This window comes from Castor canadensis, chromosome 4 (genome assembly GCF_047511655.1).
Source record: "Castor canadensis chromosome 4, mCasCan1.hap1v2, whole genome shotgun sequence".
In the NCBI taxonomy this organism is placed as follows: Eukaryota; Metazoa; Chordata; class Mammalia; order Rodentia; family Castoridae; genus Castor; species Castor canadensis.
This window is the reverse complement of record NC_133389.1, coordinates 9,773,433-9,917,611: the sequence shown is the minus strand read 5'-3', so window position 1 is coordinate 9,917,611 and position 144,179 is coordinate 9,773,433. Positions and strand designations below refer to the sequence as shown.

The window sequence follows — 144,179 nt, the reverse complement described above, 5'->3', positions numbered from 1 at the left end:
ATACAGTAAAAAATTTGAAAATTGAGATAAAATTATGTTTTCTTAGAAAACTACAAATTATTGAAATTAAAACAAGACAACTGTAAGTGAATAAACTGTCTACCATTGACAAAACCAGAAAGGTTTCTAGAGCACTGTGATTGTAAAAGGGGCACAAAAAGTGAACGGATTCACAAACAAGTTTTATTTCTATCTCTTAAAGAAGAGAAATTTCCAATACCATCTGTAATATTCTAAGCCATAGAAAACTCCTAATTTATTTTAGAATATATCACACAACCAAAACTTAACAAAGCTAAATATGGAAAACTAGTCTGACACCAAAGTAGATGTGGGAATTTAACAAATGAATATTAGCAGAAACATCCAAGAAGATATGAAGACTATGCAGATAAAAGATTATGAGGTTTCTGCATTAGGCCTGCAAGATCTGACTAACATGAGAATTTGTAAATACATTTTACCACAGTAATAAAGAAGAAAGACCATATAGTGATAGTAATAGATACAGAAGGATACTTGATACAATGTTGTGACTATTACTAATAGCTCAACATAAAACAAGAAAACTTTTCATTGGGAATTAATAGAATGTTGAAGATATTTTGTTGCTATGCACACTTTATTTCATTAAATAATATAAATTTTCCTTCTAGAAATAAAAGCACTTGATTAACAAAAGAACCCTGGAGCTTTCAACTTTATTTCACTGACACTTTAAAATATTAAAGATGGAGCATTAATTAAATATAGAGAGGTAAGATTTAAATATTAATTTGCAAATAACCAAGAGTTGGGCTGAAAGGAGAATGAAACTGAACTTCTCAGGACGGCTTAGGAGTCGTTTAACTCACAGGCTACATTTTAATTCAAGACAGTAGCTTCCTCAAGTTGGTACAAGTTACTGTTGCTACTTTTGAAAAATAATATGCAAGAAGAGAAGGATTTTCTTGTATTGGAGGTACATCAACCATATTCACCTAATTTTTAAACCTTTGAAATTTCTATAAGAAGGGAGGGGACTAAGGTACAAAGGAGAAAAATAGAGGGGATGAAATTATTCGGATTAAAATACATATATACACGGAAATGTCACCATGAAACACCCTGTGTAGCTATCTCAACAAACAAAAAATGGCTTTTTTTTTTTTACAAAAGCAGAGAACAGGAAGGCAAAACAGGTCCTGCCTGGGTGGTGGTGCCAGTTGGAGTGGGATGATATAAGGAAAGGATGTAAGAGGGTGAATATGGTGAAAATATTATGCCTCATGTACATAAATGAAAAAGTGAGAGCTGTTGAAACAATTCCAGGAATGGTGGGAGGAGAAACATAGGAGAATGATTGAGGGGGTGAATTCAACTATGATGTATTATAAATATCACAATGCACCTCAAGTCCAACAACAACAATTAAAAATAAAATTAAATGAAAAAGAAAAAGGATTTTTAATTAAAATGTGTCTCAGTTTTTCACTTTCTTTTTTTAGTATATTTTCTTACTAATTCTAAGATGAAGCAAATAATTGCTCAATGGGGGTCATTTGTTATCACAGAATGGTCCAATGAACTGTACTAGAAGTATTGCAGTTTGAACATAAACCATGAAGTTAAAAATAGTTTCCAGAAGTTATTCTATTTCGTTATTATACACACTCTGTGAATTAAGTCTTATTTCATTTGTGTCTGTGCATTGATTAAAAAATGAGGGAACTACTAGTTGGTTATGGCAGTTTAAGAAGGGAAAAAATCTCTGCTTATACATTAGTTCAAGTCATTTGAGTTTAATAGTGCTTTCACATCACCGATTGTGTTCAACTTTCAAGATTCTTGTGTATTCCTTTGCTTCAATATGGGTAGGTTAGAATCTTATTTGCAATTGTATAAAAGTCATGAATTAAAAAACTAAGCATCCATAAGTTTTTTAAGGTAAAAGTAAAAGTGTTTTATGTAAAGCAGACTATTCTAAAAAAAATTGTGGAGGAATATTACCCTTCTCATTGAAATAAAAGTCTAATTTTTCTATCAATTTAGTTAATAAAATGTAAACTTCCAAAATAAATATAAATAATAGCATTACCCAGCTCAGTATTAAATTACTATCTATCCCTGATAATAATTACTCAGTGGTATAGTCACATATTCACAGTGTTGATGGATTTCACACAAGAGTTTTTACAGAAGCAGTCTTATCACAGCATTTCCTACAGAAATAGAAGTAAGGAGTCTTTAGGTTGTGAAATTGTGATTTAATCCTGGTTATAGTTTCAAGATGTGTGCTCAGCCTTGGCGATAAGGAATGGGAACACTTTCCCTTTCCTGGGAAAATGTACTGGTAAGGTGGTGTTGGGCATGTAAATGAAAAGCCTTATTGAGATATGACCTGGAGTGTAAATTCAGCTGCTGTAGAAATACAGAGAAGAGAAACTTCATTGAGTTGTGAATGAAAAGACATGTCCCAGGAGGGAACATCTGAGCTGAGAATAGAGATAGAAGAGAAAACCAGTCAGGTAAATAATGGACATGTCAGGCAGGGAGAAAACCTAATGCAAAGATCCAGCTAATGAGGGAGTGTGACTATGCAGAAAAGACCCATGGCACCTCAGCATAGTGGAGGAAAAGGAGAACAACCCAACAGGAAACAGAGCCAATTGTTAAGGAGAATAGAATAAAGAACTGCTTCAAGGTATAATTTGTAAGACTTTGTGACCCAGTGAAAGGCAGAAAGAAAGTTGGGAGGACCATTTATCTAAAAGAATGAACTTAAAAATTGGTTAAAGAGCAATGCTATTTACTGAGATGGGGGGGGGATAGTACAGGAATAGGGGTTTATTTAAGGGAAATGACCAGTCAGATGACAACCTGCTGAGTTTGAGTTGCCACTGGAACATTCATTTGGAGATGATCATAGGGAGGAAAACAGATAGATCTGGAGGAAACCTTGTGAACACAGAGCCACAATGAAATGTCTATAAACTGGAAGAAGAATGAGAAATCAGATACCAATAATTAAAGATCTCTAAGTCTAATCATGCATGAGAGACCTGAATCTAATTTTAAGTATTTACCTCTAACAAATCCAGAAAATAGAGTGTACTATTTCCCAAGTCTACCCTATAACTCTTAGCTATTCATCCTTATAATCCATTAAAATCTCTATCTCGATGCAATTTTTTTACCTTGATACTCAGTTTTCATTTTCACCCTTCCTCTAGGGTCTCTTATCACACATTTGCACAGCTTCAAGTCAAAGCAAAGTTCACTGATAATGTCTACTTTTATTTTCTGTTCTTTTTTGTGTTTCATTTTACATCATTTCTATTTCTATGTCTTCAAATTCACTAATATTTCTCTTTGTGATGACTGTTCTGCTCTAATACAGTGCATTAAGTTTTTATATCAGTGTAATGCTTAGCTGTAGAAAATGAATTTGGTCTTTTCTAAAACCTCTGAAAATGGTCTACTTAACATAAAAAAAATCTTACCTTTACTTTTTTATTTGCAATATAGTTAAAATAACTGTCTTCATGCTCTTATCTGCTAATCTTAAATCTGTGTTCACCATACATTTTTCCAGTTAATTAATTTTTCCTGTAATTTGGCCATATTTTCTACTTCTTTGTATGCACAGTAATTTCTAACTAGGTGCCACACATTACACATTTACACATTTTGTGTAATATAGACATTCTTGAGCCGTCTTCCAGGATGCAGTTAATTTACTTGGGAGCATTTTGATATTTAGGGTCTTGCTTTTGGGATTTATTAGGCAAGTTCAGAGCAGTACATATTAAAGAGTTCATTATTCATAGGATTGCTGAATTTAGAGAAAAGAATTATAGGAAACCCAAATAATTTGAATTTAAGATAATGTTTTAGAGTAAAGATTCTCCACACTGTATTTAAGATATACTAATAGGATACTTACCAACTTATACTCCTAGCTGCACTATTTGTAGTGGCAACATGACACATGGAACATATTTATACTTAATAGTTATTAGCTATTTATCACAATTCAAATATAATTTGGTGAACCATAGTTTACCTGCCAACTCAAATTATTCCCTATTACTGAGGCAAAACCTTTTAAAAGTATACCCGTAACTTATAAAATATTGAAGTGTGACTGGAAGGAACAGGTTCTGTTTTGGCCCTGTGGAAGAACTTCCTTTTATGTGGTAGCTTTCTCACCTACATATGCTGGTCAGCTCTCTACAGAATACTTGAGCAATCTGTAAATGTCTCCAGAATTTGCTCTAGTTTGCCTTCTTCTCTGGCATTCTGCCTCTCCAACTCTAGCTCTTTTGATGTGTGCATATTCCTGGATTATTTCAACTCATGGAGTCCTCAGGCTCCTCCTGCCTCCTGCATCCTCCCTCCCTACAAAAAAAATAATAAAATCCCAGAAGCTTGAAGCAAGGACCTGGGCCAATCCCAGGGCTTATCTGCCTTACTTTCTGTTTCTCAGGGATCTCTGTACTTTGCTGCTTGATATTTAATGGCTTGAAATGTCTCTAACACTTTGGCCAGGGCTTTTGCTGTTCCAGTTGCTAGAGCAAATGTGGTGCCTGTGACTCCATGTGTGCCAGAACTACCAACATAATTTAAACACACAGTTGAGACAGTGAAAAGACTGGCTGCAGTGAAAGGTTACATATGTGCTATATGTAGAATATAAATGACCCTTATAAGTCAAAATTAAATAAACAGGCAACCCAATATTAACAAGTATTTGAACAAGCACTTCACAAAAGAGAATTTCTAAATGGGAAATAATCATAGGAAACAATTCCGAATGTTATAACTCACCAGGGAAATTAAACCTCAAACTATAGCAAGGTACTCTTTCCACCACCAGAAAGGCTTAACTTGAAAAAATTGACAATATCAAATGTTACCATAACAACTGAAAATCATAAATCACTGGCAAGATTATAAATGAGAAAACAGTTTGACCTTATCAACTAGAGTTTAAGCTAGCAATTCTACTACTAGGTACATGAATGTGCATGCCTATGTATACTCAGAAACAAATAAAGTTCATAGAAGCATTGTTTATAATAGATTAGAATGTGAAAAAAAACAAATATTCTCCAAACAAACTAAAGAAATAAGTTGTGTTAAGTATTATGTGACAATGGAAATGAACATATACATTGATGTAAAGCAACATGAGTAAATTCACCATGAAATAAGGAACAGAAGCAAAATACAGTGTGAATTTCTGCCAGAAAATACCAATCTAAAGTCCTTATGAATGAAAAGTTACAAGTTAACATTATAAAGAAAATGAATTAAAAACTATTATGATAAATAGGCTTGTGTTTACCTTTACAAAGTTCCAACAGAATGAAGACGTTGTAAGAACACAGGAACTTTCTGATATGCTGGTAACATTGTATTTCTTACTTTATTATATTTAATTAAGCTGTACATCTATGCATTTTTCTGTGCTTTTATTTCAAAAAAGGAAAAATGTCTGGACAAAAACCAAAAGCCTTGGTTTGGTGTGTGGTGCTCCTCTTTAATCCCAGTTACTCAGGAGGTAGAGATAAGAGGATCAGGATCCAGGCCTGCTTTAGGCAAAAGCATGAGATTTTATACTAAAAATAAACTAAACAAAATTGGAATGGAGCATGGCTTAAGCAGTACAGTACCATCAAAACAAACAAACAAACAAAAAGTCTTTTCATCCAGCACAGAAGTGGAGCCAGTTCTTATTCCATTAGTGTTTACCATAGTCACTACACAATAATTACATCTATTAGTGATAAAATCAATCTCTTCTATGATACATTTAAAATTCTTCTGAAAACATAAGTTAAATTTTTTTAATTAAACAATATTTTCCTTGTATTCCCCCTCTCCACAATAGGTAACCAAACAAGAACAAATCCTACAGAATACAGTGATAACACTTAAGTGTTTTATGCTCTATGTGTACAGATGGAAAATAAGTTTCCCAGAGAGATTGTGCATCATGGATCTGTTGTCTATTCATTGCTTTTTATTTTTAAATCAAAAGCAGAATTTCTTTTTTTTTTTATTTTCCAACTTAATATGGCAAAACAAACTTTATTATTTTTGTTTTTTTAAGAAAATATCAAGAACTGACTATGATGTGTTATTTGTACAGATTTACACTACATAGTGAAACAATGAAAGCATCAATTTAAATGACATTTACATTCACAAACATATAATGTTTTTATTATTCATATGTGCATACAAGGCTTGGTTCATTTCTCCCCCCTGTCCCCACCCCCTCCCTTACCACCCACTCCACCCCCTCCCTCTCCCCCCCCCAATACCCAGCAGAAACTATTTTGCCCTTATTTCTAATTTTGTTGTAGAGAGAGTATAAGCAATAATAGGAAGGAACAAGGGTTTTTGCTGGTTGAGATAAGGATAGCTATACAGGGCATTGACTCACATTGATTTCCTGTGCGTGGGTGTTACCTTCTAGGTTAATTCTTTTTGATCTAACCTTTTCTCTAGTACCTGTTCCCCTTTTCCTATTGGCCTCAGTTGCTTTAAGGTATCTGCTTAATTTCTCTGCGTTAAGGGCAACAAATGCTAGCTAGTTTTTTAGGTGTCTTACCTATCCTCTTCCCTCCCTTGTGTGCTCTCGCTTTTATCATGAAAAGCAGAATTTCTGATCCAACTCTATAGAGAAAATCTTTTGGAAGATGATCAAGCAGACTTTTAATTTCAGCTCCTTTATTCACAGATCGTGTGAACTTGGACAAATTATTAAAGTATGTTTAGCATCCTAGCCCAGCTCATAGTCCCTATTTATGAAACCATGTGCACTGCGCATATCGTTGGTAACAATATGTCTTCAGCTGCCATAACAGAGACCCTAAGGGCCTGGTCTGAAGATGCGTACATCCAGTCATCTCACATCTAGGATGTAGGCCCATGACCACTGATGTAGCAGCAAGGGATTTGTCACCTAAGCCATCATCTATCTACCCAATGCCAAATTACTGATTCTATTACAATAGAGCATGTGAATATTTGGAAAAAATGGCAGCACTTGCTTTAAGGGGTTAATATTTCAAGTGGAATGGAAAAGAAGACCACAGACTGGCACATAAATTGATAACTATAGATCAGATAAATGGATTTTTATATTAACTTTTCATGCAGAATCAATTTATTCAGTTGCTAAAAAGTTAATGATCTTCAGTGTTGTATTTTGGACTTGGGATGAAGTGGAAGAAGATTATTATAGTATAACCTCGTCTTTCTTGAGGAGCTTGTAGTCTAGGTAGGAGACACAAGAACTAGAAAATCATTTTAAGCAATAAAGTGTGACATTATTTTAGAGTTTTGGTCCAGTGCTAAAAATAAAGTGAGCAAAAAAATATCTTTACAAATATAAAAGTGATCACTTGCAATACATGCCATTTTAAGGCACATTGCAGAGTTTATCATTTGGTTAAGGAGCTGTACCACATTGATCTGCACAGGTGGATATTCAACACATTAATGGTGACACTGGCTCCAGGAGTCTTGTACAAGTGCCTGGGCTGCATTAGAGTCTTCCGAGACCTACTACCAGTATAAGAGTGAAGCATGCAGTAGGATCTACCTGTTTCATTACTCTAGAGGCTGGAATCTTAGTAACACAATTATTCATTCTCATCCTTAAGTAAATGTAACAGCTATGATTTTTAAAAATTGATGACTGAATTTACAACTATTTCACCTCAAGCAATTGAAATTGAGTAATGATCACACTGTCTATATCTCTAAGTAAATTTGCTTCTCAGACAGTTAAACAGGGATATAGGAAAGAAAGATTATTTATTTAAAACTTTATTAATTAATAGGATAGAACAAGACCTAGATATTATTTATAGTCCAAAGACTCATTTAATTTTGAATTAATCCACTCATATTTATGATTAATTGAAATTAACTATAATCTTATTAAATAAAATATAAATATAGAGGAACCTCTGTGAGTTTAACAAATGTCTTGTATCTTACTTGATAATAAAATTTTGCAAAAAATAAATATTTAATTAGAGTGGTGTGTTTGGGCACCCATAATCCAAAAATCTAAAATCCAAAATTTTCCAAAATCTAAAAGTATTTGGACACCCACATGATTCCAAAGGTGGAAAAATTCCAAACTGCCCTCATGACAGGTCTTAGGCAAAACACAGGCACAAAACAGTCTATTCAGTGTTTGAGGGAGAACATCCTCCCTCTCCCCACCCCATCAGCTGTGATGGGTCTTTTCCACACACATCCCTGACAGAGTGACACCTGGGCATTCTGATGTTCGGTGTGCACAAAATAACTAAATATGTATAAAATTATCTCTAAGCAATAAGTATCAGGTGTATACTAAACATAAGAGAACTCAGGGTTTAGACCAGGGTCTCATCCCTACTAGAGCTCAAAATGTAATTTCAAATATTCCAAAATCTGAAAAACAACCGAAAAACTGCACGCTTCTTATTCCAAGCATCTTGGATGTGGGATATTCAACGTGTGCGTGTGTGTGTGCGTGTGTATGTGTTTGTGTTAAATGTGTAAGAGATTATGATTTACTTCAGGTAACACATAAATCTAAATTGAATTTTAAAATTTTTGAATTGGCACACACTAAGACATTGGGAGTTCATTTTGACAATTCCACACGTGTGTACGGTATAACTTGAACAAGTTCACCACCTCCACTGGATTCCCACTCCCTCCTCTCTCTTCGAACAGTGTTCGGTGGTTATATGTATGTAGCTCACTTTCATCTTCTTCAACCCTCAGTACAGTTTGCTTTACCCCACCCCCTCCCAATGATTCCCCCAGACATCCCCCCCTACACACAGATACCATTACTATTACTATTTCAATCATCATTATTTCAGGTCTAATTTCCAGAAATGAGCAAGAAAAAGTGAGATTTGGCCTTTTGAGCCTGGTTTATCTCACTCAGCCTGATGATCTCCAGTTTCACCCATTTTCCTGAAAAGGACATATTTCATTTTCCTTTATGACTGAAAATATTCTATGGTGTGGAGTTTTCTTAATCTATTCATCAGTTGCTGGGCACCTCAGCTGTTTCCACAATTTGACTATTGTGAAGAGCTCGCCAATAAACTTGGGTATACAGCTATCTTACTTGTATATTGATTTATACTTTTGAATATATGCCCAAGTGTGGTATGGTGGTAACATAAGGTAGGTGTATTTTTGGTGTTTTGAAGAACTGTCATAGTGATTTCTACAGTGATTTCACTAGTTTACATTCCCACCAAGAGTGTATGAGGGTTCCTTTTTCCCTGCATCCTCACCGAGGTATTTTTTTGAGGTTATTGTGAATGGCATTGTTTTCCTGATTTCTTTCCCAGCCTGTTTATTGTTGATATATAGAAAACCTACTGATTTTTTGTATGTTGATTTTATATACTGCTATTTTAGGGTCTTTTTAATATAGAATCATGTAATCTACATATAGGAATAATTTTACTTCTTTCTTCCCTATTTGACTCTCTTCTTTTTCTTTCTCTTGTCTTCTCTGACTAGGAACTCCAAGATTATATTGAATATGAGTGTGGAAAATGGGCACCCTTGTCTTGTTCCTGACTTTAAAAGAAATGATTTCAGAGTTTCTTCATTTAGTATGATGTTGGCTATAGATTTGTCATGTAAGGCCTTTATTATGTTGAGGTACATTCCTTCTATTCCTAGTTTCTTCAGAGCTTTTATCATGAAAAGACTTTGAATTTTGTCAAAGGCTTTTTCTTCATCAATTGAGATGATTATGTGACTTTTGTCTTGATTCTATTTGTATGTTATATTATGTTTATTGATTCACATATATTGAACCATTCTTGCTATGCTAGATGAAACAAACTTGATCATGGCGTTCAATCTTATTAATGTATTGCTGAGTTCTGCTTGCAAGTATTTTATTGAGAATTTTGTGTTTATACTCTTGAGTGAAATTAGTCTATCACATGCTTTTTATTTGTTGTGCCCTTCTCTGTTTTTTCAATGAATATAACAATTGCTTCGTAGAATGAATTATGTAGTGTTCCTTCCATTTTTATTTCATGGAAAAGTTTGGGGAGTTTGTTATTGGTTCTTCTTTAATGAACTCGTAAAATATGACAATGAATCATTGGGTCCTGTGCTTTTCTTTGTTGGGAAACTATTACTGCTTTGATCTCATTGTTAGTTATAGCTCTATTTACGTGGTTTAGATTCTCTTGGCTCAATTTTGTAGCTCAAATTCATCTAGAAATTTATTCATTTCTTCTAGATTTTCCAGTTTGTTTGAATATAGGTTTTGAAGTACTCTTTCATGCTTCTCTGGATTTCATTGGTGCAATATTCCCTTCTTCATCTCTAATTTTATTAATTCAGGTCATTTCCTTCCTCCTGTAGTCAGATTGACTCAAGGTTTGTCATTTCAAAGAACAACTTTTGTTTCATTGTTTCTGTCTGTAGTACTTTCCCCAAAGTGAGCAACAGAACTTACAGTAATTGTCTACATTCAAAGCAAGATGTGTTTCTACTGCAGAAACTTTACAACACTAAGTTTCTAGCCTAGGAAAATTATTTCATTTATTAGGGAATCAGATATTTGGTTTAAGAGGTTTAAGTGGTGGAATATTTTGACAAATATTTTTACAGTTTAGCTACCTGGTAGATTAGTGGTGAGAGATTGCTCTTCATGGGGCAGTGACAGCAAGAAGAGCAAGGAAATGTTCATATACTCTGTATCTGAAAGTGTATTAAATGAAGATTCACTAGCAGTTTAATTGTGGGCCGATAAATACTTTCAAACATTTGTAGCTTTCTAATATCTTTTGTTTTTCAGAAAATATTGAGGTTAACCTCTAAAAAGATTTCTCAGTTGCCATGTCTTTCTTTTACCTACTAAAAGTTATTGAGTCTTACGCTGTTTCACAGATATAAAGGCCCAGGCTTTCAAATGTGCATATTACATTTATGAAAAGATCAAGAACAAAAACATAAAAGCAGTATGCACAAAGGGATACTTAGTATTCCAAATCATAATTAACATTCCTGAGGTTAAGAATATGCACTTTATTATTCTCCTCCTTGATATTATTTCTTTATTTACATAAACAGAATGCTCCTTTTCACACATACATCTTTATATCCTTTTATGAAATACCTATTTTTCCTGTGTCCCTTTCTGATTATAAAGAAAAACTTCCAAGTGTGCAGTGATTTACATAAAGAAAATTCTGCAACCCTCTTTGTTGTTAAAACTTCCAGTACTTAACCCCTGACATAGAACCATTTCATTTAGAAAGTTGCCAGCAGTACCAGCTAATAACTCAGCTATTGTCCTAGGGAAGAAATGAAAAGCTCCCAGCAGTGTTGAAGCTGCTGCTGCAGTAACATTTAGAGACATATGTAGCGAATTGCTTCCTGATTCTTGAAGCTATTAACCTACACAACAAGAGATTTCCTCATCAGATAGTCTTAGTCTACAAAACTTCAAATATGCGACACTTGTATCACTTTAAGATGCAATTAACGGGTTTGTGATTTGCCCTCTTAATAGTTATAAATTGTACAACTTTGTTTATCTTCTTTGAATGAACAATTTATCCCCATTTTGTCTAAGTGAATTTCCCTAATGTTTTGAAAAAATTGCATTAGAGACAAAATTGATCACTCAAGCAATTTAATAATATATACTGCTTTATATGTCTAATAACTGTTAAATTTTCTTTACAATAGTCCTTAGAAGCCCAGTTTTTCAACTTATCATGCCTGTATTCCCAGCTACTCATGAGACAGAGATCAGAAGGATCTCAGTTCAAGGTCAATCCAGGCAAAAATTAAGTGAGACCCCATCTCAACAATCAAGTTGGATGTTGTGGTACACACTATAACTCAGCTATGTAGGAGACAATAGAGAGGAGGATTGTGGTATGAGGCCAGCTTGGGCAAAAAAAAATGTGAGATTGAAAATAACCTAAAGCATGAAGGGCTAGAGTTGATTCCAGTGCTGTATCTCTTGCCTAGAAAGCATAAGGCTGAGTTCAAATCCCACTCCCCTGCAAACAACAAAAACAAAAACTTGTCAGTTTTATGTTAGTGTCTTCCTTGTATTTGTGTCACCTTTTAGGGCAAAATGCTAATTCAATGCAGTCCTGCTTTAAAGTAAGAACTACTGTTAGAAACCAGTGTTAAAATGTTCAGCACTTTATTCTTAATAATGCATTCCCTCTCTTACAACCTCGAACATTCACAGGTTGAAATGTTCATCTCCATTGTGATGGTGTTAGGCTCGTCAGGCCTTTTTGGAGGTAAGAAGCACACGAGTGGAATTAGTGCTTTTACTACAAAGGACTCCACAGAGCTCCTTCATTCTCCTCTTGCCTTGTGAAGATACCACGAGATACATGTACAGCCAGGACCAACAAACTGGCACTCTGACCTTGGAGCTCTAGCCTCCAGAGTTATGGGAAAGAAATGTCTATTATTGATGCTGTCCAGTCTGTGGTCTTCTGTGACAGCAGCCCAAATCAAGACAAGTCCATAACCTGAATCTAATCCTGATGAAACAGAAGTTAGACCCAAGTTCAGGGATAATTACTGAAGTGGCCCATAATTTTCAAACGTGTTAAGGTTATTAAAATCCAGGGAGGGAGAAAAAAAGCAACCTTGAAGAAGTGTTGTAACTTAAAGCAACTAAAGGAAATTTACAAATATGGCACAGGGTTCTAGACTTGGATTCATTGCTGAATGATATCCGAAGACTAAACGGTGGTAATTGTCTATGGTAATTTCCTGATTTTGATTGTAAAATAGTTGCTTTGGAGGAGAATGCTCTTGTTTGCAGGAAACAACTTTGATTTAAGGGCTATGATAGAGTGCCATGTTGCAATCTATCCTGAATTGGCTCTAGGGAAGAAATTCTCTTTATTGTCCTCATAGTTTTTTGTAGGCTGAAGATTACCAAAATACTTAATATACAAAATTGATAACCACATGCAACCTGGTTACCAAAATGATTGGGAAACAAAATGTATCTAAGGTTTCCTATTTTTGTTCAGAATGTTCCCTTCTACAAATCTCCCTTCCATGACCACAAACCAGCTTGTCCGTGCTGTGTCTCTTCAGGCCTCTGAGCAGCTGGACCCTCAGCCACCCTGTGCTTGTCCGTGCAGCAGCAGTTTTCCCCATGTCATTTCTTCTTAAGTGCTGTGATGAGTAATTTTATGTGACATCTTGGCTGGACCAAAGTGGCCAAATGTTTCATAAAATGCTATTCCAGATGTTCTTGTGAAGGTGTTTTTGGATGAGATTTGCACTTGAATCTGTGGAGTTTAAGTAAAACAATTTGATCTCCAAAATGTGGGTAAGCATCAGCCATGAGGTGAAGTCCTTATTAGAACAAGAACTGACCTCCCCTGAGCAAGAGAGAATTAGACAGCAGATGACTTTCTCCTTTAAAATCTCTCTTTCTCTCTCTCTTTCTCTCCTTTCCCCCACACCCAATCAGATTGATTTTTATATGTATATATAATATTTGAGTATATATATATATATATATATATATATATATATAGAGAGAGAGAGAGAGAGAGAGAGAGATAAACAATAGAGACAGAGATATACAAATATTATTGGTCTATTTCTCTGGGAAACCATAGCAAATGGAAGCACTAACAAAACCCCTCCCCTGCTCCCTAGCCATACCTGGGTCATGACTATTTACACAGTTTTTCCTTAAGAAGCACCAGGCCCTCAACAATTATGACTTGCAGTCACTATGGAAAGAGCTACTTTGGGAGTGTGAAAACAGCAAATACAGAAAGTAGCTCCTTGTAGATGAAGGCAGGTTTCATAGGACAAGGGGGCAGTTTCAATCTCTAGGGAATCCACTAACAACTGTCACAGAGAACATGAGGGCTCTGTTTCTACATTTTAAGTCCCAGTGCCTTTCTTGCCTGATTGATAATAAAGTATCCACACAGCTTTCAGGAAAATTCTTATTTCTCACTCAAAAATACAATCCAGCCCATATTTCCCAGAAAACATAATTATTTATATTTTCTTCACTAAAATTCTCTAAATTTCTTGAATTTTCAAAGGAAAGCATTCAGTACATTTAGAATCATGAATTTTTCATTTTTAAATAAATATACATTAAATTTGAACACATTACTCAAAAAATAATGGTGCATAGTTTTGTACCTTTCTCTACAATACTGATCAAAGATAAAGTGTGTAACAGCCATTATTGACTTTAATTGCTGGAACATTTTGCCCAGATACATTTGCTGAACCAATTGTACTTTATTTGCAGCTTATAAATCTTATAATTCAGACTATCCTCTCAGTAGAAAGCCTACAGCATTTGAGAAATTTCCACTGATTTCTAAAAATATGCCTTACCTGGCATTTTGCCACCTTATGCTTCTGTGGGAACTAGACCCATGTGGAGTCTTTGTCTACACTGTTATTTTTAGTTTTCTAAATGGAGGCCTCTCCACTATGCTGTGGTGACTCATGCAGATAAGGATGCTGTGAATCAGAGATGGACCACGACCTCATGGTCAGCTGCCCAGAACCACCTAAGCATACACTAAGAATGGAGCTAAGGGAGCATCCATGAAGATGCTCCCCCAATGCTGGGCTGCACTCTTGGAGAACACAGGAGTGATATGCCGTGGTAAAGAGATTTCCATGCTCAAGTCATCTTGAAAATCTGACAGTCTTTGCCAATTAGATGATGATCTCCTTTTCCACCCTTCCCTCAGCCCCTGGTAACCACCATTTTTGTATCTATTTCTATAAATTTGACTACATAAAATTCTTCATATAAGAAGAATATATAATAGAGATTGCATGAAGCTACACAGATTGCTTTTGAATAGTATGGACAGCCTGACAATATTAACTTTTCCAGTTTCATTGACAGGAGGTATCTTTGCACTATTTGTGTCATATTTAATTTCTTTCAGTGAATTTTTAATAATTTTCAGTGTTTAAATATTTCACTCCTTGGTTAGGTTTATTACAAATAATTTTATGCTTTCTGATGCTATTGTAAATGGAATTATTTTCTTATGTTTCAGGTAGTTTATTGTAGTGTAGAAAAACACAACTGGGTTTTGAGTGTTGACTTTGTATCTTACAACTTTGCTAAATTTGTTTACAAGTTCTAATAGTTTTTAAAAATATTTTATTAGTTAACATTATAATTGCACATATTTAAGGGATATAGTATGATACTTTGAAAGGAAGCACCACAAAGCCTAGAAAAGAAGAGGCCAATGGGTGGCAGACATGAAGAAAGGGAAAATAATGTACAGGAAACCTCAAAAACATTATAAGGAGGTCAATGAAGATAAGAATAAAAATTAAGCATTGGATGAGAGAGAGAGAGAAAAAAAGAGAGAGAAAGAGATTGAAAGAGAGAGAGCTCTTACCACCTTGGGAGAACATTTCAACTCAAGCTCTAAGTGACCAGTGATTTGCATTAGCACATAGCAAACATGCTATTTCCATGAATGTGGCTGTGAAAGGAAGGAATGAAAGAGGACTAATGGCACAAAGCCATACATTTGAGGGAGGTCTTTCATTTTATTAAGCTAGAAAAGATTTACTAATAAGTTCAGTGATTATAACTACCTAGTAGCCACTAAGTAGGCCACCAGCTCTAACCAAAAGGCACTAAACATGCCCTTTTCTGACACATTCAAACAGATCAAACTGAATTAGGACTCTTCTCCTGATGCTCTTCTGCACAGGCAATGTCACCTGCAGAATTTTCACACAGATAACACTTTTTCTCTGTGCTATTTTCCACCCAGATCAGCACTACAAGGAGCATTGTTATGCTTCTACAGAAACAGTGCCCTGCCACTCCTGCAAGCAAGGGGCAGCAGGAATCTCTGTGAATATGAAAGTCGCCTGAGGCCCAGCACAGCCCCTGTCAGCAATGCATCACTCCACAAAATGTGAGTGGTTTAATCTCCCAGCCTTTCCTGAAAACCTGCATCCTAAATAACTACTAGGAATCTTTCCTCTTAGTCAAAAGGATAACTCTGCAAGGGGCAAAGGAAGCCACTGATTTTATACGTTCCTTCGAAGGCTGCTGTATCCTTTCATGTCTGCATTTGCCTGGATTAGCAGAATACATAAGCAGCATCACTGCTCATGTAGACACCCAACACCTGGGCACAGGAAGTTAAAGAAAGAAGTCTGCTCCAATGGCTCTGAATGAGCATTAAATTTGACTATTAACTATTTAATTCCACCCTCTGTCTTTTATAGGATGTCAACCCATTTTGCTTGGTTTTCAAGAAGTCCAGTTGTGAAACTGGGGTGCACAATACCCTCTAATGATGTTGTTCTTTGTTTGCTTTTTCTAGCCACATGTAGGTGTTAGTCTAACCAACTGGTCTAACTTGCTAGCTCTTTGCCTTTGCACATGGAGTTCATAGGACTGAAAAGTTCTCTTCATTTTCGTTATAGCCATTTGGTCCCACACCTATTCCATAATGTTCTTTTCAGCCATCAGGTCCCACAACCTATTCCCTAATGTCTTTTCTGAACACTCTACCTGGAGTACTTCTCTACAACTTCTCTTAGTTTGTTATTGTAGAGGTTTTTAACATAGGGATTAGACATAGCTTCTAATCAGTCCATGTGTTACTTTAACATTTATTGAAGAGTTATTAGGGGCCATATGATGCACATTAAAAGTTCTTACCTTCTTGGAACTAAACTTCTAATAAGCATATAAAAGAATAGTTACATAATTGCTATTCAAATATACATCTTTTTGGCTCCCAACTAAACAGAGAAAGACATCATGTTGGGCTCAGCAAAGTACAGATGTTAGAATTAGATGACCTAGTTCAAGTCCCAACTCTGTGTGAATTGAATTAAGCCAAGTAACAATTATGCCTCAGTTTTCTGGATTGTGAAATGAAGCCATTTTACTTCATAATTTTCTTGAGAAAATTAGATAATATAACATATGTAAATGTCATTGCACTTGTGAGTGCTCATTAAACATGTTGAAAATATCTTTAGGGCTGTGTGAAGTGATAAAGGTGACATATACAGAAGGAAATGAGTTTTAAGAATCAAAAGAAACTAATTTTTTTGCTCAAAAACTGAGCAAACGCCAAATGCCAGTGGCTCACGTCTATAATCTTAGCTACTCAGGAGGCAGAGATTAGGAGGATCACAGTTTCAAGCCAGTCTGGGCAAATAGTTTGCAAGACCCTATCTCAAAAAAACCCATCACAAAAACAAAAAATCCCAAAAGGAAAATTACTAGCTCTAGTATTAGTATTTATGGAGTAGTTACTATATGCCTGGCATTAGCCTAAATAACTTATATTATCTCATGTCCCCCAAACCAATCTACAAATAACCATGCTGTACAATTATTGAATTAAGGCTTAGAAAAACATTACAGAGTTGATAAGTGTCCAGTTTATGAATGTTTTACTGCCTGGAACACTGACCATAAAAATCACAAGAAATTGTTTGATACATGTATTAGAATTTTCATAAGCACATCAGAACAAATTCCTGCAAGGCTGTAGCTCTAAGTTATTAAGCCTTCACATTTTCTGTTTGGCTAGCTTATTGGTATTCATTGGAAGCTCAGAATGTGTTTAATAAATAAATGAGTAAAATTTAGATCTAAATAAATGTTCAATTCAAAGTAGTTTTGTGTGGTTTTAGGGATTTCCAGTATTCTAATTCTGTTTATTTTTCAAACTCTCATTGGATAGTTTCTTTGCAATTCAGTGCCTTATTTAATTTGTGAAATTGGCAAATTCTCATCTAAAAGTTGATGTGATTTCTGAAGATGGCCCAAACTCATTGAAGACCAATGATGAAAAATAAAGGAGGTGAGCATAATAAGACTACCATGGTATCACCATGAAACCACACAATATGAAATTTAGATAAGAGGTGTGGTAAGTATTCCTTTGCAGTCATGCATGTCAGCTTGCTCTGGAGAGTCTCTCCCTAGGTCTCCCTGCAGAATTGGTTCCAGTACCTCCAGAGATACCAAAGTCTGAGAATGCTCAAGCTCCTTATATAAAATCACACGGTATTTGCATATAACTTATGTACCTCCATCTGTATGTTTTAAATCATTTCTAGATTACTTATAATAACTAGAACAATGTAAGTGCCATATAAATAGCTATCATCTTGTATGGATTGGGGACTAGTGACAGGGAAAATCATCTGTATATGTTAATTAGATACAAATTTATTGAAACTCTTTTTGACCTGTGGTTGAGTGAATCCTTGGATGTGAAACTCTTAGATACAGAGGGCTGAATTTACTCAATTGTGTAATATATGTGATTGATGCAAAATCATGCCACAGAAATATTATGGTCTACTCCCATCTTTACTTTCTATTCCATTGGAGAAAATGCATAATCAGCACTTTGCTGAATCAGTAATGGGATCTCTCCTAAGACATCACCTTCATCCGGAATTTTGAGTTATCACACTTGGCATTGCACAGTGATCTATCATCTCAACACAATGTACACTCACAGTGCCTCCCATACAGTACTTGGTATTTTTACTTCCTTTCTCTCCCATAAGCATGACAAGGGTGATTCTTTCATGTACAGTTTCTGTCATATAACTCTAATCTTAGAAATTAAGTAATTCTGTCTGTGGAATTATTTTTGCACTTTTTACAAACTTTACTCATGTTTATCCTTTTTTTGTTTTTGTTTTTCACTTGGTTTCAAGTTTTAAATATTAAAACCATATGCATGATGACAAAAGCTCCTTTCTCCATGCAAGCATTAGCACACATCACAATGCAGCTATACTAGAAGCAACAGGAGATAATATAGACCAATAATTAGAAAATTCAAAAGTAAAATATCATCATTTGGCAATGAGTGTCACAGGCAAAGTCAGACAGATGAAAAACAGATAAAGTCATTTGGCAACTTTACATGGCATTGCAAGTTATACTTTGTACTTGTATGGCGATTTTGGTTTTAACACAACAAGATGATATGTAAACCTAAAATTAAAGCTAATCTCTAATGTAACTGTCACAGTTGCTCCACAATCTTAGGAATGCTAATATGTGTCCATCTTGTGACATGTGGGGTAATATCTTGGTAACAAACCACTGATGGTGGTTTGCATGCAGCCATGCTCTGTGAACTCACATCAAAGCTGCAAGGTACAAACCACATGATGTGGTATCTAGCAATATGAATAATGTTAAATCATGAAAAGGTCTAGAACAAGGCAGAAACTCAATAGACAGATGGACTAAAGGTATGGATAGTTCACAGGTAAATAAACCTTTATACATATGAAAGGATACTCAACTTCACAAAGAAGTAAGAGAAGTCAAAATTAAAACTACACTGTAGTGTCATCTCTCAAGTACCCAAGTGGTAAAAATATCCAAGTTTGATAACAGACTTCATTGGTAAAAACAGGAGAGACACAGGCACTCTCACATATTGCTGCTACAAAGACAGATGGTGCAAAACTCTATGGGAGGAAATTTGGCAGCTTTATCAAAGCTGCATATGCATTTATCCTTTAATCTAGCAATCCTGCTGGAAAAATAACTTTAGTATATACAATGATTCAAAATGATGCATGCATAAAGATTTTTATCTCAATATTATTAGTAATAGCAAAAGATCAAAAATCATCTAACTATCCATTAGTGGATATTAAGTAAACTTAGTACATCTACAATATTCTTTAGAGAAATGACTATTCCTTATCTCTGTTTATTAGAAAGTCCTTAAAACCAGAGATAAATTTGGAGCAATAAACACCAAGATATTCTACAATTCCATTCTCTAAATAGTCTCTTTAGTGATTAAAGAGAAAGCATTCGTTGCAGAAATTTCTATTAGTAGGACTAAATAGGAAATGCGTAAATAATCTTAGGACATGTTCTTGTGCTAGAGAATAAGGAAGTTACTTTTGACTTAATGGAATTATGTCAAAAGAACACAAGCAGAAACTGTAAGGACTCTAAATTCAAGCATCAAAAAGGATGGTGAAGACAGGAATGAAAAAAATCATAAAGATATATGAAATACATGACTTCATGTTACTTCTAGTAATAGTAACAAACTAACGAATCCCTACTGAGGTTGGCGCGGACCGATGTCATGATCTGATAATTGGTGAAAGCACTCAGTAGCAATTTCCTTCAGCTATATTAGTGTGACTAAGACACAAAGTTTATTTATATTCTATTCTTTACCTGGGGGTGGGAAAGGAAACTAAAGACCCATGTGAAATACCATTAGGACTCTTTCTCCTGTTATTTGAAAAATAAAGCAGAAAGCATCTTTCATTAAAGAAGTACAAATAAAAGGCAGAACCAAGCTGACGGCTAAAAAAAGGGGATTTTTAGAAAGCAATTTGCAGATTTCGTTCTCTGTCCGTGTCTATATGCACTTGTGTTTCAATAAAATTCATAAGACCAAACCAACTTTGCTTACGAGCTTTGGTTATAATCTATGCGTGTTGTGCTTCCAAAATAAGGAAAAATAATTCCATAGTGGGTCAGAAGGTTCAGGTCCTTTCAGAGATTATCCCCACCAATTTCCTGTAACAGTAGCTAGCTGGAAATGATTCCCTGTCCCAGTAAAAATTCCTCTTTCAGCCAAATGATATGAGATTCATAAAGGGAAAATTTCACTGCATTGTGGCTGCTTCGGCTGAAAGTTCTTATGAAATACTGGACAAAAACAAGAATCTAGGCTAGCCAAAGTCAGGGAAGCTGAGAAACTGTGTAAGCGAGCACAAAAAGAGAGCTGAAAGAAGAAGAATTAAAAATTTAAAAGATGAAAAAGACAGAACTAACAAGGCTTTGTGGCTCTGGATCTCTTACCATGCTTGCATCTTTGAGGCACACTCGTCTACATTTCCATAAGGATATTGGAAAGATCCCTGAACCTCTGTAAAAATGAATCATCTTTTAGTTTGATTTCATTTGGGTGGACTTTATTCCTGATAAACCAAAAAGACATGATATACAGACCAGGTTTCATTCTAAGCACAATGGATACAGAGTAAACAGTTTGAGGTCGAAAGATCTAGCAGAATTCTGCTTGCCATGAGGGTCTTAAAATCGACATCCTGAGAGCAGAAGGAGGGGTTAGCAGGGGCTATTGCAGTAGCCTGGCAGAGATGGCAGAAGCCCAGGCTACCATGATGAAAATAAATACAGTGTAATATTTTGGAAGTATAGTGGACAACCTTACTAAGTTTGATGCGAAGGACTAAGGATAAAGGATAATCAAAGAGGATTTCCAAGCTTCTGATCTGAATGTTTAGAAAGATGGTGGCGGTATTAATAAAACCTACAATTCTGAGGCAAATGAAAAAGTTCTATGTTTGATAAATTAAATTTGACATGCCTGTGATTCAGCCAAGCAGAGCTTGTTAAATAGGTATTTAAATGTATGGCTTAGGAACGCAGAAAATTCTGAATACTTAAAACCAAGGGAACAGGAGGATGAGAGCACAATTTGAGAGCAAAGAAAAATAAGGAATGCGCCCTGAGATGCTGGAAGATCACGGATGATGAACTGACCATAAGGTTTATGAGAGCAGAGATAGAAAAATCTGAGCCTGGACTGTTAACAAAGAAAATAAATAATGCAGAATTTGGTAGCAATAAGGAGGACAAAATGTCCCTATTGTATGTCAGGAATGAAGGTTTAGATTAACCTAAAAGACTTCACCTTTTGGCTTGGAGGTTATCTGTGTAGAACATTTTTGAAAAGGCTGCCAAAGAAAGAGCATTCTCTGGAAACAGTCTTTCTTACAGCCAGGCGGTAAGAGGCAGCTGCCATGCTACCAACTGCAAAAGTCTGCTGACAAATGGCAGGATGGTGGAATGGATCCAAAAGAAGAATATCCAAAGCAGTGTGTTTAACAGAATCCCAGGTACTCAGGTGCATTCCAGGAAGATGTGGCTATTTGGCAGTCAGTTAGTTACACAGTAATAAAAGAGCTGATAGAATTGGTCCAAAAAATGGCATGTCTCTAGTCTCTTGTGCCCCTTCATTGTTTCTTTTCCAAAGTTCTTTATCATTCCTCTTGTAAGGGAAAGTAGTTTACCATAAAATATATTATCATTTTATAGAACATGAACAATGTAGGCCTGCAATAAAGTTCTCTAAGCAATAAACTCCATAAGAACAGTATTCATGGAAAAGCACATAGTACACCTATAATTGAAAGCTATCCTTTTTTCTGACTACTTTAACCTAAGCAAAGTATGTTACCTTTAAGTCACAGTTTCCTTATCTGTAAACTGGGAAATAATGTCCACCTCAATTAGTTCTTAAGAATATTCCACGCATGTATTAGGCTTAATTTTGGAAAACTCTAACTAAAAAATAAAAAATCTCTCCCCAAACCAGAAAAACCTATCCACAAATGTAGAAAAGAAAGAAAACAATTTTATTATTGGATAAGCAGTAAGCAACAATGTGATTTTTTTCTATCTCTAACAGCCATTTTATTCCTTTATTGTGCTGGGTGGGGGTACATTGTGACATTTACAGAAGTTCTTACAATGTATCAAATATATCATACTTGAATTCACCCCTCCCACTGCTCCCCTTTTATCCCCCTCTCTCCCAACTCATGGAATGGTTTCAACAGATAACATTTTTGCACTTACATGCATATGTACAAATTTATTTTTGCACTGTATTCACCCTCCTCCCTCCCTCCCCCCATCTCCCTTCTCCCACTGGGGCCAAAATTCTGCCCTCCCATTCTCCAATTTTGCAGAGGAACAAAAGATTTTTTTTAAAAAGTAACATTTTTCTTGTTTGAGGCAAAGGTAGTTACACATGGATTTTCCTTGCGGTATTTCCATGTATATATGTGTTATACCTCCAATTGATTTATCTCCTCTAATTGTCTACATTCTGCTTTAGTCCCTTTCTTATGGTGGTTTCAGCAGGTTTAAGATTTCAATATTCATTATTGTATAGAGAGTATATCATCACCCATATTCAAGATCTTAGTTTCCTACTTTTACCCTACCCCTCCTATACCTAACCTCTCCTTAAAGTGACCAGTGTTTTATAATATTGCTGTGTTTGTATTCAGTCTATATCATAGGCATTCCACTAAAATAAATCTCACCATTTACATAGCCAAGCAGACACCACTCATGCACTTTTCCAGGTTAACCAAGTAGTTCTCAAGTTAAAGACTTTGACAGTACCATTTGTCACAGGTAACTCATCCTAAATTCACTTACTTTATACAGAGTAAAAAATAAATTTCTCATCTTTGTAGCCATAGTCAAATTTTGGAAAGAGGTGCCCCTAAAGTTTGTTTCTACCTCTGGAAGACAGAGCTCTGTACTCCTTCATAGAACATTTCAAAGAGATAGTTCCCAGATACTTGAGAAAGATAATTTTGAGAAAAGGGGTGATAAAGTGGTTTCTTTAGCTTTTAAAAAGATTCATCTACATTTCGAAGAGACAGAGAAAAAAAAGTCAAGTTACATGTTTTCTAAAGTAAATGCTCTCAGAGAAGGGATGAGGAGGAGATCTAATCTCTTCAAAGGGAGGATTTCACACACTGATTATATTAGTATTTGCCCTTACCAAGATCACTAATGATCATCACCCTTATCACCATCATCTCACCATGACTGCAATCCAGGCCTAGGAGAGGGGTTATTCAGCAGGACTATTGCAATAGGGAGGAACTTTCCCATACTCACATAGGAAAGCCTTTTCATTCAAAGGGAAAAGGAGGAGACATTTGCAGAAATGTTTAAGGGAAAGTTGGTTATGCGAGGAGCTTATCATCTTATAGGATGTGACAGAAATTTCTTTCCAGATCAGCTGATGTGCAGACAAAGGACTGATAACCAGAATATACAGGGAGCTCAAAAAAGTAAAATCCCAAAAAGTCAATGACCCAATAAAGAAATGGTCAAATGATCTAACAGAACTTTTTCAAAGAAATCCAAATGGCCATAAAACACATGAAAAAAATGCTCAACATCCCTGGCCATAAAGGAAATGCAAATCAAAACCATACTAAGATTCTACTTCACTCCTGTTAGAATAGCTATCATCAAAAACACCACCAACAGTAAATGTTTTTGAGGATGAAGGGAAAAAGGAACCCTTATACAATGTTGATGGGAATGCAAACTAGAACAACCACTTTGGAAAACAATATGGAGGCTTCTTAAAACTAAACATATCTGGATCTGCCATATGATCCAGCAATACCACTCCTAGGGACATACATAAAGGAATGCCACTCAGGTTATTCCAATGGCACCTGCACACCCATGTTCATTGCAGCACTATTCACAATAGCCAAGCTATGGAAACAGCAAAGATGCCCCACTATGGACAGATGGATTAAGAAAATGTAGTACTTATACACAGTGGAATTTTACTCAGTCACAAAGAAGAATGAAATTTTGTCATTCGCAAGTAAATGGATAGAACTGAAAAACATCATCTTAAGCAAAGTTAACCAGTCTCAGAAAGCCAAAAATCATATGTTCTCCCTCATATGCAGGTAATAGTGCCAAAACAAATGTAGTAATATTATTGGACATGGGTCACACACTAAAGGGAGAACACACATGGGAGAAATAGGGAAAGGGAAGGAAACCTAAAACTTGAATGTGGTTGATGTGCTCACTGTAAAAGAGTGATTTACAGTAATCTTAAGCTGGTGGAGTGGCTCAAAAGTAGAGTACTGGCCTAGAAAGTACAGTAATCTTAAACTGGCAGAGGCCAATATGGGAAGGGGACTAGGAAGTAGTGAAGAGGTCTGGTAGAGATGAACCAATTCATGTTTTAATACACATGTGCATGGAAGCAATGCTAGGAATCTCTCTGTATAGCTATCTTTATCTCAAGCTATGTCTTTTTCTTATTATCTCAAATGTTTTCTCTTCAACAAAATTGGAGAAGAGGGCAGAACAGTTTCTGCCTGGAAGCAAGGGGGATGGGGGAAAAAGAGGGGGGTTGGAGGCAAGGGGGGATAGATGGCCCAAACAATGTATACACGCATGAATAAATGTATAAACAATACAAAAATTAAAAATGTTTTTTAAAAAATGCAAGTATACTGTTTTAGTAAAGTTATACACCCTCACAACAACCTTGAACAGATAGACAGTATATATACTACAGCCATATGCTCCTTTGCTAGTTTGTTTATACCAAATTCCCAAATATCACTGTATTTATTCTGATAGTTTCAATAAACAGATCATGAATTTTCTCTTAGAACATGATTATGCCAAAAAATGTAATTTGCTGCACTGTGAAAATGAGTTTTTTAAATTGCTTTTTAAGGAATTGTTTTGGTGCACCAAATCCATTACATACGGCAACCCACATACTCATTCTGAAGCAAAGTGGTAAGACAGCTGTGTGCAAACCGAGGTTCAGTCTCTGTTCTGTTTCCAGCCATCACAGACTCACCCAAGCCTTTGGTAACATCAATTAATCATGATTAATAAATAATAAACACAAGCACTTTACATGATAAGATGCCTCTCACGTGCCTGGGACATTTTACCAATTATCATTTCCACAGCAATGTTAATTTACATATTTCCTGAATATACACCTGCTTCAGCCCCTGGAGGACAATAGACTTTAATTAGCAAACTAAGAAACTTACTATGCTAATAAAAGTAGACATGGTTAATCTGAGTCACATGTATGTCACAGCTTTATTTCATGAAAGCAACAAAAATAATATCCTGTGAAAATGTGTCCATGTTAAAAGTGAGAACAAAAAATAAATAAATAAAAGAGATGAAATCAATTAAAACATGAACTGGATGAAATGTCTTTTCAGTTCTTTAGGAAAAGTTTTACACAGATCCTTCACTTTTGTCATGTATATTATTAAGTATGTTTAACTACAATAATGAGAGTTAAGACATCTAAATTTTACTATATGCCAGGCATGATTTTAAGTGCTTTTGCTAAATTAATTGGTTTAGCCTTCTCAGAACCACATAAGGGTTCTACCATCTCGGAAGGGTGGCACTGAGGTGTTCATGCTTATAATCGCACATGTAGATTCAAATGCTGCAGTCCTTAAGTGAAGTGATTTCAAATTAAAGTCAAAACACTCCTGGAGGAAATGACATTATTAAACCCTGGTGTTACACTTCAGTTAAAGAAATTCATCAAATCCTTCCTAAGAGTTGATTTTGCCTAAGAAAATATGAGCAAGCTACAAGACCTTTACTCTTCTGGAAGAAAGAAGAGGAGCAGGAAGGAAAAAGTTCCCAGAAGACCTCCCATACTCACCAAGGCAGCCCATGCGATGAGACAGTTCACAATAGCTCACCTTTGGAGAAGGTTCTTTGACAAACTATAAATATTCTTTTGTAAAAATGAGTTTATATCAGAATAATGATAAAGTCATTTTTTACCTTCAGAAGAAAGCTGAGATTTGGGAAGAAATCCCCACATTTCACTAATGTGTATTTCCAAGGGAAACCATAGAAAGTAATGTAATGCATGTTACTCAACATCCTCAAATTCCTGATACTGTATGGTTTTGTATCCTCTAAATTTCAAACATGCCTTATAAATGAGTGTTGAGTGTAGCTATGGGAAAGTCACCTCCTCAATCACATAAATATATTAAAAGGACTCTTACACACTGAAATGTCCACCTACCACTCATATGTCTGTATTCTAACCAAAAGGTTATAGAATGACTGTATTTAGAGATTAGGTCTTTATAGAGCTGCTTATTAAGTTAAAAAATGAGGTCTTTAGAGTAGACCCTAATCAATGTACCTGGTGTCCGTGTAACAAGCAGAGGATCTGGACACAGATGCAGACAGATGAGAATGATCTCAATTCATAGGGTGAAAATGAGAAAATGGCTATCTCTCACTTAAAGGATGGGAACAGATCCTCTCCCCACAGCCCTCAGAAGGAACAAATCCTACTAAATCTTTGGTCTCAGACTTCCAGCCTTTACAGCTATAAGTAATAAATTCTTGTTGTTTAAACTACCCAGTCCGTTGTACTTTCTTAGAGCAGCCCTAGCAAGGTTTGAGGCACATGTTAGTTCAAAGGGCAATTCCATGATTCCTGCCTGGAACCCTGCTGGGAACTGCATCTGTAGGAAAGACTGAACCTATATTAAATACATGAGCTACCAAAGTATGGGAAAAATTTAATTTTAAAGTGTGATATAGATGTGAAAATATGAAAAGCAACCATTCAGTGGTGAGACCCCATATTTATATGTTCTATCTTTGCATGCAGATGTGTTTTCCCTGGAAACTTTAGGGGACTTCTGCCATCATTCTATTAGAAAGAAAAAAGCTGTTTATGGCTACAAGCTCTGGAAGGACCCCATGTCATGCCACTCCTTAACAGAAAGTTCAATGTGTTTTTGGTAACTAAAATTAAATGGTACAGATTTATATTTACTTCAATGTGTGCCTTTACATGCATTATTCATTTCAAAAGCTTTAAGTTGAGACTGGAGTGAATCATCGGAAATATATAATAAATAGACAAGAGCTCTGTGCCTTTTCCCCAGCAAAAGAATATATATTAGGGGAAAAGCAGTTGTTTGATGATGTGTGGAGTGTCAGCACATGTATTTGTATTCTGCCCTTTGGAAACAGTCCTTGTATATACATATTTTTCATGACTTACAGCTCAAGGGCTGGTGATTATCTCATTTAAAGGAACTGCTAACCATTTCAGGAGATTGTTGAATAAAATATCTGAAAATGATTTCAGAGTGTGAAAACATTTTATACACTTTGCAAATCAAATGCATTCGGCTGGAAGGGACTAGCTTATGTTGCTGGCTCTGTTTTGCATGTTTTTAATACTTAAGAGCTAGACAGTTTAATCTTTGGTTCCTTTGATAAAATGCAGGTGCAATTACACTGATACACCTCAGTAAGTACCCTCCTTTGACTTAAAGCGAGGTTTCGAGTTTGCCTCATGACACTTTCTGCTTAATGGCAGAACAGTAAGAAAATTAATGGGTCTTTTTCCTGAAGGTTTTTTCCTGCTTCCAGTCACACCTAGAGTAAATGAACATAAAAAGTTCACTTAGAATTGATCCAAAAAGAAAAAGGAAACAGTAAAGTTGTAAGCAAAGTTCTCTAACAAATTTGGGCTTGATGCCGGTTTTAGAGTAAGCCCTAATTAGCTCATTTTGCTGATGAGGGAAATTCCCAACGAGGGGAAAAGATTGGCATGTGTAGTCCCTGGCCTGAGGTCACCACCCCCCTAGTGACTTGGTGCATCTAATCACATCCCTATAAGGTGTGACCTTGTGGCTGAACCTAGTCTTTCATGAATGACATTATTTAAAAGTACACAATTATACCTTGACAAAGACAGTATTAAGAGAATGAAAAGACAAGCTACAAACCGGAAGAAAATGTTTGTCTAACAAATACCAGGTAAAAGAACAGCATTTAAAATAAGCAAAGAAACCCTAAATCTCAACAAGAAAATGAACAATTCAACATGAAGTGCACAAAAGATCTGAACAGATACTTTATCAAAAAAGACATACAGATGGCAAAAAAGCATATTAAAACTTCTCAATATATCATTCAAAAATTGCAAATTAAAAGAACAATGAACTATTCCTACAACTCTTTAGAGTGGTTAAAATCTAAAAATTGATAAGATACTTATCGTATAATTATCAAAATCTGTAAGATGTATAACACAAAGAGCAAACACTAATAATGCAAACTATGGACTTTTAAAAATAATGTATTAACATTTACTGGTGAATATATTACATAATTGCAACATGTTAAGAATGGGGTAATTGGGCAGATAAGTGGGTACAAGAGCACTTTTTGTACAATTTTTTGAAGAAGATACAACTGTTCAAAAAAGTGTATTAATTTTTAAACAAAACTGCACAGCTTCAAAGTAGATATAAATTTATATCATTTAATTTTAGTTACTAATATACATTGAGGTTTCTGTTTAGGAGACATTTTAATGCTTCTTAGGCAAATTATTATACTTATCCTAAGCATTTAGTAATGTGGTTAGATACAAAGTGAGTTGGACTGGGAATCTTATTTCAGCACCTTGAGCCAAAAATTCTTTAAAATTGGGACTGAAAGCAAGGAGCATGTTTTTTCTGGGAAATCAATTAATTCCAAGTACGTTTTGTGCCTAGATTTTTACTCATCTGTATTTGGGAGACCTCAAGCTTAATGGCATTTGGAAAATGAAGGGAAAATAACTTTTTATAACCATGTTTCAGCTTCTTTCCATATTGGTAGAAAATAATGGACAATATTTTCTAAGAAAATACATGCATAAAATTACCATGACTTTAGCTATAGTAAATGCTTTACCAGCAGAGATGGGAAAGAAAATAATTTTACATCAACTTCTACATATCATTATCTTAATCATGTAGACATTTATCAAATTTCAGACACTGAGAATGCAAACCTGTGGCTTCTATTCTTAGGAGACTTAGGTTTGTAAGTCATTCCCCCTGTATTTTCTTTTCTGTGACATGTTATTTTTTTACATATTTTCTTATTTCCTTTGGAAACATTCAATTCAGTTAAATTCAGCAAGCATTACTTAAGTACCTGATATATACAGGCTCCACACTGGGTATTGTAAGTGGTACAAAAGCGAATAAAAATGTATCTTTATGATCAACTAGAGTACAGCTTTGCAAAAGACAAATGTACTCATGTATATCATCTGAAATAAAATAAAACATGCTATGTAAGTTATAAATATAATACATAAGTTCTCCAATGTAATACTTAGAGGTAAAATGAAATGATATGAAGACAATCACATGGTCAAGCATGGTAGTGTGAACCAGAAATCCTAACAACCTGAGAGGTGGAGATAAGAGGATTTCAGTTTGAGGCCATCCAGGCAAAGTTTGCATGGTTCCCAATCTGAAAAACCAAAAGCAAAAGAACTAAGGGTGTGACTCAAGTGGTAGAGCAGTTGCTCAGCACTTCTGAGGCCTGAATTCAATCCCTAATACTGAAAAACAAAACAAAAAACAAAATAATCACATGTAGGTTAGCAGACAAAAGGCTGAGGACTTACTGACTAGGTGATATACAAAATAGACACAGAATTTAATTAATGGAGTAAATTTTATTTTCCCAGAAGATAATTCTATAATGCATGGAGAACTGACATCTTTTTTTAGAAGTAAGTATGGGCTGCATTTTTAACTGTTCTTGGTTGAGTTTGGCTCCTAGGAATATGCTAGCATCCTATATCAGACTGAGAAAAAGTCTACCTTCCCACTACTTATAAGAATAAATAACACTAGGATTAATTTTTACTTGAAAGTTTATTATAACTTTCCCTTAAGTCAAGTGAGGCGATATCTGCAAACACATGTCAAAGTCAAATTTGCAGTTATTTAGAAAATATATTTTATGATTTTTGGCTCAATAAATTTGGCACCTCCTTTTTATTTTATTTTCATACTTCATAGTTTCCCACTTTGATTACTTTGTTTCCACATTCTTGTTTTTTCAGCAATTTCCATTTCTGACATTTTTAAACTTGTAATATGCATGAACATTCCTGACTTTTATATCTCTTTATTGAATTTCACATTATATCAATATCTCTCTGAATTCTCTTTACATATTTTAATATCAAATACTATGTTGTGAAAAAATATTGCCAAATCTGCTACTTTTAAATATTTTCCAATGATTGATTTTTTCTTTCTTTCTCTCTCTCTCTCTCTTTCTCTCTTCCTTTTCATGAAATAGTGAAATCTAGGACAAAAAAAATTGTGCTAAAGTAAAAATGAAAGGTCAATTAACTCCCTTTTTAATCAATCAAAATGTCTCATCTGGAAGAATGAAATCTTATCATTCGCAAGTAAATGGATGGAACTGGAGAACATCATCCTGAGCGAGGTTAGCCAGGCTCAGAAGACCAAAAATTGTATGTTCTCCCTCATATGTGGACTTTAGATCAAGGGCGAACATAACAAGGGGATAGGGCTTTGATTACATGGTAAGGCGAGTGCACACAAGGGACGTATGAGGATAGGTAGGTAACCCCTCAAAAAAAAAAAAAGATAACATTTGATGTCTTCAATGCAAAGGAACTGATGCAGAAAGTTTAAAGCAACAGAGACTAATAGGAAAAGGGGACTAGGAACTAGAAAAAAGGTCAGTTCGAGAAGAATCAATTTAGAAAGTAACACATATGTGCATAGAAGCAAAACTAGGAATCTCCCTGTATAGCTATCCTTACCTCAACTAGCAAAAACCCCTGGTCCTCCTTATTAATGTTTATACTGTCTCTTCACAAAATTAGAGATAAAGGCAAAATAGTTTCTGCTTGGAAGCGAGGGGGTGGGGGCAAGAGAGAGGGAATGGGGGAAGGGAAGGGGTGGGGGAAGGGGGGAGTAATGACCCAATCATCGTATGCACATATGAATAAAAGAAATTTTAAAAAGTCTCTTCTGCCTTAATTACTTTTAAAATATTCTTCTAGAAATCTAGATCATGAATTTATATCATAATATGACATAAAGGCATTTAAGAGTTATAACTATGACTCAAATACTTCTTCTAAAGTAAAGTCAATTCCATAATCAAATATTTTGTGTTTTTTCTATCCTGATGAAATTTCAAAATGTAGATTTGCATTCTACAAATTCTTCTATTCTATAGAAAACAGGGATATAAGCTTTAATATTTCAGATTTGAAAAAGTAAGCATGTATAACAAGAGAGAATGCCGATCATTTAAAAAATCCCAGCTTTCTTTTTTCAAAATCAGGAAAGAAGAATAAAAATGTCAGAAAATAAAAGAGATAAATAAAGGAAAACCCAGACTGCTATTACAACCCCAGCAACTAGACGCAGGCATCCTCTTGAGAGGGTTTGCTGCCCCCTGTTGGTCACTGCTGTAAGTTGCAGAAGAAAAATCAAGTAGGCATTAAAGAACCAAAGCAGAAAGAGCTTGAGTCTGAAAATCTTTCAAAGGACAATTTATGTGCTGTGAAAAACCTTTGTAGAGGAAACTGTGAGACTATCCCACCCTCCAGTCATGCATGGAGGGAGCAGACAGTGGGAATCCTACAGTGTGACCTGCCATGCTCTGTGTTACCTGATGGTACCCACTGCCAGGCTCCCCATTCCTAACAGCAATACGCATAGTCTGCACAAATTAGACTGGAAGAGAAAATTCTCATGCAAGTCTGCAGCATAAAACCCCTCCATGCTAAAAAATGATTAAATCATTTCGAGGGACATACTGAGAGCAGGATAGGAAAGAGAAGCAGCAAGTAAAATTCAAACACAGGAACTGGCACCAAAAGAGATAAAAACATCAGAGTGAAACCTAAACTAAAAACCAGTTCACTAGAGCAAACCCAGTTCTGAAGGACACAGGAGATTAGACATTAGGTGATCGCCATGTCCTGAAAGGAATTCCAGCTCAACATGAGGCCCATTCATGAAACAGAAATCACAGAGGTGATTCCCTACACATTTTTACTCCTGAATTTAAACTTACAATAAATCCATGTAATCTCGTGACTTGATTATGTATTTTTCTTCCATGTAACCTAAAAGCCTTTTATAATATTTTGTGTTATTTCATATAATCTAATTAATAAATACAAAGGTGTAACTGAGTTGGCTATGTAGCAAGGCCCTAAGTATTGCCATAAGAAAATATCTAGTGTCCTTTTTAGTTCTTAGAAAGTAAAATTCGATAACTTGGTTAATTAGTATACATATCCTATGTGAGTTGGACTCAGAGCCGTAACTCAGAAAAGTAACTTAATTTCTCTATATCTCAGATCACTGAGTTACTGCTATCGCTCTGATGACTTTAGAGAGTTTAGGAGTTGAAATACACTGATTGGTAATATGCAAAGTATCATACAAAGACTAGGTAGCAAACTTGTCTTCCATGAAAACTAAGATGTAATAGGTACTCCTTTATCCATAAAAAACAGGTACTGAGTATTTCATTCATTCATTACAATATCCCATTTCTACTCTCATCTAAGCCCATTACAATGTGGCAGACATAGACTGCTTGCCACCAAAGCAATTTGATTTTTCCTGTGCATTGAGCTCCATTTATTCGAGAAATAGCTCATTTTCAGGTAGGTATGACCACACAAATCAGCTATAGAAGATGAAATGTGCACACAGAGAAAGCACCAGGGTACCCTTCTAGATCTGGTCCCTAAATCCCCTCATCCAAGATTCTCCTACCTAATTCTCACTCTGCTGGTTTGATTTCTACAAATAGGCTTGAAGCTATGTGCAGAAACTAAGAGCCAAAAGATAGAAGGGATACTAGGTTCTGAAATCACAAATTGAATGTGAATTTCTATACAGTAGAAACACCATTTTCTTATTTAAAGTGAAAAAATGAATAAATTTTTATCATTTTAAGTCATCATATAGGCTTGTTTCTTATAGCATTTACCAGTACTTTAACTATTACAAATCCTAATAACACTAGTGAAATGATTGTATAAAGAGCTCCCACTAAGTATCTGCATGACTGATCTCAAGACTTCCAGTGGGGAGCTGTTGTTTAGTGTCATATACATTCAGTGTGCAAGATGAATGAGTTCTGGAATCTACAGCAAAGTTTCAAGGAAAATAAAATTTAAAAAGATAATTTTATTCCAATTCATTTATTTTTATAAAGGTATGGAGGAGATGTTCACTTTCAAGAACATAGAACTCAGAGAACATAGGACTCTTTAACTCTTCTTGAAAAGAAAAATATATTTGAAGGTGAAATTTAGTCAACCTATGACAACAATTCTGGGATCTGTGGTTACAAAATAAAATGTAAAAGTTACAAACTTTATAAAAATAAAAGCATATTATCAATATGCTTCCTCCTGTGGGAGGAAGGGTAAGCATGTTCATTTCCTCACTTTTCATACTGGTCAGTAGACATGTCTAATCTTAATAGTCATTAGCTGACTTTAACCTTCTCCATGTTATTCAGAATCTTTGTTCTTAACTTGAATTTCTCAGGAAATAATATCTCTTAACATGAAAGCATTTTCTTTATTCCTATGAAGACTCATGAAGATTCAAGGAAAATAATTTTATATTTATTGTTTAAAATTATATTTGTAGAATTAATATCCATCATACAAAGACAAATAACTTTATGAGTACACAGAAAAACATGTAACAGCAAAGTAAGACTTTTAAGGATTCTGGGAACTTACTCAACTTTTATAGAATCCATTTTCATCAAAAGGCAATCATTGCCGAATCATGTCTTCACATTGTAGGAAAGAAATGCAATCCATGGAATTAACCTCTGTAACATGGTATGTTGAGTTGTCATTGACACCTGAGTCTGATGTGATATGTATGATAAACATAGTGACTCTGTCTTTGCAGTGATAATTTGCCACCCAATCTTTAGTGACACTAACATCAATAAGTACTCAGCAATAAAATTATCTACCCTATCAAGAAACTAATTAACATAATTTTTTTTTCAGTGCTGAGAATCAAACCTAGGGCCTTACACATGGCAGCAAGTGCACTACCACTAAGTTATATCCCCAGCCCCAACACTTTACCTTTTACCTGTTGCTGCCAGAAACTAGGTCTTTAATAAATACGTAAGTATCTTCAGGTATTTTTAACTAGGGAAGGGATTCTATTCATAATTAATGTCACCACTTTGGTTTGGAAGACCACATTCTCGCCCTTGAACCTGGGAGAAAAATATGAAATGTTAGTTCCTTTACCAGGCAACTCAACATACAGACAGCTACCTGACAACTGCAAACTATCCCTGCACATATCAATCACCATGTATCTTATCTTTATTTCCTGATTTGTTGTCTATCTTTAGTTTTCCCTAGTGTTTTGTAGTTTCTTTATTTTATTGTCAGCCTCTGTCACCTGAACATGCACCCAATGATGGGAGCAATTTGTTGTTGTTGCTCACTGTTATGTTCCCAGAGCCAGGAAATGTTACAGAAATACTAAATTTTACAGTTTACAGTAAATCTATAGGAATCAAGACAAGACCATGTTGCAAATGATGGGAATGTTTTAAGTATTTGTTAATCAAATAAAATGGATACTCAAATAAACAAGCTATAACCATAAGCTTTCTGACATAACAATATGTATTAAGAGAAATATATTATTTCCAAAAGGGATTATTTCCAAAAGAACTATGAAATATGCTAAGTTATGTTCAATAGCTGACCCACATGACATATTTTTCATTCATACTGCAAAACCTACTAAAGCAAGAACATTGTTCTCCTTCCTCTAGCTCAAAATATATGAAAGTATTAAATCTACTTTAAATTTTTCAGTAAAAATCATATTTAAAAGAGTCATCTATATACTTGTTCTAAAATTTTATTATGTATTTACACCTTAAAATAAGACTCGTGTTTAAATCCTAGTACTTCAAAATACTAGACATGTAGATTTGGAAAATTATCTAGTCCCACTAAAACTCACTTCTAAAATGGTAGAATAGAGAGCACAGAGACTTCTAACACTCGTCAATACCAATTCTCCTTTCACTTTGTATATGGTTAGATTATTTTTTCTCCACTCTTAAATAGAATGGGACCATATAACTGGTCCTTCTCAACTGACTATAAATTTAAATTTCTGTGGGAGCCCAGGAAGCCTGTTAAACCCAAGATGGAGGCATCTTCAACACTCTGGGTTGCTGTGTAATCTTACAAAGCAGAGTCCTCTGCTCACTGCCCCAAGCTGAATGTGTACCGCAAGCAATAATACTTAATACTGTGTCGTAAACCAATGGAAGTTGTGTTAAATTTGCTATTAAGCATTATAAAAATATTTTAATTATTCAATATTTACATTCCTAATACAATTACTTTATATGATTATTGAGTAAATATTTAATATATTTAATGCAAATATCTCAGCTATTATGTAGCTCTTTTAAAAAAAAAAAAGTTTGTACAAAAAATTCAAATGGCTAAAAACCACATGAAAAAATGCTCACCATCTCTAGCCATAAAGGAAATGAGAATCAAAACCACACTAAGATTCCACCTCACCCCTGTTAGAATAGCCATCATCAAAAACACCACAAACAACATGTATTGGCGAGGATGTGTGGAAAAATGAACCCTCGTACACTGCTGGTGGGAATACAAGCTGGTGCAACCACTCTGGAAAAAAATTTGGAGGCTTATTAAAAATCTAAACATAGACCTGCCATATGATCCAGCAATCCCACTCCTGGGGATATACCCAAAAGACAGTGACACAGGTTACTCTAGAGGCAGCTGCACACCCACGTTTATTGCAGCACTATTCACAATAGCCAAGTTATGGAAACAACCAAAATGCCCCACTACTGACGAATGGATCAAGAAAATGTGGTATTTATACACAGTGGAATTTTATGCAGCCATGAAGAAGAATGAAATTATCATTTGCAAGTAAATGGATAGAACTGGAGAACATCATTCTGAGCAAGGTGAGCCAGGCTCAGAAGACCAAAAATCATATGTTCTCCCTCATAGGTGGACATTAGGTCTAGGGCAAATGTAGCAATGTGGTTGGACTTGGATCATATGACAAGGGGAGAGCACATATGGGAGATATGGGAATAGGTAGAAAACCCAAAACATGAAAGCATTTGATATTCCCACTCCAGAGGAACTAATACAGAAACTTTAAAGTAACAGAGGTCAGTATGAGCAGGGGATCAGGAAGCAATGTAAAGATCAGTACACATGGGTACACGAAAGCAATGCTGAATCTCTCTGTATAGCTATCCTTAACTCAACTAGTAAAAATGCTTTGTCTTCCCTATTATGCTTATGTCTTCTCTTTAACAAAATTAGAGATAAGGGCAGAACAGGTTCTGCCTGGAAGCAAGGGGGGAAAGGGAGAGAGAGTAAGGGAGGGGGCAGGGGAGAGAAATGACCCAATGTACACACATGTGAATAAATAAATAAATAATAAAGTTTGTGAGGGCTGAAGGTATGGTTCAAGTGGTAGAGAGCTTGCTTTCCAAGCATGAAACTCTGAGTTCAAATCCCAGTCCCATCAAAAAATAAAATTAAATTATAAAGTTGTTGGCTTATTAATATTATTACCATTCTTGTCACTATGTCCCCTTTATTCACTTAAATCTTTTAAACTGGGTTTAAAAAACATAGGAAAAGGAAGAAATTATGTTAAATAAGAAAAAACGTATCAGGAGAAAATGAAAAACAGATTATACATTCATAGTGGTAAAGATGAAACAGAGAAGTTAACCACTGTATCCAAAGTGTTCGTTTAAATTAACCTTCTTAGAAGAGTGAATTGCAAAAAAGAAGAGATAAAAATTACGAAACAGTATGTGGAAATATTGTAATCTCCCCAAATTCAGTAACTTTAGTTAGCAATACTACATAGAAATAATAATAATAATAATAATAAAAAACCTTCATCCCCCAACACAGAGTATATAGGGTAGGAATAAAAATAAACTATTCAATTTTTAGAAATAGACAAGTTTATCATAAAATTTATATAGAAATGCACAAACTCTAGAACTGTTTAAACAGCCTTGCAGGGGAAAAAGCACTGTTATCACATACTGCAGTTTACAATATAGCTGTAGGAATCAAGACATATCATTTGCATGCTAGCAAATGATAGATCCAAAGACCAAAGAAACATGAATAGAGTACAGAATTGAGAAATGGATCCACACAAATGCGCTTGATTGAGTTTCAACAAAAATGCAAAATGCATTCCAACATAGAAGGTGTCACCTTTTCAACAAACAGTGCTGATGCAACTGGACATCCATGGTCCAGAAAACAATATTAACTTCTACCTAAGCCTCACACTATGTTTTAAAACTAATGGGTCACAGACTTAAGTATGAAAAGCAAAACTATGATATTATTAGAATAAGTGTAGGAAAAATTCTTCACACTCTTGTTGGAATAGGCAAAAAGATCTTGGACTTGACACCAGAAGGAATTTAAGCAAAAACTGTTCTAGAGAGCTGGTGTCACCTAAATGCAGAGAACCTTAAATGAATACCTAGTGGCTTTCCTAAACTTTCATCAATGAGTCAATTCTCCAAACAGAGCTGAAATTGACTCAGTGGACCAGGGTTGCACCTTTATTTCTTGACATGCATAGGTAAAAATTCAGTGAGGGAAAGGTTGTGCTAGTGCATCATTGGAACAAAAATTCAGTTTGTTAGCAGTTCTTTACTACAGCACACACTACTTCTACATACACAACCTCAACACCAGCACAATCCCTAACACAAAATAAACAGACTGCATCTGTCCTTCTATGGACATCCTATAGGCTACTTTGTGGCAATCTTTTTTCTTTTTTTTTTTTTTATTATTCATATGTGCATACAAGGCTTGGGTCATTTCTCCCCCCTGCCGCCACCCCCTCCCTTACCACCCACTCCACCCCCTCTCTCTCCCCCCTACCCCCTCAATACCCAGCAGAAACTATTTTGCCCTTACTTCTAATTTTGTTATAGAGAGAGTATAAGCCATAATAGGAAAGAACAAGGGTTTTTGCTGGTTGAGATAAGGATAGCTATACAGGGCATTGACTCACATTAATTTCCTGTGCGTGTGTGTTGCCTTCTAGGTTAATTCTTTTTGATCTCACCTTTTCTCTAGTTCCTGGTCCCCTTTTCCTATTGGCCTCAGTTGCTTTTAAGGTATCTACTTTAGTTTCTCTGCGTTAAGGGCAACAAATGCTAGCTAATTTTTTAGGTGTCTTACCTATCCTTACCCCTCCCTTATGTGGCTGATAACCAGAATATATAGGGAACTTAAAAAACTAAATTCTCCCAAAACTAATGAACCAATAAAGAAATGGGCAAGTGAACTAAACAGAACTTTCTCAAAAGAAGAAATTCAAATGGCCAAAAACACATGAAAAAATGCTCACCATCTCTAGCAATAAAGGAAATGCAAATTAAAACCACACTAAGATTCCACCTCACCCCTGTTAGAATAGCCATCATCAGCAACACCACCACCAACAGGTGTTGGCGAGGATGCGGGGAAAAAGGAACCCTCTTACACTGTTAGTGAGTAGTACAACCACTCTGGAAAAAAATCTGGAGGCTACTTAAAAAGCTAGACATTGATCTACCATTTGATCCAGCAATACCACTCTTGGGGATATACCCAAAAGACTGTTACTCCAGAGGCACCTGCACATCCATGTTTATTGCGGCACTATTCACAATAGCCAAGTTATGGAAACAGCCAAGATGCCCCACCACTGACGAATGGATTAAGAAAATGTGGTATCTATACACAATGGAATTTTATGCAGCCATAAAGAAGAACGAAGTGTTATCATTTGCAGGTAAATGGATGGAATTGGAGAACATCATTCTGAGTGAGGTTAGCCTGGCCCAAAAGACCAAAAATCGTATGTTTTCCCTCATATGCAGACATTAGATCAAGGGAAAACACAACAAGGGGACTGAACTTTGAGCACATGATAAAAGCAATCTTTTTTCTTTTATTTCTCCCCTTGATTTTCATTTTACCAATTTTCACATAGCTAACATGTGGGCTAAGGAGAAGGCAGCACATAATGTGATTTGTGCCTGAATTTGAAATTCAGAGATCACTCTGTTTACTCTGCACTCTCAAATTGAATCAACTGGGTGATAGTTGGATCTCATAATTTAAAGACATGTTGGACTTCCTATTCCATGCTTCTGGGACTGCATAGACTCCTTTCAGTTTCAAGTATGGTACAAATTTGGAGCATTGATAGCTCTAGAATTTCTATTATGAAGGGAATTAAAAGCCATGATTTGGCAGAAGGAAAGATTCAGGCAGATGGAACACCGAAGGAATTTACCTGTATTCTTTTCTTGTATAACAACCCACTTATTTGAGGGTAGAGATGGAGATCCTGGCAAAGTAAAAACGCCTCAACTTTGTGGGCACAAATTAGTATTGGAAAGGATGCTATCTTCTTCAATGCACAGAGCCTTGAGCTATTGTCTTTTGGCTTGGAGTTCAGTCAGTAGTTCATAGGCAGCCATATGTCCATAAATTCTTGATAAAGCAAGAGCTGGATCTAGCTAATTCTGCCGGATTCCTGGGTTCCCATCACCTTGAAGCTTCAACCATTGTATTTTCTGTTGGTTTTTTTATAATGCTTCAGAAATTAATAGAAAAATTCTTATTTGTCAAAACCTTAAGGTAGTATCATTTTTCCATCTTCATGACCCATGGCTTCTGCAGTTGACCCGATGCTTACTTGTTTATCTGGTGATTTAGTCCTTAGAAAGAGTAGTGAGAGTAGAGCCTTGTCAGAAAAAAGCAGAGGAGAGAGTTGTTTCATATTTGCCTTTCATGTTTCCTTTGGTACTTCTACACCACCCTAATCTGGAAGGAAAGTCGGGGAGAAAGGGCTGTCTCAGGTCTGCTCCTCATTCACAATGAATTCCTAATCATAGATGAAGCTTGCCTTCTGCACTGTGACTTCATCTCTTTTTTATGATTCCTCCTACTTACATAAGAAGATCAGTGCCCAGCTACCATTTTATTTAAGAAAGCTTGCTCAGCATGGCTTACAATAATACACTTCACTGGGGAACCAAGGAGGCTGCTTTGTCCCTGTAAATCTGCTCTTTAAGTTTTGCTCTGTTTTATTAGAGAGTCACAGAGTTCGCACTTGCTCCTCCAGATATAATCTCTCTCTAAATAACCACCCAATAATGTGCAGTTAGAGATGAGTGACAGGATGTAATGAGAACATTTGTTTGCTCAACCACTGGACTTTTTTTTCTTGAGGAAGAACTATAAAACTAAATAATTCATGTAACACTACTGACTCCCACACTATTGATTACAGTCGTTGTCGTCAATTTGCTGCCCCTCCAGCCATCCCAACAGGTTATTACTTACAGATTGTGGTATGACTTGCTGCTAGGATTGCATTTTCATAAATAAGTATACACAACAGTAGAAACATTTTAGCACAGAGAGTTCCTTTCCTCTTGAAAATCACATAAGCTGTACCTCTGGTTTTTAATTAATCAGATGCTAAGAGTTGATCCTAAAATTTGAGTAGGATCAGAATGAGTGGTAAATGATAAGACTGAAATAATTACATATGAAGAAGGAAGATTATCAGGATGATTTTTATACGATTTTAAATCAATGCCAGAATAAATAGTGATCATTCTTCCTGAACAATACTAAGATTAAACAACATATTTATTAATTGGACTATAAGATGTTATCTGTTTAATTATAAGGTCAACTATTTCTGTCTATTGTAGATATAAACATAAATATATGACAAACTCTAAAAGTTATTCATTAGCAATTAGTTAAATATTAAGGAATTACATTGAGGAATTTTCTTTCCCTGCTTGGAGGACTGAGGAGATTTATACTATTTTAATGGCTAGAAATATAGTGAGATACCCAACATGTGAATGTACCAATCTGTTGAAGGTACAACTAGGAAAAAACACTATTACGTAGTACAGCAAACGTTTCCTCTAAAATACATACAAAAAAGTATGCACTGGTAGTACAAAAAAGAGCACTGGTTTAAAAATATACTTAGTTTTCTGTGTTTTGTTTTGTTTTTATTTTTTTTTTTTGCTAAGCTATCCACTTTAAGTTACACAAGCAATCAGAATACTATCCATTTTTGGTTAATTTTGGAGATGAGTATATGGCTTGTAAATGGAAGCTTTTCACAATTTGTCCCAGTATTTGTGACAAGTTATTTTTCTTACACTCAAAATTACCACTAAGGCACAATTTCAGCAGTCTCAGCTAAAGATGGTGTAAGGATTTTAAGAGGCAACCCAACAATAGCCACAACCCAAAAGCATTGCTCACTTCAGCTCTTGGCCTAAGAGTAAGCAAAGGGAACGGGTAGAGCAACTGGACTGGCTTCTGGGCTTGTACAGTTAAAGAATTATCTTCGGTCGTCTGTAATTTATATGTGTCCATCCAAAAGCATGTGTTAGAAACTTAAACCCAATGCGACAATATGAGGAGGTGGGGCCCAATGAGAGCCACTGGACCACAAAGACTTTGCCCTCATGGAAGGATTAAAACCATTGTCAAGGAAGTGAGCTCCTCATAAAAGGACAAGTTTGTCCTGTCTCCCTCTCTCTCTCTCTCTCTCTCTCTGATAAACTGAGACAATACCTCAAAAATAAACAAAGCAAAAAGGACTGGACCCATGGCTCTAGTGGTAGAGCATCTGCCTAGCAAGTAAAAAACCCTGTGTTCAATCCCCAATACCATCAAAAACAACAAAAAAAAGAGAACCATTCTGAATTACATAACTGATCATGTTACTCTTCTGGCCAGCTTTACTCATTATTAAGCATTTAGATTTCCTGAATGCTTTACAATAATTTCCATTTTCTCAACTGGCATACTTTTGCTGAGCAGCCATGTTTCCTACCCACCTTGGTTACTCTGTGCATCTCTAAGGAACAGAAATAGGGATCCAGTAGATGTCTTTATCCAATGTTAGAGAGTTTTAATATTTCAACCAGGTAGAAACTTTGGAATAAATAGTACCCTGTGAATTAAATTACCATTACTTTCCTATAATTTAGATTTATTTTTCCTCATGAGGAACTGTGGCACTGTCTCCAGTCCTCAATTTCTAAAGCAAACTTTCTGCTGAATCAGATTTGTCAACAAATCACTGACCCACTGACGACTGTTGAGGTTATATGCTACTTTATTTCTTCTTCTTTATCACATCATGGACTTCGGGTCTCTTGAGATAATCATATTTCATCTTCAACTAAAGAAAGGATAAAAGCTACGGATATAAAGAGTACATTAGACATAACAGGGATCCTTATAAGAACACCACTTCAGAAATACATTAGTTATGAAGCATGATGCCTTTAGCTCTTTCAGCATCATTTGCTTATATCTACATCCATTTTACATATCAATATATCTCATGAATTCCAAGGCATAAGGGACACAATTTGTACAACACAATATTATTCACCGCTAATCTCAATCATGAGCCATGCAGACTGCACACTAACTCACTATTAACAACATGGGGACCCATCATCTGCCTTAATTCTATTCTGTTTTCTTGTTTTTCTTTCCTTTTGTCAATGATCTTTAAGTACCTGAAATTATTTAATATCTAACATAAGAAATACTCACTTTTATAAACCTACCTCTACTATTGCAATCACCTGAATGTGAAATGAAAAACAGAGGAAGGCTTGGGTTTGAGTCCTGGCTTACCTGTTTGCTACTCCTATATAGTTCCAGAAACATTATGTATTTCACTTAACCTCAGTTTCCTCATTTATAAATATATGTGATAATTATACTTTTTTCAAGTTAATAATTATTTCAAAATGAAATAATTCGAGGAAAATATTGTTACTAAACTTCCACATGCCACTTTTACACTCTGAGTCTAAACATATTACTTAGTAGCTGAATGACATATTGTGTCCTGTTTTTCTTTCTATGTAGACTAGATTGCAAGCTTTGTGAGCCTAAAATCATATAGAGTAATTGCATTGCATTCTGCATGGTACAGTGGATCTCATACACCTGGGTGAGTAAAATTTGATTATAAGTGATTTCCCTCTTTCTCTTACTTGTTAAATCAGAAATAGATTAATAAATAAATTTAACTTGCTAGATCTAATGTGCCATTTCATTATCTCTGAAAGTCATTAAGGCATGTGTGTTATTTGTTAAGAGTTTCTTTTTGGAACAAAGCATTGGAAGATGTAAATGAACAAACAAAAACATACTATGTGATGGGAATTAAGTAGTGATTTAGAATACATACATTGGAGAGAAAAATAATAGGAAAAACTGAAACCAAGTAGGAGTAGGAGTTACCAAAGAGAGGAAACAAGAGAATTTGAAAAAGATCTGCCAAAGACAACACCAAGTGCCTGCTACACTGAAGGGAAAGGGAAGCTGTGGGAAATCGTGGGCCTCACGTTCTTGTGAGACATTGGGAAGTATGTTATACGCTCTGATTGCATGTTTCCTCATCTTCAAACTGGGGCATAAAAATACTCTTTTTAAGAGTATTTTTAAGAGAATACTCTTTTTTAAGAGAAAAGAAGAATTTTTACCAATTATTGATTTTATCAAAAAACAATTGTTCTAGTTCATTTTCTAAGTTTGCTAAATCCCTTTTAAAGAACTAGTTTTAGGAGGAGTGAACCAAAATGATCAATCCAGAGTGGATAACTAATTGACGTAAATAAACAGGTATTTGGCATCTTGACTTTTTCTTCATGATTAACTGAACACTAAACTTTTATTTCCTATTTTTGTAGCACATCTTCTTCAAAAAGTTTCTTAATGTTAAATAAACTACTTAGTCATCTGTAAAAATTCCATGTAATACCATTTTTTAAAATTCTGTAAAATTTTATCAGGTTAGATGTCTAAAAAAATTAACACAAAATATATTGTAGGACAGCTGTAAAATGCAAAATGTGAAACTCCCAAAAGATTAGAGAAATTCTCAAGGACCTTAAGTTTGAGAATGACTTTTCAGCTATAACACCAAAGCAGGCACAACACAGGAGGGAAAGAATTGGTACACTGGACTTCATTACTTCCGCTTTCCCGGAGACATTGTCAATAGATAATAAAACAAGCTACAGACTTAGGAGGATATTCTTAAAACAGGTATCTGATACAGGACTGGGTATCCAATAAGAAAATAAAAACCTAGCTTAAAAGTATGAACAGATACCTCATCAAAGGTGATATGCAGATAGCAAGTAAGCTATCATACCCATATCATGTGTCATTAGGGACTGCAAATTAAAGCAACAACAGCTATTCACCTACCAGAATGTAGAATGAGGAACAGGGACAACCAAATGCTGGTGAGGATATAGAACCATAGGAACCCTTATTCATAACTAGAAACAATGCAAAATGGTAAAGAAAATCTGCAACACAGTTTGGTTGTTTCTTACAAAATCAGACAAACTCTTATGATAAGGTTCAGGAATCATTCTCCATGGTATTGCATAAATATAAGTTCAAAACATATCTACACAAAAACCTGCCCCTAATAGTTCATAACATTCCAATTCAAGGTTGTCAAAATTTGGAAGCAACCAACATGTCTTCAATAGATAAACAGATAAACTGAAATACATTCAGACAATGAGTTTTTATTAGGCACTAAGAAGAAATGAACTTTGAAGCTATAATTGACATGGGGGAGATTGAAATGCATATTACTAAGTAAAAGAAACCAATAAAAAAGGCTACATACCTTATGATGTCAAGTATATGACATTCTGGAAGGGCTAAACTATGGAAACAGTGGAAATATCAGTGGTTGCCAGGGGATGGAAGTAGAGAAGGAAGGACAGGCAGAGCACAGAGAAGTTTTAGGGCAGTGAGACTATTCTGTACAATTCTGCAGTGGTCCCTACATGCCCCTATACACTTGTCCAAATCCACACAATGTGCAACAAAGAGTGAACCCTGATGTAAACTGTGGTTTTGGGTTATAAGGATATGTCATTGTAGATTCATAGATCACGATCAAGGCATTTCTGTGGTTGAGATTAACAATGGGGGAATATGCTTATTTGCAGGCAGGGATTTTGCTCTCAACCTAATGATGTTCTAAAAAATGGAGTTTAGTTGTGAAAAACTTTACCAGGACATCCACATAGGCACAAGACAGGTATGTGCGTTAGTGACTGCTAGGATAATTGCTGTGCTAGTTATGATAGGGGCTAACTCTTGGGCCTGAGTTAGATGAAGGCAATAAAGCTTCAGATCCTCAGGGTTCTATGATCCATCCAGTTCAGTCTATAAACAGGAAACTTCGATTTCCTTTACCCTCCCATGTCCTTCCTTCTTTGTACCTGAACTTGTTCCTTATTCACAGGCATTTTAAATGAGTTTTCAAAGTGTACACATCCATACTAATCCTAATCAGACTCTAATTTATGATAACTCATTTCTTATTACTCTGGTTCTAGATCCTGGCTATATATTGTCTCTGTTTCACTCAAAGGGCACAGGAATACAAATCCTGACATCATTTGCCTATACTTTCAAATATAATTCTTTTTAGTGTATTAAAAATCAAATAACTTTATATTCTGTTAAATATACTGAAAACTGTTGGGAAATTATTTATTGAATAATTTACAGTATCTATCTCTATGTGTACAAAATAATTGTAGCCAGTTAATAGAAACGAGGACAGCAATGAGAAACACACACTCACAACCACAACTACTACATTTTCAGTCTCTTTGTCCCACTGAGACCCAAACAGGAGCTGATTTTATAAAAGCTAACTTTGGAAAGATCTAAGAGGGAAAAAATAATGGCAGACATTTAATAAGTATGTGGGATACTGGGTTTTTGCCTTAAAAGTGACTTTCAGTTTTTCATATGGAAATTAAGAGGAATACTAGGTTTGACTTAGTTTTTAAGGATTCGAAGCTTGTCAGTAAATCTTAGAGCCTCCTGAAACAGAAACAGATCCATGAACACACAGCTGAGTATCTCGAAAGATCAATATGACAGTGATTGCTTGTACCTTCATCCTGCAAAAAAATTTCTTTACTCCACCCCCATTCCTCATTACTTTAAGGAATAGCTATATAAAAATTGTATTTACTTAAACATTCAATGCTTGAAGAATGTTCCCCTCTTCTATGTTTTAATACATTACTTTGCAAATAGAGGTTAAGTGACAAACAGTTTGGGAAATTTTAGGGTAAGTTGTCTGGGTTTTATTTGTTTTTGAATATTCTTCATAAACCTGATAAAGACACTGGAGAATTTGAGACACATACAACTGCTCATAACAGGAAACCACATCCCAAGCTGCTTTCAGAGGAGAAAAATGTGATTCATCACAAAACGAGGAGTCCTGAAGAGCACTTTCAGGTTTGATGAGGCAATAGCTTCAGTATAAACCTGTCGTCAAGACCCTGGGTCGTCTTCATCCATCTGTACTTGCCCTTAGCTTAGTGTCTAGTAGTTATAAGACAGATGCCATTGTCCCAGTCATCGCAAACCTACCTTACAGCAGGTAGCAGACTGCAACAGAATATATTCCTGTGTCTCATTTGATCTGAGGATGAGTGCCTTCAGGGAGAGATGATAGAAAATATGTCCAGATTCTATTTCTAAATCAGTTGTTGGCAAGAGAAATGGGATTGCCATGGCTGATTTAGGGACACATGTGGAGAAGGTGGATTTCAGAACACATCAATGTCTTTTCCTCAGAATATATTCTGCACTTCTGGAGCTGAGAAGCAAATTACAATGAACAATTGAGACATACACATAATCATTCCTCCTGTGTGCCACTAATATTATATATTCTTTTTATATTTAATTTTGTATACTAAAAGTAATAATCCTTTATTTTGAAGATAATCTATTTACAACTTTAAGAATACACAAAGTAGATATGCAATAAACATCTCGTGACTCATTATATTTAAATTTAATGAATTAAATCAGTAATAAAATACCATAGGTTTTGGCACAAAAATCTTCTCTCCAGTTATAAACTGTAAAACAGTGAATAGTGTTTGATTTGGACTAATGCAAGCTACTGTGACAATTAGTCCCCAGCTATACAATGTTGAAGAAACAAATAGTAGGTTGTTTCTTGCTCAACTAAAGTTACTCCTAGTGTAATCCCAGTAGTGTGGCCCATTTTTATACCATATTTTCCGAGCCTACAATAAAAAAAATCTGCTGCCTTCCTTTTTCCAGTTCTCCTTAAGGATTATTTCCCTTCCAGGGCCAGCTGGAAAAGCATATGACATAGGAGGATAGTATGTATGAAGCCAGGAAATGGCCCAAGTCCTTTTCCCTCATGTCCCATTGGCTAGAGCCTAGTTTTAGGGAAATAGGTAATCACAAGACATGTCCACTTTTGTAAAAATAAGAAGAGAAAACACATGAGGGGAACTCTAAGACATATGAATAGTATGCTATTCATAGACCACTAAGATTAATGCTCATAATAACCCAAATATGTATGTCTAATTAATAATCTCACATTGCATAAGAGAAAGAATACACACTCAAAATAGGTTAGCCAAAATTTTTTGCAATAAGTAATACAGTCTTGACTCAAAAATTTCAAATTTTATCCTCTTAAAATTATACCATATTGTTATCTGAGGACAAATAAACTTTGTCCTTTGTACTTCAAGATCCTTCCAAAGAAGTTCTCTCATCTTTCCAGGGTACTCCTCCTTCAGCCAAGTTCCAACTGCCCACATCTTCCCATCTGTGCAGAAGGGTTTGTTCTCCCCACCCAGAACCATAGGAAGCCATGCCAGACTAGAAGTGCCAAGGAATTACTGCATGCCCTCCTCACCACAAAGTGCTAGCATACAGCTATCCTGACTCCTTCCCTCCTCAAGCTGGACACTTCCAATTTGTGGGTTCTAAGTCATGTCCCGGTGCAGAACCAGCCTGTCACCCTCTGTGATTGAGCCTCAGCATGAACCTTCTACTGGCTACACCTGCCTTCTCTATCATTCCCACATTTACCTACTAGGATGCCCAGACCTTTCCACATAAGCTACTACAGAACTAATACACACAGATGATGAATAATTTTCAAAGGAAGTGAAGGATGTGGTGTCATGTGGGGAAGGCAGGTGGAGTTCTCCTGGGAGGACAAGGGACTTTGGTGTTGACTAGAACATCCTAACTCTTTTGCAGGTTAAGAGCGAACTATGTTTCTTTTCATTGTTCAATATGACTTACAAATGGATAAGCACAAATTCATTAATATGGATGGAATAATACATAACTTCAAAATGAATAATGGGGAGGCTGAAGAGGCGGGGGGAGGGGGGAGGAAAGGCTGAACCAGCAGGTATTAAGTTATAGTTACATATGAGAAAAAAGATCTGGTGTGTTATTACACAGTAGGGTAGGTATAGATAACAACAATGTACTGCACATTTTGAAAAGCTAGATGAAAGAATTTTTAATGTTTTCCCCCATAAAGAAATGATAAATTATAAATACCTATATAATCTGATTTAATTGTTATATAATACATTTTGAAATATCATGGTACCACATTAATACAAACAGTTGAATGTTTCCTATAGCCATTTAAAATAAATTTAATAATAAAAATTTGAATTATACAAATATGAAAATACAAATATAGTAATTAAATGACATAAAACATCCCAGTGGGGGAGATGAGATGAATAAAATAGGTATCAGCTTAAATCTCTGACTGCAATAGTAGACATAGGGACCTTGGGGCTGCATTGGTGACTTAGCATTTGTAAATAGACTTGTCAAAGGGAGAGTCAAAGCAGCAGAGTATTCAGACCTGTGTGCCTGACAACGGCCACCAGAAGCATTACAGGATGGCCAGCTAAATGTTCATTTCAGGTAAGCAGTGGATAGTGTTTTAATAAATCATGTCCCTAGCATGTTTTCTCATTTCATTTATCTCTTTAGTCACAAGAGACATTTTTATCATTTGAACATGAAATGTCTGGCACAGACTTATTTGTTGAACACTTGGTCTCCAACTGGTGGCATTATTCTGGAAACTTTAGCAGGTATGGTCTAGTTGGAGGAAGTAGGCCACTAGGGGTGTGACTTTGAAGGTGTTACCTGGCCCCTTCCTTGCCCCTCGCTTCCTGTCCACTTTTAGTTGAACATCCTTCTTCTCTACATTACTCCACTACCATGAGAGTTTGCCTCACCAATGACCCAGAGTCAATAGAGTCAGGGACTATGGACTGAAACCTCTGAAACCGTGGGTCAAAATATATTCTTTCTGCCTTAGGTTGTTTCTCTTAGGTATTTTGTCACAGTAATAAGAAAAATGACTAACACCATTGGTCTCTGTTAGCAACTAAGAATATTTATTGACAAAATGTGTGAATCATAAACCTTGAAATTAATTTAAAAACACTTCTCTACACATGAATTCATTAAAACCTTATAAAAATAAACTTTAAAAGCTTCTTATAAAGACAGTTCTACAGGCCAGGGATACAAAATTTAATAAAGGATAAATTATCAAATATAAGTTGACAGTAAAATATTAAAAACCCAAGGAATTAATGTACCATGAAGAAAATTTATACACAATAATAGGTGACTCACTCAAGAATAAGACAAATGTAGACAAATTCCTTAACAGAATATAACATAGCCTCTAGTACAATTCCCAAGAGTCCTCATTTCCATCTGAAACCTCATGAGTCTGTCTTCTACTGTCCACATTCCTGAAGGTATACTAGTCTGAGCTCCCACCAGAATTTCTTATTAAGCTCTGCTTACATACAGTATTTAAGTTTTTCTAGCCTGCTTCTCCAAATCCTTCCAAATTCCTCCCACAAACCAGTTCCTAATGCTTTAAAACTGTACTGTCAGGTAATCACAGCAATGACCCTCCTTCTCTGGTATCAATTAGTTAGTGTTTGCATTGATGTTACAAAATGCTGACATAAGCACCTTAAAGGGAGAAAGATTTGTTTTGGCTCTTGGTTTCAAATTCAGTCCATGCAGGTGTGGCTCTATGCAGTTGAGTAGAAGAGCCTGGTGGAGGAGAACTGTTTACCACATGGCAAATAAGAAGCAGAGAGCAAGGCAAGAAGGAGCCAGAAAAAGAAACCCCCAAGGTGCCTCCCCCAGTGACCTTCTTCCTTCAGTTGGGTCCTACAGCCTAGAGTTTCCAGAACGTCCCAAAATAGAAGCACCAGCTGGGAGTGGGGGTGTGGGGAGGGATAGCATTTAACAATGAGCCTGTGGAAGAAGTCTCATATGCTGCTTCCATGGTTTGAGGTCAATTTCTCAATGAAGGGTCATAGTTTCTGCATGACACACTACAAGGTCATCACAAGAAAACAGTCCTCATGGACTTTGCTTGTGGGTTCCATCAACTTATATGCATGTCCCCTTCCAAACTGTCTACCATGTGAGCCACAGTAATGACCGGTTTCAGCCTCAGGAGAGTTGATGTGAAGACCACAGTCTTGGAGCCCCACTGCTTGCCCAGCTCAAACTAACTGCTGTAACAAATCCATACCTGCTCATGTATATTGGTAAATACACATTTACATACAAGTGTATATGTTTATATCTTCTGTTTTTGCTTCTCTGATCTAACCCTTCTGATACAGAATTTGGTACTAACAAGTGATTCCAGAGGTACAGAATGTTAAGGCCAGGTTACATAAACGTTGGTTCTGGGTTTTCTAGAATTGGTTCTCTGACCCGACTCCTAAAGAAACAGGGCATTATTAGCCCATTGCCTACAGGACAACAACCATTTAGAAATGTGTAATCAAATATCTATAGCAGGAAGTCTCCAGATGACCAACTTTTTGAAATCTTACGTATTTTGGTTAAAATAAGGAGCATATGGCAGTATTTGTTGTCTCCAATAGTGGTGGAGAACTTGAGTAAAGAAAATGATGAGCTTAGGTTCTTAAAATATTCTGCTCGGTGTTTGCATAAAGGACCGAAAAGCTTTTGTGTCTGACCTGAAAGAAATCTTTCTGTAGCCACAGAACTGAGATTCCTAAAATGCAAACCAATGTGTTATCTTGCACATGGTTGAATTAGAACACAAAATAAATCCTCAACTTGAGGTTGAAATATCAACTGTAAGTGAATGAAATCCTGAAAATTGGCTTTGGAACATGTGAATAGATTTTAATCAAACTGGGTTGTTCAAATACTGAAATCCTACTGAGCCTTCTTTGCCAGTACAAACAGTTCTTCCACTTTGTAAGAAGGCTGGTCTTCGTTTAATAACTAGTATATCTCTGACTGTGATAAACTGTGAACCATGAAAATATGAAATATCAACTGAACGAACAGCATTATATTGTCAATTTACACTAAAACCAAGGGGCTTGTATTTGAACACATACATAATTAGTAAAACCCAATAATTAAGACACATAAACATTTTTTGGAATGGGCAAAGGATATAAATAGATATTTATCTAATGAAAATATACAAGGAGTCAATAGACACATGAAGACACTCAGTATCATTTATCCCTAAGGAAATGAGATATGAAATCATATCCTAGAAGATAGCTAAGAGAAAAAATTAAAATGATAACAAGTGTTGACAATAACTTAAAGAAATTGATTCATCTCTAACTGTTAGAGATGAATCAACTTATAATGTAACACATTTATACATGGAAGCAATGCTAGGAATCTTCCTGTATAGCTATTCTTATCTCAACTAGCAAAAATGCTTTGTTTTTCTTATTATTGTTTATGCTCTCTCTTCAACAAAATTAGAGATAAGGGCAAAACAGATTCTGCCTGAAAATGAGGGGGGCCGGGGAGGGGGGTTAGAGGGGAGAAATAGCCCAAACAATGTATGCACATATGAATAAACAAGAAATTGGAACCTCTACACAGAATGTAGGTTAGTGATTGTCTTGGTGTGGTGGCTGGGGAGGAATGGATACAGGGTTCTTTTTGGTGTGATGAAAATATCCTAAAATTGAATAGTGATTATAGATTCATAACTAAGTCAATGTGTACACAGATATCAACAGCACTGTTATAAAATCTAAAAGAGTGAACTTTTTTGGTATACTAATTTTATTTCAATATAACTGTTCAAAGGAAAGGTGTATAAACATTAGAAAGTTTGAATGTTAGTGTGGGTTTATCTCATAAGGAGACAAGCCTAGGAGACATATCTCTCCACACAACCCTGAAAAATAAATTCATAAGGGGAGTTCCATCATCTTTGACAATTCATGTGGCCTCCATTCTCCATAAGCCAGAAATTAAAAAAGAATTCTTTAACCAATAGGGACAATGAGAACCTAGGGCGGTGGGAGCCAAGTGAAAGAACTCCAATGAAGAGGTCAGGTCACATTGAGGACACTGCTACATAGCAAAAAGGAATCACTTATACCTGTAAACCATTCGCTTTGTCCTCTACCATGGTGACAGATTTGGGTAGGGAAATAATCACATATGGAGGATTTACAGACACTGGCTGTAAACTGACAATCCTTTCTGTCATCACCAGTAGAGTAAGAATTTACCGAGGTCCATGGAGTCTTGACTCAAGCCTATCTTACAGGGATTCACACTTTGACTATTTTCCTGGTGCCATTATGGATAATTTGAGTAGATGTATGCCAGCTTTCAGAATTTCCAGGTTACCTGGCCAAGGATTTAAAGCTATGACAGGGAACAAGGTGGAAGTTACTGGAACTACCTTTAAAAAATAGACAGTCAAAGCAGTATAATATTTCTGGGGAAAACTGCAGATATGCCACCATCACCAGAACCTGAGAAATGCAAAGTTATGATTCTCTTCCACTCAGTATTTTGCCATCATAGAAAAAAGATGCACACTGGAGATTAAAGCAGAATACTGAAAAATTTAATCAGGTTGTGACTACAGCTGCTATTCCAGATGTAGTTTGTTTGCTGGAGCTAATTAACATTTCTCCTTGTATCTGGTATATAGTTATGATATCTGGTAAATACTTTTTAATCTCTCTGTCAGGAAAATTTCTAAGCAGAATCCAGTTTTGAGTCTGTTTTTTGAAGAGACCTTGGGCTAAGAAAGGATTTTTACATTTTTAAGAGTTAAAGAATATGGACAAAATCCATATGTGGTCTTCAAAGACTAAATTACTTATTGCCCAGTTCTTTAAAAAAAAAAGTTTGTTGACCCCTTGTGGAATGTTAGAGAAAATATTTTGATGCTGTTTCTGTACTGTGAGGACTTTCTGAGCAAACTGAACCAAAACTTGGGATCTGGATTAAAAGCAAGTCTTGGAAAGTAATTTTTTTACTTGTTAAATAGGGAACCAGAGAACTCTACCTCCTGGAGATGTTCAACTTCATTTCAAGCAGTTATGAGTCTGGGCCTAGAGACACCCCTGGGTTGCTGATCTCTAAAGAAGGCTGCTATACTTTCCTGGAGAAATGTATTTGCAAAAAGAAGATTAGAATGAGAACTCTGGATCCTCCTCAGGAAATGGGAAGTCTTCTCCCTTTCTTCAGGAGGGAGCTGGACACAGCACCATGATTAGTTTTTGTGGGTTTCTTCTACACAGCATAAACTCCATATGGGAAGGGTGGAATCAGACATCTGTCATGTTGCTACCATGGAATTGGTTTTTGTCCACTAAATAATGATTAATCTACTTTGCTTCATAGACTTGTTGATTCACTAAGAATAAAATTAATGTGGATATTTAAATAAAAACTTAAGATCACTCTTCTTAGTAAGGAACATAATAAATATTTCCTTTAAACTGTAGATCCAGCAAAATGTTTTCACTGTTTTCCTTTGTTAGAAGACAAGTGAGGCAGTTGTCCTTAGGAGCAAGGACAAGTCTTCAAAGTTTTCTTTTTTTTTGGTTACAGCTAAAACCTATTTGAGGAAAGAAGCTAGGCATGCCAAAAAGTGCTCCTGTCTTCCATCTTTACCAAAAAAGGTAAGCATGTACAGAAGTGCTCCTGTCTACCATCTTTCCTTCTTGAGCCATGATCTTAAATTGAGCATGCTCATATGTACATCCTGAGTTCAGCTCAGGAATGTGCCTGCCCCATTCCTATCATCTAATAAAAACCCCATGCTTCTTTGTTCAAGGATGGAAGCTCTGTGAAAATAATTCTCACGATCGTACCCTCTGTAGGTAATAAATGTTCCTAAAATTCTTATCTCTTGGCAATTCTTGCTTTGACTTTGTGCTCACCAAGATGAGAACCCACTGCATCTGGTTATGGCTTCAGGAATGTATTGATTCTTCAGTCGTATACCTATCTCTGTAAGATATCACATATTGATGATATTATTATAATTAGATCAGTTTTCTAGGTTTTCCATATCGAAGTATCACAGACTGGGAAACTTAACAGAAATTTATTTTCTCAAAATTCTGGAAGCTAAAAACAAAAGAAATTAAAAAAAAACAAGAAAAGAAAAAGAAAGAAATAATTCTGGAGGCTAGAAGTCTGAGATCAAGCAGATATTAGCATATCTGCTTCCTTGTGAACCTCTCTGCTTGGCTTGTGGATGCTGCCTTCTTCTTGGGTCTTCCAAATGGTGCTCCGTCCATAAATGTCTCAGTCCAGATTTCCTCTGATACAAAGACGCTAGTTATATATGATGATTTTGTTTTAAATTAATTACCTCATTAAAGGTCCTTTGTGCAAACATAGACACATTCTGAGGTATTGGAGATTAAGATTTTAACATATGAATGAAGGGAGAACACAACTCATAGCACAGACTGCAACTTGTAAACAGGAAGTAGAAACTGCCCTAGACACTGTGTTTAAGAGAATGAAAAATAACTCCATAAAAATCTGTTAAGTATTTCATCTTGATGAAATGGTCCAGTGGTCTGGGACATATGAAAGTACCCAGGCAGAAGGCCAATTGGAGCATCTGGCCCCTATTGAAGGACAGTTGTGGGAATATCAAATAAATTTACTTAGGAATTAGAATCAATATTTACTTCATTTGGGCACACTACTACTACCCATGTCTCAAGTAGCCCTCAGTGACCAGCTTTGAGTGAGGCTCAGATCAAAAGAATACAACAGTGCTTGGGCTACATGATCCAGAAGAAGTAATGGTATTTAAGTGGTGTACAGCATGATTTTGAAGCTTTTGGCAAGTTGATCAGTTGATCAGTGACTAGTAGTGTAAATGCTAGAGATTTTGGAACAAAGCTTTATCTCTCTCTGTAGATAACTATTCATCTTTGGCGAAACAACTGTTAGCTTGCTCCTGGGCATTTGTAGCTGACAGCTTTACCTTGGGCCACCAATTTGCCATGTGGGCTGAGCCTTTGTCCTATAGACAATGGGGTGCTATAGGAAGTAGTATGTATGGAACTGGACTTGAGAAAACCTTGAGGGAACCAGTAAGTTGAATGAGGAAGAACTGTAGATGCCTTTGACACCCAATTATGCTACATTATCTTTCTTTCCAGCATAGCATCATGGGGAAGGCTCTATGAGAGTTATGCAAAGGATGAACTTGGGTTTAAAGATGGTTATGTACAACACACAGATACCACCCAAATGTGAGTAACTGCAGCATTATAGCTCAGTCTGCAATGGTCCTTTGGAGAGAAATAAAGGGAAGTCTCTCTACAGGGCAGAATTTTAAGCAGTGCATTGTGTTGTTTATTTTGCTGGTAAGGAGAGATGGCTAGAGGTTCACAACTACTATGAATCATGAACATCTGCAGTAGTTACAATAATATGTCCAAGCAAGATAAGATGGCTGCAAAAGAAGGTCTGCAGAAAAGGAATGAAATCAGACTCCTCTAATATTCAAAAAGTGGAAAGTATTTGTTTCATTAGAATGCTCATAAAAGGATATCAGACAGGAAAATATTAGCAAAGAAACACAATAAGGTAGCCCATTATAAAGATAAAAGTCTTGTTCTGAGTCATTCCAATCTTTAGTCAGTGGTTTCATTAACAAAACAAGGTAGCAGGGATGGGATGTGTTAGCTTTTCATCACTGACAAAATACCAACAGGAGAAATTTAAAAAGAAAAATATATTTATTTTGATTCATGAATTTAAAAGTTTCAGTCAACAGTCAGCTGGCTCCTTAGGGCTGAGATGGAGTGATAAGCAAAGTTACTCATATCACATAATAAAGAGAGAAGGATGAGGAGGAAGAAGAGGAAGAGGAAGAAGAAGAGGAAGAAGAAGAAGAAGAAGAAGAAGAAGAAGAAGAAGAAGAAGAAGAAGAAGAAATCGAGAGAGAGAAAGAGAGAGAGAGAGAGAGAGAGAGAGAGAGAGAGAGAGAGAGAGAGAGAGAGAGTGTGTCAAAGGCCAACTGCCCAGTGACCCAGTGACCTACTTCCTCCAATCCTCCAACATGGCTCCATTTTCTAAAATTGCTATCACCTCCCAATAACACCACAAGTTGAGGACCAAAGCATTCAAACACTAGTCTTTGGAAGACAATCCAGATCCAAGCTATAACAGAGTGTTATGCATTCATTCATGAACTTTCTTTCACCAAAGCCATTCCGCCTATAGCTATTGCCAAGTTTTATCAGTTAATAGAAAATAATTTTTCAATAAAACACCATTCACTAGGGGAGTAACCAGTGACCTGAACCCAGGCAGATTATGTTGAAGCATTTCTATTATAGAAAGAGCAGCACTTAAAACAAAAAACTGGAATAGAGGCTTTAAAAATGGTGTCATCTTTCCTGTCTGCGGTACTTCTGCCAAAATAATCATTTTAGGCTTATTGAATGATTTATCAAACATCATTTCTGACTATGGAACTCATTTCACCTCTAATGCAATATAGTAGTTAGCCTGCCATGCAATTCATTAATCTTACCATGTTACCCATCGTCCTGAAGGAGCTGGCTTGGCAAAACAGAGACCTGACATTTAGAAGACTCAGTTAGTTCCAGACTAGACTAGACTCTGTGAGTCTGGGTGGCATCTCCTTGTAGGACTAGGACAAAATGCTCTAGGGCACTGTATAAAGGGATGATTCTTTCATAGTAAGGATTCATGAGCCTGAGAATTAGAAGGTAAAAATGAAAGAAGATTTCTTTCATTGTTATTCCTAAGTAATCCACAAGCAAAATTTTTCCTTCCTGTCCCTGTTGCCTTAGCCTATGCTGGTTTGGAAGAGTTATTCTAAAGAGGGAAATGTTTTCATCAGGGCCACCTGGTTATTTTGGCTTCCTGTGCCACTGAAGCAACAAGCAAAGAAGGGGTTACTGGCTGAGGTGTTTGTTATAGACTACCAAAAAGAAATTGGTGGCTTCTACATAATGGAATGAAGAGTGAGTCTGGAATGCAGGGTGTCCTCGAGGATGCTGATTAGTGAGTCTTAAGTACTCTGTGAATAGAGTCAATAGAAAAATACACAACCCAATTCAAGTAGAAACTTTCAGGAAGGATTGATATCACCCCAAAAGGAAAGGAATGGTGAATATATGGGGGCTATGCAGGGGCTATGCAAGGCAAAGAGAATGAACTGTAACATGCCAGTTACACTCACATGAGCAGTGGTAGATAGAAGGGCAAGAAGTATAATAGTTATGAGTTTTGAAATGAATAGGTATTTAGACAGAAGACAGATAGCTAGATGCATACCCACACATGTTATATGCATTATAAATGTTTGGATTTCTAGCCTCTTATTCCCTTATGAAATAATATCAGCTGTGTTAATAGCAGTTAACTGTATGTGTGAACATATAAGTTAAAGAATTAAAAATGAGGTATATGAACTAGCATCAAAAGAATGAACATCTCCCAAAGACTAAAAAGGAAACTTAGGTGCTTCATTCAGGAAAAAAGTTACCATGTTGTATGAAGAATAATAGTATCATGTTAAATAGTACTCTCTTTACTAGGTGATTAAATATGGTTTACGACTGTGGCACCATGTGGGTGCCAGTCACAGCAGGTAAGTACGTGTAGCTCTATAACTTGTTAACCTGGCTAGGGATAACACTTAGAAATCCCGAACTGCAGGTTTCTTGAGAAGGGCAGCAGAAGAGAAGAACCTGAACTGAAATTTGGGAAGCAGAAGCAAAGCTTCAGATATTTCTAGTTCATACACATTGTTGATTCCTGACTCACCTCATTGGCATGGAGCACTGTCTGGACCTGAAAGTACTTCAGTTTCCCCTAAGCTCTTCTTGTGGTTCTCTGTCTCCTGAGACTTGTATTTGTGTTCAGACCATTGAGAAAACCTTGGAAGGATGTTCTTATTACCAGTGTCAGGCAACAAGAATTAACATGGGCTTTGGTCCATCCTTGTGGGCTTCCAGTCTTCACATCCATTTTCCTTTTTTGAGAACCAGACTTTGCATTATGTATCTTATTGTAATTGTACATCAATGATATGCTACACTTATTTATTTATCTGTCTCTTTAAATACATTTTTGGTCTTCTGAGCCAGGCAAACTTCACTTAAGGTGATGTTCTCCGCTTCCATCCATTTACCTGCAAATGACAAAATTTCATTTTTCCTTGTGGCAGAGTAAAATTCCATTGTACATAAATACCACATTTTCTTATCCATTCATCAGTAGTGGGGCTCTTGGCTATTCCCATAGCTTAGCTATTATGAATAATGTTGCAATAAAAATGGGTGTGCAGGTGCCTTTGTTGTAAGTTGACATTTTTGTTTTCTGCTTTCATGTAAACATATAGTGGAAATGTTGCCTTGTTATAATTGACAAGTGGAAAAAGTAAAACTTTTTAAAACTTGTGTGTATGTGTAAGAAGTCATTCCTAAGTTACTGCCAATAAAGACAGCAGCCTCTATTTGAATATATTTTTTGTAGGAAGTATGATTTGTGTATGTATAACTTTCTTTTTTTGAAAATTCTAACTCATCTATCCATTTATTTATTGATTTAGTCATTCTTTCATGCAAACCCTCATTGAACATTGAGCCCAGGCAACCCAGCTTCAACTATTAAAATTTTAATTAGATTTTCATTAAATACATAAATAATTTAATTCATCAGTACATTATGTATATTAAACATCAAACATAAATTTACACAATATCCTGTGAGACCAAGACAAAGGGAGAAATTAACATCTCTAGAAGTCAGTGAACATTTCAGAGAGAAGTTGATTTGTGACTCAAACTGGATTTTTTTTTATTAAGATTAATGATACTGATTTATACTAAGCAATATAGTAGTCAGACATTACTTAAATATTTGCCTGAAAAAATAAAGTGTTTCTTTACATATTATTTTCCAAGTTGAATGAAAGGTATGACATTTTCAATCTATGCTCATATATTCTGAATATAATTATTTTTAATATAAATAGTAAAACACTCTTAGGTCTCAATGAGCCAATTTTGTACCAACTTTACTATCAAGGTTTTTATTTCATATAAAGCTTTTTTTGCATCTAAGTTATTTGAGATACTGTACTTTTACAAATTCATGCCCACTGCTGCTATATTATATTTTATCCAAAGCCACATGTATATCTTCAACACATTTGATATTTGTAAAAAAAAATCTCTGGGAATACATTCAAAAATTGCCACAACAAAAAAGAATTTACATCCCTGTTTACTATTTCCTTTTTTCCCCTCTCAACATTTTTGACTCTTTTCAAACCTACATAAAAGTTGCATGAACATTGGTTGGTGACTCTAGGATAGGGTGCATAAGTATTGTCAATGAAGGGCACACAGATATTATAAACATTTGGTCACAATTGCTTTGCCTATTTCTCTCTCTACTTATGTACAATAAGAAGATTTTTTTTGGTAGTTTTTTTATGTGTCTTTTAAACTTGGTATGTTGTCAACCATCTGTATCCATGGGCTCCAAAATCTGTGGAGTCAAACACGGATTAGCAAAGATAAAATTGTAAGAGGCTGGAATTGTTGTCCAGAGGTAGAGCTCTTGCCTAGCATGCATGAGGACCTGGGTTCAGTCCCCACCCACCAAAAATAAAAATTAAAAACATGTGCATGTAGTGAACACGAACAGATTTTTTCCCAATCTCAGCATAACTCCTTACACAGCATTTACATTGAATTCTAAGAAACCTGGAGATGATTTAACAAATAGAGAAAGATGTGTACTCTATGCCATTTCATATAAGGGATCTGACCATCTGTGAACTCGGATATCTGAAGTGGTCCTGGAATTAATCTCCAAGGATGTTGAGGAATGGTTGTATTAAAAACTGAATATCAGGGTCAAAGCCACAGCGTTTTGCCCTGTCCCTTTCAAGAGGTGTGAACTCACCAGGGGCTGAGAATTTATTCCTCTTTTTTTTCTTCTTTTGCAATCTGAAGTCATCAATTTCCTAAGGAAGAATGCTTTTGATCACAAACGGCTAATTTATACTTGGAATCCTGGTCATTAAAAAAAAATAAACTGTTTTGCATTCGATATTAGATATTGTAGAAGGAGCAGACTGTGAATGTTTCTATTTTAAATTTCAGTTTTTATACAAAAGATTTATGACGATGAAGGCAGAAAGTGTGACACCTCAGGAGGGCTCTTCTACTGCCTATGTCCCCAGCAATAGAGTCGATTTGCACTCCTCTAGAGGTAGGATGGGAGAATGAAGAGAGAGGTAAATAATCAGAGCTGGACTTAAACCAGCTTCTTGTTTACAGGGACAAAAACCCGCTCTCCCGATGAGATTTGGCACTTGCATGTTTACTTACTTGGCAAGGTTAAGGTGTCTGCTGCAGCTGCTGAAGCGTGTCATATTCCTGTACTTCATCTGACCTCAGCATGCTCAGAAGGAAATCACAAAATACTGACTTTCTCCTAAAGGCTGGGACGCTTTTACCCGTTCTAGTAATCATTGAAACCCCTGTCTCATAGCTTGGAGTACACATCAAAATGAATGGGAAAGTGTGTTCTCTATGTTTGGGCTTAAGCAGAAGTTCAGCTAAGACCAACCAAATGACTTTTCTATGGCTTATGTGCATTTGGACACACCACTGAGTGTATCTTAACTCATCTTAGGCGATGCTCATGTAATTCTGAGAAGCACCACTGGTTAAGAGTCCCTGACTTAAAATATAGTCAACATTAACACAAAAAGTTAACAATTCTATATAGGTTTTGCAAAATAAAAAGTATTTTTTTCCATAGTATTTGAGGGATGGAGAATTACTTCATTAGGTAAATGTTTCCATAGTACAGCAGACCTGTTCTTACTTTCAATAACTATATAAATTTCAAGATTTCATATCCCACCTAAAGCAATAAATCTTCTGTACTAAAGCAAAATATCTTTAACACTTTTAATTACTTCAATTACTTTTTTTTCTTATTATGCTATCTTGGTCAGTCTTTACACCTAAAGACCATATTTACACTAGATTCTATGTCTCAATACTCTTGTCACCTTAGCCATCACTTCATTTCTGACTTTTGCATGTGAAATGAAATGGCAGATCAAAAAGATTAGATAGGTGATCTATGCTCTGCCTATGAAGTCTTAACATTTAAAAGTCAGTGTGCAGATATTAGGGGAAAGGGATTAGAGGTTGGTATACAAGGCTGTCTTCAGTTACCTCACTCTTATGGAGCACCAATCTTATGTCATTGACTAATCTCTCTTAACTTAAATTGAGCTAGGAGCAAGAAATTGTTTGCAAGTAAAAAATGAAAATGGTGTTGTCTTCAAGTAGAAGACTCTCTCTCTTAGTCAAGCTGATTTCCCTTGTTTTTTTCTTGGTCATCACAGGGAATGGCCGGCCAACCCTGTTTAATATCTAGCCTTTTTCTCTCAAGTCCCATAAAACTACAACCTTAGTCTGTACATACATGACTACACTATCAACAGTTTACCACTCCCAATTTTACTTCTGGGAAAGGACATGGGGGACAAGTTACTGACTCATCCCATTCTTGATCCAACCAATGGGATGGGTAAGAAATGTTAAATGCTCATAATTACACAATCGTTGGATGATTCTACTCAGATCTCAACCTCAGTTTACCTCCTAATGCTCCTTTGAATCACACTTCCTATTACAAGTCCTCAGTGTTTCCTCCATAATACATCTGATTCACACCTCACAATTTCATAAATATCTATGGATCAGTACAATGATGGAAACTTGATGAAAGGTTGAAGGGGCTAACAGAATTTCTGCAAGGTAAAGAGGCATTATTTTGGGGAAAATATTTCCAAAATGTCCTCTGAGAGGTTGTTTTCCCCCTGCAAAAATCACTGCCTTGCTCCATACTCTGTATATTTTGAAGGACTTTAGAGAAAAACTCATTATTTTGAAGGGTAGTCATTCAGAATTTGAGAATATGTTACTGACAACTGTAAAGATAGTTCACCAAGTGTGGAAATAAAGCATAAACAGGAGACAAAGGAATTTAACACAGATTTATCAGTTTCAGGTTACTTCAGTGTTGTACAATACCACAATTTTTAACTATTACATGCCATTGTATGAGTCATTAAAATCTAATAATTTCCTGTATTTTTGACTGGATTCCAATAGTCAGGAAGAAGTGATATAATATGTATATATGTATATATATGTTAACTATAATATGTATATATGTATATATATGTTAACTATAGTTTTATTAAACTACTTTGATGGAAGAAAACCATTACTACATGAATCACTAAGTGATCAGAGTCACGTAAGAAGACTCATATGAAAACTTCGAATAAGCGGAGAAATGTTTCTTATATAAATTATTCAGCTTCTCTGGACATCCGCCCAAACAAAATTTGAGTACTGGTTGGATTGTTTCGTTGTAAAGGGAAGGGACTGTCATGTACATGGCAGAGGGGTGGATTTTGTGCTTGTGTTGACAGACCCACAAAATCTCAGTCCGGGAGCTTATCTTTAATCACACACAGTGTGGAAACTCAACCTCCAGCAGTCCTGTCTGGATATAGTCCATTGTTTCCTTACCTTGAACTGCATTTAATCTCCCTGTCCCTCCATCTTTGGTACTGCCACAGTTGTCAACATGCAGAGGAAAACCAATCCCTTCACAAACTGAAGAAAGCCTCATGGATTCTTCTATTTTACCCTGGTCACTAATCCTCCTCCCTGTCTCATACATCTAATAGCAATGCTTTTATGTTGCACAACAAGCTTATGAGAAGGGAAATTAAGAAAAATAGAAATACAATTTGCCAATTGAGGATTTTAAGTAAAAACTGATCACCAATTACAGTAGCTTAAAAACTCCATGAGGACTGAGACTTATGATTGTCTTTTACTGCTGTATCCTCAGGAGCACAAAGAAGACATTTAATGAACATTCATTGAAAGAATAAATCACAAGAAAACAACTGCCACTTTTTCATTACTTGATTAAAACGCCATTTCAGTTTTAAGAGATGAGCTTAGGGAGAGGCTGAGGGCTTACCTATATAGTCAGGAATGTTTGCAAGTAAATAAAATAATTTCTCCTTGTAAATTCACTATCCAAATCTAAGTCTCCCTAAAGCACATTAAGTTCTGTTTATTCACTTTCATTAAAAGCACAAACACCAGATTTTCAGAGGTCTAAACCTAAATATTTGTAATTTGTTTTGTTTTAAAGAATTTTTTTTCATTTCTATAGAAAATGTTAGAACTGAAGTTGCAGAAGGTAACTATGCAAATTTAATCATATTGGGATTTTACATTTCTAATGATTCTTCTCTATTGAAAACAATTAGATAAATTCTACATGAAGTCAAGTCTGACAAGTGTTAACTAATATTTGAACTGTATGTGTCAGACACAGTTCCAAAATATACATATTAAACTTCACAACCCAATGAGACAGGTGCCATTATCCCCAAATTCTAGATAACTTGGGAGCAGAGGTTTGGTGGCTTTGCTTACTTCACACAGGTACAAGACGGACCAAGAATCTGAACCAGCAGTGTGATCCCAGAGCCTCTTGCAGTGGCTAATGGGTCACCTGGAGAAAGGATGCCTCTCTTATACATCCTGGAATTCATGAGATGCTTGATATGCTTCTCCATGTAACCTAACCAGCTAGTCAGTGTGCTGTTTATTCTTGTGCCCTTTACTCCCATGAAAACACATTCTTGGCATAAAATAAGAAATTAAAATTCTTTTGAACATTTGTATAAAGTTTTGTTTTCATAATATATACTTCCTCGCTAGATATCATTTTAAAAAACAAATAGAAACACCCAAGGCTTTAAATTCCCTGTTCATTGATAATGAAAGGGTCCAGTTTGTGCTGTGTTCCAGCGTCATAATTTAAGAGTTGACATAAGAACTCAAATCCAGTTCTTAAATCTTTAAACAGTGTAAAAAAAAAAATTCTGAGGTACCTTTTTGGAAAATTAGTATTTCAAGTTATCAGGTCTTATAACAAAATATAGCAAACCTATGAATCTCAGTTACTTAATCCAGAAGGGAATTAGATTACCATCTTAAATCTGGTTAAACTCTAAAATTGTTTCTTGAATTATGAAGAACTTTCAACTATAATAAAAGAGCACTGTAGAAGGTTACCTTAGGTGCTGTTTTGGCTTGCATAGAGAACTATCCCTATGGCAAACTACTGAAAGATACACAGTAAAAGTAATGATTAAGTTTTTACTTTATTTTAGAAAAAAAACGTTTACAATTGGTGCCAAAAAGCAGTTTATCATGAGTTCAACAAGTTAGTTGTAATACAGACTTTCAAAAACCTGTACTGATTAGTCCAAAGTAGAAACTTATCTTTTGCCCACTCTTGGATTTAGACACATTCAGAAAAAATATATATTTGTAAAAATAAAACAACAACCCTAATCCATCTAATTGATAGTCTTAACATTCCACATTGGTTTATTTGAAAAATTTCTGTATAAGAAGAATAGCTGGGTGTTTTTCCCAGTCCTACTTCCATGTCATATGAAGCAATGATGAAGATATTTAAACTTACTGCAAAACTAAAACAAAAAATCTCCCAAATCAAAATACGAGAAACATCATTATCAATAAAATCCATTAAACGAAGACAAGGGGGCTGTTTTAACAACACACACAGACCCCTCCTTCAATCGCAGAACATTCGGCATCTTAATGTATTGATAAAGCAGGTAACAGGAAGCACTACGTGTGAAGAAGAAAAGTCTACTAGACCTCAAACAAGTTTCAGATAATACTAGTTAGAAACATATTGGTGCATACACTGAAACAAAAAAGACTGCCAGCTGTGGCTGTAAGGGGTACGTAAGAACTGATAAAAGCATGTATCTTCTGTCTTTGACCATCCCTAAATGTTGTCTGAGCACCAGATTCAGCAACAGCAAGGATCTGCAATTCTGATTTTGGAAACTGGAGAGAAGAAATTTGTTGCAACTGAAAGAGAAGGCAGAATTCCAATTTCCTGAAGGATCACATTCTTCTTATATAATCATAGGATTCATCATGGAATTACAATACCAATAATCGTCTACTAGGTTAAATTATTAACAGATCAATATTTAGAGTAAAGCTCTGATATCACTTTGAAGTGAAAAGCACACTAGTAAACAAAGTTTAAAATTTGCTTTGTGAGAAATTTGACAATGTAAATAAAAATATCCCTGAATAGAAACAAGTAAAAAGCAACATTTTAATACAAAAAGAAATAAAATTATTCACTTACAAACCACCTACACATTTTGTTTCCCAATAAACACATTTTAAAGGTACAGAGTCAGAAGCAACAATATAGAGCTATGAAAAGGATAACAGAACTAAGGCATTCATTTACAAAGAACAGTATCACAGAGCACAAAGGATGGTCGGTGTGTTTTTGATCACATACACACTGAGCTTTACTTTTTTTCCTATTGAGGTCTATTTTACAATGGTGACTGACAAAATACATAGACCAACATTTAAAGTGGTAAACATGAAGGAAAACCATCAAGGGCATTATCTGTAACTATTTCCTCATGTCAGTTCCCTCACTAGTCTGAGTTTCTGCACTTATTGAATCTTTGTATTACCACCAAACAAGCCTGACCACTGGGAACGCTTAACTTTAATTTCCCCACAGAATCCCTCCTTATTCTTTGGAGAGGAATCTATTTGTTAAATCAGCACTGATCTCCAGTTTCCATTTAAGAATATTTCATTTTAGTATTTCCCCAAATTGCCAGTTACTGCATCTTTAAAAAGTTGTTGATGGGAGGTATCAAACTTTATGAATGAGTATTTAATTATTAAATACAAAAAGAGCACATGGATATAATCAAACAAAAAGTACTAACATTTCCTTAGCACTCAAAATACAAGTTTCAGTTCAGTCCTGATTAGTATAACATCAAAAACATTCAAGAGCTACCCCTGGCACCAAAGCCCTATATAATTTCAGTGTCAGGACAAGGAGTTACATATTTTACAAATGATTCAACATTCTTAAATCTTCAATAAAATCCTTTACACTGGATAAGTGAACTACTCAAATAACCACTCAAATAAAAGTTACTGAATAAGAATTCTGTAACTTAGGTAAAATAAAGGCCTTAAAACTAACAAATTAATCTACAATAAACCGACTAAACTATTATTACAAAATACCAATATTTAAGACATTACATGGGCTAGAATTCCTGTATGATGACTTCTTATGGATGAGAGATGAGAGGTACTCACTGACATGGTGACAAAGCTGAAAGAAGGGAAATGACTGGCTCATCTCATTCTTGCTGTTTGACCTGTGGATCATGTCACTCACTACAACAGACATGCCATGGCACTCCATAATACATGTGTAACAGTAAACTTTATGTGCATGTACATGTATACACATACACACATATTTTGGACAAGTCACTATAAAGTTTGTATATAATAAACAAAAATGATATATATTACTTTTCAAAACACAAATTTTTTATAAAAGGGAATTTTAGAAGAAATGTCAATATATACAATAAAAATAAAACAAAACAAAAATACTGGGCTACTTTGGCTAGAGCAAGGTAGAGTTTAAGAAAGACCATTTCTTTCTAACCAATGAGACAGCTGGTTAAAGCATACTGCAGGTCATGGGCTGGGCCAAAACCACTGCGTCTAGTACAGCTGGGTGATTTTGCAAAGGTCAGTCACAAAACTGTTTCCTCCACTAAATAGGCCCATAAGAAAATTTCATAATAATGCAACTGAGTATAAAGATAAAAGTAACATTTCCTCTCCTTTAAAAATAACTAATAAAATAAAAACACTATGCTATATAAAATGACATTATTTTTAACCTCACAGTCTTAATTTGACATATGGAAAAAGTAGTTTTCCTTAAAGTGCCTGTATCTTAAAGACTTAATTTTGTCCATAAAAACCTTATCCAAAATATAAGAGGAGGAATGGATGTGGTAGATGTAGATATTATTTTTCTACCAAACGTATCTTCTACCTGAATGACCAATTTAAATATTTTGCACAAAAATCTTATTACAGAATATTCAGATAGAGAAACATGCAAACAGAATTGATCTGTTACAGTAACATCTATAAAGGCAAACTCTGATGGAGTGAATGGAATTTGTTTTAGACAAACCGTTCATCTCTGCTCTGAAAACGTCTCTCTGTTTATGGAAAGACTGCTTTAATCCATGCAGTTGATACTAGCAAAATACAAATGACATTTTCTCTTCTTCAAAAACCATGATTAAATTTCTAAATTTAATAAATAGACTCTTTAATAATTTGAAATTCTATCAAATATTTCATCATTGCAGTCTCAGTCTTTCTTCTTTTCCAATACATCCTTAGGCTCTTGAGCAGAGGGCACCAGAGATCCTCCGGCACTCGGTTCCTGCTGCTCTCTGCTCTCTTCTCTCTGTTCTTGGCTTTCCACTTCACTTTTAGACACTTCATATCTCTCTTCTATATAACCTCCATCTGTGTCAGCTGTGTAGATTCCATAGCACATGATACTGATGACACCCAGTGGCAGCCCAAAGAGAAAGCAGCCCATAAGTGGTGAGCTCTTGAATATAGACTGTGGAGAGAGAATTCAAACTCAGTTCCCCTCGGGTGTAATTCTGATATATAAGAAGTATAAAATAAATTTAAAACCACTACAGACTTTTGCATATTCAGCTTTCTTAGTTCTGATAAATAAATGGTGATAGCTGGGCAATTGCCTACCATATTGCAGACACTGTAAGAGAAATTCTGTATCTGTACATGTGAATGTATGATGGCAGACCAGCTGTGGGCAGCAGAACAGTATCTTTCAAATCTTTCAAAACATTTTTTTGAAAGATACTTATTTCTCTCACATTACCTGCAGAGGCCTCTTTAAGATGGCTACTATGTGCCCAACAGCTTTACAGCTATTTGCTTCTGTAGAAGCACGGGTTCCTTACCATGAAGAGTGTATACATAGTCTCTCCACATGGCATTTTTAATATTTGTTACTCATTTGTTTAGTAGAAAAGTCTCAGTAATTTCCTAATTTCCCTTAGTTTATATGCTATCTTCTCAGCTTCAATAAAAGCAAAAATAATTTTACTGAATAGGTATTCCTGCTATAATACATTTTATGTGTTGTGTCTGTAGCTCCTGAGAATGCTATAGGTAAGTTCAGAAGACAGAAAGATCATTTTGGATTGAGATAACAAGGAAGACTTCACACAGTAAGGGCCTATTTTGATATACACACACAGACATATATATATATATATATATATAATATATATATTATATATAATTATATATATATAAAATTATAAATAATATATGTAAGTATATATATAAGTATGTATGTGTGTCTATCTTTCTATCTATATAGATGAGGTTAATATTTAAAGAAGAGTGAGGCAGAATAATGTATAGCATAAACACTAGCAAAGCAAGTAGTTCCAGGAAACCTTATGCAATATGCAAAAACCAGTAAGGAAAATATTTTAGATGAACAGAGTATTCTGATGTGCATCACCAGAAAAGGGAAAATGACCAAAACTGATCACACACAATGTGCTAAGGGCCCAGGCTATCTTGAGAGCAACAGGAAAATAAAAAAAAAAAATGTGATAAGTAAATTGAATGATCCTGTTTAAGTTAAAGATTACTCAATTTTACTTCTCACCAAAAAGGAAGACAAGCTTTATTTTCATGTTTGCTTTGGTCCATAATAAGTGAAAATACCCATGAAGAAGCTCATGATAGATAATGGAACTAAGTTGGCTCAAACAAATTAAAGTGCCTCTGCTATCACGGTGATTGGGAGTTGAAACAGGGAAAGAGAACATTTCCTTAGAATATTTTCGATATGTTGTAAGAACTTTTGTAAATACCTATGTACCCCCACCCAGCACAACAACAACAACAATAAAAACAATAATATTAATAAAAGGAATAATAAAAAGAATATAGTTTCAAGCAAGAAGGCACAGGTTCAAGAACTGAATGGAATCATTAGCACAGCAGCCAGGGAAAAGAAAATGCCAGAAAAGAGATGCTGTAAAGACATCAGAGATGTAATAATTAGCCTGCAATCAGTGAGGCTGAGTGGTTTCAGACAGGGAAAAGAAGAGGAAAGTAGAATGGCAGAGAAAATAAGGTGAGTGTAGACAGTGGAGGGAATATAGCAGCAAAGTAACTAGGAAGGGAAGACAAAAGTACAATCAGGGAAAAGTTACTTATTATTTTTATATTATACTTACCTATGTAACAACTACAAATAAACACTGGGATAAACAAATGAAAGAATACATGGCTTGAGAGGCTTGACCCACCACATTTCAATTCTACATTTAAAGTCTGCTTTTTAAACAAAGAAGGAGAAGACAAAAAAATATATATAAAGGAGGGAAGGAAAGGGCAGAGGAAAGACAGAAGGAATTAGAATCTCTGTAAATGATCTTACATATTTAGCAACTGGGCAAAGTTTCGAATTTATAGGGATGTTTAAAGTTTTAAGATCAAAAATATTACTTCAACAACTGCAAAAAAGGAAAATGATGCAAGACACATCATTTTCTTCAACAAAAGTGACCAATCAGCAGAAGATAACACTTAGTGGAACTAAAAAATTCGTATTATCTATACCTTCATCAAATTTCAGAAATTAAGTAAAACCTTTCCATGATAGGTTGAAATAATAAAACTGTATATTAGCAACTTTGAATAGAGAAATTTCTACCTATGAATGTTTTCTTAATGCAAATACTGACTAAACTCATATCCCGCAAATTAAAGACATACGTTGATCCAGTCCTTCAAAATACCATTAGACACAAACAGCTACTACTTTAACTATCAATGACACTAAAAAGTCAGAACTTACCACAATAGTAGATTTGGCATCAAATACTATTCTTTTCAATCTTTGCAAAATGCTATCACCTCCTTGGGCCTTCAATTCAACAGGAAAAAATATTTAATCACTATCACTTTACTTTTCTGTTATCTAATCAAATAATTACACGTCAAAAGGTTAACTTAAAAATATTATATAAATCACCCTGAAAAACCACGAGTTTGACATTTACTGTTTTTTTCTGATAGTCATTCTAAATCCTTGTGTTAACACACCCTAATTGTGCAGTGAAAAAAAGCATTCTCTCCTATTCATACCCCATGCCAGCTTGGTTGGAGCTGGCCCACCTCTGTGTCCAGGACTGCCCAGGTTTTGATTTTAGCTGGGACCAACTGCTAATGTAGAACTGCAGGAGACCTTTGCTACCACATAGAGAAAGTCTCCCAAAGATGAAACTTAACAAGAAGTGCAGAAAGGCAGAGAGGAAAATTACTGATGGAATCAATCAAATTCCTGCATTCAGCCACCCCAGCAGTCTGGCTCACTCCTTAAATTCCTAAGCTGCAGAACTAATAACAGCTGTTAATTACACAGTTTAAATATGCTTTCACTAAATTACAAAAAGAAGGGCTTTTCACTCGTACAGATTAGTTTCATTTTAACCAAAGTATCATTTCCACCGATATAAAATTCCCAGTATGCGATTAGGAGTGTTTCTCAAACTTCTTGATTTTAATTCAAGGTACATAACACTCATTAAGTCTTTCAAATAAAGTGTGTGTAAAGCAGAAACAAAATTCTCACAAAATAGTAGTTAAACTTTTTGAAAGCAATGAAGATTCTTATTTCCTTATTTTATTTTGGTCTACTGAATTATGATGTGTGCTGGTTCCAACCTGATTGTGATCTGAGAACTCATGACATTTTAACATGAGTTTCAACACAATTTGAAATAAGATTTAGAGAAAATAAATACAAAAGTCTATTGTTTTACTTATTTTTGAGAAATATTTTTTAAGATTATGTTTAGAATGCTCTAGTGTGGCTCTGATTCTCAAAATTCTCTAGGAAATTGTGGTCTTTTCAAACCGACCAACTTTTAGAGAATCAGTTCTGATAACAATTCAATTGTCCCTTTGGAATCAGAAAAGTAGTACTAAGAGTGAGGAAAGTACACTACAGAAATTCCCAAACAAAATGTAGGCCTCTTAGCATTCTCAGCCCAATCTGAAATGTCTGGGAGAATGAGATTGCATGTGATACAGAGAAAAAAATGCACGGAAGCCCATTCCCTCTCACCCCTCACGCCCAAGTGATGGCTAACTATCCTTTTCAGAATCAGAAGAAGTAACTAGTTTCTATTCCTCCTTCTCCCCTCCAACCCTCTGAAAATGGAACTGAACCACTTACTTCTACTGTGCCATCCAAAATGCTATTAATGAACTGGACCATGTCTTTGGCGTCCTTAATCCGTCTATCTAGCAAAAAGTATTGTTGGTTTGAAGTATTCAGTACAACTACAGTTGGCACTGTCAATTCACTGAAAATATAAAAACCAAAGAAATCAAAATACACATTAAACATGGAGATACCAAATATTCTGGTACTTATTTGTATCTCAGTAACCATAATTATAAAAACAGAAGTGTATTAAATGACTTTGCCTCCCTTTACCTACAAATCAGCATCAATTTTAAAGCTGATTAAATAAAGATTATATGATAAACATAACAAACCACATAATGATGGCTGAGAAGTCACAATTAAACTTAAATAGGTTATGTATTTATTTGTTTATTTTAGTTTATTTATGGAGTAGTGGAATTTTAACTCAGGACCTCATGCTTGCTAGTCAGGCATTTTACTATTTAAGTCACACCCCAAGAAGGGTGGGGTCATATGTTTTTGCCCAGGGTCAGCCTTGGACAATGATCCTCTTACTTATGGGGAATCTGCACAGCTGGGACCACAGGCACATGCCACCATGCCTGGCTTATTTAGTGAGATGGTGTCTTGTTAATTTGCCGAGGCTGGCCTTAAACCACCATCTTCCCAAACTCTTCCTCCCATGTAGCTGTGATTACAGAAGTGACACAACGTGCCCAGTCAACAACAAAAGTTATGAGGTGTGAATTATCAGTTTCTATATAATATTACACATAAAACCCCACCTCAGTTAGATGGTATGCAGGAAATCAGGAAAAAGCATGGACAGCAGGGTCATACTGTTTGTGTTTAAATATCTGAGTGTTCTCTTAAAAGTTGCAGATGTGCTTGGCTCAGCGGCTTGCACATGTGATCACAACTATGTGGGAGGCTGAGATCAGGAGGACTGTGGTTATAGGCCAGGCAAAAAAGTTTGTGTGACTCCATCTAAAAGAAAAAAAGTTGGGCATGGTTGGCGCACACCTGTCACCCCAGTGATGGTGGGAAGTTTAAAACAGGAGGGTCATGGTCCATGCCACCCTGGGCAAAAAGTGAAACTTTTCTCCAAAATAACCAGAGCAAAAAAGGATGGAGGTGCTTCTCAAGAAGAGAGTGTCTGCCTGCCAAGCAAGTCTTGAGTTCAAACCCCAGTAACCGCCAAAACAAATCAAACCACTCAGCAAGTTTCAAATACAGAATTTAGAATTTTTCAACAGGAGAATGTTTACATGAGAATATACCAACTGTTTTTCTGTTTCAGCCCTTTAACTCTTCTGCCCATTTCACAGAAAGAGAAAATTAAAAACTGTTGCAATTACAGCAAAATCACTCAGTACTTTACTTACTCCATCAGCAAGGTATTTATGTAGCCATTTCCATCCATATGGCCAAACTGAAAATCCCTAACAGACAGTGACAACAAAGGAGAGGGGAGGGAACAAGAGTAAGCTTTAAAAAAGTAAACAAGAGAACAAAGTGAACTTTATAGCAAATGCCTTACATGTAAATCATCACGATATATAGAAAAGTACAAAATCTACTGGCTTTTGAGATCCAAAAGCCAATGAGTATTAGTACGAAATTTTAACAAGACACAGCTACTTCACTGATGCAAGTTTTAAAAGCAGGGAAGTAAAAGTTTTCTACCTGAAATATGTTTACAAAAAACCTCCTGTTTACTATAAAACAGAATTACTCAGAAGATGTCACCTACTGTGTACCATGACAACTGCACAATGACCTTTTACTAGAAGATGTGGAAGAAAATAATAACTAACAAATTTATACTACTATCTTTCATGGCAGAAAATAGAATGATTTGGGATACAATAAAATTATGTCTGATGTCATTTTATACTCAGTTATTCTTTGAATTCTTATTATACTGATCTCTGACTTCTGATTGCTCACTTAATCTCAAATTTATGAATATATGTACATATTTTCTTCACATAAAACTTGTCTCAAATACTATCAGGAAGCAGGTATAGTACAAATCGTACATAAAACAGAGCGTTTTTTCCTCCAGCTCATATGACAGACCATCAGTGAATTTCAAGATCCAGACAGGTAAGCTGAAATTCAACAGGCTATCGTTTACATCAGTTCCTGATTCACCTTTGAAAGTATGCAGTGCAGACTGAGGACTCCTTATCTGAAAGGCTTGGAACCAGAAGTGTTTCAGATTTGACTTTTTAAGGTGGGGGGTGGGGGCACCTACATGTACACACAAAATTCATTTCTGTTTCACATATACCTCATACACACAGCATGAAGGAAATTTCATACGACAGTTTAAAGGAGCACTCGTTCTGACTGCTACCTGTCACCACGAGATCAGGAATTTTCCATTCATCCGGTCATATCAGAGCTCAAACGTTGCAGGTCTTAGAGCAGTCTGAATTTCAGATTTTCAGGTTAGGATGCTCACCCTATGCTATGCTTGCTTTACTACAACACACAAATAAAAATAAAGGAATCTTCCAGAAAGCAAGCACATACCTATGGAAATGGTCTCTATGATCTCTAGCAACTTCCTGAATAATTGACTTTAATCTGCAGAATAAAAAGCATATAAATACATCAACTTTTTCTTTGAAAAGTGTATTATACTTATTCAAACACAACATCTGCTGCCTTCTAGTGAAGAAAAATATGGGCCCATGTGAAGTTTATCTAAAGCCATGTAAAGTCTGAATTGCCTGACATCTGACGCTTAAAACTATTTCAAGGTAACTTACCTGGTATGCTCAAGTGATGTATTTTTCTCATCAATGACTGCAATAGCCACAAGCTTTCCTGAAATTAAGAATGACACAACCCTCATTTTACAAACTCTTCAACTAGTACTTTTCTGGTTGATAGAGAAAAAAAAATGTTTCTAGAGTTGAATTGCAATTATTGTATCATAAATCAAAATACTATGGCAAACTGTTCTCTAGTCTTCCCATATTCTCCTTTCTAGCCAAACTGACCTACCAGTTTCTTAAAACAGCTGTATCACTTTCACAAAACCATTTCATATGTACTTTGTGGAAGTATTCTGCACATGGAAATATGTAGTCAGTCACTCAAACTCAGACCAAATATTGCTTCCTGAGGAAAATTTTCACTGGCCCTTTCAAAGTACATTAATTTATTCTGAAATATTCTTTATATATGTAGAGTGAATCAGTGAATTATTGAACTGTCAATGATAAATTTCTTCCCTCTTCTCTTCCCTAAAATGTAAATAAAAGTATATTTATAATAATTTACATACTTAAATTGCATTTTTCATGTCACTTACAAATTGACAAAAGTAATTATTTTGTCAAAAGCTAAAACCATAAGGAATAAGTTGACAGAAGATGTTTACTAAAAATTGTTGTAGCTATAAAAGAATGGTATATGACAGTAAGAATATAATTTTTACATGGGCATTCCCTTTGATACCATGGATCACTACTTGCCAGCAGTAATACACAGAACTATCAGAGTCACATTTCCTTAACCCTACGTGGAACATAATCACATCCACCTCTGGTACCCTCTCTAGGAATGCAGCACCATGGTGATGGGGCCGGGGAGCCAGATGCCTGGTATTATGTTCTAGGCACTTCACCAAAGTCCTGGGAGAACAGTGAAGTACCAGCATTTATATGCTGTGTAATTTTATCACAGGAAACTTCAATTTATTTTAGGAAACTAACACCATTTCATAGTTACTGGGAGTTAACTGAGGCAACATACACAAAACTACTGGGATATTATCTGCCTCACAGCAAGAACACAAATGTAGGATTGAGTCAATTTTTCAATAGCACCCCCCACTGAAATGTTGCTTTCCCTAATCCAATCTCTCTTCATACATCTCCAGATTCCACACCATCTAGCCTCTATTTTTAACCTTTTACTGAAAACATTAGTTCAGAACAATCATTTCCCTACTTGGAAAACATAATACTCAGTGTTCTGTTTTCATTGCTTGCTTCTTTAATTTCCAACTGCCTTATGAGTTGTCATTTTCTTTTTTCCTCCAGAATGTCTGCAATATGTGGGTTGTCATACCATGGGCTCCATCATCCCATGGGTTATAAGAAATACAGGTACAGTTTTTCAAGTATTAATTAATAATTATTAAGTGCTAAATAATGCAGCAGACACTAGGCTAGTTGTGGAAGACACAGTGATGAGCAAATGCAGGCACAGCTCTGCACTTGTGAATGCACAGGCAGGTAGGGAGAGAGACATTGTCACCAGATATACCTCCAGTTAAAATAAAGATGTGTTCTGAGAGAAAGAAGCATGGTGCTATACAACAGTATTTCAGAATAAATTAATGTAGTTTGGGGGGGCCCATGAAGATTTGCGTAAGGAAGCAAAAGCTTATTTCCATCCCACTTAACATACCATTAAGAATGGAAACAAACATGGTAACCATACCCTTCATTTCTCATTTCTAGTGAGCTATAAATGTACAAAACACTTCCTCCTAAAACAGCTTCTTATACTTTTTGCTAACTATGAGACCATATAATTAACCTCATACAGTTCCTACTGTGTAGTCATAAGTGTTTTGACTGTCATTTAACTTCATTTGGTTCACTTCTCCCCTCTCACAAGTAAAAGCAGGCATCACAAGGTTGTAGTAAGTTTTATTTCAGCAAGTGGCCTCCTGCACATAGGTTTTTCGTAACTTAGACTTTCTCATTCCCTTATCATCCACAGTGTCTTACCTGTCACCATCAGTTCTGTTAGTGAACCCTCTATTAGATAATCTTTGACATACATATCAGTCTCTGTTCTTATAAAGCAGAACTAGCATTCAGGTCTACTTTAATTATGAAATAGAGAAGAAGATCCATTTTCTACAGAACCAGGTTTAAGTAATCAATTAATGAAAAATTGTGTAGAACAAAAGAGAATTATACATATGCTACCTGTGTCTCCAAGTTCATACAAGAGGAAGCCATCCATAGTTAGATAATTCTGAAATCTCTCTCTGTTGATCCATGATGACAGATCACCATCTTCGTACTCTTAAAAATAAAACAAACTAAATAAATAATAGTAAAAATACTGTATGATGGTTATAATGTTTTAATCTAATATGTACAAAACACTTGACATAGGATCTTAATTTTTTTTTTTTAATTTTAATTTTCTTTCTCCTTTGTGGTACTGGGCTTTGAATTCAAGGCCTCATGCTTACTAGGTAGGTGCTATCCCACTTGAGCCACTCTGCCAGCCCTTTTCTGTGCTGGATACTTCTTTGGAGATAGGGTCTCATGAACTATTTGCCTGGGTTGGCTTTAAACCATGATCCTCTTGATGTCTGCCTCCTGAATAACTAGGATTACGGGTGTGAGCCATTAGCACCCAGCTAGGATCTTAATTCTAAAACAAGAAGTTTTATTTTTAGTAATCTATTATAAGCAAGCAATCAGATATATAAAAAGAATTAATGTACAAACCAATGTTTTACTATAGCATCATTTAAAATATCAAAAATTAACATAAAGGAAATAATTAAAATGTTCTAAGTCAAAATTGGATAGATGTTTCTATATGTTGGGAAGCACCATTTATAATTTGTTAAAAAAAAGAAAACTAAGGATGAGTACTTGTCATACAAATCAATAAGCAGTGATGTCACACTGCAGAAAATAAAGTATGAAAAGGTAGTGACAGAATGACAAAATGAAGGCATGTAACCCTATGTGGGAATCCAGACAATGGCTGTGCAATGATGGTGGCACTATGGCAATTTTTACAAAAATTTCTTTGTTGTGCTCTGACATTTTTCTGTCTTTACCACTTTTTCTCATGACCAACTTAAACACACATATAAAACCACAGTACATTAGCTTTTTTCCAATATACAATACTTTCTGTTAAATAGAAAATATAATACTCAAGAGAAATATTATATCCTGATTAAAAATATAATTTTGAAGTGGATTTGAAAAATTATTACAATCACATGAAAAAGAAGCCAATGTACAGCAAAGGTCTCTAAAGGCCTACCAATATGTCTGGTTGAAGACTGGATTATACTGACTTCTTGGAAGGTGTGCTTTTTCTGTCACTTGCATTGCTAAACAAAACATTTTTAAGTTATCAAACCTATAAAATAATGCAAATCTGAAAGTATTTATGAGTGTGGAGTTACAAATTAGAAAAATAAACCTAAAACTAGAGGTTGATTATTGGGCCACAGTCTTTACTCCATGTCAAAAGCAAATTCTAAAGACTGCTTGCACTAAGCGATAACATTGAAACACTTCACAAAACAAACTAAACTCTTGAGGCCAATGCTTCCAAACTTACTAGCAACAATTAAGTATTAGAATAAACGTCTGAAAAAACGGCCTATAAATACTGTCTACTGCATGCCAGAAAAGCTTGGCCTTTACAGTGCCAGTAGAAACTTCATACATTGCTCCTGTCTCAAGCACAAAAGACACATCTGAAACACGGAGAACTAAGAAGGGCTTCTTTTTTAAGGCAGGCTCCAAGAATACATTTAAATCTAAATAGATATGACTGGGCTTTTTGCTATAAAAAACAAGTGGCTCTCCGAGTTGTTATGGACAGAATAAGAGATCTAAAGGTAGAACCTTGACACCACTGACTACCTTTTTAAAGTTGGAAAAAAAAGTCTCTTACTTCTTTTTCTTCATCTGTAAAACAGTAAGAATATTGGCCTAAAATAACTATTTTGATGACAACATACATTAAGTGCTTATCACATAAGGAACATAGTCACAAGAAGCAGGTGGGAAGAACAGATGTAGACGTGATTACTGTCCATCTCACTCTACATATACAGGTTTCTCTTCAGTTCCTCTTTAGGCTTGATGTCTCATACAAACATCCAATGAATGAACATATGAATGTAGCTACTATTTAACTATATCATACCTCATCTAACATGCTCAGTTATTACTGTTGCAATCTGAGGACAATTCACCTATCTGCCATACTACCTACCTCACAGATTACTTTGAGGATAAAATAAGTAAAGTAGGTAAGAAAGTACACCTGCTGTATAGTGGCAGCATAAATGGTAGTTATTATTCCATAGCAAGATACTAAATTCAATTCTTATATTTCTGAAAGACAATGAAGATTAGAAATGCTTAGTTCTTACACGACTGACAACAAAAGTATTACTTTCACTTTTAATCAAAACATCAAAATGTTTTTATTGGACATTCTTCTGTTCATTTAAATTTAGTAATTCAAACTCTACAGCTCCTAAGTCATTCTTTCTTTTCTGATAGAATTCAATTCTGTAGAATAAAAAAATAACTATATTCTAGAATGCTCCTGCAGTTAATGGAATGTTCCACATCTGTGGTCTTTCACAGTACTCATAAGCCACATATGGCCACCGGCTAGTAAGAATGAGAAATGTTATCTTTGTGTATTAGATTTTCACTTAGAATGTTACTGAGACTCCCAGTAGGTGAGACTTTGCATTCATCTTCACTGTCCTGTCCAACAGATGTCAAGTTCCCCCGCTCCCTCTAGAAATTTAAAGTAGCTCATGATCTGCCTGTGACTTCGCTTCACTGCCCTGGGAGCCCTGGTTCCCTTCTTGGGAACCCTGAGAGTAGGAATTTGATGTTATTAGCGAACTAGTAACAGTTTTAGGTGTTCTGACAGCATGTGGTAATCTAAAAATAAAAATCTGCATTTGTAGAGAAGTATAATGAAGTACATAGTGATGAAATGTCACTGGGGTTTGCTTTAAGATGCTCCAAAAAAGGGGGAAAAAAAAGAAAAAAAAAGAGCTGAAGCAAATGCGCTAAGATTTTGGTAACTGTTTAAACTTAGTGATATTATATCATTCTCTTTATGATGTATGTTTGATATCAAAATAAAAAATCTATAGCAGGAACGCATATTTGCTTTGATGTAGTTTATCTGACAGAGGGAGAGATGTAGCTAGGGCAGGATGCATGGAAATGTCACACTTGAAGATATTTTATTCCTTCATCTTTGTATATGTATGAAATGTTAGATTATCTTTTAAAATTTAATTCTGAACATTTTAATGCACAAGTTTTAATTTTCAAAAAGGCAGATTTAAAAAATACACTAGACAACACTTGAATAATATACTTTTTATAGAAAAACTACCATTGAAGGGTTAAAAAAAATCATCATCACTTGACTAAAGGCAATTGTAAGCAATAGTAGCATTTGCAGAATCTTTAATAAACACCCCCTGTAACAGACATAGCATTTTAATTTTAAAGGATTTTACATGATATAAACTCTGGAACTTACCATCATAAACAAAGTAAGTTCTATCTTTGAAAACAAGCACAGCAGGCATCTCTTTCAGTGTCACATACTGTAAAACATTAGAAGTTTAAGCAACTTTTATCACTTGAAATTTTTAATTAGTAGCTATGATTTAAAAACTATAGAAGTATACCAGAAAAACACATGCACACACTCACACAAACAAGAAGAATAGAAAATGAATAAGAAAAAGAGTACAGCCAACCTCAAGCTCGTCTAAAGACTGTATATAGAAGTCTGGCACACGGTCCTGTTTGCCATAGTAAAACTCATAGGATATTCACAGAGCTGACAACAGATCTAAAGTCATCATTCTGAGAAGCACACAGCCATTTTGGAAGCAGAAAGCAGGACCAAGGCCTCAATCAGTGTGTCTAGGGTTGACACATCCCATCCCTTACCAGCTACACGATAAGGAGCCAAACACTTTAGCTAGGGGTGTCTGCTGCATCCTCCCATGACAAAAGGACATTGAGAACGCCTACCTCACAGGGTAGTTATGAGTATATTAGATAACATGGGAACTTCTTTACAAACAACTTTCAACTTTATTAAGAAAGGATTCATTTAGAAAATACCTGCTTCCCTCCATTTTGTACTTATTCTAAACTACATGAGAATGGCAATAATGGAAACAACAATAAAGAGGCAGGAATTATCTCAGGACAGAGAAAATGAAACAGAAATGATGTGCTTGCATTAGCACTAAAACAAATGATAGAGCACCAAGAAAAGAACTACATAGGGCTTAGGTAAGGTTCTGTGAACAAGTATGACTCCATTTACTTGCTCTTGGCAACTCATCCCCAAAGATCTTGGGAGGTACTTTTCAACATTAAGCTCCTTGCCTTTCAAAGATATCTCTAGTGGACCTTCCTAGAAGAATGCTACACAGTCTGAAGATGTGCACTGATCATCTAGTTCCACCTACTTCCAATCTCTGTGTCCCTTTAAGCTCATTACCTCATCTCAATGTCATCTATTTACATGCCATTTTTCTCAGTCATCTTTGAGTATTCTTAAGTTAAAAATGTCTTAATTCACCTCTGTGTTCTCTTACTGCATTTACTGGAGTTTTCATAAATCCTAGTTGTAAAACTGATGGAATTTTGAACGAGCAACATTAATATTCAAAGTAATAAAAAACCACTAAATTATGGACTTTATACTTTGAGAATTCTCTACTATAGTAAAATTCCCATATTATTTTGAAATATTATTTTTTCTAGCAGATTTTTACAACTACATGTACAAGACCTAAAGAAAGGATGAAAAATACGGAATTAAAATGCTCAAAGAAACTACTTGAGAAGGCTAATAATAAAAGTACTGCACAACCGTGTTTGCCCATGTGGCAAGTGCCACTTATACCCATTCCGAGCTTCTGGGGTCTAGGGATCCAGACTAAGACACCCCATTATTACAGGAAGAGTCATATGGTGTCAGCACCTAGAACTGAGCAGACCCATGGCACACTCTAAGTGAAACGGCCTGCAAGGCTTTGCAGATGAGGGCCTACAATGAATTCTCAGCTCTGTCTAATACAAAAATGTAGTCCACTGGACTGAAGAGACACAAAAGTATTACAAATTCTACTTCTAGTTGCTTCAGGCCTTATGTCACATGTTGGAATTACACAATAGTGGTAACCTTGGGGATTACTTGTTTGAGATCTGATAGTAAACATGGCCTTCTTCCAGACCATATTTCCTTTCCCGCCAAAAGTAGATAGATAAATACAAGATACCCCACAAAATAATTTATCTCACACCAAACTAAAGAAAACTGAAGTGGGTTTTTAACCAAAAATTGTTTGAGGTTCTCTAACAAAGTTGAAAACCATTTCAGAACACATATTTATAAGATAAATATCTATATACATATTGCAGGAAACATTAAACATACATTCAAGGTAAGACCATAATAATCTTCCTCATAAAAATATTTAAGCACTAGCCAGAGTGGTGGTATATGCCTGTAATACCAGTTACTGGGGAGGTGAAGGTTCGATTAAACCTAAAAGAAGAGCCCTGGTGCTTTTCCTTCAGTTTTCCTTGTGTTATTGTCAAATCTCTCAGGTTCCCTGCTTATTAAAAATTATCTAGGGAGAAGTCCATACTTGTGGTCTCTGCTTTCTTGCTTGCCATAGGTGGCTCTTAAGTGACATCAAGGCATCTGTCCCCACTACGCCTCTCAAAACCACCACCAACCTCTGTAAGAACAAACACCGTGACTGCTCTTCTTTTCCTCACCTTGATCATGACATAAGCATCGGCCATACCTGGCTGCTCCTTTTCTAAACACTTTCTAAATTTTAGCTTTTCACTCATCTTGATTGCCTACTGCATTATTTCTTCTCATTTTCCTATGCTGTCTTCAGGTTCTAGGCCCTTTAATTTCTTAAAACAAAACAAAAAAAAACAAAAAAAAAAACTACATGCCATGCCCAAAACATTTTCTCCCGCAATCTTCTTTTTTGTGGTACTGGTCTTCAACCCAGGCCCTTGCACATGCTATGGAGATGCTTGAACACTCGACCCATGCCACCAGCCCTTTTGTTTGTATTTTGTTTTTTGAGACAGGGTCTTATTAATTTTGTCTAGGCTGGTCCTGAACCTGAAATCCTCCTGAGGAGCTGGAATTACAGGCACACACTACCACACCTGGCTACTCCTGCAATCTTAACACTGGACCCCATATCCACTGCTTATTTTAAGCTAGTCCTTGGATGTCTAATAGGTCACACTAAATTAAATTAAAGTGAACAATTCAAAGGTCTTGATCACTTCCCTACTTCTCAACCTGTTCCTTCCCCAATATTCTCCAAGTTCACAAACACCACCACCATCCACTCAGATGTACAAACAAAAAGCATTTGTTGCCCTTAACGCAGAGAAACTAAAGCAGATACCTTAAAAGCAACTGAGGCCAATAGGAGAAGGGGACCAGGAACTAGAGAAAAGGTTAGATGAAAAAGAATTAACCTAGAAGGTAACACACACGCACAGGAAATTAATGTGAGCCAACTCCCTATATAGCTATCCTTATCTCAACAGCACAAACCCTTGTTCCTTCCTATTATTGCTTATACTCTCTGTACAACAAAATTAGAAATAAGGGCAAAATAGTTTCTGCTGGGTATTGAGGGGGTAGGGAGCAGAGGGAGGGGACAGAGAGGGTGGTAAGGGAGGGGGTGGGGGCAGGGGGGAGAAATGACCCAAGCCTTGTATGCACATATGAATAATGAAAAAATAAATAAATAAATAAATAAATAAGCACTAATCATCCATCCTCAGTTCATCCATTTTCCTCTACAGCATCAACTTTGACAATTCTACGTCCCAAACACAATGCTTTCACTTCTCCCCAGTTCTTATTAACACTCAGGTCCAAACTTGCATGGTTACTGCAGTTCCACTGTTCTCCATGGCTCTACTTTCATGCCTTTCCAATTCGCACAGCATTTAGCATAGAGCACCTATGCTCTATGAACATCAGACCTTGTTCTTCATCTTCAACCTTATCAAATGCACTGCTATGACTTACAAGACCTATATTGGCTGCTGTCTACCTCCTATCTCTTCTCTCACTGCACTAATGACATGACTACTGTTGTTCCTCACACATGTAAGGTATATTCTCACCTTAGGGATCTATATGATGTGTTCTGTTACTGAATTACTCTATCTATAGATGTTTTCATGGTTCTTTCAAATCATGTAAGTGCCAGTTCATATATTTTGTCTTCACACAGACATTTCCTGGCCAATCTATCCTATATGCCAAACTGTCACAATGCCCCTTTATTATTTTTTTTCAGAGCATTTATGGGATCCTATTTATAAATGTTTTCTGAGAACCATGATCTCAGTCTGAGGACATAACAGAAGGCCTCATCTGAAAGACACATATGCAAACACACACAGTAATCTACTACTTCTAAATAACTTAAAGGTTATTAAGAATCTAGTGATATTTGGTTATTAATTATAAGTAATCTGATACCAGCTATAAAAGCTAACATGTTTATTATTTTCACATTACAATAAATCAGATTTAAATAAATCATTTAAAAAATGAAACTGCATTATTAGAATTGTTTTAAATATTACCTCAGGAACGACTTCTTCTGAGGCAGAAAAGAAATATGTATATACAATTAATTCTGAAGCAGCATCTATGTATTTCTCCTGTGATGATATAAGCAGGAAAAGGTCGATTAAAATATTAATTAAAATCAAAATTCATTACTCATTAAATAATCAAAGCTATTTTATGTGGTAAGTAGCACCATCACAATTTTCTACTTCAGTGAAAAGATCAAATCAATTCTTTCTAAGGCAAAAGACCACTGTAACTAAGTGTAATGGTCTTCTTCAAAATAACACCAATAAAATATAAAGTTGATTCATATCAACTAATTTAAATTCAGGATAAAAATGAAAAATGATGATGGTGGTGATGACTACAGGAAAGATGTGTATCATACATACACATAAAATAAACTTAGAATAATGGTATTTTGCCTTTAAAAATTGACGTTCACACTGCGGTTTGTAGACTTAGACATAAAATATTGAAAAGCCATCTAAAATTTAAATAATTAGGTCAATGATATAAGAAATACTAAGAAAGCCAATGTCTCCCTACATATTTACTCACTCTGTTTCACAAGAGAAAATACCACAGAGGGAATACAACAAAGTGTTTTTATAATGAAGAGTACTGATTAAACTAAAATATTCCCAGTAAGAGTGGAGTAGTTTTGAGGTTTTGATGAGGTCTGAGCCATACAGAAAACTAAATTACAATTGTATGTTTGTTTTGAGAGCAAAAAAATAATTTCATACTTTCAAAGGTGATTCACCACCTATATAAACAAAAAATACAGGATGTCTCTTCTGCACGTGTTCAAACATTTGCTGACTTGGAAGTGGCCGGATTAGAGCCCTGTTTGAAAACAAAACAAATATGAGCTAAAGATAGCAGATATGCTGGCCAATCATATCTAAAATTATAAGGTTTTAAGTGTGTCATCAGATCTATATAACCCTAATAAAACTCCAGCCAATTATTACTATTATACCTGCATGTTAACAATTTACGTAGTACCCACAATTCAATCAGTTTTAAATACATCCCTTCAGAGAGTTTCATTTTGAAAATATTTTGATAGGTAAAAACAGAACTGTCATCCATTTATAGTCCTTGACTAAAAACAAAATGAGTCACATGAGAACTATTTTCCCCCTTTCAAAAGAACACTCTTAAAAACATATTGTAAAGTTTTATCCCAGGAGTAAACAGTATTTAAGAATATTTATACAGTATCTGTCAATTTAAATGCTATACAGTTTTTTTAGCATCCTATGGAGGTTGAAGCCCAAAAAGTACAAAAATTTATTATATTCAGAAAAATAAATAGTCTCTCATAAAGAGAAGACAGAAGTCAACAAGAGTTTCATTACACATTTCTCAAAAGCAAATATTTTCAGTCTAGAGTTAAAAAAAAAAACCCCAGAATATGCATTGTAAAAGCAAACATTTTCAAAATGCACAATTCTTAAGACACATTGCATCACTCTCCCCTAGCCTCTATTTTAGTACATAGTAATTAACTAGCAAATGATGCAACTCTAGAACTGACTCCTGAAATTTCACTTGCAATAGAGTCACCCCCAGTTACTTCAGGAGAGTCTTTTCTAGCTTAAACCACACTCATTGAAAATTGTTCAGACATGAAGACTAAGGGAGAGGTAAAATGTATACCCTAAAGCACTCCCCTCATATAATGTAAAGTTATCTCAACATTTATTTATCCACAAAGCATATAAAAATGAAACATTGAATCACCATGAAAAGATATAATAAATTACATTAGTAAGCATCATAAATTTTAAGATACAAATACCATTCTTAATGCTAGTTCAACAAATAATTTGAGAAAATATCCCAGACAACAAATCTACCCTGTCTTAATTTAAATCTATAAGCATATTTAGTCAAGCTCATCAATAGGTGCCTATGACTTTAAAGCCATTAGAGATGAATTCATCTTGTAAGTGTTCTTTCCACATAAACTTATTGCATTAAATAGTTGTAAGCACTGATTTTCTTTACATGTCTGCAACATACAGAATTCTTCTAAAACATAACATTCAAACCTATAAAAAATGTTTATAGAGAATTTATTTCCTTTGTCAGGAAAACCTCAGATATCTATAGTTCAATCATCTTTGGATTTTTAAGTCTGTCACTTTCTAAGCCAAAACTGCAAGAATATCTTACAGCTGTTATAAAGATGCATGTGATTATAAGGAAATGTATTTTAACCCTATCTAAAAAGCAATTTTAGCATCATAGACCAGGAATGAAACCCCAAGTCTACCAGAAAAATAATATTCTAGGCTTCTCTTAAAAATCTGAAATTAGGTAACAAAAAGTAAAAAGTTGACATAAACCAGGCACCACCAAAGCAAAATTATGAAAAAATGAAGATTCACCGAATTGCTACAGTGGTTCCCACTTTATTCAGTTTCACTTTCCATAGTTGTAGTTAACCATGCCAACTGTGCTCAGAAAATACTAAAAGAAAAGTCAAGTCAAGAATAAACAGTTCATGAGCTTCGACTAGTCTGCTGTCTGACTAGTGTGAGGAAACCTCATACCATCCACCTTCATCCTTCCCAGGGATGTACACCATTCATTCCTTTGTCCAGTGTAGGCGTGCTGCTCATGACGCCTGTCCACTAATCAGTCAGTGGCCCTCTAGTGGGTACTGCAATGCTAGTATTCCAGTAAACCTTTTTTTACTTAATAATGGTCCCATAGTGGAAATTTGGATATCAAAGAAAAGTCAGAAAGTATTTGCTTCTTTTAAATCAGAAGATGAAAGTACACTAAGATATTCTGAGAGAAAGACAGCACATTCATATAAATTTATTAATTACATTGTTATAATTGTTCTATTTTATTATTAGTTACTATTGTTAATTTCTTAACTGTACCTAATTTGAAAAGTAAGTGTTATAGACAAGTACGCATGTTTAGCAGAAAAACATAGCATATATAGGATTTAGTACTATAGCTTCAGGCGTCCATCAGGGGTTTTGAAATGTATCCTCTATGAATAAGGGAAGAACTGCTGTGTAAGCCATCAAAATTTTGAAAATGTACTAAAATTCACGGGGAAAAATTCTTCTAAACACAAAAGTAAATTTAAATGTGAGTTAACAAATACATAATACAAATTATGGCTTCTACTTGTTTCTTTAAAGCAACTCTTACAAATGCTACGTATCTTGTTTTCTCATAAATAGACAAATACATTTATTTAGGCAAGTCCCTAAAATATGTGTGTTCAATATGATCAACTAAAATATATCTAATTTTGAAATATTAGTATCATATACCAATGGCTTTTCCTAATATGAACTTACCCAGATACTCTGTGAGCAAACTCAATGATATCATCTTTAGTTCGTGGTCCTCTGTAATTATATGCCAAGTCTCCCTTTAATCTTAAAAATAAACAAAAAGGACAAGAACTTGAATTATCTTAACTGTTTCAACAACTGATAATTTTCTATGGAGCATAAATTTATAGTGCATAAAACACTAAATGCAGAGAAGTTCTACAAGAGGCATAACCATGCAAAGTAAAATACAGTGGAAAACTGGCTTCAGATCATCAGCAGCTCGAACGATATGGAAAAAAAGTTGCAATTTCCTAAAACTGCATGGAAATATTTTACTCTGTATCTGATAGTTGCATGTGACAGCTGGCTTCAGAAAAGTGAACAATCTACACATTCATGGCCAGCAGCTTCAAAGCACTCTACTTCTCACCAGCTTCTCTATCAAAAAGGACATAAAAAGACTGGAAATTAAGACTATTTTGGTAGAGGCAAAACAGTAGAAGCTACTCGATAAATGTGCCAATATTTGTCATAAACAGTGCACAAAAAACAACTCTTTAAAAAACTCTCCAAAAGCATGCAATGAATTATTGTGTATCTAATTAACTGAAAGTATACGAAAGAAAAATTAAGAAGCATAACAGAACACCTACAATTAAACAGAGAAGGATAATTTACTTCACACACAAAAAGAAGCTTAGTAAACACATTTAAAAAGTGGAGGAAGGAAGCAGGAAAACACCAAAACCAAGAAATAAATTACTCAATTTTTGAAAACTAATATTTTAAAATGCTGGAAAAAATATTATTTTATCATAAAAATAACTTTTAGGATAATTCATCAGTTCTCCCCATTACCAAAATAAGGGTAATGAGAACCATGGGAAATTTCAATTGCCATAAATACAGAGTAAGTCCTTTAGAATCACAACATCATTGCTTCCTACTTGTACACTCTATGAGACTTGATCAACACCTACATTACAATTAACATCCTTTCATTTCAACTTTCTTTGTTTCTTTTATTGCTAATGAAATACATCTATTTTAATTATACAAAACCTAAACCTGTAAGGAGACAGGATTTACAATGACAAACAATATATACTTTGACCTCCTTAAGAATAAGGTCCATTCACAATTTATGACTGTACACCTTTCCCTGCATAGTGCATGTCTCAGAGTAAGCACTCACAAATAACACAGTTACTTAAATAAGAAAACATAAAGTCCCTCTCCATTCACCACATACCTCATCTTAAAACAAAAACAAGCTAAACCCAAATTTTAATGCTCCAAGGAAATTATAAGAATATGTAAAATGTAAGCAGAGTGAACTAATAAAAATATACATATAAACATACAACACTCAACTTACAGCTTAATTGTTGGATAACCTCGAACTCCAAACTCTGAAGCAATGCCTTGATAAGAAAAAGAATAAATAATTCTAAATTTTTTTTAAATGAGAAACTAGGTAACAATGAGCCTTTTATTTAAAAATACACTTATACAAACCCATGTAAGTTGTCTTTAAGTGTTAAAAAAAGAAAATAAACTCACTTAGAAAAAAGAAAAAAGTGACATTTTTCACTCAAAACGACTGCTTAACCCATCCTATGGAGTGTACAAAATACTACGACAAAATAAAGAATAAATGCCAAAATCACACCTAAAATTTATCTCAAGAACTCACTGAAAAAGATATTCTGGTTAAAAAAAAAATACCAGTATATAAAGTACTCTCACTTGACTCCATTCCCATGACAAGTTATTTTTTTTCTGAGGGCTCATTCATTTCTCCAAAAAAAAAAAGCCTCTTGAGTCTTCAAAGAATGGCTGCATATTTTAAATTTAAAAACATAAACTGTTTTTGCAAAATTATTGCATTCAAGTATGACCAAAAAGCATCTTATCTAAATTTTTAATTTTCTGCTTTTATAATAACCTAGAACAATTCCAGTTAATATAAATATTCTGAAATCATCACATTAATTAAAATGAGAACACTGCTACAATGGAATCTTTTGAGAAGAAAAACAAAAATAAGTAAACATCAATAGACCATCAGCACTTTTAAAAGTACAGAAATCATTTAGGACAGGAAACAAGAAAAAAGTCTAGTTAATTGGCCATGAACAATATGAAACATTTAAAATTATCCTAGTACTATGAAAAGCATGTTACATTTATGCACATGATCTCTACCTATGTAACTTTTTTTATTTCCAGGACATTTGCTTACCACAGCTGGGGACAAGGAAACTACTCCAAGACTTAGCCTCTTGTTCTAAATAATTACTTTAGTAATCTTCATTAATCTTTAGTTTCTCATCACTCCTCCCCAAGTCATAAGAACAACAAATCAAATCTGTGGCAAAATAAATATAGCCCAAATTTCTCCAGTCTTCTTCATCAAATCTAGAGTTCCTTCCTTAGATAAATGAAGAGACTTGTTTGGAAGGGTCTGGACAATGCCCAACACTTGTTTTCACAAGAAGCACCAAAAACTCAGGTTCTGAAGATTTAGGTCCTGTCTGTGAATATTCATGTAAACTCAGGGAAATGACATAATGTATTTGTCACATTTCTATTTATGGATTAATCCAACTCAATATGACTGTGATTATCAAAACTAGATTCTTCAAAGCAAAAACACAGAAACGACTTGGGGGAGACTATGTCGGTAAACCCTGTTTTTAATGCAGCCCTACCCAAATTACAGAGGAAATAAATACTAGTTCTTATCATTTTCTACTAAGACTAATTAAAAACTGTCAAAACATAAAGAATATAATTGATTGGAAGAGCAAGTGATAGTCTACAAGTAAATCCCTTCATATAATTTATCTTAAAAGGAAGGGACAGGTGTGATGGTAAATACAGGCAATTCCAGTCACTCATGATGCAGAGACTGGAAGGATCATGGTTCAAGATCACCTCAGGGCAAAAAGTTAGGGAGACTTCCACCCTCCCCCTCCCCCCCAATGCCATCACAACCAACAATGTGAGTGGGAGACATAGGTAGGAAGATCACAATTGGAGGAAGATCACAATTGGAGGCTGATCCTGGGGGAAATAAGGAGACCTTATATGCAAAAAAATGGCTTGGGCATGGTTCAGGTGGTATAGTGCCGGGCTAGCAAGTGCAAGGTCCTGAGTACTGTCCAAAAAGAAAAACAAAAAATTGGCTGGCTGGGCATTGTGGTTACTTGGGAGGGAAAATCAGGAGAATCACAGCTCAAGGGTAGCCTAGGCAAAAGGTTAGCAAGGCCCCATCTCAACAAAAAAGAGCTGCCAGCACTATTTACAACAGCCAAGCTATGGAAACAGTCAAGATGTCCCACAACTAGTGAACAGATCAAGAAAATGTGGTATTTATACACAATGGAATTTTACTCAGCCACAAAGGAGTGAAATGTTGTCATTCACAGGTAAATGAACAAACTACAGAACATTATCTTAAGTGAAGTTAGCCAGGCTCAGAAGGCTAAAAATCAAATGTTCTTCCTCATATGTGGATTACAGACCCAAAACAAATGCAGCAATATTATTGGACATGGGTCACACACTAAGGGGAGAACACACACAGAGAAACAGGGAAAGAAAAGGAAATCTAAAACTCAATTATGGTTGATGTGCCCCCTGTAGAGGAGCAAATAAAGTAATCTTAAACAGGCAGAGGCCACTATGGGAAGAGGACTAGCAAGTAGTGAAAAGGTCTGGTAGAGAAGAACCAATGTGGGTTGCAATACACACATGGAAGCAATACTAGGAATCTCTCTGCATAGCTATCTTTATCCCAAATTAGCAAAAAATGCTGTCTTTCTTATTATTGCTTATGTTTTCTCTTCAAAAAAATCGAAGAACAAGAGGGCCCGGAATGGGGGGCGAGGAGATGGGGAAGGGGGTACAAACAATGTATATACATGTAAGTAAATGGAAAAACAATAACATAAAAGGAGAAAGGAAAAGAAAAAGACCTTCCATATTGGTGCACACCTGTTATGTCACATATGCAGGAGATCATAGACAGGAGAAACAGAACTAAAGCAGACCCAGGTAAAGAGCTAGACCTTAGGCTGGGGCGTGGCTCAAGTGGTAGAATGCCTGTTTATCAAGTATGAGGCCCTGAGTTCAAATCCCAGTATAAAAAATAAATTATGTATGCAGAAATCAAGTAAAGAAAATAAAGTCTGCAATCAATAGAAAATACAATGGTTATATCTCAGAGTCATGCTCTAGATCTCATAGTAGGTTACATAGCGAAAATCCCAGCTATACACAGATCCCTATCATTTAATTTCTCTGATCTCAATTTTCATATCTTTTTTTGGCAGTACTGGAGGTCAAACTCAGGTAAGAGCTCTACCGCTTAAGCCACGACCCAAGTAATAGGATATAAATTTAACTGACAATGATTCCTAAAAACTTCATTAGCCTTAGCTTTCCCTAGAGAAGAATGATGATGGTATAGCAAAAGACACAGACGCAAAAAGGTGGGCTTTAGGCACAGAATAAACCAGGGCAGGATTCCAAGTTCTTCACTTATTATCGATGCAACTTGATGAGTTTCTCAACTTCTGACTCTGCTTCCCTTGTGATGATACTACTAATGTTGCAGAGTTATGGGTGAGATTTCCAAATAAGGAAATATGTAGAAAATAATCTAACACATAGTCCGGCACTTAGAAGATTCATAAATCTTCCAAGTTCCTTCCTATTCTTAATCCTAACTACATCTGTTATGCAATTATCTGCTGAAACATTAGTGTATAGGTAATAATAAATTGTAACACGTATTATGCTTTATAACTGGCTTTAATATCTTTCAACTGCACCTCAAAACAATTTTGGTGTGGAGAAAAGTATTCTGGTAAAATAAATAAAACTTGGGAAAATCAGGCAACATGTTTGAGGGAAAATAGCAATTAGGCAGCAAAGCTGAAACCACTGAGCTTTTTGTTCTTTACTTTTCATATTAAAGAATGATTTATGTAAAAACCTGACATCAATTCCTACATAAGTAGAAGAACCTGTTTATAACACAAGTAACTTCCCATGAAGTTTTGTCATTTTAAATGTGCACAAAATAAAGTTCAACATGAGGCCACTAGTTCATTTGCTTCCTTCTTGAAGAAACTTGGAAGTACAGACAAGTGAGGATATGAATCAAGGTGATCTTGGATTCTAGGTCTAATTCTGTCTCTAACTTCAGTGTGTTAAGTCCTCCATCACTTCATCTTTAGTTACTTTCTGGGAGGGAGGAGGAGTTAGGCTCAACCTTTCAAGCCGTTTTGGCTGAAAAATACTATTTTTTTCACGGTACTTAATGTTACTATTTGTCCAACATGAAAATAGTACAAAATATAGTAGTGCCTCTCAGTTAAGGGGAGACATTTTTGGTTGACACAATGGGGGTGTGTGTTAGAAGTGAGGAGGGGGGGCCTGGTGGTAGCTAGTCAGTAGAGACAAGACATGAGCTAAAAAATCCTACTATCCCCTCAAAAGAGCAAAAAATTGGCTGGCTCAAAATGTTGATAATATAAGGTTGAGAAAAGTGAAACATAATCATTGATCCAAAAGACTTTACAATCTGCAAAATAAAATTAAATTGCAAATATAACCTGTAAAGAAGTAGTCAGAATAAGAATGGTATTGGCCACTTATGCATCAAAAAGAGGTAAACTATGCTCTTTACCATAAAATATATCACATTTAGGTTGAAGAGTAAACAGAATTCCAGTGGCTCCACAATAGAAGTCAGCATACTATTTCCGGGAGCATTATATCATCACTTAATTCTGAATGACAAGTAGCTGTAGTATTCATTCTTGGAGGAATATAAGCACAGAGGTGAAAATACATGTCTGAATTCACAGAGTGGAGAGTATGCAGCATTGTATGTAATCTTATGACAGTATTACTAATGAAAACTGCGTGGAAAACTTTTTCTATAATGCCAAACACACAGAGCAGAATAAATCATAATTCAAATTCCTGCAGATGAAAAGTTCTTGGATTGAGTCTGATGGCTTTTGCTTTTAACCATTATAATTACATGTTGAGAAATAAGCTATCATCAAAGAGTCTTTAACAGACATTTTCTACACTTGATCCCCTTGAATAATCTGATCTTACCCCAAAGCAAAATCCTTTAACTACCTATCCATCAAAATAACATTTTACGTTGTGGTTCTCCAACTCTAGTGTACACCAAAATCATCTTAGATGCACATTAAAGATACACTCTCATGACCTAATCTGAAAGACTTTCATTTGGTAGGGCTAGTGTAGGCCCTCCACTTTGTACTGACAATGAACTCCTAGGCAAGAGTAATGCAGCCAGTCAGTCAACAGACTATAAGCAGAGGAGATGGAAGAGGTACCTACAAACCAGCCGAATCTTTAAGATATAAGAAAAGGGTGAAGGAGGCTGAATGCAGTGGAAATATTACACTCCTGTATGAAAATGGAAAAATGAGACAAGTTGAAACTATTGTAGGAATGAAGGGAGGAAGGAACGAAGGAAAGAATGATGGAAGGGGGTGGATCCAACCATGATACACTGTAAGAACTTTTGTAAATGTTACAATGTACCCCCACTACAAAAATACTGTTAAAAAAAAAAGAGGAAAAGTTTAAGCAGGCATAAACAAAAAAACTGAGACAAAGAATACTGACAGATGGCCTGAAAAGAAATTAAATTCCTTTTAACCCATTTAACTCCAAATTCCACAGAACTGCCTGGTTTGAGCTATTTTCAGTTACTTAAGGCAACAATGAGAATTATAAGCCAAAAATCTATTTGTAATCTGTAAACAGTGATCTTCGATTATTTACCAACTTTTTTTTTAGATACTAGGAGGATATCTTTCCACAATACCTTGGATACTGTATGCATCACTAAAAAACTTACTTACATTCATTGGTTATGTGTTTGGATAATAATACAAGTTCCATGAGTGGCAATTTTTGTGTTCTGCTCACTGACAAATTACCGATGCTTATTATGTGCCCGACAGATCCTAGCATATGGTAAGCACACACTAAGTATCTGCTGAATGAATGAATGCTGATTCTATAACTTTTCCAAAAAAAGACAGATTTCTAAATTTTTCTTTTTTTTTTTGGCAAGGCTGGGGTTTGAACTCAGGGCTTCCCACTTGCAAAGTAGGTGCCTCCAGTCCATTTTGCTCTGGCTATTTTTGGAGATGAGGTCTTGAGAACTATTTGCCCAGGATGACCTCAAACTACAATCCTCCTGATCTCAGATTCACAGTAGCTAGGATTACAGGTGTGAGCCACCGTTGATTTTTTCAATGAATATGTTTGCATTATGCAAGTAGCCACAAGAATTCACAAGAACACAAAGTTATACAGCTGGGAGTAGAAGTTGGACAGTGGGAAGTGGAGAAGTTTCAGTATTCCATAACCAATGAGTATACTACATAAAGAAAGTATATAAAATATAGACACTGGTCCTAGGTGTATTTCATTCTCCTATCTCTTTTCCCAAAGCTAGATGGTTTACATAAGATAATGTCTTACATGCACAGCAGCCTCTATAGAATACTTTTTTGTATTAATTCAAAATAACATATTATACAATGCTAAGTGAACAAGAAATAAAATCTACAATAATGATGACATTAAGAAGCAAAACTTAAACTTCTGAATGGTTCGTGAAAAATGAAGTAAAAGTTGCTAAAAAATTAAAAAGCAAAAACCTGTATATGAATTCTAAAGACCTGTAAGCATTTCAAACACTTTCTTGTATAAGCTACTCAGGAAAAATATATTGGCTTGTTTGTTTTTTAATGCTGCTTGGTATTGAATACAGGGCCTTGTGCATGCTAGGCAGCACCTTACCACTGAACTACATTCCTGTCCCTTATTTAAATTGGCTATTCTCTCCTTAATCAGAGTGCTACTTTAATAGTGGTATTTGGGGAACTTAATTACTACTGAAAAATAAATTAGTGAATTAAATGCTACAATGAATTTTGACATAATATAAATTGCTAACTACTACTATTAACACTTTTACTAATTTATATGCACTATTGTTCTCAATGACTATTTTTTGGCAGAACTGGGGTTTGAACTCAGGGCTTCACACTTGCTAGGCAGGTGCTCTAATACTTGGGCCACTCTGTCAGTAGTTTTTTTGTGTTGGATACTTTTGAGATAGGGTCTCAGGACCCACTTGTCCTGGGCTGGTTTCGAACTGGTATCCTCCTGATCTCGGATTACTGAGTAGCTACAATCACAAGCATGAGCCACCAGTGCTCAGTTTCTCAGTAACTATTTCTAAGTGATCACGACAATTTTTAAAATTATATTTATTGGTTTGTTCATCTTTTCTTCTCTATTAGGCATACGCATTTATAGAATAGGCAAGATGTGTTTGGGTCTTTCTTGAAATTCTAGAGACCAGTATGGGGCTTCATAAACAGTTGTCAGAAAATAAATACTGCTCGAGTAAATACATGAATGAATGCATCCATGAATAAATGTGTGTATGGTTGTCTAACCAACATGGATAGATGCAAGAAATTATTTTCATGAGCGACCTTACTGAAAGCATAAACTTATTTCAAGAAATATCAACTCTTCCTTACCACAACATTTTGTCATTAATCTTTTGCCCTTCCAAAGTTTCAAAAATTTTTTTATGTCACTCAGTAATTCTAGTTCTAACTCAGCCACATTCTATTTCCCTGATTCACAAACATTAATAAGCCAAAACTATCAATTCAAGCAAGCTGATACCTTGAAAAAGCACACAAAATTAAACTTACCCTTCTTTTCCATTCAACATTAGTTTCACAGATCAGCAACTACACTGAAAACTTCGTAGCACTGTTTTCATGCTCTTTCTCTACACTACAGTGCCAGTCTATCTCAGCTGTGATTTCAGCCTTAAAAAGGTCTGTAACAATTCTTCAGCCATTCTACTGACTCTACCCATCCTGAGCCACCAAAACACAAACAAAATTTCAGTTAGACAAACGTCTTGTTTCTACCTACTCTTCCTTCTTCCTACAACTTGCTGCCAAGAACATTTTTATCAAGTATGTGCCTTCTCAAAAATGTACATCACCATCAAGAAACCCCTTTGAGCACTGACTTTGGAATTAAAAATGAAGAACAGGACTGTAAAATAGGTACCATAGGGAGAAAGCTTACAGGAACAGAAACTAAAATTCAGAGGTCAAGTACTTCCCCAAAGCCATAAAAACTAGCACATGAGACAGGTAAGATTAAAACATAGGTCTGTCTTGCTCCAAAGACAGAATCTAGAATATAAATTTGATTTCCCGAAAGGAAATGTACATTATATACTTCTTTAGTAACTAAAAGAAAAGAGAATGTATCTTCATTGAATACAAAGGATTTTACATGTGCAATATTCTCAAACTTCAAAACAACCAATATAAGAAGGATTACAATTAAGTATTTAGCAACAGGGAAGCCACAGAAACTGTCCAGGTGTCACACCGCAAATGTAGCAGGTACAGCCAGGCTTGCTTTCTGAAGCTACATTCTTTCCAACTCTCTATTATACCTCTTAATTCTTTAATTTCTTCTTCCCCCCAATCCTTTAAGACGGTTTTGGTAACCTTTTTCTATAATGGGTCAAATAATAAATATTTTAGGCTTTGGACAGATTTTTTCTGTCACAGTGACTCCATTTTGACAATGGAGCACAAGAACAGCCTCGGCAAGAGTAACTAGATGAGTGTGGCCATGCTCTAACAATTCTGTTTTTAACAACAGGCAGAAGGACAGATGGGGACTGAGGTCCACAGTCTCCTGTATCTGCATAATTCTGTCTTCTCTAAGCTTATGTTTAGCTCTGAATACCCCCATATTTACATCAATCCTAACTCAGCTCATCTTTCAAGTTCCCTTTTATTTCTCTACTCTAACAATCCACAGACTCTCATTTACTTAACTATCACAGCAATATTGATACCAAGAGTACAACATTTAACTTTCTGGAGCTGCCTCACATGAACTGATGATCTAAGATGGGTTCAAGTAGTAACAGAAGATGGCTTATATGTCTATGTCAGGCCTATGTATTAAATATTCAATGACTCATTTAACTCATAAGTATACAGTTATATTATTAAGATGTTACATGATCAAAAAACTTTCTACCTTCTGTCTTGAACACTATAGCATAATTAAAACATTTCCACTATGAAAACAATGAAATAATAATCTTTAGGTAAAGGCTTACTAGAATAGGCAGTAGCATCCATCTTTCCAACTTTAACTGGAGAACCAATGCTTTTCATCTCAAGACCAACTTCATTCCAAATTGGTTCCAGTTTTTTACAATGGCCACACCACGGTGCATAGAACTATCCAAAAGGAAAAAAGAAAACAAAACACTACAATGTTGAGCTATTTTGAGTATCAATCTTAATACATAAGAATGTCTTTGACTAAATACTCTAATAATCTGTCTTAGACAAAAAGTAGTTTTTGAAGCAGTTGCTTAAAAATAAAAGACACACATAAATGTAGACATATTAACTCCTAGCATATATATCAAAAGTAATACTATTTAAGTTCATTTTAAATGACTCCTGACACTTATTTAAAACATACATAACTTAAAGTGAAAATGCCTCTGCTTCCAAGTGAATATATCTAAGTTCTATATTAAACTAAATCATCATACATTCATACATACACATCCCATTTGCACCCCTCCTATATATTAATGATAAACACCAATCTATTTCTATTACAAACAGTTTAACACAGAAGATGTCTTTGCTGACTTTTATTGTATCCACTGGCAAGATTTGGGAGAATACAACCTAATGTCCACTGTACTTTCATGAAATGAGACTTATTTTTAAACTTTTAACTATGGAAATATTCAAATATATACAAAAGAAGAAATAATAAAAGGGAGTGTCCTCATACCCCATCATCTAGCTTCAAAAATCATCAACTCTGCCATTCTTGTTCCATTTTTTGCAGCTACTTTACGTGAATTCTATAAGAAAATCATACCATAACCTCCTTAAGACATAATCTACCAATTTACCTCATTAAAACATAGGGTTCTAGCTTCCTTTCTTACCCACCCCACCCTCCAATATTTCATCAAAAATTAGTTTATTTGCCAGGAACCTTAAAACTTTGAGGTTCAATTTAATATAAAATAAAAAATGGTATCTGACAAAACAAAATGAGTAGATACATAAGCACTAACCACACATTGTCCTTTTTAAGTAGAAGAGAGCAGAAAATAATACTTAAAATAATAGGGTTGGGTAATTGACATAAAATTCACATACTTACATCTACAAGCCAAATGTCATCTTTTCGGTTATCTTTAAACCTAAAAGCAAAGAGGAAAGAAATCTCTTAATTTTACACTTGTGTCCACAAACATCCCAACCTATACTACACACTTATAAATTTATAGGCTAAATTGACGAATATAGGAAATGGAACAAATTAGATAGATATTTACTCAGAGACCTCTAAATCTCATCCTATCCATTAAACACTGTAAGGATAAAAGTAGAGAACTATCAAGATGAGGGAACTGCTGCATTCAGAGCACTTGCAATGCATATTCCAAGATGGGGTAAATCTGAACACTGTTATCAGCTGGTCAGGCCTGTCCCTTAACTGTCCATTAAAATACTCAACGACCACTGTCCATCAGGATGCTACAAGCATGGAGAATCTATTGCATGCCCACATTGGGCCCACTGTGTGTAGGCTAAGTCAAGTCAGGGCCATCATGAAAGAAGTGTGCTCAAGAAAATGTACAGGAAGCAAATGTGGTCATCTAAGACTTAGCAAGTGTAGCTCAAATCAGTGGAAGGCACAGGCATAGATGAACCAAATTCAGAGAAGCATCAAATGAGGCCAGGATTTCAGAGGAGCACTGTTAATAGCATGAGGGATAAAACATGGTCTATCAGGTGACAACACACTGGCTGATGGGCTTGAGGAATGAATCTGTTCTGGAACAGAATTTTTAGCCTGGATGAGGACATGACATGTGGGCCATCTTTTTCATTCAGTTTTGGTGCTTTCACAACAGTGGCATTCCATGCTTAGTTTAGGATTGTGACAGAATTTTCACGGCCATTGCCATTGCCTACGGATCCAAGAGGCAATGGGTTGTACATCTGCTTGTTCTGCTGCCAGGAACAATTCGGTTTCCATATTTAGATGACAAGCATGGTATGGTCCTAGTAATGTTCTCTAGCATAGGAGTCTTTCTGGTGAGCATCCACACTGGCAACAAAATGATTATTAGAATTTCCTCCTTCCTCCTCATGCAGTCACCACTGGTAGCACTCTAAGAAAGGAGACCTACAGTGAAAAACTCTAGAAGGTACCACTGACTCAGTAAGGTTACCTTCTTGTTAACATTAGTGTGATGAGGACCCATGGGACCTCTGGACCTGGACCTTTGCTCTTGCAAAACAGTACCGTGTTCAACTCATCACCTTGCTCACTACACCCCGTCTGTCATGCAATCAGGTGTCATCAATGTGGTCCATCAGGATAATGAACTAGGCTGGAGTAACAATAAAGACTGTTTTCAGATATGGTTAACAGTACAACCCAAGAGACATACAAAAAAGAAGTGCTAGCTCCTCAGTGTTCTATTAATCCCCATGACACAGTACCAGATAAATCAGGTGGATGAAGCACAGACAGGGACATCCATCTCACTGCTTAGGAGCACTGAACAAAAGGTTTCTGCCTTTTTATAAGTGGGAAAGTGCCTCAGCTGAGGCCCTCAATAAGGAGATTTCGGCAAAAGTGCCTGGGAGATGTCTCAGGTGAGGCTACCCAAGAGACACCTCCAAAGAGAAGCAGCTGGGCTAGGAGTGCTGATATACCTACAAACTTGGTTGGCCTGGGAGGCCTGAGTCCTTGACTTCCAGCACGTTGTACACCAAGTTTGGTGTGGAAGGGAAGCTTCCCTCATGTGGGAAAAGCATTGTTACTGCCTACAGTTCACCCTAAAAGATCACAAACAAGATTTGGGGTCTTGTAAATTCTGTAATACTCTGAAGGTAAGTACCAAATTCCAGTATGTACTCTGTATGACTAAAGCAAAAAACAGTAACAAACACAAGGAAAATGAGAAAACAGAATATGGGAATGTTTGCTAGTTTTTTGATCTTAACTAACAGAAAAACTCATTGGGGCACTCCCCCATTTTGGAAATATTTAGTACTTAGAACAACTCCTGGCACAAAACTAGCAATATACAGTAGATCCTTGGCATCCATGGATATATGGTTCCAAGGAGACTATACTCAGGATGCATAGAGGTCAGTGCTCTAAAATTAGTCTAACTGACCTATACCATATGTCCGAGCATCCATAACTTGAAATCCCATGGAGCAAGCAACATTAGTGTCACAAAAATTACTGTTGTGTACATTCACACTGCTCACCAAAAACTAGATCTTACCTCAGGCTCTTTATCTTGAAGACTGCAGATGTTTGATTCATTTTTCCAGTAATACCACCCAACTTCTACTAAGGACATAGTGCCTTTAAACAAACCTAAATTTTTCACTTTATCACTGAAATTAAGCACACTAACTTGGACCACACTTCTTTGGGCACCACTAGGTTTTTGGAAGGCAGATTGGCACAAAATTAAGGGCCCAGAGCAGCAGATTTAAACACTGCTGGCAATAACATGGGACTGAGAGCTTTTCCCCATTAGATGAGCTTCCTGATGTGCACGTGGGAATTTGAATTGTTTGTTTTTGAAATTCCTTTTGATTTCTTTACAATTTACTTTTTTTATTTTGATTGTACTTGGTCAAAACAGCATGTAATAAAACTGTGAATAGGACAGTTTTACTATATCAACATTGGGCATTACTGTCTCTGTAGTTTAAAGATTAGGGTCATATGCAAATATTTAGACATCTAAGTTTGACAAAGTTAAAAATAATATTTGGATATGTTATATACTCACGATTCATCTAAGTCTTCCACAAATCCTTTACAGAAAGCGATATCAAGTAAAATAACTGGAAGAAAAGAAGAACAAAATGTAGAAAATAGTGATCTTTGGCTCTTATTACATGCTTAGTCACCTATAAAATATGTTGATTTTTTTTTTTTAACTTTTCAGTCTACCAAAAACTCATCATTGATCCATCCTAGGCTATGAGTAACTCAAAAGCATATGTAAGTATTTACCCTGCACATAACCACACTGAACTAGCAAGGGCCATGCAGGGCATAAGACCTAATGCACAGTTCCTTTTCCTATCATTTTGCTCTTTTTTGAGTCCGATATAAAAATCATTTGCGCTCCTGTAATAGCAATTATCTCAAGTACCATTCAAAATCCTTATTCCCCCTTCTAAATACAGTCAGAAAAAAAACAACGAATTTGAGCGTGTTACAGGGCGGCACCTGGCACACAGGGGCCTGCAAAGGTAACTGAGCTGAGGACAAGCCACAGTGCGAACCGCGGACTCCACGCTAGCAGAAAGACAGACCAAGGCCAGCACATAGCTACACTGCACAGTCCTGGCCATCTGACCATCACCGGCCCCTGACCACCCCTCCTGTAGCACCAGTAGCAAATAACCTCCGGACGTGACAGAGTCACCCCACAAGCCAGGGCAACACCTGCCCCTCCCTGGACGGGCGGTGGCCGTCACTGCAACTGGTGTCACAGAAACTTCCTGCCCTGGCGATCACTCAAGGAGAGCGGCCGCATCTCCCCCTTTTGGACCAGATGGTGTTCAAGTGGAGGCACCCCAAGACATCGGTTCAGTCTGGTCGGCCGATGAGGGTCAGTGCAGAGGATCCGGAAGAACGAGACGGAGCCCAGTGGAGACCCTCAGGACTCCGCAGGCCCCGCCCGTCCCGGCCCGTGACCCCAGCCCCATCCCCATCTCCACCCGTTATTACCTGTGGCGCAGAGACCCAGCGTGGCGCGGCTTCTCCGCTCACCCGCGCACGCCATGGAGAGCTACAGAGGCGGATAACGAAAGGGTGAGAAAGAAACGCCAGCTCCCACTGCCTGCTTGCCTGCCGGAAAAGAGAAGCCGGTCTGACCGGCGCGGAAGAAGAGCTCCGCGCAGAGACAGGGGGCGGAGCTACTTGGCCTCCCTTACCCTCCCATTACCCCTCCGGCTTCGGCCTCTGAGCATGCGCAGGGGTCTGACGCGTGCGCAGAAGGATGACGCGTGCGCAGACGCCGTTTGCGTGCCCCGCCCCTTAGGGCGCGTGGGAACCCGGCGGTCGGGCCCCTCCTGTGAGGGCAGAGGCGTGTGAGCGCTTTAGGGAAGCGCTCTCGGGCGGTAAATTCCGCAGCTGCAGTTAAGCTTAGCGCCTGGAGGTGAGGTAGGTTTTCCACACGCACGTCGAGGCTGAATTTTGTTAACGCTTTCACTTGCTTCTCCTGTGCGGGGTGCGCACCTGCGCGCCTTGGCGGTGGGTCCGATTCGTGGACCAAGTGCGCTGACCGACTGAAAAACGGCCGACTGGGGGTTGCTGACCTCTGCGACCCTAACAGTTTCCGAGACCTTTTCACAGTCTTCTTTGAGTCTTTTGAGAAAGGCAGACGTTGGCAGCAGTCGACTTTGGTGCGTTGTTGCCAACTAAAGAAGTTCCCCTTTCAAAACTTTCTCTCTCTTAAAACCTGAAAAATTGAAAATAAGCATCCTTTTTTGATGATCTTGTACTTTTTTCCGTTTGGAAAATAAAGTACTTAGTATAAAATATATTGCTACCTGTCTTTTTTTTCTTTTTCTACAGGACAGTGGTTTATAAATTGGACATACTTTTACATGATGTCCCCTGCAGTGGCATCTGACTTGCAGGAAGTTTTTAAAGGTCTTAAAGTAGCAGAGATTTAGATTAAATCAGTTACCGAGAACATGTTAGGAGGACAACAAAGGGATTATGACGTCAGCTGATTGACTTTAGGTTCAAAGTTCCAGCAGGCAGACATCTCATTACAATCAGATTGACAGCAAATGCCAGGTTTCACTTTTCTGTGCTTACTGCATGATGCCCTCTGTAGAGATATTTTTAAATAAGTAGAATAAAGATAAAGGGACCACCAAGGTGACAGGAATGTTCCATTAGCTGTGGTAGAGTAACTTTATATTTAGTGCAAGTGATTTGGTATCTTTGAAGGACCCTATTTCTTTTATTTTTTTTTTCATTCTTAACTATGTCAGAGTTCTGTGTCTCTCACAGCCTGTGAAAGAAAACAATTTATGGTAGAATTTGCTTTACACCTTGTTAGCTTGTGCTAATTTAACAATAAAATTCACTTGACCAGGACCTGTGGTCTCCTACAGTGTAGCCACTGCCTGTGGCTGTTGAGCTCCTGAAATGTGAATGGTGTGGCAGAGAACTGAGTATTTCATGACTTAGCTAGTAAACTTATAAACAAGTCAGTTAGAAAACAAATCTTAAGTATGCTTGGAATAATCAGGGTATGTGAATCAACTCTTAACTGCAAATTTTATGAACTGTACATACTAATCATGTATTTCTTGTGAAATTTTAAGAGTTTGTAATGAACTGTACTATAAATTAAAACTGGGTTTTGGAGATAGATTAAATAAACTATTTCAGTATTGATTATATGTTGATATGCTGAATTAATAAAATATATTTTTAAATCTGATCTGTTTTTCTTCATTTTTTTTAATGAAAATTTTTTCAACTAAAATTTTGAAGTTACATATGTGGCTTGCCATCATTGATCCAGGCAATCTGAAAATGATAAAAACAAATGCATTGAACAGATAGTGACCAAAGCAAAACAACAAACTTTTTAAGGGTTTTTGTACAGAAAACAGGCTAAATTGCCATATAATAAAACTTGTATTAACAAATTCATGAAATGATTTATTCAACTAAAGAAAATATTTAAGTTTTTTGCTTATCTCTCTCATGTTGTTAATGAATTTCCTTAATATTTAACAGATGGCAAGTATTTTTTTTTAAACTTTTATATGAACTAGATTTACAGATATATGCTTGGTGGGTTTTGCATACATACTGCTATGGTCTTAATCAGTCCTCCAAAATTCATATGTTGAAACTTAATTGCCAGTGTGTCAATATCAAGAGTAGGGACCTTTAGGGTGTGATTAAATCAGGATTGTGGAGCCTCATGAGTAATTTAAACCTATAAAAATGGTTAAAGAAGCATGCTAGTCCTTTGTTCCCTTTTGTCATACAACAAGAATGTGTCCTTTTGGAAGCAGAGAGCAAGCCACTAAACCTGCTGCAACTTGATTTGAAATCAAGGTTCCACAATTGTGAAAAATTTGTGTATATTATTTTAAAGTTACTCTATCTGTGATATTTTGTTTATAGCATCAAGCACAGGCTAAGCCTGATGTGGTGACATACACTTTTGATCCCAGCCCTTGGGAGGCTGAGGCAGGACAATCAAAGAAAAAGAAAAAAAAAAAAATGGCTAAGACACTCATCCTTACCAAAAGTCATGTCTGAGCATGTCTGTAGTAGGAGTGTTTGAAACTGAGAAAAACTAACTCAAATATTTAAAGTAGGATGAATAAATTATGTTGTTTTCTTATAGTGGAATAGTATACAGCAATGAGTATGAGTGAACTTTTAGATAGCAAACTTACATGGATGCATATTGTAAATGAACAAAAGAAATCAGAAACCAAAGAAAGGTGTGCACTACAATTTTATTTGCATGAGCTCAGAAACAGTCAAGTTATGCAATATTGTTAAAAGTTAGGGGTCTAATGCAGAAACTTTAAAGCAACAGAGGCCGATAGGAGAAGGGGACCAGGAATTAGAGAAAAGGATAGTTTGAGGAGAATCAATTTAGAATGTAACGTATATGTACAGGAAAGCAATGCAAGGAATCTCCCTATATAGCTATACTTACTCAATTAGCAAAAATCCTTGGTCCTCCTTATTAATGTTTATCTCTCTCTTCAACAAAATTAGAGATAAGGGCAAAACAGTTTCTGCTCGGAAGTGAGAGGGTAGAGGGGAGAGAGAGGGAGTGGAGAGAAGGGGGGAGAAATGACTCAAACATTGTATGCACATACGAATAAAAGAAATTTAAAAAAAAAGTTAGTGGTCCAGGTTAATGTCTGTTTTTTTTAATGTCTTGTTTTTTGATCCTATTGCTGCATATGAAGATGTATTCACCTTGTGAAAATGCATTGAACTCTTATGGCTTGTGTACTTTTCTGAGTGTATGCTCTAATAAGAAAAGTTTAAAAACTAAAACTTCAAATGCTTATTTTAATGGAAAGATACATTTGATAATCATTGCTCAAATTCTAGGAAGCAACAATTACTGTGCATATGTAGCAAAAGTTAAAAAGATGAAGACAACTTTGTGAAAATATATGTAAAATTCAAATGTTATATACATTCAAATACATTTTTACATTCAAATCCAAAAAAGAAGGAAAATCTATTCAAAAATGAAAAATATTTTTTAAGAATTTGGTAACCATTAAAGAAATTGAGTCAGATGTTTGAAATTATTCCATAAAAAATACATTAGAACCACTTTCTAAAATATGCTGCCTTTATGAAAAAAAATCAACCAGTTGGTATTAGTCATGATTCTCCAGAGGGAAAAAACCAAAAGGAAGAGGTTTCTTAATGGAATTGGTTCACATAGTTATGAAAACCAGCAAGCCCCAGTATCATCTGCAGGTTGGAGAACCAGGAAAGCTGGAGGATAATTCTGTTGAAGATCAGAGACCTAAGAACTCAGTGTTGTGATAATGTCCCACTCTAAAGCCAAAGCACTAGAACAGGTAGTGGGGCAGAGGAAGATGGATATCTCAGCTCAAGCAGAGGGAATAAATTTGCCTTTCCTCCACCTTTCTGTTCTATTTAAGGTGGATGTGGATCATGGCCACCCACACTGAAGAAGGCTAACTGTTTTACTGCCTTTCTGATTCTGATTTAGAAACATCTTCATAGTTACATGCAGAAACAATGTCTTACCACCTACCTGGTAATTCTTTAATCCTGTCAAGTGACACAAAATTAACCATCAGGTTCCTACAAACTTCTCAAGGATAGAAAAATAGGGAACATTCATCCTTCATTCAATGAGACTACAAAACCAGAGGAGGTGTCGGTGACAGGCCACCTTCTCTCAAAAACAAAAATGGGAGAACATTCCCACTAAAACATCAAACCAGATTTAATAGTGCCCCCCCAAAGGTGATATATCATGACCACTTTTTTTCTCAGAAATGTAAGCATGGTTTAACTGTAGGGGAAAAATTTGTAGGTGATGTTTTATAGTAACAAGTAAAAGATGAAAAACATGTTATTATTTGAATAAATGCAGTAAGTGAATTTCGTATGTTTGAATCCTCAAGCATAACAGCAAACTAGGAATGGGAATGTACAATGAAGGTTAATTTCTAGCAATTTTGGACATGTTTAGCTAAATTTCTTGCATGGCATTGACCTCGGTCAAGATTCAAAACATTCTGATTATAATGTGGCTTCTGGAATCATGGATCCAAGAAGTCTTCCTTTTTTGTTTTGTTGTTACTGTTGTTTTGGTTTTTTGCTAGATCATCAGCATTTTTTTCTTAATTAGAGTGTGAGTGATGATTTGCATTTGGTCTCAGTGAGCTCCCCCAGAAAATTCTATTGGGGCTGATTTTACAGAGGGAATATGCGTAAGTGAAGAGCAAATGTTTAAAAACTGAGCTGAGACTCCACTTATGGCTTCTTAGTTCCAAAACATTCTAGGTGGTTCCTGATGCAAGAGACAAAGTAACTGCACACATCCATGATCCTTATAGAAAGAAGGTGGAAGTCTTCATCAACTGTCTTCTTCCAGACCCCTTGCAGCGACTGTGATCCACATCATTGTTTCAAGATCACTGCTGTATTTCATTCCTTCCTGGCAATAAATTGATATGTTAATATTACTACTTGAGATCCTGTAAGTCTTTTTGAGCAACTAAACTGTGTTTTTCTACAGTTGACATTAAAAGTGGCATTACTTAAAATATTTCTGACCCATTTTCTGGGAATATGACTTAGATATTATTTAGGGAAAAAAAGGAAGTGCTAGGGATGCAGCTCAGTGGTAGAGTGCTCGCCGAGCTTGTGCAAAGCCCTGGGTTTGACTCGTAGCACTGAAAAAATAAGTAAAATATTTTTAAAAAGAAAATGATGTTAATAAACTGGATAAAAATGAGCTATTGATGCTTGGTTTGAAGTAGCATAGGCTTTGAAATTAGTTACTAATAATAATATTTTTCACTGCAATCTACAAATTGTAGAGCACAAACTCCAGGACCTTCAGAATCATGAAAGCCGATGGCAGGTTGATTAAAAATTCAGTTTGGACTGCACCTTCAGTATTAAAAAAGTTGAATTAAGTTCAGATTAGCTAAATTTAGAAAAGTGCAAACTGATGGCAAGTGAATTAAAATTCCTAGTTGATGCTTCCAGCTTTAACAAAAGTGAAAAGTTTAAAATCTTTTCAGCCTCATATCCTTGAGCTGCCAACTGGAATCCCAACCAAAGGAATATGGACAGTAACTTTGGATGGAGTCAGCTAAAACTGTGAGACCCACTACACCTAAGTTGTTCACCCAAGTGGGACATGTTGATCATGAAAATTCCTGACAGAAAAGAAACTCTCAAAATATGAAATTACTCAGTAAGGACTAGAAGCATTTTGTAGAGTTCAATAAGCATGGTTTTGATGAACATTTGCTGAAACAACAACTGAGAATTTTAATTAAGTAGCACCGTCTCTAACTTTCAACGTTGTCAAGTGGAGAAGAAGGTGGGTATGACCTTAGACCCTGCCTTTGGCTGCTATCTTTGTGGAGATGGTTCAAGAAAACCATGCTGACTGGGATAGACCAAGGGAGGTCATAGTCATTCCTAGAGAATGTGGTTGTCATATTCTGCCTCCCTTGTCATTTACAGGGTGTACTGCAGCTGCAAAATTGCTGCCCAAGCAGGCAGCAGTGAACTGGCAATGTGACAATGTAAAAGACCCTGTGGGATGCTTCTCAGGATTAGGATTGCTGCTGGGATAAAATAACTCCTGCCAACACTGACCCATTTATGACTTTGTTCTTGGGAGCTATACAAGGTGCAAAAGAGGCAGTGTGGGATCTTTCATCACAGCTTCCTTCTATCAGACTTCAAGATAATATAAAAGTTATGGCTTCACAAAAAAGTAAATTGAAAAATGAACAAAAACTTAGGAATGAGTGATGTGGAAATTTTTACATGGTTTATTTAAAATGGTAAGAAAAAGAAGGAAATTGATAGACTGCTTGCCAAAACCTTGATGGAATTTTATAGAAAAAGAAACATAACAACTTCCTCTCAAACTTCCCAAGATGAAAATATCAAAGCATATGTGCTTAACATGTCTAAAATTAAAGGAATGTCATAATGTGAGAAAGTTTCTCATGAGTCTCCAGCTTTGAATTCTGAAATGCCTTTTTCCGACACTAAGGTAACACATTACTTTTCTTTTGTTGCATTTTCAACAACACAAGTTTATTATTTTCCAGTTTCCTAGGTTAGAAATCGGCAAACAGTCTGGGAGCAGGTCTCAGCTTCCATAGGCCCACATGTACAGACTGCCCAGCAATGAGGCCAACGCCAGCAACAATAGAGCAAGTCCTGCTTCAGATTTCTCCAAATTTCCATTCTGCAGCAACTCTGACTCTTCCCACCTCTTATTTTCTTAAGGGCTCATCTGGTTACATTGGTCCACCTGAGTAGAATTCAGGTCTGCAAATGCAGTTAACCTAAGATTCTCTTAGAGGTATAATACCTCTAAGATAAGAAATAAAATGCAATATTTCATCTAAATAGATTCTTGATTACATGTTTCAGGTTAGATTCCAGGCTATCATTTCAACAGGTCAGGGTATTGTACCCACTGCAAATAAAAAAATATAAAATATGAAACAGTATTTTTTTTCCTTTTTCTTTTATTATTCAAATGTGCATACAAGGCTTGGTTCATTTCTCCCCCCTGCCCTCACCCCCTCCCTTACCTCCCACTCCGCCCCCTCCCTCTCCCCCCGCCTCAATACCCAGCAGAAACTATTTTGCCCTTATTTCTAATTTTGTTGTAGAGAGAGTATAAGCAATAATAGGAAGGAACAAGGGATTTTGCTGGTTGAGATAAGGATAGCTATACAGGGCATTGACTCACATTGATTTCCTGTGCGTGGGTGTTACCTTCTAGGTTAATTCTTTTTGATCTAACCTTTTCTCTAATTCCTGTACCCCTTTTCTTATTGGCCTCAGTTGCTTTAAGGTATCTGCTTTAGTTTCTCTGCGTTAAGGGCAACAAATGCTAGCTAGTTTTTTAGGTGTCTTACCTATCCTCACCCCTCCTTTGTGTGCTCTCGCTTTTATCATGCGCTCATAGTCCAATCCCCTTGTTGTGTTTGCCCTTGATCTAATGTCCACATATGAGGGAGAACATACGATTTTTGGTTTTTTGAGCCAGGCTAACCTCACTCAGAATGATGTTCTCCAATTCCATCCATTTACCAGCAAATGATAACATTTCGTTCTTCTTCATGGCTGCATAAAATTCCATTGTGTATAGATACCACATTTTCTTAAACCATTCATCAGTGGTGGGGCATCTTGGCTGTTTCCATAACTTGGCTATTGTGAATAGTGCCGCAATAAACATGGATGTGCAGGTGCCTCTGGAGTAACAGTCTTTTGGGTATATCCCCAAGAGTGGTATTGCTGGATCAAATGGTAGATCGATGTCCAGCTTTTTAAGTAGCCTCCAAATTTTTTTCCAGAGTGGTTGTACTAGTCTACATTCCCACCAACAGTGTAAGAGGCTTCCTTTTTCCCGCATCCTCGCCAACACCTGTTGTTGCTGGTGTTGCTGATGATGGCTATTCTAACAGGGGTGAGGTGGAATCTTAGCGTGGTTTTAATTTGCATTTCCTTTATTGCTAGAGATGGTGAGCATTTTTTCATGTGTTTTCTGGCCATTTGAATTTCTTCTTTTGAGAAAGTTCTGTTTAGTTCAGTTGCCCATTTCTTTATTGGTTCATTAGTTTTGGGAGAATTTAGTTTTTTAAGTTCCCTATATATTCTGGTTATCAGTCCTTTGTCTGATGTATAGTTGGCAAATATTTTCTCCCACTCTGTGGGTGTTCTCTTCAGTTTAGAGACCATTTCTTTTGATGAACAGAAGCTTTTTAGCTTTATGAGGTCCCATTTATCTATGCTATCTCTTACTTGCTGTGCTGCTGGGGTTTCATTGAGACAGTTTTTACCTATACCTACTAACTCCAGAGTATTTCCTACTCTTTCTTGTATCAACTTAAGAGTTTGGGGTCTGATATTAAGATCCTTGATCCATGTTGAGTTAATCTTGGTATAGGGTGATATACATGGATCTAGTTTCATTTTTTTGCAGATTGCTAACCAGTTTCCCAGCAGTTTTTGTTGAAGAGGCTGCTATTTCTCCATCGTATATTTTTAGCTCCTTTGTCAAAGATAAGTTGCTTATAGTTGTGTGGCTTCATATCTGGATACTCTATTCTGTTCCACTGGTCTTCATGTCTGTTTTTGTGCCAGTACCATGCTGTTTTTATTGTTATTGCTTTGTAATATAGTTTGAAGTCAGGTATTGTGATACCTCCTGCATTGTTCTTTTGACTGAGTATTGCCTTGGCTATTCGTGGCCTCTTGTGTTTCCATATAAATTTCACAGTAGATTTTTCAATCTCTTTAATGAATGTCATTGGAATTTTGATGGGAATTGCATTAAACATGTAGATTACTTTGGGGAATATCGACATTTTTACTATGTTGATTCTACCAATCCATGAGCATGGGAGATCTCTCCACTTTCTATAGTCTTCCTCAATCTCTTTCTTCAGAAGTGTATAGTTTTCCTTGTAGAGGTCTTTCACATCTTTTGTTAGGTTTACACCTAGGTATTTGATTTTGTTTGAGGCTATTGTAAATGGAATTGTTTTCATACATTCTTTTTCCATTTGCTCATTGTTAGTGTATAGAAATGCTAATGATTTTTCTATGTTGATTTTATATCCTGATACCTTGCTATAGCTATTGATGATGTCTAGAAGCTTCTGAGTGGAGTTTTTTGGGTCTTTAAGGTATAGAATCATGTCGTCTGCAAATAGGGATATTTTGACAGTTTCTTTACCTATTTGTATTCCTTTTATCCCTTCTTCTTGCCTAATTGCTCTGGCTAGGAATTCCAGTACTATGTTGAATAGGAGTGGAGATAGTGGGCATCCTTGTCTGGTTCCTGATTTTAGAGGGAATGGGTTCAGTTTTTCTCCGTTAAGTATAATGCTGGCTGTAGGTTTGTCATATATAGCTTTTATAATGTTGAGGAACTTTCCTTCTATTCCTAGTTTTCTTAGAGCTTTTATCATGAAATGATGTTGGATCTTATCAAAGGCTTTTTCTGCATCTATTTCATGGAACAGTTTAAGGAGGGTTGGTATCAGTTCTTCTTTAAAGGTCTGATAGAATTCAGCAGAGAATCCATCAGGTCCTGGACTTTTCTTTTTGGGGAGACTCTTGATTGCTGCTTCAATTTCATTTTGTGTTATAGGTCTATTCAGGTGATTAATTTCCTCTTGGTTCAGTTTTGGATGATCATATGTATCTAGAAATCTGTCCATTTCTTTTAGATTTTCAAATTTATTTGAATATAGGTTCTCAAAGTAGTCTCTGATGATTTCCTGGACTTCCATGGTGTTTGTTGTTATCTCCCCTTTTGCATTCCTAATTGTACTAATTTGGATTTTTTCTCTCCTCATTTTAGTCAGGTTTGCCAGGGGTCTATCGATCTTGTTTATTTTTTCAAAGAACCAACTTTTTGTTTCATTAATTCTTTGTATGGTTTTTTTGGTTTCTATTTCATTGATTTCAGCTCTTATTTTTATTATTTCTCTCCTTCTATTTGTTTTGGGATTTGCTTGTTCTTGTTTTTCTAGGAGTTTGAGATGTATCATTAGGTCATTGATTTGGGATCTTTCAATCTTTTTAATATATGCACTCATGGCTATGAACTTTCCTCTCAAGACTGCCTTAGCTGTGTCCCATAGGTTCCGGTAGGTGGTGTTTTCATTTTCATTGACTTCCAGGAACTTTTTAATTTCCTCTTTTATTGCATCGATGATCCATTCTTCATTAAGTAATGAGTTATTTAGTTTCCAGCTGTTTGCATGTTTTTTGTCTTTACTTTTGTTGTTGAGTTCTACTTTTACTGCATTGTGGTCAGATAGTATGCACGGTATTATTTCTATTTTCTTATATTTGCTGAGGCTTGCTTTGTGCCCTAGGATATGATCTATTTTGGAGAAGGTTCCATGGGCTGCTGAGAAGAACGTATATTGTGTAGAGGTTGGATGAAATGTTCTGTAGACATCAACTAGGTCCACTTGATCTATTGCATATTTTAGATCTTGGATTTCTTTATTGAATTTTTGTTTGGATGACCTATCTATTGATGATAATGGAGTGTTAAAGTCTCCCACAACCACTGTGTTGGCGTTTATATATGCTTTTAGGTCTTTCAGGGTATGTTTGATGAAATTGTGTGCATTGACATTGGGTGCGTACAGATTGATGATTATTATTTCCTTTTGGTCTATTTCCCCTTTTATTAGTATGGAATGTCCTTCTTTATCTCCTTTGATCAATGTAAGTTTGAAGTCTACTTTGTCAGAGATAAGTATTGATACTCCTGCTTGTTTTGGGGGGCCATTGGCTTGGTAAATCTTCTTCCAGCCTTTCATCCTAAGCATATGCTTATTTCTGTCGGTGAGATGAGTCTCCTGTAAGCAACAAATTGTTGGATCTTCTTTTTTAATCCATTTTGTCAAATGGTGTCTTTTGATGGGTGAATTAAGTCCATTAACATTAAGCGTTAGTACTGATAGGTATGTGGTGATTCCTGCCATTTAGTTGTCTTAGTTGTTTGAAGGTTTGATTGTGTGTACCTAACTTGATGTTACTCTCTACTGTCTTGCTTTTTCTTATCCTGTGGTTTGGTGCTGCCTGCCTTTTCATGGTTAAGTTGGGTGTCACTTTCTGTGCAGGATCCCTTGCAGAATCTTTTGTAATGGTGGCTTTGTGGTCACATATTGTTTTAGTTTCTGCTTATCATGGGAGACTTTTATTGCTCCATCAATTTTGAATGATAGCTTTGCTGGGTAGGGTATCCCGGGGTTGAAGTTATTTTCATTCAGTGCCCGGAAGATCTCACCCCACGCTCTTCTTGCTTTTAATGTTTCTGTTGAGAAGTCTGCTGTGATTTTGATGGGTTTACCTTTGTATGTTACTTGTTTTTTCTCTCTTACAGCCTTCAATATTCTTTCCTTAGTTTCTGAACTTGTTTCAATGATGATATGTCGTGGAGTAGTTCTATTTTGATCTTGTCTGTTTGGTGTCCTGGAGGCCTCTTGCATTTGTATTGGAATATCTTTCTCTAGATTTGGGAAATTTTCCGTTATTATTTTGTTGAATATATTACGCATTCCCTTCGCTTGCACCTCTTCTCCTTCTTCGATGCCCATGATTCTCAAGGTTGGTCTTTTGATGGAGTCAGTGAGTTCTTGCATTTTCTTTTCACAGGTCTTGAGTTGTTTAATTAATAGTTCTTCAGTTTTTCCTTTAATTACCATTTCATCTTCAAGTTCTGAGATTCTGTCTTCTATTTGTTCTATTCTGCTGGATTGGCCTTCTGTTTTGGTTTGCAGTTCTGTTTCGTTCTTTTTTCTGAGGTTTTCCATATCCTGGCAGTTTTCTTCTTTATTGTTGTCTATTTTTGTCCTCAGTTCATTTATCCATTTATTCATTGTGTTCTCTCTTTCACTTTGGTGTTTATACAGTGCTTCTATGGTTTCCTTTATTTCTTCTTTTGCTTTTTCAAATTCTCTATTTTTATTGTCTTGGAATTTCTTGAGTGTCTCCTGTACATTTTGGTTGACCCTATCCAGTATCATCTCTATAAAATTCTCATTGAGTACTTGTATGTCTTCCTTTAAATTATTCTTGTGGGCTTCATTGGGTCCTTTGGCATAGTTTATCTTCATTTTGTTGGAGTCTGGATCTGAGTTTCTGTTCTCTTCATTCCCCTCTGGTTCCTGTGCTAATTTTTTGCCCTGGGGAAACTGGTTTCCCTGTTTTTTCTGTCTTCCCGTCATTGTCCTTGGTGTTGTTACTGTCCCTGTACTGTGTGCAATTAAGTATTTTCTAGCTTTAATAATAACAATGGTAATATTTAGAATGGAAGAGTGAGCTAAGATGGAAAGCAAGAAGTTAAAGAAAAGGGGAAAACAAATATACAGACAAGAGGGAGAAAGCAGAACAAGGTATCAGACAAGAGAGTTTCAAAGGTATAAACAGGGAGTGTTAGTGTACTAATCGACAGTAAGCTGAACAGACATTAGAGAGACAGAGAGAGGATTGAAAATCAAAGATTAAAAAAAATAAAAAATAAGTAAATGAAAGTAATATCTATATATAAAAATGAATTAAAATAAAATGGAAAATAGAAAATTAAAAAAAAACAAAAAAACTTCCAAGTTTATATGCAATGCAGTTTCAGTCTTAATAATTTGGGTGTCCGTCTCAATCTCCAGTCCTGGAGTTGGTGCCTCAGATGTTGTTCTGCAGTTGTCTCTTCAAAGGGGATGCATAAAGTAGAACAAAACTACACACTCACAGTCACACACACACACACACACACACACACACACAAAACCCCACCAAGTGTCCCCAGTTCAAATGCAATACAGTTTCAGTAAGTTTTTCGGCTTGCAGGTGTAATTCAGTTGTTCTCTCATTAAAGGTAGGGAGAAAAAGAAAAAAAAAAAAAAAGCGTCTGGAGACAGTTCTGAGAGTGGTATCTGCAACTGTGGCTTGCCTGCCTGCTGCTCTCAGCCTGTAGCTGGCGGCGTTATTTATGCAGATCTCTGGGGTGAACTTAGCACTCACCTGGTCCCACGGGCTTTGTTTGCTCAGAGTTCTCCTATGCGGGAGCCTCTGCTACAGGCTTTCCCCTTTCCAAGCACTGGGAAAGGTGACACTGCCCCACGTTGTCAGGCCTGCGTGTTTATCTACAGTTCTTGTGGGAGGTGGGACTTCCCCCCTCTCCTCTGAAGTTTTCTTCCCACTGCCACTTTCAGAAGCTTTCCTGCTCCTGTTTACTGGGCAGTGCTGCTGCTCCTGCCAGCCGCCATGTTTGTTTACAGTTCATGTGGGCAGTGGGTCTTCCCTCCTCTCACAAGCTTTCCTGCTCTGGTTGCTGGGCGCGCGCCCCGCTCCCGCCAGAGGCTCTCCGGCCGCCTGGCTTGTTTATTTACAGTCCCGGGAAGGATTCCCTTCCCCCAATCTTCAGCGCTCAGGCGCCCCACCCTCTTTCCAGCATGTCTTAATTGTTCTTATTGCTTATTACTCAGTTTCTCTTTTTTTCCCAGGTGGAGGTCAGTCTGTCCCGGGGGCTATGCTGCTCTGGCCCAGGCTTGTCTGTGGGGCTACTGCAGTACCGCGAAGCTCACCTGGTCCGTGTCTTCCCACACCATATGGGCACCGGCCACTGGCAGCCCCGGGGGCCCTCCTCGTTTCTCCGTTTAACGTGAAGTGGAGATTCTCTGCACCGGCTGGAGATGTGGAGGGGTCAAAGTTATGCCTTTTCTCGGTGATTATGCCTGCAAAGTGTGTGTCCAGCCTCTCTCCAAGATTTCACTATAGGAGGGTCGCTTTCTGCTTCCTACCTCTAGCCGCCATCTTGGAATTCCCCTGAACAGTATTTTCTTTTTAGTAAGTTTCATATTCTTCGTGCCTGGATCTGATGGTGCTAATCCAATTATGGAAGTCAGTTAAAATCCAATTATTTATGTTACTCACTTCTAAGAAGTTAGTCCAGGGGAATCACTTAGATTCTTGTCCAGGGCCCTGAAGAAATGTTTTGAATCTTATTTTTAGTTATTGTGCCATTTTTCATTATTTCAACAGAAAACTGACCCGCTCATTTAATGCTTCTGTCTGCTCATAGAAGGTTGAAGTTCATCCTGGATAAGCAGTTGATTAGAACACTGCTGAAGATCTGTAGTCTTTTCCTCTGAATTTCAAGAAGCCAAGGTTTCATCTAATGGAATCAGATCCAAATAACCTGAAAGCAAATTATAGGGGTTAGATTGTGACACAGTGAGCATCAAAGATGGAGAGATGATTGTGGTTAATTCATATACATAAAATCTATGAAAGTCTTGAGTTTGTAATATGCATAAACATAAACATTCATTTAAATATGACAAAGATAATAAATCAGAAGATGTTCCCGATGGATCTTATGCAGTATTTTTGTTATTGTTCATACATTTAATATACTGATGGATAGAGTACAGTTCAGCATTAAATGCATCATTAAGAAGATATTCCATATTCTCTTACGAACTTCTTTCCCCAGATCTGTATTGTCATTTTTCAAACACCATGGCTTCTTTTCATGGAAAGGGAACTATAGTCTGGGCCCTGTGTTTGCTTATTAGGTTGGTCCCATCTGCAGTGCTATTCCTTCTAGGCATAGGGAGAAGCAATTATATTTTAATATTATTTATGAATATATCAATGATTATATATTATAAATGGTATTTGATATATAATCTGATATATAATTATGCTAATCCACATATGTATCAATTATTTAAGGTATTTGAGGGATGCTTTTCAAACAGTTATTACTGAGATTTTGAAATCTCTGAGCACTGTACCAATTCAATAAAAATATAGAAGCAATTATATAAATCTGTACAGCCCTTCTTAAAGAAAGCAATGCAATGTTTTTGTAAAACTGTGATTACACCTAATAGTGAAGAATCACAGACTGAACAGACTCAGTTTATAATCCTTACATGAATTCACAGATATGACAGAACTGAAACAACCCACTCATGGGATCCAAGCCAGGGAGGTGAACCTTGGGCAGAGAAGGAAAGACAGGTAACTCTGACAGTGAGGCACTAAAGGCCCATCACATACACTCTTTCTGTTCTGAGAAATGAGATAGCAGTTTCAGAATTAATAAGCATTGTTTACTGAGAACCATATTTAGGAAAGAAGGAAAATAAAGGAGAGGGGAGGAATGTGAATCATATTCTTTATTATCTCAGCATTGTAAGTCTTCTTGTATAAGCACCTTTGACAATTTTTGTCTGGTTGACAGGAGAGCAAATAAAAAAATAATACTATGCTGGTCAGTAAGAGAGGAAGGGCAACCTTCAGAGCCAGAAGTTAGAAAATATAGAAAGCTCTTTTGAAGAGGAGCTGAAAATGTAGAATTAAATGAGATTATAGTGCTTTTCTAGTGAAATATTAAGGATCTATCTTATGGTTGGAACAATCTTGTTCAAAATACTGAGTGCTTTAGTACTTAGAAGCTAAGTTTGTTATAGTTTGGCTTTGAAAAATAGATCTTTATGCTCCTGAAGGAAAGCATATTTGTATTGTGCACATCACATGTTATATAACCCTCATAACCTCCTTAATGGTTTTGAGTTGATAACCCTTCATTATAAAAGTATAAACTGACACGCAGGAAATAAATCACCAAAACTGGCCTAAAATGAGAATTGACCTAAGAGGCTTCCAACTGCTTCTTTAAGTCCATCTGTTAAAAGAAAATGTTATCCTTGATTGCATGGGTTTATTCTTTTCACTTTATGATAATTTTTGCCTTGTAAAGGTATAATTGCTTTATCAACATGAGAGTACATTAGGTTCCAATTTTTTGTTATTGATAAGAATGGTGACATCTACTGGAATCATGCATTTCAACATCAAAGGAGGAGGTTTGAACTACTTGCTGAACCCAAGAAATCATGCCTTCATTTCCCAGAAAGGATTACAGATACACATGCAAATGGATAAATAACAAAGTCTAAGCTTTTATTTAGAATAAAAAGTTAGGATAGACAAAGCCAAGCTCTGCAAGACAAGATTTTGGGAGCTGAAAGCTTCCAGAGTAATATTTTTGTAAAGAAATCTACATCATTAAGCTTAAAAGTCAGGAAAAAAAAAGTTAGCAATGGTTGCTATAGTAGCAAATGTAGACCTGTCCTCTGGGAAGAATGGAAGAGAATAGTTTGCTGCCCCCAGGGAATCTGGTTTTAGGGCTTATTAAGAGACACAGGTGACAGGCAATACCTAGCTCTGAAAAAGATAAACATCTAGATGTCTGTAAGTACTTTTATTACCATCAGGGCAGAGAGATCAGCCCAAACAGCAGGGTATATATACATACATACATATATAATTTTAAAATCCAAACTACATTTTATAGTCAGCATGATGCAGAATGTTTAAAATGCCACAGTATGACAGTAACACAGGGTTACTGTTATTCCCTTACCTAGGGAGAAATTTTATACATCCCATATATTTTAACCATAAATAGAAATCCATAAATGCCAAAGGTTTATGTATAGGTATTCAAATGTCACAATTTTGTCTATTTCAGACTTAAATCAACACCTTCTAATTCAGTATTCTGAAAATGAGTACCCTTATTTATTCCATGTTTTATAAATGTCAGCATTTTCAGAATGTTTTCAGGCTAAAGATCACCATGTAAGTACATTTTCTTTAACAATGCTTGATAATTTTAGTAACTATTCTGTAAACATTTTCCATCTTATTTTCTGCAACTCTGCAGGATGAAGGCAAAATGTGTGAATGATATGAATAGTTCTTTTATCTTCTTCCTCCTCACCCTGCTGATATTCTCTAAAAATTTAGACTGAATTTTTATGGTATTTCTTTTGCATTTCTTTAACATTTGATATTTTAAACCACAAAATGTTTTATGATGTCATTTGATCAGCTTTGCTTCCTATCTGTTGTAGCAACTCCTTTTAGTATTTGCTTCAGTGATGATTTTTTTTGTATAGAAGTATTTCTGAAGTCTTGAATTGTTGATATGTACATGGCAACATTTTCAAAGAACATTTGCTTGCGAATGTAATTTTATATCCAACACTTGTTTCCCTAAATACTTAAAATCATACTACTTCTTTTCTACTGTTAATTTTCATTCATAGTTCTGGTGTGCTTCTGATCCTTGTTTCTTTGTGATGATCTGTAAAGCCATAGGGTTTGGCTCACTTTAAGCTCTATAAATTTTTGGTTCTTTTATGTTCTTAAATTTCAGTATGGTTTTTTCAGACATGGAGTTTTCTTTGTACATCCTGCTGGGTGGGAAGGCAAATCTGGCAAGGAAACCCATGTGTACACATACTCATGGATTTCCTGAACTGCCCACTCTTCTTACCAGATGTCCTCACCAAACTGTCTAGAACTCTCCAAACTGGGAAGGAAAGAATGGGGCAATATGTTGACCAGGGGCCATTTTTAAAAAAAATTTTTGTGAGTGATAAGCAAGATCCAGTATAACCTTAGCAATTAGAAGTGCTTTGTGAGCTAAGGTATGTGTTGCTCTGTTATAACTGAATTTTTTGTTTGTTTGTTTGTTTTGTTTTGTTTTAATGTGTGAAGTATGTCTTTGGCACTTTCTACTAAAGGTTTTTTTCCATACTTAGAAACTTACATTGGAGGGACATCATGTGGCAGTAGAAGGTTATGCAGGCAGCCTTGTCCTTTTCCTTGCTTAAACCACTTTTCTCTTAAAAAAGTATCAACTGTTGCCCAACTGCACTTTTTCTAACAGTTTTCTTATGTCACAGTACCAAACAATTTTATACCAAACCATTTTTAAATTGGATAATAGGTTACATTATTTAAATGACAAGTTTTTAGGATTTTGAAAACTTCTTCAAATAAATGCAGGAAATAATTCTAAGGCACACTGATCAAAAGAGCAAAACTTCTTAAAATATCTCATTTTTGAGAATTCTTGAAATTTAAAGTCATTCAACATTTCAAACCTATTCATATCTTATTCTATGAAATCCCATTTTTTTAAAAGTAAGCTTTTATTTGTTCTTCAAAGCAGTTGTGATAATCTTAAATATTGAGCTGAAGAATAGTTATTTGAAAAATAAAAAAATCTTTCTTCAAATGTGACAGTGAATTAATGTTAACTATGAGCTAACAAGATTTTTATGCTTTAAATTGTGTTTTTCTAACATCTTGGTCAAACCCATGATCAACATCTTTGCATCATGTGCATCCCTTTATCCTAATCTTGTAAGTTAAGTTTGTGTTCCTTACAGAACTATTTGATGCAGAAGTGCTAATCTTTGTGTTATGTGACATGCTTTCTGACATGCTTTTATCCTTATGATTAACATCATGTTTAGTTACTTATACAGTATTAAAGACTAAATTTATACAAACCTGAAGTGCTTTAGCTTTGTTTCCTGGTAGAGCCTGAGGTGGATTCTTATTCAAGTGATTAAATGAGGGTCTATTTTCAGAAGATGAGCATTGAGGAATTAGGTCAGGACTGGGGAATTCAGCTTAACAATATGTGTGTTAGCTGGAAACTAGATTCAGATGGATCCCACAGAAGAGCTCCGGAGAAATGCTTGCCAGTGAAAATACATTGTGTGCTATATAGCATAGCATACTCCCTCTTTGCCATGCCCCCCCAAGGAGCACAGAGTGAGAAGAAATAACTACAATTAGTAGTTATTTACACTGAGCATCCCACAGGTAGTTTGAAATTCCCACTGATAGCAGAGGGAGTATCTGCACAGCCTTATCAGCTTTCCCAGATGTGGATTAAAAGAGAAATAAGAGGGGTGAGTCTTAAAACCTGCCAATGGTCAAACATCAAAAAATGGAGTCGCAATGTGTATTGCTTCCTAGCGCTATTGGAACCGGGTGAATTAAGATGACAAAAATTTATTGTCTCACAGTCCTGGAGGCTGAAATTTGAAATCTGAGTGTCTGCAGGATTGGTTTCTTCTCGCAGCTCTGTATTTGCTTCATGCCTCCTTCCCAGGTTCTGGTGATGACCAGCAAACCATAGTGTTCCTTGGGTTATGGATATATTACAACAATTTCTGCCCCTGTCTTTACAAGGATTTCTTCCTGTGTCAGTCTTTGTGTCTCTTGTCCTCTTCTTGTAAGGATGCCAATCACTTATTGGTTCCACAAAGACCTAATCTTGACTTACATGTTAATTACTTCTATAAAGAAAAGTAATTACTTTGAAATATGGATGCATTCACTGGTAATAGAGATAAGGACTTCAACATGTCTTTTGGGGAGTTACAATTCAACCCACAAAATATTAAATTTCGTGTTAATGCTTGGATACAAGGTAAAAATGTGGCATAATTTTTCTGAAGTTCGCCTGGTTTTGGACCACTAGCACAGAGTGGTGAGTATTTGGGCAGAGTTGAAAGCTCTACTACTTTTCTATATCATCTTCTTTTCCTCAGAGAGTTTCTTGTACGTTTTTTGCTGACTCTAAGGAATAGGTAATAAGAACAAAATTGTGCTCATTATGTATGTAGGGGATGGAGGTTGCTTGGTTTTCTAAATTTTCAGGATATAGGAACAAAATAATCATTGTCATAATAGAGAAGCAGTAATGAAGGTAATTGAGAGCTGACTTTTAAAGCTCTAGCTTTATTTCTTGGAATGCCTTTTTATCAGACTTTGACTTTTGGGCAGGACAAGAGTAATGAAAATTTTAATGTTCTGTTTCAATTTTAGTCCTTGGGGCCAGTTTTTAAACTCATGATATTTTACTGGCATAAGTGAATTAGACAACTTGGCCTGACCAGGGATCAGAGATACACAAAAACTTTTTTTGGAACTTCTGCCTTGAGCTCTCTGGGAATGCTAGCTTCGTTGTACACATCTTGGTAGATCAGCACAGAAAGCATGTTGGTATGTGAAGGAGGACACTGGGGAGTCAGCACTTGGAACTCTCAAACACTGTGCTTGTGCTTTCGTGAGCTCTGTTTTCTTTCTCTATTACCATTAAACGAAATCCTTGTTTGAGTAAGTCCTGTGAAGTTTTATCCCTTCAGGTATCTAAGCCCATGAAGCCTTTGCAGAGGCGAGGCGGACAGAAGACTTGGGATGGCTTAATACAACTTGTGAGGTCTAAAGGGACTTTAGTAACTTCACTGAGAGATTCCCCAATTCCCCAGCCTGCAGCTAGGTAATTTCAAATCCATCCAGTTTTTAATAACTGGGTTTTTTTTTAGCTGAGACTGGACAGGAAAAGAAATTGTGGAAGAGTTAATGAATTTGAACTTTTAATTTACAAGGGCAAGAAATTTTTATTTTGGATTTAATTTATTCAGAATTTGAAGTCTTTGCACTTTTAATGCTTACATTTAATTTCTTACTGGAAGTATTAACAATGATAATATTAATATATGGGACATTTCTATATTGGTATAATTGTTACTGGAGAATCTTTAAAAAACTTTCTATTTGAATACCTCGTTATTTAATCTCATTGAGGATATTCTGATATGCTCTCTTGAAATTCAGTTTTTGTTGTTGTTGTTTTATTTGTCTCTCTTTATCTTTGACAAAGGGTCTGACTATGTAGACCAAGCTAGCCTTGAACTCACCATCCTCCAGCCTTCAGCCTCCCAAGTGCTGGGATTACACGTAAGTAGCACCACTCTGACTGCCCTTTTGAAATTCTTAACTGGACACAGTTCAGATGCAATATAGAACAAAGAAGTAAATTTTAGCTTTGTTGACAGACTTACCTTAGAACTTAGTAATATACTTGAACTAATTTCAGATCCTTATGGGATATAATAAATACAACTATTGACTACAAAGGTTTTAAAACATGCCCCAAAATCTTTTGATATTCTGTTTACCAGTTGGGAACTTATATCTCTTCCCCTTGAAACTGGGCCTTTTAGTGACTTGCTATTTTTTTTTTTTTTATTATCTTATTTTTAGCAGTACTGGGACTGGCATTCTCAGTGCCTCACTTGAGCCCCTCCACTAGCCCTTCTTTTGTGTTAGGTATTATCAAGGTAGGGGCTCACAAACTGTTTGCTTGGGCTGGCTTCCAATTATAATCCTCCTAATCTCTGCCTCCTGGGTAGCTGGGATTACAGCGTGAGCCACTAGTGCAGGCTGTGACTTGCTTTTTAAAAACTGAATGCATCACAGATAAAGTGCCTAACTTCTGGGATTGGGTCCAAAGTGTTCATATAAAGTGTTCATATAAGAACCTTCCTCCTGGTTCTTATGGGACATTATTTTGAAGCCTTGAGTTGCTCTATAAGAAATCAAACTACATGTGATCTCCTAGCTGTTAAGAAGCCTAGACCAACCAGAAAAGCAACATGTAGGAGTTCTGGTCCACAGCACCAACTGAAGTGCCACTGGACAGAATCAACCACATGGAGTCAATCTCTAGACTTGTGGATGAAGACTCTCCCAAATGATACCCCAACTGTCTAGTTATGCCAGACCATCAGATCACTTGTCCAGTTCCCTAAAGTTGATGAGACAAAGAAAAGACGGCCATACTGAATGATTCTGTGAGCACTAAAAATTATTGTACATAGTTATATAGCCATTGTAAACATAGCAGGGTATCAAAATCTATCCATAGAGCAATAATTGGCTTTGGGGATAAAACCCAGTTAGGGCTGGACATTAACATTAGGTTTACTTCCTCTAGGAGAACAGCCATGGCCCTGATAAACCATGGAATTAGCAGAGAGCATGGAGAATGCAAAGCTGAGCAATGTTGGGGCAGACGTATTCCTGCTTCTGGAGTCAGGAGGAGAGAGAATTTCCTTAAGCAGTACTCGTCTTTTTTTTAATCTTCTCAGCCACTCAGACAGAGATGAGAGAGAAGGTAGTCAAGATCATGTACTCATTAGAAATTTGAGAGGAAACAAGCTGTGCTTGATTCAGCTCAATTTTTCTATTTCTTTTTCAGGAGCCACTCTGACCACAGACAGCAAACATTCCATGCTTTGTTTAACCATGTCATATTTTCACATTTGGAAGTCATGTGATCTTTCTAACTTCTTATGTGACCAGGAACAAATCTCCAAGTCATCTATTTCCCCCCACCCTTCCATTGCATGTTACTTTCTACAACTTACTTATGAATAATCAAATATGTTGTTCTCTAACAACCTCATTTGTAGCCTATTCTAACCTTTAATTATGTTCAAATTTCAGGTGAGGATGCAGGTTTCCATTTAATAGATGTGTGCCCCCAAATTCATATGTTCCTGTGTTAGAAGTTAATGAACAATGAGCTTATGAAATGATTAATGGCCTTAATGGCCTTACTTCAGGAGTGAGTTAGTTTTCATGAGAGAGAACTGTCATATAAACAACTTTTTATCCTTCTTGCCCTCTCACTCTTGCTCTGTCTTACTCTTCTCTTTCCTATTATGGGATCATGTGCAAAATAAAAGGCCCTTACCAGATATATCCCTTGACTGAATTTCCAAACTTTCAGAGCTGTAAGAATTAAATCTCTGTTAAGAAATTACCTAGTCTCATGAATTCTTATAGCAGCATAACTAGACTAAGACATTAAGCTTCTTTAAGATGACAAGAAAAGTCCAATATTTATATCAGATACTCAATTAGGTTATTTACATTGTCATGTGAATTATCTAATCACAGAACCAAGAAGACCATTAATGTTCTTCCTAACAAAGCCTGACATCTTGTCCTAATCCTTACAAATAGACTCCAAATGTATGGGTGAAAACTAATCTGTCAATATATCAATACCATATTAAGAGCTTATTGTAAAAAGAACTGAACTTTGCATAATTTCTAGGTCTTAAAGTGACCCTTACTTTAACTATTTCTGAATGCAATTAATCACTTGAAAAGGTGAGAAAACATTTGCAGATTACTAAAGAATAAGTTCAAGTGTCTTCAGATGAAAATTCTTTTCTATCAAAAAGAAATTTCAAAGGACTGTTGGAAGATTTATTAACTTTTTTCTCAGAAAAGAATCTTAAACAATTTGTTATCCAATGAGATATGCTTCTTTCATAATCCAAACCATACTAAGATTGTTCAAAGGAATAACAGAATCCCTAGTTACAGAATTCCAGATGAACATACTATTGTGTTTTAGAATTAACAATAATGCAGCATATTCTTTGATCTTAAGGAAAATACAATCTTAAAACTTTGCCTTCATACAATGAAAAATACTTTGAACTTTTACTTTTACTTTTATTGTTTAGTCTTATAGTCCAGCATTACAAATATTTGCCCCAAATTAGCTATTTTTCTCTCTTTAACTTCATAGATCATGTATCATTACTAAGTTATCTTTCTAGAACTTAGCAATTTTATTGAAATGTAATTGACATATTAAAAAAATGTACATGTTTAATATACATAACTTGATAAGCTTGGATATATGCACACATCCATAAAGCCATCATTATAATCAAGGTATTAAACACATCTATTACCTCATGTCTGCCTCCTGTTTAAGATAAGAACACTTAACATACTGGCTATATTATCAACATATTTTTAAAAGCATAATTCATTACTGATAACTACAGGCATTATGTTTTATAAAGGATCTCCAGAACTTATTCATCTTGCATAACAGACAGTTTACACTCATTGATCACTTTCTCAGTTTCCCCTCCTTCTCCATCCCTTAGTAACCACCATTGAGTTTGGCAATGTTAAATATTGCACGTAAGTGTAATTCATGCAGTATTTGTACTTCTGCATGAAGTAAGTAAACTCTGGCTTATTTTTCTCAGCCTAATGTCCTTCATGTTCATACATGTTGTGACATGTGGCAGGATTTCTTTTCATCAAGACTGAAAAAAAAAACCTTCCCTTTACATATGTGTTAATCTGCTTTCTGTCACAATGACAAAATGCCTGAGATAATCAGCTTATAATAAAGAAAAGTTTATTTTGACGTTTCAGTCCATAGTTGGTTGATCCTGTTGGTTTGGGGCCTATGGCCTTGTAGTGGGAGCATGTGGTTGAGGAAGTGGCATGACTTGCCCTCTGAAACAATAGGGACATTGGCGTTATCCTCTATTCTTGCGTTGACTTACTTGGCTTTTGAATCTTCCTTGAAAATAATGCTTAAGATACCTTTCTTCGTTTTGTTTAACTATTATTAATGGTATCTGGTATGGTCATGCAAGTTTTGTGCCACACTGCAAAACTCCAGGCAGAACCATTTAAATATACAGCCTACTCTAGGCCTGGTATCTTTTCTCTTTAATAGTTCAATTGGCTCAAAATTTGGTTTATACCCATTACTAAAATTTTGTTATTGATATTTTTTCAATTTTTTGTATTAAATATATCAGAAATTGGCTGCAGGAATGTGTTGCATTCCTCATTTCAATTTTCTGACAAATTCCACTAGATACATACCCAGGAGTGGGATTTTTGGATGACATAATAGTTCTATTTCAATTTTTTAAGGAAACTCCATAATGTTTTATACAGTGGTTGTACCATTTTTACATTTCCATCAACAATGTCAGGGATTGCAATTTATTTACACTTATCATTTTTGCTTTTGATAAGCAATGTAAAAGATGTGTTTTAATTTGCTTTTTCCTGGTGGAAATGATGTTAGCACACACACATATCTATGTGATAGCCAGTTTTATGTTTTTGGAGAAACATCTATTTAAGTACTTTGTCCATTTTGAAAACTGGGATACTTTGGTTTTATTTGTTTTGTTTTGCTATTAAGTGGTAAATTTCTATTTACACATTTAGAATATTAACTCATTTGACTACCTTAACTTAAATCCCAGATTTGACTGAGGCTTTTGTAGTTATAAGCACCTTGATGAGACTGTACCTTAATACAGAAGTTCGAGGTAGAGCAGATGGGCAGAGCACTAAGTATCCATTTGTCTGACTGGTGGTTTGTAGTTAGCAACTGACCAAAAGGTCCCAGTTTCTGCTTTCCCATTTGAGTAACCTGCAGTTCTTTATTCTCAGTCATGGTAGCAGTTCCTGTATCAGCAACTGCTAGCAGCAATGACAACAGGTAACCCAAATGCTGTACAGGCAATTTGGAAGAAAAGCCTATAACTATTTAAGACATAGTAATACATGCTTTTTTTAACCTACCAAGAACAGATTCTGAGTTTTCTGTAGTGGTAAATCACCTATACTAAAAGTATAACAACATTCACAAGGACAATACGTTCCAAATTCAGGATCATGGTTATCACTAGAATTGTGGTAAGAGTGGGGGAGAGAAACATACAAGAAAGGTGATGAATTAAGAATGGGACTAAGATAACTTCACTATATTATTACTATTATTTCTTGCATGGTTCCAAAGTACCTGGCTCTTTATCATATCAGCACTTACACTTTTTGAACTAAGAATTTTTTACATTAAAATAAACCAAAAGGGCATTCTTTGGGAATTTGTGGTGAAAGAGAGGATAGATCTTCATTTCCTTTGGATGAAATCCTCTATGAACTTAAATTTTCTGACCTAATAGATAAAAAAATGAGAGATAAGAACAAATTAGCCATCTTATCACAAAATGGTCTCAAGCACCTATGTAGACACATGTGTGCACATAAGCACAAAGATGAGTCATAGGGTTCTCATTATATGTATTCAATATTAATGTCTGTATCAGAGTTTTATAAAAAATAAGTAAAGTCTTTGTTATACAAAACGTTTTTCCAACATTCTGTCTTGTACTTTAAGTACTAGGACTAGGTTGTGTGCAAATCTCACTTGAATCTCAATTCCTCCCTCTCTCATTTAAATCATTTTGATTGTAGACAAACCAGTTAATGTCACCATATAGCAGTTTCCTCACTTGGAAAAATAAAAAAAATTTACCCTCTTATAAATCTTACAAGAAATATTGTTTAGTTTGGTCCACAAAGCATTTGAGGAGATTTGCAGCCAAAATGACAATGACCACAACAACAAAACTTGTAGCAAAGTGGAATGAACACAAGCAACCCTTGCTTCTGTCTCTTAAAGACCCACTCAGACAGTCAGCAGATTATAAAAGGTAAAGAAAAGCCTGCATGTTTACTGTAAATAAGTAAAAGGTTGCTATATTCTACATTTTAGGGATCAGAAGAACTGCTGCTAAATATAACATGAATATGACTGAATTAAACAGGACTGCTTAAAAGTGCTAAGAAAATCCCTTCTGCACTCCATATGTGCATGCAGAAGTGATGGCTGGATACTACAGATGATCAGGACATCCAGATGAGAGGGTTAGAAGCAAAGATGGGCTGGGGGACTGTTGTGAACTGAATGTGTCCTCCCAAACTCACATGGTGAAATTCTAACCCCAAGTGACGTGGTATTAGGGAGATGAGTTTTTTGATACATGGTTTGTTTATGAGGGAAGAGCCCTTATAAATGGACTTAGTGCCCACTGAGAAGCCCACAGAGAAGCTCAGAAGGGCTGTGCATGCCCAGTCTACAAGTAAAGGTAAGGAGAGAAGATGAGAGTCTGAGCCCAGGGGGCAAGCCTCAACAGACACTGAATCTACTGGAGTCTTAATTTTTAATTTCCAGCCACCAGAAGAGTGAGAATTAAATTTCATTTGTTTATAAGCCAGTCAGTCTGTAGTATTCTGCTACAGAAGTCCAAAGAACCTCAGACAGGCCACAAGTAGACTACTTCAGATTTCTTCTCTGGTTTTTGACCTGGACTTATTGGGAAATGTAACTAACTTGCAACATAGTAGTTTAGAAAATATGTATAACCCAGAAGTGGAGAAAGCCTCAAAACCTGCTTTCATTCAAACAGCCACCAACAGCAAAGAAACAGGTTTATAGGAGGGGGTACTACTCAGGAAATCGCTCCAAGTTCTTCTTGAAATAATTAAGCTGTGGTTTCCTTGAGGATCCAGTTGCATCATTATTTTCCTCAGCCTGTTGCGCCTTTAGAGTTGGAAATAGAGAGATCCCTCTGTGACTGATGTGAGTAGGGCTTCATGCCAGTCTGATAGAACCAGTTCAAGCCTTCTATGGTAATGACAATATGGAACAATTATGGAATCTATGAAGAATTCCATAGTCTTCATAGAAGGTGATCCCCATTTCTCTAAATTTGAAAGAGACTTGTCTTATTCAGCAATCATTTCATTGTGGGAAATAAGTATTTTATATTTATAAAAACTGCAACATAAAGTACAAGTGTGAAAGTTAAAATATTTTATTTTGCTCTTAACATAGCATGAAATATATAAAGCCACAATGGCCACAAAATTGACAGAAAGTTGAAATGAGGAATGCAACCCATCCCTGCAGCCAATTTCTGATATATTTAATACAAAAATTGAAAAAATATCAATAACAAAATTTTAGTAATGTGTATAAACCAAATTTTGAGCCAATTGAACTATTAAAGAGAAAAGATACCAGGCCTAGAGTAGGCTGTATATTTAAATGGTTCTGTCTGGAGTTTTGCAGTGTGGCACAAAACTTGCATGACCATACCAGATACCATTAATAATAGTCAAACAAAATGAAGAAAGGTATCTTAAGCATTATTTCCAAGGAAGATTCAAAAGCCAAGTAAGTCAACGCAAGAATAGAGGATAACGCCAATGTCCCTATTGTTTCGGAGGGCAAGTCATGCCACTATGGGCTTGTCCTATTAAAGCATCCTTGCATAGAATACTTACAGGCCAGGATGTTGTGCATGTGTGTTTGTGCACACGTAGATTCATGCATGTGAGTATAATCCATTAATTAAAGTATGCTGAGTGCTAAGGAAAACTGGGCATATCTCTGTTCCAAGGTCACCTCTTCAAAGTGATTTTTCCAAAACTTTTCTATCTAAAATCTCATATTTTCTCATCAAAAAGCCTTAACTGTTACCAAAAGTCCTGCTTATAACTCCTGTTTCAATTGTTTCTCTGTATTATAATGGCATTATTCCCTGCATGTTTATCTTCTATCCATGACTTTTTAAGGAATATGTTGAGAATTTGGTGTCATTTGTGTGAAGATAACTGCCTCATTATGATTTTGTGTATTACTAATTGACATTCTTGCTCCTCCAAGAATTCTTAGGAGATGAAATTACTCTTCCCTTTCAGTAAAATTATTTCAAAACAAAGTTAATCTAAAACAGCTGTTGAAATTGACCCAAAATTACAGCATAGGGAAAGGAGGAATTATTTCATTCTATAACACATTCTATTCTATACGTAAGAATCCCATCATCCAAGTAGAAAATTGAGTTTACTAATAAGAAAAGAGGTAATTTTTTATTTCTGCATATGTGAGTTGTTAATTTGGAGTACAAACACAAGCATGCACACACAAACACATCTTTGGGAATAAGGTTTTCAAGATGTTTAGTTCTTAAATGTCTTCTCAGATATTTTGAGTTAAAAGGGTATTTCCTGTTTCGTAATGTTTTCTAATTATTGTTTGACTATGCAGCTGCTGGGATCTTTATTACTTCAGTTCTACACATTTCTAAGTAGTTAGTGATAAATGTAATAAAGTACAACTGTAATGAAGAACAGAAACAAATTCTTCTCATGGGATTGCAGCCAAAGATCCAAGAGTTCTCAACTCCAACTTCGAACACATTGGTTTCTTGATCAAAAGCAGAGCCTGCAAGAACTCAGTACACAACATAGCACCATTCAATCAAATGAAGGTTTGTTCACTCAAATGGGTTCATTTTACTAGAATCTTTCAGGTTGCCAGCAGGTAAAATGAAAAGTCGGAAATAATCCTGAAAAGGTGGTCAGTATAGACAGTCAAACCAGACGATTAGGACAAAACCATATTCAGCACCACATTCTTAGAAATGTGTGCATGCTCAAATTATCTTCTGATGGGTAAAATTTTACTTTTTAACACAAACTGCCTGTTTTGTCTCTCTACCTAAAACCTATGGCCAGCTTTCCATTTTGCTTGGTACTGTACAGGCTTGGGCAAAATTTGGACTGCTTAGAAACCAAATAGTTTTAGCTCTTAATTTTGTAAAATGAAGCCATGATTTGATGAATCTTATTATTATTCATTGATATATATATATATATATCTTGATAAACATTTTAATTATTGAAAATAGTAACTTTCTGTTTATGTGGAAATTGAGATCTAGAAATAATTTGTCTAGCCTAAGGAAAGAAGGAATGTTAACACTGAAATATAGCTAGATTTTTCTTGATTGTCCTAAACAGACTAATTAAAAGAATAACTTTAATATTTTCTTTGGGAAAGCTAGCTTGTACATATTCCTAGAGATCTTTTTAGTTTAACAGAAAAATTAGAATATAACGATGATAAAAACTGTTTTTAAAAAGAGCAAGCTGGTATGGGTCTGGAAAAGAGAGTCAAAGTGAAAGAGGTAAATGGAAAATGGAAAATGAATGTTATCAGGTTTTCATTCTTGAGACATGAACCATGAAAAGTGAAATATAAAAGAAAACTTAGAAAATAAAGTATCAAATCAGTAAGTCTGAACCCCCAAATGTATCATGAAGTATAAGAACATTATTAAAATATAAGATATTTTCATTTTTGGAAGCAATCTCTTTAAAAGTAGAAAAAGAAATGCCAAGACAAAGGAATCGGATTGAGTTTCTCTGTTAAATTTTAAACCTGGCCATTGTTAGTGGCAGAGGATGTCTACAGCTGTAAATAATTTGAATTATAAAATTTATAGGAATGAGGTTGAGTGAAATACTAGTAACACTGGTGAGGAGCCATGGAAAAAGGAAAGGTTAATTTGATATGTCCTTCAGAATCGAAGAAGTTAGTTTACTTCCTATGTGATAAAAATTAGATAAAATTTGTCCAAAAACAAAGGTTTTAAAAGTTAATCTATATTTTGAGTTTTTACATGACATTTTTGTTTAATGTACCTACTGAATTTCTTTAAATATGATTAAAATCCCTTGTTATGTAGCATAGTAATATAAATTGATCTTAATTGCGAGTTAAAACTTGAACATGATATTCTAGCAGCTTTACTTAAAATAATTTCATTTCTTAAAATTGAATACATTTTTTTCTTAAATAAAAGACGTATTTTCCAGTAGTATGAAATATAAAGAATACTGTAACTCTTATTGGATATTATTAAAAGATGAAGATTTAAAAAATATAAAAACATTCCTTAATTTACAAGATAATTGTCTGAAATATATGCATGTTTGTAGATGACTGATTTAAAAAATATTTGAGTGGAAGAAAAACACTAAAATGGCCTATCTAATTTTAATATAAACAGAATATTTAGTTTTGACTAAATAGCCTCTTCTTTAAACATTTATTTCTTTGAAAAATAAAAGCAATAATATTATAAAAATTATTCTAGTCAAATACTGTAATCACCAATTCTGTCAAAAATTTTGTTCAAAATGAAAACTTGTTTTGTTCTTAAGACAAAAACATTTCTAGAAATGAACACTTTTTTCTTTAAATAATACTATCTGTTAGTGTCAAATAAAACGGCTATTATAGCTTTAAATCTGATATAAAAGGAAACATCAGAGCACAGCAATATAAAAATTAGGTGATTTCCTAACACTTCCATAGGCACCATTCAAATTAGTTTTATTTATGCTCATTATTGCTTCATTATTTTAATTCTAGTCACTTTGAATGGGAAATTCTACTTACTACTGGGTTTGTCATTATCCCTAGGTCATGTCATTTGACAACACTAGGATACGTTTGTATGTGCATGTTTGCATAGATATGTATAATAATATGTACTTATATAGAATGCAGAATGGATTCTTACTGATACTACTGTTCAAACTCAGAACTTGAGTCCTTTCAATATCTTTTTTCTCCTTGCTACAATTCCTCATTCTGGATGATACCAAGAATGATGGCATGCACATGTCACATGACAAGTTATTTTTCGTTTGCTTTATCTACTGTAGTACATGTCCAACAGTCTCAGAAGAAGAAAACCAACTCAGCCACCAAGAATATGAACACTGAAAATGGTGTAATTTTTGTCAAATTTCTATGATGTAAATAATGTGGGATCACTGATTATCTTGTGGTTATGCCCACAGGCTGAAGGTACATATAAGTTGATTTGTTTCATTTTATTTTAGAATTTCACAGGTTGGTTGCTTTTTTACTTAATTTTAGATGGTCTCAAAGTTGAATCTACAAAATAATATATGTTAAGCATCTAACTTCTGTTGTGTGTTCTCAACCCAATAAATTCCAACAGTTGTTATTTAAAAATTATACTTCAATTTTTACTACTTTATATATTGATCACATAATGAATACCATTCATAGTTGTTATTTATTTTCTTTTCCATTTACTGTAACACATATATAGTGCTATGTAATGCTTGCATATTTATGTATGCATATATATTCATGTGCTGCCTTTCCTAAACTATAGCATGCTATACTTTCTGGGTTTTGTCTCGCTCTTTTTCTCTGTATTCCAACTATCAATTATCATGTACAAATTTCATTCCTTTTCACAACTGGACATGATTTTGTTGCACTAATTATGTAACTATATATTCATCATTTCAATTTTGACTAATAATTGTGCTATTTCTAATCCACAATTTTACAACTCTTCTTGAAATCAATGGTTTTGTATATGTCCTTTTGTATTTTCATCAGCTTATCTTTCATATATATTTTTTTCTAAAAGTAACATTGCTGTTGCCTGAAAAGTTTTAAAATATATTTAATTTTGCTGGGCAGTGCCAAATTTCTTTCTTTATATGAGAGATCATTTTAAGTTATTTGCATAGGATTAGATTTGCATAAGATCCATACATTACCTTTGGTTGATAAACATTTTAAGCCTCTTTTAATCCATATATTCCTCTTTCAAATATATTTATTACTGTAAACGAGTGTAACATTATATCTTCTACCTTTTTTATAAGGTGCAAGATTTAGGAGTTTGATCTGAGTTAGTTTTCTTTCTTCATTTCTCCTCTGTTCCCTTTGTTTTTGGACAGAATACTATGTAAAAAGTGCTGACTTCTAAGCTGAAGTTACAGCTATTTGGAGTCTAGTTGTGTACAGTGTATCATGGTCTAGGCATTATTCTCTCTCCCCTGTGTCCTGAGCCATCCTCAAAAATAGAAGTTCCCAATTTTAGGCAAATATTTTCACAGTGAAAGCTGGCTTTCACACTTTTTTTCTCCTTCATTTCTAACTTTCACATGCTTGGGCTAATAGTTCTTAGTTCTTTACAGTTCAGAAAAAAATTTTGATTTTTTAACAAATTTAAAAGTTACTATGCTGCTTTTAAAAAATGCTGTTTAATGGTGGATAGAATTTTAAAGTTGACATAAATGATAAAATATCCATGTGAAGGACCCACAATGTAATATGCCTCAAATGAAGCAGATTAAAGTGTAATTCTCTTAGTTTCCTTGCCTGGAAATAAACAGCAATCGAACACTATGAACAGTTTCCCAAATATGTCTAAGGCAGTTAGCAATGATTCAGTTCTCGAGCGAGAGAAGAAATTTTCATGTTTGGCAAACACAGTGTAATGAATTACATTAAAAAATTGATATTTTAAGGGGAGATTCTCATTATTACAGTGTTACTTGCTGGCAGTTTAGAGGTACTAGATTAAAAGTTGGTGTAGAATTAGCCTAGAAGGTAACACCCATGCACAGGAAATCAATGTGAGTCAATGCCCTGTATAGCTATCCTTATCTCAACCAGCAAAAACCCTTGTCCCTTCCTATTATTGCTTATACTCTCTCTACAACAAAATTAGAAATAAGGGTAAAATAATTTCTAATGGTATTGAGTGGGGGGAGAGGGAGAGGGCAGAGTGGGTGGTAAGGGAGGGGGTGAGGGCAGGGGGGAGAAATGAACCAAGCCTTGTATGCACATATGAATTATAAAAGAAAAATGAAAAAAAAAGTTGGTGTAGAATCCACAGGGCTTGCATAGGATGTTGATTAAACACTGATCCACAAATTTACAAGTGAGGTAGTACTTTTAGGGAAGAAATGAGAAACATAACCCAAGAAGCACAGCTATTAGCTAATATCAGAATAACAACTTACTATGACACTTTAATGTACTTAGAAATCTTGAAAGTAGAAGACTTTTCCATACTCATATTTCTAACTGTACTTTAATATTTGTTTTTTTTTTTTGAGGTAGAGTCCCACCATGTAGCCCATGCTGACTTCAAACTCACATTCCTCCTCCCTCAGCCTTCTGAGTGCTGACATTGGAAGCATGCACCATTATGTTTGGCCCCTTGCATATTTCTTTGAATGACAAAAGTTACTGGTAACTAGTTCTAAAATCTCCATTGTCCAGCAAAGGAAGTATCTCAATTACTTTTCCAAATATATCATCTGTCCTTTTCTAAGATTTGTCATTTCTTGTTCATCAACCAATTATCTCATGAATTTACATTGGATTTTATCTACCACATTTGTAGGAATCTGATTACCAGGAATGCTTACTTTTCTCTGTGACAAACTTTTATTTGTAATCAAGTAGCTGTCATCAGTTGGCATTCCTAGTTTTAGTTTGCTCTCTCACTAGACATTGCTGATTCGGAGATGAACAAGATTCTGGCTATTGAGCCAATTTTTTTTTTTAAAGAACATAAGTCAACAAACAGGTGAACAAAGACCAAGTTGCAGTGATTTGAGAAAACTTTCCCAAAGGAATCCAGTTACGTGGAATATGTTTATGCTAAAAATATTCAAATCCATGATGCATAACTGATTGAGTAAATTATATGCTTATTTAAAATGTTTTTGTTGAAAACCAAGTACTTGTCAGGACAATATGCTGGGATCTGGGGATAAAATGTGGGCAGGGTGTGGGAATTTCTCTGAAGAAATTCATGGAGCTGGGGAGCCATAACTGTACACAATTAGTCATGATCTGGTCAGATATTTTCCAGTTATGGCTATCAACACATCCTTTCCAATTCCCCACTACAAAGTTGAAATGGGAGAAAAAGTCGAGAAAGGAAATACCATGCTGAAAATTTGAAAACCCAGTGCTAGAATTAGAATTGAAGACGGTTATAAGAGAGGGTGGGTATGTGAAAAATGAATCCTCAGCACTGGCTTACCTAAAATTTGAATAGTAGTTATTCCGAATAACAGTAAAAGTATTTTTTATGCATTCCACTCCAAGAACTGGACAGCTAGACTCAGGTGCTTTACTATGAGGTTGGCAAATTATCCTAAATATTTTGCCTTCATTCCCCAGGACTTTGGTAAGCCAAGAATGAAAATGCCAAAAATTTATTCTGACATTTTTGTACTAACACATTTGTCTGCATTTTTATATAGTTCTGTGAGCAGTGGCATAGCAGAAAATTATAAGACATACAGACTTCATAAAGAAAAGATTGCAAGGAGTAGAGTGTAACGATTAGAAATCCAGTAGCAATGTGTGTTGGGAATTTTACCTTTTCCACAGGCTAATTGTCTGTGGAAAGAAAATATTTATTTATATATTAAAATATTACCTTCCTTAAGCTTATATTTTCATAGCAGTTCAATAATGTAAATCACATTTTGGCAAAATTTTACGTGATTACATGTTTAAATCAATACAATTATACATATTATGGGTTCATATCAAATATAATTTGATTATGGTTGTATGGCCAAAATGTTTGGAGGCCACTAAAATAGAGAAGTGAAGTGTTATGCAATAATGGAAGGAAAAAGGCAGTAAAAAGATAGCTTTCTCACGGAGATAAGTTATATTAGTAATTCTTCAGAGTGTCGCTGGTGATTGCAAACAGCTTTGGTTGCTTAGACCATGTAGCTGCCTCTCTCATGGGCTGACTTTTTTAAAAAGGAAATATAGCAGTTTTATAGAGATTTAATCCAATATAGAGATACCATACAATTAACTTATTTAAAATGTAAAGGTTAATGGTTTTAGTATAGTCACAGAGTTGCACAACCAATATCAAAATCAGTTTTAGGTATTTTTATCAATTGAGATAAAAGAAAAGCAAGAAAGAAACCCTTATTACATTAGTTGTTAGTCCCCATTTCCCTCCTCCCCTTCACCTAAACTGCAGGCAAGCAATGATCCACTTCTGTCTCCACACAATTTACCCTTTCTGGACATTTCATATCAATGTAATTTCATATAAGTGGAATCGTGCAACATAATATCTTTTTTGACTGGCTTTTTTCACATAATGTTTTTGAGTTTTCTCAATGTGCTAGGGTGTATCAATACTTCATATTTATTGCTTTTTATTGTTGATATTGGTGGCAGCTTTTTGAGACTGGGTGTCACTATGCAACCTAGGCTGTATATCAACTCATGATTCTCCTGCCTCAGTTTCCTGAGTGCTAGGATTGCAAGTGTGTATCACCACGCCTGGCTCATTTTTATTGTTAAATTACTTCATTGTATGGATGCATCACATTTGTTTATCCATTCATCAGCTGGTGGTATTGGATTGGTTCTTTTTGGCCATTACAAATAATGCTGTTATATGCATTTCTGTATTTTGTGTGGATGTGGGCTTTATTCAAATAAAATTTCTTGTTTTTTTGTGCTGGGTGGGGGTACATTGTAGCCTTTACAAAGGTTCTTCAAATAAAATTTCAGTAGGTCTATATTTACTATTTTGAAGAACTGCGAGACGGTCTTCTAGAGAAACTGTACCATTTTTATTCATATCTGCAACATATATTGTCTGGTTTCAACCAATAAGAACATAATTTCTAATTTGAAGAAATAATTATAGTCTTGTATTGCACTATATTACCAACCATCATTATTGAATTCATTTGGAAAGATGTTTAATAATATTTATAGGCCAAATTTTAGTCTTTGAAAACTTTTGCTCTTTCTACAATTTGGGTGACTGTACACATTTTTTATTTGGCATACCACCAAGAATATTTCTATTTTTGTATACTTGTTCCATTTTAAAATTCATGATGAAAATCAACACTTGCATCTCATCTCTATTTCCTTCTTGTGCAGCAATATCCTAAAGTAAAAACATCCTTCAAAAATATGATTCTTAATTCCTTTTTCTCTCCACTCCATCAGGTTGTTGAAATCAATGGAAATTATATCTAAGTATAAGTAGATATGTAAAGGAAATATTAGTGGTTTTATTTAATTAAGCTAATGGCAGTGTATATTTCATCTTATCTTTTCTTATCCTTTAATTTTGCATTGACTTCAATATCCTCATTCACTCTTAATCCGGACTATAGGTAACCAACTTCTCACTGCTCAGAGATGACAGCTTAACTTTCCAATTTCCAATGGTTGGAAATAAATGATATTTTACTCAATCAGTCTTGATAAATAAGATGTAAATGAAATCCTGAGGGAAATTTGCCCTTTTTAAGTGCTTAGAATAAAAAGAGTACTGTACTAGTATCAACTCAAAATGGATCAAGGACCTTAATATCAGACCCCAAACTCTGAAGTTAGTACAGGAAGGAGCAGGAAACACTCTGGAACTAATAGGTATAGGCAAGGACTTCCTCAATAGAACTCCAGCAGCCCAGCAACTAAGAGAAAGAATGGATAAATGGGGCTTCATAAAATTGAAAAACTTCTGCACAACAAAAGAAATGGTCTCTAAACTAAAGAGACCACCCACAGAGTGGGAGAAAATATTTGATAGTTATACATCAAAGGACTGATAACCAGAATATACAGGGAACTTAAGAAACTAAACTCTCCCAAAATCAATGAACCAATTAAGAAATGGGCAACTGAACTAAATAGAATTTTCTCAAAAGAAGAAATTCAAATGGCCCAAAAACACATGAAAAAATGCTCCCCATCTCTAGCCATAAAGGAAATGCAAATCAAAACCACACTAAGATTCCACCTCACCCCTGTTAGAATAGCCATCATCAAAAACACCACTAACAACAGGTGTTGGCAAAGATGTGGGGAAAAAGGAACCCTAATCCACTGCTGGTGGGAATGCAAGCTGGCGCAACCACTCTGAAAAAAATTGGAGGCTTATTAAAAATCTAAACATAGATCTGCCATATGATCCAGCAATCCCACTCCCAAAAGAACAAAATACAGGTTACTCCAGAGGCACCAGCACACCCATATTTATTGCAGTGCTATTCAAAATAGCCAAGTCATGGAAACAACCAAGATGCCCCACTACTGACGAATGGATCAAGAAAATGTGGTATTTATACACAATGGAATTTTACTCAGCCATGAAAAAAAAAATAAAATTTTTTCATTTGCAAGTAAATGGATGGAACTGGAGGACGTCATTCTGAGCGAGGTTAGCCAGATTCAGAAGACCAAAAATTACATGTTCTCCCTCATGTGCAGACATTAGATCTAGGGCAAATACAGCAATGTTGTTGGACTTGGGTCACATGACAAGGGGAGAGCACATACAGGAGATATGGGAACAAGTAGAAAACCCAAAACATGAAAGCGTTTGATGTCCCCACTCCAGAGGAACTAATACAGAAACCTTAAAATGACAGAGGTCAATATGAGAAGGGGATCAGGAACCAGTGTAAAGGTCAGTTAGAGATGAATCAACTTGGGTTGTAACACATTTGTACATGGAAGCAATGCTAGGAATCTCTCTGTGTATCTATCCTTAACTCAACTAGTAAAAATGCTTTGTCTTCCCTATTATGCTTATGTCTTCTCTTCAACAAAATTAGAGACAAGGGCAGAACAGGGTCTGCCTGGAAGCAAGGGGGGAAGGAGGGAGAGAGAAAGGGAGGGGGGCAGGGGAGAGAAATGACCCAAATAATATATGCATATGTAAATAAATGAATAAAAAATGTTTCTGTATTCATGCTTGTATAGAGAGTATATCACCCCTATTCAAGTTCTTAGTTTCCCTACCGCTCCTGTGTGTGATGTCCCTTTAGTGTAACCAGAGTCAGGTAACATTGCTGCATTTGTATCAGGTCTATATTCCACATAGGAGCGAGAACATGTGGCTTTTGGCCTTCTGACTCTGGCTGACTTCACTTAAGATGATACCACACTTTTACTTTTGAGTGGATTCCTTTAGCATTTTTCACTACTGTGAGGAGCCTCTTCCTTCACCCTTCAGTGTTTCTTGTAGCTTTGAGATTTTTGGAAGTTTTGACCTATGTCTCTGCCTGTCTGTGGTGCTCATGCCAAGAACCCTCCTCAGAGACATGACCATCTTTATTTAGAAGTCATTTCTTCATGTAGATGCTCTTTCCCAAGCAGATGCATTGTGTGTGAGCAGGTAGGCCTGCTCCCAGGTCCCGCAGTCAGGCAGGGGGCACAACTATCTTCCTGCACTGGTTCTGGTTTACATTACACTTGGGTTTTCTATGGGGAGAAAGATTTTTACCTTTGCCACAGCTGTTCTTTCATACATTTGTGAGGTTTCTCCTGCTTTGATTTCTCTGTCTTCAAATCCCATATGCTTTCAATGTTTAGAAAATTCCAAAAATGTATCCTGCAAGCACTCTTTCTTGAATTCAGCACTGTTATTTCAGTTTAAAGCTAAAACTGGATCTGCTTTTAAAACAACAATAATTTCAGGTTATATAATATATGATAGTCAGAGAGAAAAACATCTATGTATTTTAAGCTGAAGTTTGCCAATAACAGTTTTGAGTTTCTTGAAGTATCTTGTCTCTGGTTTAAAAACAAAAGCTAAACTTTGTTTAATTCTTTCTGGAAAAATTTTTATAAACATTCTAATGAGAGTTCATTAAATTATGATTATTTTTGCCTGTTTCGTTTGTAGGACTTTTAAAAAACTACACTGGTTTTAGGATATGCTTGAAATTTCAATGTGTTAAAATACTTCAAGCCTGGCTAATAAAACTTGTTCCTATTTAAAAGCTAATTGAATATAGTATTTAAGAATCTATTCATTATTATTTCAATAGACTCAACATATTGTTTCAAATAAAAAGTGTGCTTTGTCATTAAAATACTGTGTATACATACTTATAAGAAAAACAGTTTTTTGTGTATATACTTTCTCATTTCCTGAGTTATTCTTTGTGAGGCTAACATACGCTCTATGTTGGAATCAAGAACACATCTTGATCTCATATGAGTCGGTTCAATTTTAACTTAAAGCAGATTGTACTACTAAATCTAACCATTTTGATGCTTTTTACTGTTTTGTTCATAGCCAGTATATATAACTGAAAGATGAAAACTCATTATAAGGAAAATATTTTTATTTCATTCACAGATTGTAGGCAATTATCCTTTATAATAATTTGAAGGTAATATTTCCAAAAACCTATGATCTTTCTAGATAGTGAAAGAAAACATATTACATGGAGAAAAATCATCCATGTCTTAGCAAGTAGTGATTTGAGTTGCTATCAAGAATATTTATTAATATTGTTCAATAAAATTATACATTAATTATATCATGCAAAAGATTATTTAGCAAAGGCTGTACAAATGGCTAGAGATATGGGGTTCAGAAAAGAGATGTATTTTCTAAAATGACAGTAAAATGAACTTTTCTTTGAGTTGAGTTACTACATTTTCAATGAGTGAACAGTTTTTTCTTAGTGAGGTTAAGTTAAATTACAATTTAATATAGTTCTCATGTAGTAAAAAAAATCATGCTTCATCAGTATAGCAGATGGTGAGTTCTGTTCTGAGAAAAAAAAACTGCTTTGTGTTATGGATATGAAGGTATCCTGGAGAAGGCTTTTTGTTTGTGTATGTGGTAATCCTTGAATTGAAATTATTTGGAAAAGTTAATGGTAACACTGCAAGGCTGCTACCTTCTATTAGAATTGTGCTTTGCAACATTTTTATTTCCATTCTTTATACATTTGACACATTTCTGATTATAAGTCAGTTAATGTTTTAGTAAGATAAACTTCAAAGACTTTCCAATTGGAACTTGGGCTCTCTTTACCCAAGGTCACAAATTGGACAGCCAAATAGTAGCATAGCTAGTCATACCTTAGTCTCATCTTTATACTCTGCCACTCTAAGCAGTATATCTTGATAGTGTTTTTGCTTCTGAAGGGATGCTTACCCATGTCTGGAGACATTTTTGATTGTCACAACAGGATGTCTACTGAGAACCAGTGGGTAAGGGCAAGAGATGCTGCTGAACTCCCATGTACAAGAAAGCCTCACCTAACAAAGCCTTCCTTGTCAGGTCCAAATATCAATGGTTCCAAGTTTGATTAATCTTTCTAAAATGAGGGTTTATTCTATAGTTATTAACCGAAGGAGGAAAATAACAGTTAACCATTTACTTCTGCTGTGAGTCTGAACAAAATTCAATGGCTATATCTTTAATCCAAGTTATGTAAAATATATCTGATTATTTAAAGAGAAAGTTTCAGAGCCACTTTCTCATAAAATTAGATATTCCCAAGGAAAGTTCCTGAAATGTTCAATGATAAATTTATAGTTTTTGTTATAAACATACGTAATGTTTATAACAGATCCTTAGTGTTGGGCATCAGAACAAGACCACATAAGACCAAAATAAGTTACATCATCAAACTAAGTCAGGTCTACATTTATTTATAATTTATATTTAGAATGTAAAAATTGCTTTAAACTATTTTGCAGATATTGTAGTCAGGTTAACATTATTATTACTTTAAAATAATTACTAGGAATGCTAGCTTGAATTCATTCATGTGTTGGGTACTATTTTACACACCTTATACTGATTGTTTCTCAACCCTCACAATTGTGTTGTTACAACATCCACTTCATAGAGGAAGATATTGAGACCCAGAGTGTCATTCTCTGGGTACACTCAACTGAAACGCAACCCCACATCTTTCTGACATCAAAAGTTCTCCTTTTTTCAGCATGTTGGATATTGCAGATGAGATTTCTTCTTCTTAAATCTTTTTCTTCAATTTACAAAATATATAGTTAATTTTGTGTAACAGTGTAGACATTTTCATAAAGAATATTGTGTTTACAAAGCAATTCTTGATATTGAGAGACAATAATTTCTATTTTTAAAAGAGTAACAGTGAAGAAAATACAATTTTCTATAATGCAGTAATAAGATTCACATATTGCTACTTGGATTTATGTGACTAATATAGGTGGGTCGGCACTGGTGAGTTTAATAAAAAATGGTGGCTTTCTAGCTGGTCTTTTTTCACTAGAGATGGATGTGTTTGTAACCTCACAGCTGTGCTCAGTGATTCCATGAATGCATTCTTCTGATCTGTGATTTCAAACCACCTAATACATGTTAGTGAAAACCAAACTTGGCTTCCTTACAACAAAATTTTCAGTTACTGACACAGTTATGTATTGTTT

The 144,179-nt window shown here is 35.6% G+C and overlaps 1 protein-coding gene and 1 long non-coding RNA gene across 4 annotated transcripts; one reads left to right on the top strand and one right to left on the bottom strand.

Annotated features, from left to right (window-relative positions):
- Positions 1-65,141: 65,141 nt before the first annotated feature.
- Positions 65,142-103,126, bottom strand: Tmx3 (thioredoxin related transmembrane protein 3). 3 transcript variants are annotated; one of them, XM_074069664.1, is made up of 16 exons: positions 102,893-103,125; positions 101,943-101,997; positions 99,275-99,314; positions 98,196-98,319; positions 89,322-89,367; positions 87,965-88,045; positions 85,376-85,475; positions 84,638-84,715; positions 80,508-80,574; positions 77,150-77,248; positions 74,969-75,026; positions 74,730-74,783; positions 73,574-73,630; positions 72,213-72,342; positions 70,830-70,898; positions 65,142-68,537 (listed from the first exon to the last, which is right to left on the bottom strand). In XM_074069664.1, exons 1-16 carry the CDS (start codon positions 102,945-102,947, stop codon positions 68,277-68,279), a joined length of 1,374 nt encoding a protein of 457 aa, XP_073925765.1. In that variant the 5' UTR covers positions 102,948-103,125; the 3' UTR covers positions 65,142-68,276. The 3 variants fall into 3 exon arrangements, with proteins under 3 accessions (XP_073925765.1, XP_073925766.1, XP_020026713.2); XM_074069665.1 differs by lacking the exon at positions 74,730-74,783 and having other exon boundaries at positions 102,893-103,126; XM_020171124.2 differs by lacking the exons at positions 89,322-89,367; positions 99,275-99,314; positions 101,943-101,997; positions 102,893-103,125 and having other exon boundaries at positions 98,196-98,251.
- A 68-nt stretch (positions 103,127-103,194) lies between these two features.
- On the top strand, positions 103,195-117,117 carry LOC141422448 (uncharacterized). The gene is made up of 3 exons (XR_012446999.1): positions 103,195-103,327; positions 116,455-116,797; positions 116,993-117,117. It is a non-coding gene; the product is annotated as an uncharacterized lncRNA (long non-coding RNA).
- The last annotated feature ends 27,062 nt before the right edge of the window (positions 117,118-144,179 follow it).

Coding starts and splice junctions, on each gene's coding strand:
- Tmx3 (XM_074069664.1), bottom strand. CDS start 102,947: ATGGCGTGCGCGGGTGAGCGGAGAAGCCGCGCCACGCTGGGTCTCTGC. Junction 75,027..77,149: donor GTATGAACTTGGAGACACAG/GTAGCATATGTA, acceptor TCTTAATTTCAG/GAAAGCTTGTGGCTATTGCA. Junction 68,538..70,829: donor ATGCCAAATCTACTATTGTG/GTAAGTTCTGAC, acceptor CTCTCTCCACAG/TCTATATTCAAGAGCTCACC.